This window comes from Neomonachus schauinslandi, chromosome 7 (genome assembly GCF_002201575.2).
Source record: "Neomonachus schauinslandi chromosome 7, ASM220157v2, whole genome shotgun sequence".
Taxonomy (NCBI): domain Eukaryota; kingdom Metazoa; phylum Chordata; class Mammalia; order Carnivora; family Phocidae; genus Neomonachus; species Neomonachus schauinslandi.
In genome coordinates, this window is record NC_058409.1 from 118,850,936 (window position 1) to 118,954,864 (window position 103,929).

The 103,929-nt window shown below is 41.1% G+C and overlaps 3 protein-coding genes across 3 annotated transcripts in view; 1 reads left to right on the plus strand and 2 right to left on the minus strand.

The window, feature by feature from the left end:
• The window catches only part of MROH2B (maestro heat like repeat family member 2B), a 64,677-nt gene extending 59,320 nt beyond the window's left edge, over positions 1 to 5,357 (plus strand). The window contains exons 38-42 of the mRNA XM_021695299.1: positions 2,365 to 2,520; positions 2,853 to 2,987; positions 3,398 to 3,500; positions 4,732 to 4,797; positions 5,251 to 5,357. Of these exons, the coding sequence (XP_021550974.1) occupies positions 2,365 to 2,520; positions 2,853 to 2,987; positions 3,398 to 3,500; positions 4,732 to 4,797; positions 5,251 to 5,357 (567 nt within the window). The remainder of the gene's footprint in view (positions 1 to 2,364; positions 2,521 to 2,852; positions 2,988 to 3,397; positions 3,501 to 4,731; positions 4,798 to 5,250) is intronic.
• A 14,241-nt stretch (positions 5,358 to 19,598) lies between these two features.
• On the minus strand, positions 19,599 to 69,603 carry C7 (complement C7). Its single transcript, XM_021696498.2, is given in 19 exon segments — positions 19,599 to 20,846; positions 22,713 to 22,897; positions 26,169 to 26,259; positions 29,913 to 30,104; positions 33,623 to 33,755; positions 36,129 to 36,216; positions 38,174 to 38,345; positions 40,412 to 40,640; positions 42,996 to 43,121; positions 43,123 to 43,163; positions 46,553 to 46,663; positions 49,033 to 49,276; positions 51,596 to 51,766; positions 57,745 to 57,883; positions 59,260 to 59,407; positions 61,557 to 61,698; positions 64,891 to 64,966; positions 66,878 to 66,933; positions 69,480 to 69,603. Coding segments are annotated over 19 exon segments (2,532 nt in total). The 5' UTR covers positions 69,486 to 69,603; the 3' UTR covers positions 19,599 to 20,664.
• Positions 69,604 to 97,232: 27,629 nt separating this feature from the next.
• CARD6 (caspase recruitment domain family member 6) overlaps positions 97,233 to 103,929 on the minus strand; it is an 11,695-nt gene continuing 4,998 nt past the window's right edge. Inside the window, exons 3-4 of the mRNA XM_044916935.1 lie at positions 97,886 to 100,031; positions 97,233 to 97,840 (exon numbers count right to left, since the gene is read on the minus strand). Coding sequence (XP_044772870.1) covers positions 97,690 to 97,840; positions 97,886 to 100,031 — 2,297 coding nt within the window. The 3' untranslated portion in view covers positions 97,233 to 97,689. The remainder of the gene's footprint in view (positions 97,841 to 97,885; positions 100,032 to 103,929) is intronic.

Here is a 103,929-nt window from a genome sequence, read left to right on the forward strand (position 1 = left end):
AGTTCTCTTGGATCTGAGCCTCCAATAATCACCTATGAGTTTTGTGGTCAAGATAATGTTTCTCAGTCTTATGTGGAAGGACAAAATTCTAAAGTCTTGCTGGGTTGTTAGGTTAGAACTTTCTCACCCCCAAGAGGTATCAGTTTTTGTATAAAAGTGAAGTCTTGATAAAGAAAAAAACTTAGGACTTAGTAATGACATGCTACTCATTCTCTGCTACTGCTCTTCCCACAAGTAAATTGAACTATACTTTATGAAACTTAGCCCCAATAGTTTTCTATAGATTAAGCGTACAATTCTGTCATCTCCAAGTTTCTTCCCTCCTCCCTTTCTTTCAATATTTAAGCACTTTCTTGGAATTCTCAAAACATGGTGACACTCCAATGAAATGGTAGAACAGAAAATATGGTGGCCATCCCACGCACCGCGCCCTGTTCACTCCTGCCCCTGCACCAACCCCCAGCAATCACCTTACTCTGTGTGACTCCATTTTCTCAACTCGAAACAAGGACACTAAACTCTAGTATCTCAGCACTCACAACAGGTTTGCTGCTTTTTTTCTGCTTTTTCCTATCATTCCTTGACCTATCATTAGGTCCTATCATTTGATTTCAGAAAATTTAAAAGATTTTGAAAAAAGTAAATACCTTTCTACCTTTTTGGTGTTTTGTAATTGGTCTGTTTTCTTCTTCTAAAAAGAGACCTTTTGGGGTGCCTGTGGGTGGCTCAGTCGGTTAAGCATCTGCCTTCAGCTCAGGTCATGATCCCAGGGTCCTGGGATTGAGCCCCGAGTCGGGGTCTGTGTTCAGCGGGAAGCCTGCTTCTCCTTCTGCCTCCCTCTTTCTCTCTCTCCCTTTCTCTCTGTCATATAAATAAATAAATAAATCTTTTTTAAAAAATAAAATAAAAAGAGACCTTTTAGGGCACCTGGCTGGCTCAGTCAGCAGAGCATGCAACTCTTGATCTCAGAGTTGTAAGTTCAAGCCCCACGCTGGGTGTGGAGATTACTTAAAAATAAAATCTTTTATAAATAAATAAATAGGGGTGCCTGAGTGGTTCAGTTGGTTAAGCGTCCGACTCTTGGTTTCGGCTCAGGTCATGACCTCAGGGTTGTGAGATTGAGCCCCACACTGGGTTCCATGCTCAGCAGGGATTCTCCTTGAGATTCACTCCCTATCCCTCTCCCTACTCCTCTACCCTTTCCCCGCTCACACTCACTCGTGCTCTCTCTCACAAATAAGTAAATAAATAATCTTTTAAATAAATAGACCTTTTAAAAATATATCCTGACCTCATTCCTAGTACATTTAAACATTTCTACTTCCATTTCTATGATATGAGGTCATGTCTCATGTATTCATTTAACTTTTCTGGCCTTGTCCCAACCAGCCATCTTTATATTTTCTGGAAGATCTTTATTAACTTCCTTTTCTGTGGCTTTTTTGTTTATGTGCCCATTTCTGACACATTCTACCTTGCCATCAAAACTAATACTACTCTCTCTTCTTTTCCTCATATTCATAGGGATGCTTTTCATTGGCCCTTGCTTATTGCTAATCCAAAATAATATTCTGCGACTCAGGACGACTTTTCTCTTCATCCCTCTGCCTTTATATGGGTATTCTAAACTAGTTTGCTAGACCTGGGAGGGAAAAAAAGAAAGAAAAACCTCCAGAAAATCCAGTGTTCGTTAGAACTCTGATCAGTATCAGCAAAGTATCTGGGATAACAGGAGGCCATCTTTCTCCACCACCTCACCCTCTGGTTCTTAAAATCATTATCTACCATGCTGGACAACAAGCAAGGAGGTTCCAAAGTTTCACATATGCAAGCGTAGGGCTAGGCACTTGTTTGTTTATTCTCTGTCTCCGAGACCCAGAGCCCAAACTTCTGAGCTGCCTTTAATCCCATTGGAAAGTATTTGGGATCTTAGAGAAGAGTTTCGGGCCTTGGGCAATTTAGATTAGAAGCCCCAGAATTCTAGGTTAGTGATGTCATCAGGCTAATTTGTATAAAATACACAATGAGCAGGAACCCTCCCTGGCCTCTTGCCCCCGGTACTCCCTGTTTACCATTCCTGTGGTCTGTTTCCCCAGTAGCTACTCAATGATAGAAACCAAGTCTCCAGCTCTAGAGCATCACTTAAACCCCAGACCCGTGGCCATTCAAACTCACAGAGTGTGAGTACAGAGCTGCCAGGAATGGAAGGGCGTTCTTGGCGCACAGAGGGGTTGTGACAAGAGCACACCGGCGACCGTGTTGCAGCCTCCCTCTGCTGACATGGGGCGGCTGGGGTGGGGGTGGGTGCCGGCCGGGAGTGGCCCGTGAGGGCGACTCACCCATGACATGCGTCTGTCACCACAGGAGCAGGATGATGTGAGACTGACTGCCATCTTCTTATTTGAGAATCTGGCATCCCTAACAGGAAGAAGGTGGAAGATTTTTTTTGCGGAGGAAATAAAAAAGAGCATGATTTCATTCCTTCTCCACCTCTGGGATCCCAATCCCAAGATCGGAGCAGTAAGTGGCCTTTGTACAGACACCCGCACCTCCTCCTCCCCCACGGCCGGCACGTGCCAGTAAGTCTGGTCTAGCTGGTCCAGAAGCTGGATCTGAGGCCACCTCTCTCAACCGAACCTGAAAACTGCTTCTTCAACCCTAGGTTCTTTCTTGCCTGCTCTCTCTGTCTGAGATTGCTCTTCCGTCTTTGAAACTGGAGAGGTACCAGCACTGACTTTAAGCCCCTCACATCGCTGGTGTCCACTGCCCCACTCCCAGCACTAGGCAGCATCCTTCCCTTCCAGAAGGAGATCCAGCATTATAGACGGTGATTGAAACACTCTGTTTCTTAGGCTTGCCGTGATGTCCTGATCATCTGCATCCCTTTCCTGGGCCTTCAGGAACTCTATGGGGTGTTAGATCATCTCCTTGATGGTCAGGATCTACCAAGGGCCAGGGATTTCTACAGGCAATTCTGTGTGAAACTGGTGAGTGTGTCATAAACGCTGCCTGCAAACGCTGCACAGCCCAGAGTCCAGGCAGATCCCAGAAAGGCAAACAACACAGCAAGGGATCTGTGGCCACAGTCAGAACTGGTTTGGAAGGATCTCAACGATTCTTGGTATCTGGCCCCATTACCTTCCGCTCTTTCCCAAGTCCTGACTGGGCTATGTTCTTTGAGATTCCTGAAACACACCTGTTGATTAGTCCCGCAAGGCCCAGTACTTTTCTGATTAAATTCAGGTTTGAAATAACCGTAAGACATCTTCCAGTAGAATGATTAATGGCTGTGTGAGTGTTCGTGGCCTTTACTTTCCTCTTGTAGGACCTACCGGATGCCAAATTTCATAGTGGATCACTTCCCAGTTGTCCTCTTTGTAATATCCATCTCTTTTAGGCAAAGAAAAACCAGGAAATCCTGTGGATCCTCCACACACACTCGTTCACCTTCTTCAGCAGCAGCTGGGAGATGATCCGGAGTGCTGCCGTCAAACTCACAGGTGAGAGCACATTCGCACTCCCTACTCAGATGATCTGCTCCTTCCCATCTAGTCTTGCTTCAATGGGAAGCTAATCCACCATGAACACGGGTATGATTGGGATGACAGCAACAACAACAACAACAAAATGCCAGAAAGGAATTCGTTCTGCATCTTGGAATATCTTCCCTCAAAGGAACCTGTTCCCTTTTGCAGATGAAAACTTTTAACATCTTCTGACTTCCCAAAACCCCCGCTCCTCCCGTTAGACCCTCCCCCCTCATGTCTCTTCTGGTTCCTAGTCGTCGCTCCTTCTTTTGCCCAAGTCTTTGCCCAAGCCTGCTGCCATGCCTAAATGCTTCCTTTGCATCCTCTCTTAACATAAGCCATAGTAAACCTTTCAAGCTGGGTTGAAGCTGAGAGCTTTAGCAGCTACATAATACAAGTGGAAAGTGTGTCAGTGAGGAGACCAGCCGATCTTGGCTCTGCTATATGATTCTGGACAATTCACTTAACTTCTCTGTGTTACCTCTTTGTCTGATCTATGAAATAAAAGAGGAATGTAAGTGAATCCCTGAGGATCCTTCAATTATGAAATTCTTTTTTTTTTTTTTTTTTTTATTGGACAGAGACACAGCCAGAGAGGGAACACAAGCAGGGGGAGTGGGAGAGGGAGAAGCAGGCTCCCTGCTCCGCAGGGAGCCCGATGCGGGGCTCGATCCCAGGACCCTGGGATCATGACCTGAGCCGAAGGCAGACGCTTAACGACTGAGCCACCCAGGCGCCCCCTCAATTATGAAATTCTAAATTTTATCATGATGCCTATTCTAACTAATCCAGCCCACCATGAACAGGCCTACTCTCTTGGCCACCTTTAAGACTGAGTTAAAAGCTAAGGATTTCTTATTGGATCAAATGAATGATCCCTCCAGCTACACTGTAAACTTTCTGAAGACAAGGATCCTATCTGGCACATGTTTGAAACCCTGACAATAACTGGCACCCCCTGGGAGGACACTTCGTGATCTTTCCCAAGTACATGTTGGGTGAGGGACCACTTCCAGACATGGCACTCAAAACCCAAGAGACATCACCCTGGCATCATCCTGGGGTCACAAAAAAAATCAGATAATTTGCTCATTCACTACCAGACCCCTTAACTTCTGACCAGGTGCAGAGTCTGACCTGACATGCTTTTCATGGCCTCTTCCTCTATAATGAAATTAGTATCTGTTTCCCCTGTTGATTTTAGATGCCATTGTTCTCAACTTGACCAACCAATATGTGCAGTTATTAGACAAAGAACAACTGACCACACGTGAGTACCAACCCTAGTTTCTGCTCAGCATATTGTTAAAGACATATCTTTCAGAAAGAAAAGCTAATGCTGCACCAAGTTCCCTGTTATCCTAGAAACTGAAAATCCTAGTACCTCATGATTGTCTCTAATGCTCCCTAGAAACTGGAATTTCTCCTGAGTATAAAGCAACCCCCCGCTCCAGCCCTTTGCAGGCATCATTCCCAACAGACTGTTATTTTCTGATTGTCTATAAACCTACTGATTACAAGGTCAGGATCTTCTCTTCCCCTATTTCAGTGTTAAAATAGATTCTCAGCTTGCAGATCCAAATCCTACCCACTGGGATAGAACATAAGCATGGGACCCCCAGCTCCACGTAGAGCTGACCCTCAACGTAGAGCCTCAAGCTGCGGCATAGCTTGAGCCTTGGCTTTCTTCATTCACTGAACCCTGCTTTTCTTCCTGTTTCAGGGCTCCAAGCACTTCGGCAAGACCCCTGCATCAGTGTCCAGAGAGCAGCCGAAGCTGCCTTGCAGACCCTCCTGAGAAGGTGTAAAGACCTAAATGTCCTTCTGTAAACCATCAGGAAATAAACTGCTAGGCTTTTTCTACAACTGACTCCTGTCTTCATCCTCACAACCTACAAACGTACAGCATCTTGAGGAAAGAGATGGTGCCTAGCATGGGGATCTTGAAGTGATGGTGTATTCCTTACCCTCCAGGGTCTCCCTGCCAACTTCCATTAGTAAAAAGTAAATCCCACTAATTCACTAGAGCGATAACCTGTGATTTGAGTGGTGCTGGCCACGTAACCTTTGCGCAGGTTACCCCTCTATCTTGGGAAGCTTATGTCCCAACAGATCCCAAAAAATGACAGAACCTGAACCAAGTCTGCTGCCATTAAGAGGACCACTGTTATTTCCACACATAGCCCTGTCCTTTATTATCGCTGCCCACCTTGAATTACAACCCACACTCTTTACTTTCTAAAAAGCAGGCTTATGATAAACTTTAACCTGTGTGTTCTTTCTCAGGTTGTCATTTTTGTGTCGAGACTATGCCAGGTGCTTTTCTACAAAAGACCCATTTTGACACTGTATTAAATCTCATGGTTTCCCTTCTATTGTTATCCCAGAGCATTCCTTCCTTTGAATGGCATGGGTGCATGGGTGTGTTTGTGGGTGGGGGTGTGTGTGCGCCTATTTGTGCATGTGTGTGTGCATGTGTGCACATGCATGTGTTAACCTTCTTCACAGCATTTGAATCATAACTCCTTACTCTTTTTCACAATGCCTACATGAAATTATGTACATAACAAGAAGTTTCTAACACAGAGGCTGGCCCTTGTTGAACACCACCACCATCACCATCATTCATTAAGAACATTATTAAATTGATGCATCCCTTTACAAATTCCTATTACTATATTCTAATATCTTCATCCTCCACCTCTTTGGGGAAGCATCTTTTGTTCCTACAAGACCTTCTAGGGACCAAAGGAATCTTTTAGGTCTGAGAATTTGAATTGAGTCCATTTATTCATTCATTCAACAAATATTTATTGAGTGCCTAAAATTTATAAGGCACTGTTATAGCCACCAGGGCTACAACTATGAAGAAAAAAAAATAGAAAAATTCTACTGTCATGGAACTGATAGGCTACAAACTCCATGTATAAATTCCAGAAGATGGAGCCAGTCTCCAAGATGGCCCCCGGTGATTCTTGCTTCTGGTATTCATCTAATCCTCTCCCTCGATGAATAGAAGTGACCTGTGTGATCAATACAATATTTCAGAAATTACAAAGTGTAACTTCCAAGGTAAGGTCACAAATGGTATTGAACTCTCTTGAATCACTCTGGGGGAAGCCAGCTGCCAGGTGAGGGAAATACTCAAGCAGTCCAAAAAGAGCTCCATATGGCAAAGAACTGATGCCCCCTGCAAACAGCCAGAGCTAACTTGCTAGGTATGTTCATGTGCCATCTTGGAAATGGATCCATGAGCCCTCGTCTGAAAGTCTTCGGACAATGAAAGCCTCAGCTGACACATGACTGGATTATAAGATACAGAATGCCCAATTAAATTTGAATTTCAGGTGAACAATGAATATTTTTCAGTAAAGTATAAGATTATTATACTGAAAAAAAGTATTTATTGTTTACCTAAAATTAAAATTTAAACAAGCATCCTGTATTTTTATTTGCTAAACCTGGCAACCCTACTTTAATCTAATGAGAGTCCTGAGCCAGAATCACTAAGCTGAACTACTGAATTCCCGGACCACAAAACTATATGAGATAATAAATCTTTGTTGTTTTAAGCCACTAAGTTTTGGGGTAATTTGCTGTGCATCGGTGGGTAACTATTACACGAAGAGTCCATGATACCACCAAAGTTGTATGCAAATTTCTGTGTATAATTGTGTAGGTGCATTTTCGGGGTAACGGCTTTCATTAAATTCTTAATGAAGTCAGAAGCTATTCCCAAGCATAATATATATGAAACAGAGCAAGAAAAAGAAAGTAAGAGATATGGGTTTATTCAGCCTCTTTTGGCAGGTCATCTCAAGTCAAAAGACTTTTCAAAATAGCACTGTCCACTAAAACTTTCTGCAGTGAAGGATACATTCTATATCTGCACTGACTAATATGGTAGCCACTAGCCACCTAGGGCAATGGACCTCTTGAAATGTAGCTACTCTGAGGAATTAACATTTTAAGTTTAATTTAAGTAGCCATATGTAGCTAGTAGCTACAGTAGTACATACAAGTAGTAGTAGTAGATACAAGACAAGTTTCCAAACCTGGGGCAAAGAGTCCTAAGAGAATTTGAGCTGAGCCACCTCAGAACTATAGGACATTCTCAACGTAAGTATAAATTGACTGACACAGGACTTTGTCTGATACTAATTTATATATCTCCACTACTACTCTCCACCCCTCCTAGCATCCAACAAAGAGCCTTCCTCATCACTGATTGAGAGAAATTAAGCAGAACATGGCATTGTAATAGTGTTGCATGGGGACAGATGGGAGCTACACTTGCAGTAAGCACAGCATAACATCTAGACTTGTGGAAACACTGTTGGACACCTGAAACTAATGTAACATTGTGCGTCAACTGTACTTCAATTTAAAAATAAATTAGGTAGTACAGCTACATGAAACCCACATTGCCATCGAAATTTTATCTGTCTAAACCCTAATCTTAGAAGGATTCTCTCTTGACAAGAATTCCCAGCAAATTTTTATCACATCCCAGCAACAGCCTTTACAAGCTGTGTGTGACTTGGGGAAACCATTTAACTCACCCCTCTGTACTTCAATTTCCGCATCTATAAAATTAGGATAATAATATCTACTTCAAGGTGCTATTGTGGGGATTAAATGTATTAATGTACATGCAAAGCATTTAGAAACCTGGCCCAGGATCATGGTTAAGTAAATGTTATCTATACAATATATATATTAATAACATGAACAAATGTATCATTAGACTCACAAATTTTAATGTAACCTCAGCAATTGGTATATAAAGCCCGCCGATTACACCACCTCCATGGGGCCATGTTGCTGGCCCCATGAAAGCTGCTGCCCTCCTTGGGAGGCTGAAAATGAGACTGTCCCCACCCCCCAAGCTCCCCCACCCCCGCCCCAGTCAGAAGATCTCAGCTCAGCAGCTGGTACTCCTGCTGTGGCTACCTCAGAGTCCTTGAAGTACACATCAAAGCCTTCTGACTTGCTCTCACATCACACTAGCCACAGTCAGGCTGTGTGGCAGGAACAGTTTAGATCTCTTTGCTCTCCCCAACAATTATTTCTATTAATCCCTCCCTCTCAGCGTTGCCCCCAGCCTGCCTTGAAGCCTCTCTTGCCAGTCAGTCCTCCAACGGGTTCATCTCCGTGGTTCAAATAGATGCATATCGCCCAAGGGAGAAACACTTCGGGAAGGTCTCAGGGAAATTAGAGTTACGGAGGAAAAGCATGTTCAAGAACCACCGAAGAAATTAACAGGTTCCTCACTCCTGTTGGTTGCCTCACTATTATTTGTACAAATAATCATTTTTAACTCGTGTTTACTTTAGGCTAGAGATGCTTATTGGGCTAGCACTTCTTTAAAGGGCTCAAGAGCACTTGTTTTGCAATTCAGTACTCTGCCCTTTGACCCAACAGTGAAAGCCAGGGCTCTGCTGGTAAATCAGGGATTTAGCTTGGCTGACCCTGCTAAAATAGTTTTACCAGAAAAGAGGAGAACAAAGATCATAGATGAGAAGAAAGAAATGGACTTCCATGGAAAGAAGCCAGGGAATTGCTTAATTGGCACTGTCCCTCCACAGCCTTAGTTTTAAAGGATAAAGTACAAGACCAGATTCCAGAAGAATCTGGAACCCTCAAGACACTCTGAAATTGTAACAAAGATTTTCTAATAGTGTTCTTTTATTACTAGATTTAGCCCCCAACCCTACCATTATCCTTTAGATTACCTAAGTATGTAACTAGAGAATACATGGTCCATTGAACATGGTAGGAACCTGTGAGCTAATCAGGAGCTTTCATCTAAGCCCCTGACAGAGAGCAACTTTCTGACAAGCAATTTTCTCTGGCGGCACTCTGGGAATTATCATTTCTTGGAATTTCTCTTTCTTACTCATTTTTGGCAGGTATCCCTAAAACTGGGACAGTAGAAAACATATAGAGTCGAGAGCAACCTGAGGGGAAGACAGTGGGGTTCGTTACAAAAATGTGTGTGTGTGTGTGTGTGTGCGTGTGTATAAAATGGCCAAGTCATGACATGAGAAATGGTATTTGCTTCTTACTTCTACTTTGTCAAACTTTATTTACCCAACAAAACATCCTTACTTATTTGTATTCCTTCTGGACAAACCGTCCTGGATTTTATTTATTGAATTATGTAGTTATCCTGCAAGCAAGATAAATTTGGAGAGCACAATTTTATAAATATATGTGACTCATAGCTTCTTTTTCAATTTGCGAGCCACTAAAAACCACAAGATAAGAAATCCTTCTACATTACCTACCACTTTCTCCAAATATTCTCAGAGATAAATCCTGAGGCTTAAACTGCCCAATGCCTAACAACTTCTTAACTGCACAGTGGTCAAAAGCGGCCCTGTCTTGGAGCTGGAGAGCCTGGAGAATTGTTTATTAGCCTGAAGGATAGGTTAACTAAGACTCGTTTAGTTTTTCAGAGAGTAGAGGGGGAATAGGAATTTATCTTTAGGGGAACCTGGGGACTCAGTTGGTTAACCATCTGCCTTTGGCTCAGGTCATGATCCCAGGGTCCTGGGATCAAACCCCGCTTCAGGATCCTTGCTCAGCGGGGAGCCTATTTCTCCCTCTCCCTGCCACCCCTGTCCCCCACGTCCTGGCTAGTTCTCTCTCTATCAAATAAATACATAAAATCTTAAAAAAAAGGAATTTATCTTTACCCTGATCCCATTGGAATCATAAGAAAATCTTATCCAACCCTTGGAGGTTCTGCTCAGGCCTGTGGATGAGGGTAGACAAGCCTATGAGCATGGCCATTTTCTAGTCTGTAACATTCTAGATAGAGTGAAACCTGACTACAGCAGAAAGGTTTTATTAAGAAATAAAGACAGCTAAATACTGAATGAAAAATAAAATTATATTGCATCTGGAAGATGGGAGGGAACACTTCCAAACTCATTTTATGAAGCCAGAATTACTCTGATACCAAACCCAGAAAGGAAGCCACAAGAAAAGAAAATTACAGACCAATATCCCTGATGAACACAGATGCAAAAATCTTCAACAAAATATTAGCCAACCAAATTCAGGCACATTTAAAGGATCATACACCATGATCAAGTAGAATTTATGTCACTATTTAGTTCACAGAGATCTCAATCACCTTCCTTTTCTATAACACCAACTCATTGCATTGATGACATTACACTGACTGGACCAAATAAGGAAGAAATAGGAGCTAGTCTAGACTTACTGGTACAACATTTGCATATCAGAGGGTGGGACACAAATCTGACTAAATTCAAGGACCTCAGTGAAATTTTTGGGAGGCCAGTGTCTAGGCATGTCAAGATATCCTATCTAAGGTGGAGGACGGGTTGTTGCATCTGGCCCCTCCTACAACCAAGAAAGGCACAATGCCTACTGAACTTCTTTGGATTTTAGAGGCAACATATTCCTCAACTGGGTATGTTACCCCAGTCCATTTACTGACTGACCCCAAAGATCCCAGTGCTGAGTGGATCATAGAATAAGAAAAGGTTCAGGCGCCTGGGTGGCTCAGTTGGTTAAGCGACTGCCTTCGGCTCAGGTCATGATCCTGGAGTCCCGGGATCGAGTCCCGCATCGGGCTCCCTGCTCGGCAGGGAGTCTGCTTCTCCCTCTGACCCTCCTCCCTCTCATGTTCTCTGTCTCTCATTCTCTCTCTCGCAAATAAATAAAATCTTAAAAAAAAAAAAAAGAATAAGAAAAGGTTCTGCAGCAGATCCAGGCTGCTCTGTGAGCTGCTGTGCTACAGGATGCAGCACATCCAATGGTGCTTGAAGTGTTGGCGGCAGATAGGGATGCTGGTAGAGCCTTTGGCAGGTCCCTATAGGGGAATCCCAGTCTAGGGCCTTAGGATTTTGGAACAAAGCCCTGCCATCCTCCACAGAAAACTACTTTCCTTTTGAGAAAGAGTTCTTGGCCTGCTAGTAGGCCTTAGTAGAGCCCAAATGCTTAATCGTGGACCACCAAGTTACCATGCACCCTGAGCTGCCCATCATTTACTGGATATTATCTGACACACCAAGCCATGAAGTTGGGCATGCACAGCAGCACTCCATCACCACATAGAAGTGATCAGGCCCAAGCAGGTCCTAAAGGCACAAGTTACGTGAAGAAGTGACCCGAAATATCCTTACTCCAGCTACGCTGCCTTCTCTCTCCCAGTGTGCACCTGTGGCCTCACGGGGTGCTCCCTATAATCAGTTGACAGAGGAAGAGAAAACTCGGGCCTGGTTTACAGATAATTCTGTGCAATATGCAGTCACACGTAAGTGGACTCGCATTTATACCAGGGGCTTTCTGGATCTACAGCTTGCAGATGGTAGATAATGGAACTTCTTAACCTCCACAATCACTGAGAAAACTCCTAATAATAAACATATAATATACATATATTTTATATCTAGAGAGAGAGAGAGATAGGTTCTCTTTCTCTGGAGAACGCTAAAACACTCTACTTATATATACACTACTTATATATGTTACTTTAATACTAGTCAAAGGAAAATTGGAATAGCTATATTAATACCAGACAAAGTAGACTTCAACACAAAGAATTCATCAGAGATAAAGAGACATTTCATGACAATAAGTGGGTCACTTCATCAAGAGGACATAATGATCCTAAAAGTTTTTGTGCCTCATACCAGAGCTTCAAAATAGATGAAGCAAATACTGATAGAATTGAAAGGAGAAATAGATAAATCCACATTTACAGTTGGAGATGTCAACACTCTCAATAACTGATAGAACAAGCAGACTGAACATCAACAAGGTTATAGAAGACTTAAGCAAGACTATCAATCAACTTGACCTTATTGATATGTATGGAACACTCCACTGAACCACAGAATGCAACTTCCTTTCAAGTGTACATGGATTATGCACCAAAAAGATCACATTTTGGGCCATAAAACAAATCTCTATAAATTGAAAAATAGTGAAATCATATAAAGCAGTTTCTATAACTGCTATAGAACTGAACTAGAAATCAACAACAGAAAGATATCTTGAAATCCCCAAAATATTTAGAAAGTTACATGTTATTTAATAAAATAAGCCAGTGTTTATTAAAGCTCCATATCCTCAAGGTCAAACCTTACTAGTCCCATTTTCATATATCCCTGGACCCATTCAAACACATACACACCCATACACACAGTATAGATCAAGGAGCACTAGAGCTCCAAAAATTTATTTCAATCCATTTTGAAAGGTAAGTCTGAGAAATTCATCATTTTTATACAGCTGAATCTTTTTGAAAAGTTACAGAAATTAACTACTGACTTTTTATTTCAGCAACCAAATCTTATCCTGAATGTTTGCTTATTTTGAATAAGACCAAGTATACCAAAAATTTTAGAATCTGTTAAAGTCTTATATCAATGCAAAGTGCTATTACTATCTGTAACACATCAGAATAGTGGTTAAGAGTATGATCAACTGAACCAAAGGGCTTGGATTCGAATCATGGTTCCTCCATTTGCTGTGTGAGGTTCACTAAATTTCTTAGCTTCTCTATGCCTCCACATCCTCATTTGTAAATTGAAGCTAATTACGGTATTTATTCATAGTGCTGTTGAACTGATTAAATGAGTTAATATATATATAAAGTGCTCACAGCAGGGACTGACACCAATAAGCACCAAAGAAGTTTTCGGTTTAAATATTAATGCTGCTCTTTTTTGGCAGTCAGGTCTTTGCTTTCCACATCCCAAGATTGGGTTCCAATATTCCTTCTCAGAAGAGATCATACGTCCTAGCCTGAGTTGCTTAGGACCTGTATTAGGCATTTGAAGCACTAATATGAGAGAAATATGAAAGAAAAATGCCTCCCACAATACGCAGAGAAAAATGTATCTGGCTCAATAAATTTACTTTGATGTCTTTGCATTACTTGCCAAGATTGCAAAAAGGCAAGCTCATGAAGTAAGATTCCATACAAACCCAGTGAATGAAGCAACAGGTTTGACAATTAAATCACAGCAGCTTGTGGTCTCTGTCATGGACTAAATGTATCCCCTCAAAATTTGTATGTTGAAACCCTAATCCCCCATGTGATGGCATTTGGAGGTGAAGCATTTAGGAGGTAACTAGGTTTAGATGAGGTCAGAGGTCATAAGGGTAGAACCCCCATAATGGGGTTAGTGCCCTCAGAAGGAGAGGAAGAGACCAGAAAGCCCTGTCTTTCCACCAGGTAAGGGCACAGGAAGAAAATAGCTGCCGACAAACCAGGAAGAGTCCTCCTTACCAGACACCCAATCTGCCAGGAGCTTAATCTTGGACTTCCCAGCCTCCAGAACTGTGAGAAATAAATGCTTGTTTGTTAGTTTTTAATATTTTTTAAGTTTACTTATTTATTTTCAAGTAATCTCTACACCTAACATGGGGCTCAAACTCACAACCCCAAGATCGAGTCACAAGCTCTACCAGTTGAGCCAGCCAGGTACCTCTAAATGTTTATTGTTTCAGCCACCCAGTCTATGATATTTTGTTATAGCCACCAGAACTGACTAGACAGTCTTGTTCTTTCGCTCAACGAAATGGGAAAGAATGTCCATCATAGGCTCATAATTCCCAGTCTATGTCCAAGGGAACTGTCAACTCCAGCCACTTCCACTGCTAAAGGAGCAGCGATCTCTTAATAATCCAGCATCCCAAGATTAACTTTTCCAGAATGTAGGCTTGTGTGTCAATATTATTTAGATTCAGGAATTTCTAAGTTTCTTCTTTAAGTCCTCTGCCTCATTCTCTACCATGATTCTCAACAGCAAGCTTCTTCACCCTTAATCAATCCTCCACAGGGACAGTGAGAGGAAATCTGCCATCTTTATGCAAAAGAAAAAAAGAAGAGAGATAGGAGGGGCATACTTCCATGGCACCAAACACAAAGCGTACCTATTTAAGACCAAGTTAGTATTTCAGAATACCAGCCCCCGCATGTGAACCAAAGGCCACATCACATGGCTCATTACCTCTCCCGCATCTGGCAAGACACAACTCAAACAACAACCACACGGCTACAGCACAGAAAAAAGGCCAGCACTGCAGCGAAACAAGGTGAGCATTACCCTAGGAAGCCATTTCCAAACTAGGTCTTCTGCTAACTAGCTATGTGACTATAGAAATATGACTATAAAATAGACATTTTATTGAGCACAAACAGCCAATGCACTGAGCTACAAGAAGCACAGAACCCTATAAGACAAGTCCCTATCCTGACCAGTCTAGAGGAATTATGGGGGCAAGATCTCCTCAAAGGTGCCTTCTCTCACAACTAATGAATTCTGTGCACCATGTCCATAGTAAAAAGCCAATCACCATATTTTTAAGAGACTCAAGGTACTTTGGAGGGCTCCTTATCATCATACCAAAGTATGTAATCCCATAGGGCTGTAATCATCCAATTAGTGGGCTTGTCCAGTTTGACATGACACCTGACCTCAGGAGTTCCTCTTAATGCTTCGTAACGGTGCAGAGAAGAGTTACCAGACTTGGAGTTCAGTTGGAGCCCTTTATTAAATACTGTCATAATGTACTCGTGGGTTGCATATAGTCTAATAATACACCAGTGCTGAGCCTTTCGTGTTAATCACGTCCTCTTGAGGATGTCTGGGAAAATTTCCTTTGATGAGAAAATTCCATTTCACGATTATAGAAAATTCCTTGACCTCTCTGTGTTCCTAGCCGACTTGATCAGCATCAAGAGAATGATTCTGCAGCACATATGCTTTCTGCCTCAAGTCAGTGCATCTCTGTCCTGAACATCACTGATCTGCTATGTACCTAAGGCCCCGCCCCTGGATATTCAGTACAAGTCTCCTCTCCTAAAGATGCGTGCAAGTAGCAGTGATAACGGGGCAGTTCTTTATGTTTGTCCTTTCGCAGGAAATTGTCCTCAGCCTGCGAATCAAAAATAACATTTTATTGTCTTTCTTCTCCTATCCACCTAGTCACCATCATCCCATTTCTTCTCAAACAACAACAGTCTTTCTATCTGGTCTTGTTAACCCTTGGCTTAAAAAAGCAAATTTCCCTACGTGATTGATGTTTTTAGTGTAAATCTGGAGCTTTGTCTGACAGGAATAAATAAAAAGACAAATTGTAAGTGCTTTGGTTTTCACAGCAGGGAGTCTTATCATGCCATCAGTTTTCTTGTCCCCAAATGTGTGAGCTGCCTGAAAGACCAGGGTAATTGAAAGGCATGCATATACCTCTGGTTTCTCAGATATTAACGGAAATTGCCTCCTACTGTGGTTGCTTTCTGGCTCAGTGTTCTGAAAGAGAAACAGGTCATTCCATTTCGAGCACAAGTATTGAATACACGTTAGTCCATCAAGAAGGAAAAATCTCGGCACACTGGTAGGTAGCAGGACAAATGTGACTGCTCGGTTCTGCTAATCCTGTACTAAAAATGCTTTCTCTCTCTCTTTTTCATTTCTTTTCTCTTGTCTTGTCCCTCGTCTGCCTCTCTCTCCAACCTCAGATAAAAAGTAGAGTAGGTACACCTGAACACTTACTTCATTTCCTACGCAAATTATGTAGCATCTTAGTTTAACTTCAAGTTCATGATGACCTCCTCCACCAGCTATTAGAAATAATCCGAATGCCTATGGCAGGTTAGCAAGTCAGTGAGTGTGTGGGTGTAAGAAATTTTGGTATCCATAGAAAGAAAATGTAGAATGGATGATAGGCTATGGGGTTCAAGAATATTCATTAATACACATACTTACCTTAAGCAAAAGGTAAAGGCACATAACAACCTGTTTTCTGGATGCTGGGTACACCATCTGCCCAGCACCTGTAGCGCTGAGTGACTGCTTAACAACAGGATAGGTTCACAATTCTCATATGAAGCTGAGATTAGCCATGACATTTCCAGCTGAGGGGGGAGCCCTTGATCATATTAACCGGTTAGCTGGCTAGTTGCCAGGTAACTCAGAGTTCCAGGGGTCATTTGTCAGATACTTCCGCTTGCCACTCCACACCCCCACTATACCTCACCTAAACGTAAGAACCTTCCCTCTGTTTCAAGGGATTACAAGTATCCCAGATTGTTGGTTGAAGGGAGGGAGAGCAGTCTGGATGGGGTTCACAAAATCTCATGGCATTGATAAGCAGCACTTCCGTTGGTCAGTTATTAGGAAATGTGTGGAGTGTCATAAGAAGACACTCTCCATTTCGTCTTATTTTATTTTTCCCTCCCTTCCCCTATGATCCTCTGTTTTGTTTCTTAAATTCCACATATGAGTGAAATCATATGATAATAAGGAGGGCACGTGATGTAATGAGCACTGGGTGTTATATGCAATTGATGAAGCACTGAACTCTACCTCTAAAACTAGTAATACAATATCTGTTAATTAATTGAATTTAAATAAATTTTTTTTAAAAAGACACTCTCCGGTGTGATTAGAAGATCTTCCAAAGCAGCTTCTCTGCCCAGGTGACTTGCAGTGTCCCTTTAAATTGTGAGTGATGACTTGTGGGATGTGGCTTGGCTCGCACATAGCCTTGTGGGATGTGGCTTGGCTCGCACATAGCTCCCTAAAGCTAGTGATGGTTAATGCAACTGCCAATTCCTTCCTCCTCCTCTGTCCCCGACTAGGTCCAGACAACTTTGACATCAACACTTTCTGCCTTCTCCTCCAAGGTTATATCCCACTCTAACCCAGAGGACCCTCACCTGTCCGAGCAGCAGGAAGGGCAAGCAGAGGAAATTCTCACACTACCTACCACATTCTCCATGCAGTCAATTTTCATGGTATAAACAGTCCTCCTGGCTTTCCTCAAAGCCTTCTCTTTAGATGTTCAAGAGCTTATTTTCAAAGTTTCAAAACATTTTAAAAGACTTAATGTTGAAAGTTACTTTCTCCTTGCAGACTCATTGCAATGATCCTAATTCTTTTATAAGCAACTGTGAAGATCTCTACTAGAGGAAAGGTCAAGTGTAAGAATGTTCAGAAAAGAAAAAAGGCACAAAATTTAATTTTTCAAGATGCCATCTCTCTACAACTTCATTCACTGCTCCTTCCTTCCCCACCAACTCTTCACTAACCCCTTACTTTTCCTTCATTAACTCTGGGAAACTTCTTTCTCAAACCTTAGTTGTCAAATCTGCTAATTTGTTTTTTTTCAGACTTCATTTGACCTCTCCTATAGCATTTGATAATTTGACCATATCCTCTGTACTAGTTAGGAAAGGAGGGTGATGGTGCATAAGTAGTAGACGTTTAACTCTATACTAGCGTAAGACAAGAGGAGAAGTTATTGGAAGGATACTGATCTCTTCCTCCCAAAGAAATTACTTGTTCAATTTTGTTCTGGGATCTACATGTGGTCCTGGCATTTTCAAACCTATCCCCCTACCCAGGATAGAAATTAACTCCCTAATAACCTCTAACAAATGCAGTTGGCCTCAATTAAACATTTCTGAACGCTATCGTTTTCAATCTATTTAAACCTGCCTCCTTGTATTTTTTTATTTTGTTTATTTGAGAGAGAGAGAAGCAGATTCCCCACTGAGCAGAGAGTCCGATGTGGGGCTCAATCCCAGGAAAGACCCTGGGATCATGACCTGAGCTGAAGGCAGATGCTTAACCAACTGAGCCACCCAGGCATCCCAAAACCTGCCTCCTTGTAACTTCCATATATTCTATCTGAATCTTCATTCAAGGGACAATGTGGTATATAAAGCTGGACCTGAATCAGACCTGGGTTTCAGGTAAGAACACACTGGCATGGCCATTGTGGAAAATAGTATGGAGTTTACTCAAAAAATTATTTAAAAAAAAAAACTACCATATGATCTGCAATTCCACTTCTGAGCAAATATCGAAAGGAATTGAAATCAGGATCCTGAAGAGGTATTCATAATACCCAAGATATAGAAACAACCTAAGTGTCCATCCATGGATGAGTAAATAAAGAAAATGTGGTATATACATACAATGAAATGTTATTCAGTCTTAGAAAAAAGAGGGAAATCCTGCCATTTACAACAATATGGATGGACGTAGTGGACACTATGCTAAATGAAATAAAGCAAACAGCGAAAGATATACTATATAATCTCACTTATGTGTATAACCTAAAATAGTTAAGTTCATAAAGAAAAGAGTAGTAGAATGGTGGCTTCTAGGAGCTGAGGAGGGGGGGATTTGGGGACATGATGGTCAAAGAGTAGCAAGGTTTAGTTATGCAAGATGAGGAAGTTCTGGAGATCCACTATACGTCATTGCTGTAGCTATGTGTTAGCCAAAATGCCTATCGCTAACAATACTTTAACATATACTTAAAATTTTCTAAGAAGGGGGGCGCCTGCATGGCTCAGTCAGTTGAGTGCGTGACTCTTGGTTTTGGCTCAGGTCATCATCCCTGGGTGGTGGGATGGAGCCCCACATTAGGCTCTATGCTCAGGATATACTCAGCATGCAGAGTCTGCTGAAGGTTATCTCCCTCTCCCCTTCCCCTCTGCTCCTCCCCCTTGTCCCGTGCAAGCCCTCTCTTTAAAATAAATAAATAAACTCTTTTTAAAAATGTTTTCTGAGAAGGAAGATCTTATGTTGTGTTCTTAACATAAAATAAATAAATAACAACAACAATGAGAAGAGAGGTGGGGGAAAACTTCAGGAGGTGATAGATATGTTTATGGTCTTGATTGATGCGTACTTATCCCCAAACTCATCGGAGTTGTATACATTAAATTTGTATAGCTTTTGGGCGCCTGGGTGGCTCAGTTGGTTAAGCGACTGCCTTCGGCTCAGGTCATGATCCTGGAGTCCTGGGATCGAGTCCCGCATCGGGCTCCCTGCTCGGCGGGGAGTCTGCTTCTCCCTCTGACCCTCTCATGCTCTATCTCATTCTCTGTCTCAAATAAATAAATAAAATCTTTAAAAAAAAATTTGTATAGCTTTTTACATGTCAATCATACCTCCATAAAGTAATTTAAAAAGTAAAAATATATTTAAAAAGAACACATTAGCCATTCTTCGTGGAAACATTCTTTAAAATTAAACATAATACAGCTGAAAAAAACTCCAAAGAATAGTATCTTTAATGAGATTTTAATCATTGTCGTTTTAACTAAGCTTTTGTTGAAATGTATTTATCAGTACCAGAAAAGTACAGTTATTATTTGTATATGAAAGCATATTTTAAATTCCACTTAAGCCCACTCATTTCATCTCCCACAGCTGCTTTTTTGTTTTGAAGAAAGATGAATAAGGAATAAATAGAAGGCCAATGTCTCAAATTGATGTACCTGTGTGGCCCCCTGAAAAATCCAAGCATGTATTCATATGCGAGAAAACTGTGCTGTCAAATACACAATCTCTCAATAGCTCAGGCATGAACTCAAGCTTCCTACAAAAGAAAAGGGGGGAAAGGGGGCAAATTGCAGTTCTTGCGCTTGACACGCCCTAGAGAAAAGCCCCAGAGAGAAGAGGGGATTGTATTTGTGCTCAGACAAGAAGGCAGAAGGTGCCAGTGAGGATAGCACAGTGGTTCTGACATTTCCCGGGTTCGGATCCCTGCATGTGGTGCTGGAGTCACAGGGGGAAGCCTGAGACGGCTGCTTGGGGTGGATAATTGTATCTGTCTTTTTCCATTCAAGGTCCCCTAAGCCTTCAGCTTCCCTGAGCGAAGCCAACCTCTCTCATCTTACCTTTTTTCCTAATCCATCTGTACAGTGTGTTCTGGCCCATGGGTGGGGTCAATCATGTGTTAAAGAATCCTAGGGCTGAACGGAGGATTCGAGTTTCTCTGGTCTAAGCCTCTAATTTTCGGATTTAGAAAGTCAAGGTCCAGACAAGTGAGCAATGTGTCCAAGAACACACAGTCAGCTCTTGCACAGGTTCGTGTGCGTTGTTCATCCTGACTGACATTTTACGTAAGAAGAGAAGGCCTATTATCTGGATTCGGGTTTGGCAGAACCGGGCGGGGGGCGGGGGACACTGTGCTGGTGTCCGCAGCTGGGAGTTGAGGAGAGACGGTGCAGGGCCCGGAGAAGGAAGGGGCCTCCCCGGCGGGCAGAGTCGCCTCAAGCGCTCAGTTACGTGTGTTTGAACTCAGCCACAGCGGGCTGTGGGATTCCGCCCAGGGGCCCGGGAGCCTACGGGGTCCCCGCGGCGCAGGGCCCTGTGCTGGTGACAGTGACGTCCTGCCCTCGGCACCTGAGCGCGCCAGCCGCGCACTCGCTCATCGTCTGCTCCACGCCGTCCACTTCCACGCAGACGCGAAAGCCGCCTTCCTCGCACTCCGAGGCTTCTCTGCAGACACACCTGCCGCTCTGGGCTGGAAACATAAACGACGGAGGCTTAATGGCACGTGGTGGAGCGGGGAGAGTCCAGGCACATAACCTCCAAAATCACGATGCTCTACAGAGATCTCTAGAAGCGCCTGCCTCGGGGGCCGCAACCAGCCCCCCCTGGGAAAGCAGTAGGACCGGGAAAGTGAGGCATTTTGCTGCACTCCGAATAAGCAGGATTTGAGGCTGGCCAGGCCGATTGGCCGGACCCACGTGGGCCAGCTCTCTCCAAGCCAAGGGCTCCCCAGTCCTCTCTCGTGCTGTCTAGGGAAGCCAGAAACTGAATATAAATCCCTCAACCCCTGACAGATAAGGAGACCTCAGCAAAGACCAAGTTGCTGCAAGGCTCAAACAAGGACAAAGAAAAGAATTCAATTCGCTTTGAGACACAGGGCATAAAACGCAAAACGCCATATAGCCCGTAAAAATAAGCCAGAAATGAGTTGGGGAGGAATTCACTGTGTGCACTGCAGGTGCTGGCCAGCCCACCGGTGACTGCCAATCCTAATGTGACCCAGTGGTTGGGGTTCAGTACGTCCTGGCTTGGGCCACGAACTGTCCAGGAGCGAGAGGAAAAGGGCCCGGCTGGTACAGGCCACGGGGAGGGCATGAGTTGCTGGCAGAGCTCTCACAGATCACACAGTCCAGCTCCCAAATTTCCCCAGATGGGGAAACTGAGGGCAGTGACTTGGGTCCGGCCACGCAGGCTTTCCCCCTTAGTAGTGTAGCTAAAACTGAGAGGAAGGCCATGCAAGGGTGCTATTTAAGATCATTGTAAGTGCTACTGGGACGTAGTGCTGGCAAATCTCGAGCCACGAGTTGAAAAAGTAACTCCTTTTTCTATCGTCTTCAAATTCTTCTGAGTACTTCTAGGAGAAAGTGTCACCTTGGCACTGACAGGCTTTTAATACTCCCCTAACACTTGCTAAACTCCCATTCTCAGGGCTCCTGGGTGGCTCAGTTGGTTAAGCGACTGCCTTCGGCTCAGGTCATGGTCCTGGAGTCCCTGGATCGAATCCCACATCGGGCTCTCTGCTCGGCAGGGAGTCTGCTTCGTCCTCTGACCCTATCCCCTCTCAGGTGTTCTCTCTCTCTCATTCTCTCTCTCTCAAATAAATAAAAATAAAATCTTTTAAACTCCCTTTCTCCCACAGAAGCAGTACCCCTCAAGCTGCCAGCCCCATCTGGCTAGACTCTACAACCTTATTTTGTTTCTCTACATGTATTTTTATAGTTACCTAATATTTATGGCACGCGATAGTTCCTTTTAAGAAAGTGATAAGAAAATGTCCTTTTTTAAAAATAGGTATTTTTATGTGAGTCTATTTTTTAAAATGAATACATAATCTGGATAATACAAGGAGCAAGAACCATGAAGGGGAAATGGGAAGCACCAGGGTTTGGGAGGACATTCAGACCATCGAGGATGGGTTCTTGTTCTCTTAGGTACTCGATCCCCCCGCCCCGGCTCCCCAGGGAAGGCTATGGGCAAGGACAGTTCACTCTTGGACCAGCCTGAGACTTTCACATCCTCAGGGATCTGCTTGGATTTGCTGCTAAACTAGAACGCCCAGTTTTAAAAACCTCAGTACTGGGGCGCCTGGGTGGCTCAGTCGTTAAGCGTCTGCCTTCGACTCAGGTCATGGTCCCAGGGTCCTGGGATCGAGCCCCGCATCGGGCTCCCTGCTCCGCGGGAAGCCTGCTTCTCGCTCTCCCATTCCCCCTGCTTGTGTTCCCTCTCTCGCTGTGTCTCTCTCTGTCAAATAAATAAATAAAATCTTTAAAAAAAAAATAAAAACCTCAGTACTACTACCTTCGCATTGTTATAGTTACAAGTATGAAATGCCCCTTACCATCACATTTTCCCCAGAGTGGACAGGCACCACAGGCTTTCTCAGTGGGGACAGGCAGAGTGCAACTGTCCCTCCCAGCAAGGGTGTAATTTCTACCCTGACAGTGGAGAACATGCATCTTGCAAACTGTCAGAGGCAGTATCCTTTTGCTTCTCTCATCTCGAGCACATACATCCAAGGAGGATCTGAAACAAATTTTTAAAATTACATTACTTAGAAGATTTTCAGTCTTCAAAATGGAGGATGAGAAGCGAAAGGAGAGGCTCTGAGCTCAGGGCCTCCGACGTTACCAGCCACAGCAAAAAGATGGAGCAGAAACTTCAATCTCCTTCATGCCTGGGGCTCACCCTCCTCGGATCTTCAAAATGAACGTATTTTGCTCCTATTTGCTCACAATTTTTACAAGCTTAGGTGTCTCGTGTTGCTCTAGTTCCAACTAGAGCAGATCAGATACAGCAAATTAGAAGAGGAGGCAAGGTCTGCTCAGGACACTGGTGGATTGACAAGCAGGAAGGAGGCAGAAAATCAGCAAAGGTCACACACTCAGAGACTGTAGTCTGTTGGGACTGTTGACTGCAGAAATTAGGTCCTCCCAGGCCAGCAGGTCTGTATGGCATTGTCCAACACTTGATGACCAAATCCTCAAGAGAAGATGAAATTGTATTTTTCAACGGGATTTTTTTTTACAGTATAGTTATCAAAACCAGGATTTTTAATATTGATACAATACTACTATCTATTTCACAGACAATATTTGTCAACTGTTCCCTAAATGCCCTTTACATCTTTTTTTCCCTCTCCAAAGTCCAAGGATCGCACACTCCATTCAGTTGCCATGTCTCTTTAATCTCCTTTAACCTGGACCAGTTCCTTAGTCTTTCATTGTCTCTCAAAAAACGAAAACAAAGTTAACATAATCAGTGGGATTTTTTAAAGTACTGATGTTTACAAAGTAGTTTAGAAATATTTCTATAAAAATATATTACTTTTTTGTTTCTTAAGCATGCATGCTAAAATGGTGAGATTCGGCTTTTTGGAAAGGTCACTAATAAAAACAAACACCTTCCTGAATGTTGATAGATAAGGAAGGCATTACTGTAGTGAACGCTTAGACAACAAAGTATTTTTGTATGGTAGATGGAGTTTATATTTATTTTTATATGTATTTAGCTCTAATATTTTCTTCAATACCAAGAGCTAAATTTACTTGGAGTTATTTACATCACAAAAACAAATCCTTGTATCTTTCTTTTATCTGCTTATTTAAGCTTTAAATTGAACTACTCAGAACAGCTCAAAGGGCAGAGACCTGGCAAAGCCACCTTGTTATCAGTATCTGATAGAAAGCTCACACCATGTCTATAAACAGCAGGCTACAGATAAAGTAAATGAATCAGAAAAGTTGGAAAGAGGATGAAAGTGAATCAAAGTCAACAATGATTCATAAAAAAATAACACCACAGTCAGAACACCCTGGGTGGACGACCACTACAATTTACACTGTTTGGCTATATTTTTCTCGAAAGAAGTTACTTCTTATAAGATACTGCCACAGGGGCGCCTGGGTGGCTCAGATGGTTAAGCGTCTGCCTTCGGCTCAGGTCATGATCCCGGGGTCCTGGGATCGAGCCCCGCATCGGGCTCCTGACTCGGCGGGGAGCTTGCTTCTCCCTCTCCCTTTGCCTCTCCCCCTGTTCGTGCTCTCTCTCTATCTCTGTGTCTCAGATGAATAAATAAAATCTTTAAAAAAGAAAAAAAAATAAGATACTGCCACAATCACCATTACCCACTGTAGGTGTTCAAGGAGTTAGGTGTGTGTTTCGGGGACAATAATAATTGAAAGCCAAGTACAGCTCACCCTCCAGCAACACTGGTTTGAACTGCACTGCCGGTCCACTTATACAGAGATTTGTTTTGATACTATAAATGTATTTTCTCTTCCTTATGATTTTCTCAATAGTATTTTCTTCTCTATAGATCACTTTATTGTAAGAATACAGTATATACGCCTGGGTGGCTCAGTCGGTTAGGCGTCTGCCTTCGGCTCGGGTTATGATCCCAAGGTCCTGGGATGGAGCCCCATATCAGGCTCCCTACTCAACAGGGAGTCTGCTTCTCCCTCTCCCTGCCACTCCCCCTGCTTGTGCTCTCTCACCCTCTCTCTCTCTCAAATAAATAAATAAAAATCTTTTTTAAAAAAATATTTATGTTATTGGTAAGGTTTCCAGCCAATAGTAGGCTATCAGTAGTTAAGTTCTGGAGGGAGTCAAAAGCTATATGTGGATTTTTGACTGTGTGAAGGGTTCGGCACCCCAACCCCCGTGTTGTTCAAGGGTCAACTGTAATTGGTCAGTAATCGTATGTTTTGATTCAAACTTAAAGATGACCAATAAATCTGGGGGCTTAGATCTCTCCCATTTGCCTCTCCAGATTCACTCTCCATTCTCCGCCCCACTGCCAGGAAGGCTGACACTATGAACCACTTCCTTATCCTCTAGCTTCAGGTGCAGTTGATCAATGGCAGGAGATTGGAGGGATGTTTAGTGCCCTGGCTCACTCCAGGGTGGCGGGGGGGGGGGGGGGGGGGGGGGGGGGGTTGGGGGGGGTGGCCACAGGGGGGGGGGGGGGGGGGGGGGGTGAGGAGGGGGGCGTTCTCTGAGGTTCCTAAAATGAGGGACTCAGCTCTTCCTCAGCTGCCATCTGCACAGTCTTCTCTGTCTCCGGCTTTGCATAAAAGCCCCTCTTGTCACTGCTTCAGGCCCCGGGCACGGATATGCACCCTGGCTGTTGGCAGTCAGGGACTACTGCCCCCTGGCGTGCAGTTTCCTTCCCTCTGCCCACATGTCTATAAATAGTCCCGCTAGGAAAGCTCCTCTTGTCCTAAGGCAGTCAGACTCCCTTGTCCCACTAGGACCATAACCCAGACATCTAGTACCTACTTCAGCTATCCACCTACAGCAGAGTGATTGCAAGCTGGGTGGCATTCTTATAATGCCCATCTCAAGACACAGCCATTTCGAGAATCAGAAAAGCAGCTACTTGTTATCTCTGTTGGAACACTGCATAAGAGTTTATATTTCAAGGGAATTTCAACCCTAATTTCCTCAAGCTCTAAATCCTCGAGTAGTGACAGTGTTTTCATTTTGCCCCATTTCATGTATAAAACAAGCAGTACCCGAGTCCTTCAGCCTTTCTCTAGACGGACTAGAACACTGCTTAACGCCGCTGGTTGCCAGGCCTGGGGTGACCCAGGCAAATAACAGACAGTAGATGGGCCAGGCTAAGACGCAAACAAAGATCCTTAACCCTTGGTCAGCAGCACCTTTGATCTAACAGAGAGACTAGCATCTACTGACACACTTTTTTTTATCTTGAATAAAATAAAACAAATAAAAATAAAATATAAAAATAATAAAATAAAATAAAAATTTTTAAAAAAGCAAAAGCAGAGCTTACCCACATTCATAGGGCATTTTACAAACACATCTTGAATTCTGCAGTTTCTCCCAGCGCTGACATTCGGGCACTGCTGGTGGCAAAGGGGCCTCTGAAAGAAAAGGATAAGGGAGATGCAGTCATTCGAAGAGCTTCTTTGTGGTAAACAAGATGTTATTTTAATTGTTGAACCAGGTTCTGTAATATCCTCAACTGCCACAAATGTGTACAGTTGAAAAACAAAGCTGTAAAGCGTTTTACAGGAGACAGAGCATTCCTAGGAGTACCCTACAAATAATTTCATTGTTACCATTTCTTGAGCATTTCCTATTGTGTGAGCATTGACTATTGTGATATTTAATCCTCCTTAACAGATGCCCACTTCAGAGTTAAAGACATTAAGGGTCAAGGGCACCTGGGTGGTTCAGTCGGTTAAGCGTCTGCCTTCGGTTCAGGTCACAATTCCGGGGTCCTGGGATCGAGCCCCACATCAAGCTCCCTCCTCAGCGGGGAGCCTGCTTCTCCCTCTCCCTCTGCCTGCCGCTCCCCCTGCTTGTGCTCTCTCTGTGTCAAATAAATAAATAAAAATCTTAAAAAAAAAAAAAGAAACAAACAAAGGGTCAGAAAAGCTAAGAAATTGGTGCTAGTTCACATGTTTAACAGATTGGCCAAGCCAGGATTTAAGTCCATGTTTGTCTCAACTCAAGGCCAGGGGAGAAGGCTCCCTTTCATTAAGAAATTGCGATTTAAGGGCGCCTGGGTGGCTCAGTCGTTAAGCGTCTGCCTTCGGCTCAGGTCATGATCCCGGGGTCCTGGGATCGAGCCCCACGTCGGGCTCCCTGCTCTGCGGGAAGCCTGCTTCTCCCTCTCCCACTCCCCCTGCTTGTGTTCCTGCTCTCACTATGTCTCTCTCTGTCAGATAAATAAATAAAATTTAAAAAAAAAAAAAAAGAAATTGCGATTTATAAACTGTTGTCTGGACTGCATTTTACCCACTCTGTCTATAGTGGGACAGAAAGCAACATAATGTGATCTATACATGGAGAACTCCCTAGTACCCCAAGATGTATAATAACCTCTCACATGATTGATAGGCCAAATATATCTAAAGAAACATCGGGCTCCCTGCTCAGCAGGGAGTCTGCTTCTCCCTCTCCCGCTCCCCCCTCTTGTGCTCTCTCTCTCTCAAATAAATAAATAAAATCTTTAAAAATATATATATATATATTTTCTAGTTTTATTGAGAAATAATTGACATACATCACTGTAGAAGTTCAAGGTGTACATCATGATGGTTTGATTTATATCTATTGTGGAATGATTACCACAGTAGGTCTAGTTGACATCCATCATCTCGCTAAAATACAATAAAAAAAAAAGAAAATTTCTCCTTGTGGTGAGAACTCGCAGGATCCACTCTCCCAACAGCCTACCCATATATCATAGAGCAGTGTTAACCATAGTCTCTGTGTTGCACTTTACATCCCCAGTACCCATCTGTCTTATAACTGGAATTTTGTACCCTTTGACCACCTTCTTTGCATTCCCTCTCCCCTCTCCCCTGCCTCTAGCAAATAAACTTCTAAGCATAATGCAGAACTCATTTATATGACTTTATCATTGAACTTTAGTTTTGGTACATTTAGATTAGACTTTCTCATCCCCAACACTATTGGAATTTTGAACCTGGTAATTCTTTGTTGTGGGAGCCTGACCTGTGCATTGTAAGATATTTAGCAGCATCCCTGGTCTTCACCTACTAGATGCCTGTGAATGAAATTCTAGATTTTAAATGTTTTCTAGAAGTTATTATAATTTCTTTATGAAAAATCACTGGTAGAATTAGCTAGACCAAAGACCTTTGCATTTAAGAACATATAGCTTGGGGGCGCCTGGGTGGCTCAGTCGTTAAGCGTCTGCCTTCGGCTCAGGTCATGATCCCAGGGTCCTGGAATTGAGTCCCACATCGGGCTCCCTGCTCGGCAGGAAGCCTGCTTCTCGCTCTCCCACTCCCCCTGCTTGTGTTTCTGCTCTCACTATCTCTCTCTCTGTCAAATAAATAAATAAAATCTTTAAAAAAAAAAACATATAGCTTGGTTATGTTCATATATCTTTACGTCGAGACTACATATTGATGGAGGGAGGGAGAAATGAGTGGTTAGTGTTTAATGAGCACGGAGTGTCAGTTTGGGAAGATGAGAAAGCTCTGGAGATGGATGCTGATGATGGTTGCACAATAATGGGAATGTACTTAATGCACTGAACTGTACATTGACAAATGGCTAAAATGGTAAATGTTATGTTATGTCTGTTTTACTGCAATAAAAATAAAAAGACTACTGATAGCAGTTATTTTAAAACATCAGCCTTGGAGGCTGACAAACCTGGAGTTTTCTATTTGTGATAGGCTTATTTTAAGGGAAGTTACTATTCTTATTCATCATGTCTTCTGAAAAACACGCAGGCCTGAAAAATATCCTTAACTGAAACTTTAATAGAATTTGCTACTGAGTAGAAGAAAATTCATACCGAATTGTGCTACAAAATGACTGGAGCAGACATTTTAGAAAGACAAGTATGTAATATCTCCTTTGGAATGAAAGAGCAACCTCAGCAAGTGTACATTGTTCTCTTTAATTTTAGAATTCCTGGTACAGGTCCATTACTTCAAATATCCCTGATAAATTCATATTGATGTGTCAGTGCCGTAGAAAACAAAGCACTTGTCTCTGCTGTGGACCTCTGACAGCTAATGAGCACATGGGCACCAGCATGGCGGGCACCCGGCTGGCCCTGCTGCCTCCTGATGACAATTAGTGTCTATGTTTAACACCACAGCCCACGCCCACCTTCAGCTGCAGAGGATTCTGTACAGCCTGCCCTCTCTTTAGCTGTGACCATCGAATTCACCTGACGGTATCACTCACAGAATCTAGTACTTCATCCTCACCATAAGAGGCAAATTTTAGCATTGGATTAAAGTCATTCACCAGAAAAATAAGAATACCATACAAAATGGAATGTAAATGCGTTTTCCTTCCTTCCTGTTTCTTAATTGTCACAAACATGTGTTTTCCATTTATTTTTTAAAATGCAAACAAAAGAAACAGGAGGTGATTTTAAAAATAAATCCATCCTACCTTAAATACCTCTAAAAAGAAATGGTTTGGCTTTCTAAACCTCTTCTCACCGTAGCTTCTTAAAAGATCATTTTAATTTGCTTGGTGTTCAAAATACTGAATTTTTGGATTTCCACTATTAAGAACATCTGTACAAACCATAACACTTTGCTTTCAATAACTTCTGCTTTGCAGTGTTAAGTGTAAATGCTTCTAAATTTTCTATTTCAATAATGCTAATAAACTCTCTGAAAGCCCAGGAGTAAACATAGATTTTTTTATAAACTTTCAACTCAACTCTGTACTTAATAAAAGTACATTCCAAAAATCTGGAGAAAACCAGAAATTATTTTTTAAAAATCCTTTATTTTCTTAGCACCAAAACTTATCTAATCTTCGGTAAGAAGGATTTAAGTTAGTTTCAGAATCACCAGGGCTCTCCTTGCTGTTCCTTGCATCCCATGAGTCTACCTGTGCCATGTGAAAAAGAGTCTGTTATCCAGTCTATGAACTGACCTTCTTGTAGAGGGGCAGGGATGGAGGGAATGACTCGCAGTTATGTCCATTCAGTGCCATAAAGGACTGTCACAAGGACCCTCACTCACCTGAGTGCAGGTGTCCTTGGACAGACCTATGAGCTACTCACCTTTTTGCACACACTGAACACTCTTCATATCAGGACTCCACTTAAGGCTGGATCCACAGAGAAATGCTGAAGGACCTTCTAAGGACATGCCACGTGAACAGGAAATGGTCACCTTCTCACCAACTCCATAGAATGGTTTGCGGGGATGACTCTGTATGCCATCCATCAGTGCAGGTAGAACACAGGCAATTTCTAAAGATAAAAGAAAACAGAATACAAGGGTCATTGCTTTCCTAAGCCATCTTTTTTTTTAATGATAGCTTTGAATAGTGCTAATACACATGCTCTGCTTTTTTCACATTAGAGGACAAAGAGCTTCGAAGAGGTAAGTTCACTCCTGGGATACCCTGAAAGACATGTCCCACAGTGCCTGGCATGTAATTAACCAATGAAAGACTGAAGACCAAAACAGTTCCCATCCTCCACCCCTACCCTCAAAGCAATGTGCCCACTTAAAATGAACCAGACTTATAAACAGAGTCCTAAAGCCCAGGCTGCTGTGTACCACGATTTTCACAGCTGCCACTTATCTCTTGGGTCTGGTGAAGTCCCACCAAAATTTTCCCAAAAGCACTATTCATCTGCATATCATTAACATATATCCAATTAGATATTTTTACTATCTGAAAGTTTTAAAGAACCACCTTTAACCTTACAACCATACAAGTATTAGTCTTTGGTTTTCCATCTCTAGTCTTTCTCACTCGATTACATTCATTAGCTCAAATCTTCTACTTGAGAAAACAGCAAAAGAGAAATATGAGAAACATGCATAGTTATGGGACGCAAGTCATAATTTATGATTTTTAAAAAAATCTTGGCAATCTCTCTAATGGACTTTGGACAATATTCTACAAAATCCTGCTCTGGGGCGCCTGGGTGGCTCAGTTGGTTAAGCGACTGCCTTCGGCTCAGGTCATGATCCTGGAGTCCCTGGATCGAGTCCCGCATTGGGCTCCCTGCTCGGCAGGGAGTCTGCTTCTCCCTCTGACCCTCCCCCCTCTCATGTGCTCTCTCTCATTCTCTCTCTCTCAAATAAATAAATAAAATCTTAAAAAAAAAAAAATCCTGCTCTGTTTCTTTACCATTTCCATCAGAAACTCCATTCATTCATGAATTCAAAAACAGCATCTATTGTGTGCCTATATTTAGCCAATTATGTTGTGTGCTGCTGGGGATGTAACAGATACAAGTCTACAACATTTGGTAATGCCTTTCTCCTTGAGGTATCTGTAGTTTGGAAAAAAAAAAAAAAGCTGAAAGACTGATAAACTAAGGAGGAACTGCAGCTCAGAGGCTGAAAAGCTGGTAGTTTTTAACAATCTTATAGGGCTAAGGGATCAAGAGTTAGAGTCTACTCCCATCACAAAGGAGGAACCTAGGGAGAAATCCCAGACTTTCTATTGGGATCCCTTAATGGCCACACCCTAGGAATAAAGGTAAACAAGACATAAAACAGCCTCACTGCTTGCCAGAAACAAAATCAAATCTTTTCTATAGGAAGAGAAGAACATCACCCAAAACCTCAAATGATTCCTTTATTTTTTTACACATAAAGTCTGGCATTTAATCAAAACTAATCTAACATTCAAAAGGACAAGAATTAAATAAACTCCCCAAAAAAGACAATAGAAACAGATCCACAGCAGGTCCAGATATTGGGATTAACAGCAACGGACCTTGAAATAACTGTGATTAACATGTTGGGAAAAAATTAAATAACAAGGTGCAGAATTTCAACAGAGAATAAGAAAGTATAGAAAAGTGGACAAATTAAATATCTAGAATTGGAAAATGAAATTAAGAACACAACAGTTCTTAAAAGCGGATCATATACAACCGTATAGAGACTTAATAAACTGGAAGGTAGATCAATAGAAAGTATTTAGAATGAAACAGAGAGGGCGACTGGGTGGCTCAGTCCGTTAAGTGTCTGCCTTCAGCTCAAGTCATGATCCCAGGGTCCTGGGATGGAGCCCCATGCTTCTCCCTCTCCCTCTGCCTCTCCCCCTGCTTGTGCTCTCTCTTTCTCACCCGCTATCTCTCAAATAAATAAAAAATAAAATCTAAAAAAATCATTTAGAATGGAACAAAGAGTGGCGAAAAATGATGTAAAACAAAGAAAAGAATGTAGGTAATATATACAGTCTAAAAAATACATCATTTGTGTCTCACAAGGAGAAATGAGCAAGAATGGGACAGAGTCAATGAGGACACAATAGTCAAGAATTTCCTAAAATTGACAAAAGACATTAAAGCCAGATTCAAGAAGTGCTTCGAATATCAACCAGGGTAAAGACAAAGAAGGTCACACCTAGGCACATCACAGTGGAGGTGCTTCTGAGACCCAAGCACTGGGGAAAAAAGGAAATTCTCAAAAGTAGCTGGACATAAGATTTTCAAACCAGAAACAGTAAGATTCAGAGTAAATGTCTCACTAGAAAACAGTGAAGTCAAAAAGGAAGGAATAAAATCTTTAAAGGCCTTAAGTAAAATAACTGCTAACCTAGAATTCCTTACCCAATAAAAATATCCTTCAAAAACAAAGATAAAATAAAGACCTTTTTTTTTAAATAAAGACATTTTAAGATGAACAAAGACTGGGACCATTTCTTATCAGTAGATTCACAATAAAGGAAAAAAGCTCTTCAAGCACAAGCATCTCATTAAACATTTTGAAGAACTAACTTTTGGCTTTATCACTCCAAGGTAGGAAATGTTTATATTCTATTTCAGTAATTTCTGCTCAAGGACTCCAGGAGTGAGAGACAGACAGAGACAAAGACAAAGAGGAAGAGGAGAGGGTTCTACAGATCAAAAAGAAGAAGACAAACAGAAAATAGGGGCCAAAAGTTGAACAGTCACTTCATCAAAGAGGATATGCAAATGGCCAATAAACATGAAAACAGGCATGACATCATAGTCACCAGAAAAAAATACAAATTAAAAAATAAGTTATTGCTACACACTCACCAGTACAGCTAAAATTTTTAAAAGAATGATGATGTCAAGTGTTGGTGAGGATACAGAGCTATCTTGGCTTCCCAGGTTCTGGTAGGGATATAAGTTGGTACAACCATTTGGAAGACTGGTAGCATCTACTAAGTCTAAATGTATATACACCCTATGATTCAAAATTTCACTAGGAGATATACACCCAAGAGAAAAAAAATGTACATGTGTACACTAGGGCTTTTTTCACATCGCATAGACCAACTGATAGAGGAAAAATATGTCTCTACAGCTCTATCCATCCGCCGAACCAACTTACACTGCAGTACGAGTGAGATGGAAGGCCAACAGTAGCGTTAGCTTGGTTAGCAGAAGCACGTACTCAGGTGCCTACATCTGAACAGAATAGGACCCAAAGCATTTGAAGAAGTACACTGATGAAGGTACATCCCTAGAAATCGAGTTATAGAGGATGTTCTGAAGGTCTGCGCCAGACCTGAGCTCCCTGACCTATTCTAATTTGCACCAGAAACTTTAAAATTGCAGTAAAATGTGCCTCCCCTAACAGGAGCACTATCAGCTAGAGAGCGCTGAGGGCTTTTTCAAGACACAACTGAAACCTGGACAGGATCATATGAGCCTCTCAGGAAAGGGAGGTCAAGACACGGGCCACACAGTGAGCAGAGGTTCATCTTGATTCATTCTCTTCCCCATGATTCTCTCATTTTAAGTTATACACTACAGCCAAGGCCACTCACTCTGACAGTGCATTTCCCCAACAAGCCACTGTAAATCGTCTCCGCATCTGGCTACAGGGTCTCCAATAAGAGAGTATCCTTCATTGCAAGTATATACTATGTTTTTCCCAACAGGAAACATCGCACCTTCATCCTAAACAGAAATGAAAGAGAGACAGAGAGAAAAAAGTATGTCTATTGTGCATTAACAGAATGTTTCTTTAGATATATTTGGCCTATCAATCATGGCTTCTTTGAATCATCAGGCAAACTAAGTTCAAATAACTAATTTAGAAAATTATCTATAAAAACATTTTTCCCTGTACGGTCCTAATCAACAACACTTGTACTACCATTAATTGAAATAAAGCCATTAACGCTACTCTACTATAATTTATTGATTGTCCCCAAGATACCAAGCACTGTCGTAAGCATTTATTAAAATTACTTTAGTGGACACTGCCCACGTCACTGTTTTCCCCCATGTTTCAGGAAAAGACAGTTTGTTTTTGGATTTTGGAAAGGTACTTGTCAGTCAATTCTTCACACTAAGATGTTATGGACTCTTCATTGGCAATACTGCCTAATAAAAGCCAGTAGGAACAGACAGAAATATTCAGATCCTATCAGCGTGTGCATGAAAGTTTAAGTTTCTCACTGATGACGTTTAGAGGAAGCAGAAAGCTGATCTTCTCCCATTCCACCCTCCAACCCCTACCCTGTCTGGGAAGTGCTGCTGGGACTGGGCCAGATTCAAGCACATGGTGTTGGCCTGTGATCCCAGGAGGTGAGCTTTCACAGTGAAGCAAGGAAGAATTTGAAGTCTAAGACCTAAGGATGTGATCATGCTCTTCTGGGGTTTCTCTTAGTTCCTTTCCTCATCTTTTAGGAATGACCCCAAGGGGAGGGTTGGAAGCTGGACCTGTTCTGCTCCAGGTATTAGAACAAAATCCCATGGTGCCTTTTTCTCTTCACTGTCAGTCCTAGCCCAGGCTGGCTCCATCATGGGAGTTGGTAGGAAACAGAGGGCCCAAGTTAATACCGAGGTTTGAAGAAAATGGGGAAGGACACTTGATTTGTTATGGTGCTAGTCTCTAGGCCTCCCTTTGCCTTGCAAAGGGGACTGCTATATGGGGAAGTTGAACTCAACAGTGCCCAAACTTAACTCTGTATCAGAACAACTAGTAGCAATTAAGAGTTGGGCGGGGGGGAGGACCTGGGTGGCTCAGTTGGTTAAGTAACTGACTTCACCTCATGTCATGATCTCAGGGTCCTGGGATGGAGCCCCATTACATCAAGCTCCCTGCTCAGTGGGGAGTCTGATTCTCCCTGTCCCTGTGCGCCCCGCCCCAACTCATGCCCTCTCACTCTCTCTCAAATAAATAAGTAAAAACTTAAAAAAAAAAAAAAACACAACTCTCAGGCTCTACCCTAAATATACAGAATGAGAAAAAAATGGAAGATAAGGGACAAGCAGCAATCTCTATTGTTAAGTTCCCTGGGTGATGCAGCCCATCTGTGGGGCAGTGTTCAGCACCCCTGGCTCCTTACAGGACACACATGCACTGGAGTTTGGGACAACAGTTCACGATTTGCTGAACCACACAAGTTTGCTTGGCCTTGTTCTCCAAGCCTATGTTTCCTTCAGGAATTTTATCGATTGTGGTAACTGTATTGGGACATATGAGTGTTAGAGAAGCTGGGTTCATTCCCCTGTCTCTCTCTCTCTCTCTACACACACACACACACACACACCTCTTCCATTTCCATTACCTACATTTGGGGAAACTTCAGTGAAATGTCAGTGAGTGTATGTTTAAGGGCCTGGAATTTGAAAGGCAAATCCTTGTGGAGAAAGAAAGACTGGCAGCACTGAGAGGGTCCTGATGGACAGTATCTCTTATGTGAGCCAGAAAGACACTTCACTGCTTGGGGCCAAAGCCTCATCATAACAAGCAGTGAGAAGAACATGAATTAATATGGCCCCAAAGCCAAAAAAATTCCCTAGAACGACAAGTGGCAGATGACTTGTGTTCCTTCCTGAACGAGAAAATTGCTCAAAGTATAATGACCCATATCTCACCAACACTGGCAAAATGTCTTACTGGCTTTTGGAATAAACCCAATATTTCATCCCAAACCTCATATTTATGAAAAAAAATTTTAAAGACATTTTTCAGTGGCAAGAATAAAGTTCTCTTTGTTGAAGAACTTGCTTATGGATTCCTATTTTAGTGTTCAAAATGGAAATGTTCAGCAGCCCTCTGGCATGATTACATTTCTAATTTCATTGGGCAGCAGTACTGATTTACCTGACCACAGAAGATCTACTGCCTTCTGCAGAATTCTAATCACCTTGGGCCAAAGAAGAAAAGTCACAAACCACTAAACTAAAATGCACATATAAACTATTTTTAGCTCTGTTTCATCATGGAAGAAGGAAATAGATTATGACATCAGTAGAGAGAGAGAACTTGGAGCAAAGGGTATATATGTAAAGGAAAATAATATATCTTCCATAACCAACTTGAACAAATCCATCTTTCAAGGCAGGAGGTGATGGACAGAATTCTTTTGGAGCCAAAGACAAAGGAAAACAATGTGGTTCAAGCAATCTGAAAGGAAAAGGAAACAAAACATAATTAATGTGATGGATTTCCACAGAATAATAAATATTTTGCAGCACAGTGAGTTTTTCGTTTACATCTGAAGGGACTCCATTCACATAAATACGTGGATGTGACTGCCATTCTCAGAATCGATATCTGATCATATCCTGTACTAGAAAACTCAAATATAAACTCAAGCTTCCAAAAAATAGCTAGTAAGTCAGTAGTATGAAGAACAAAAAGAAAGAGAAGAAAATAGAAGTCACTGGACAACACACCTACTTTATGTGATTTCTAGAGGTCACCTGTCTCAGACCTACTTTTTCTCCTGCTGTCTGCTTCTGAAATGCCTTTAACACAGAATTAATTCTGTATTAAAAATAAGGCAATAACACCGATCCTGCAAGAGAAGTAACACAAAAATAGTAACGAGCTTTGATTGAGCGTTTATTATGTGCTAGGTACCTTGGCAGTCGCTCTACAAATGTGCATTATCTCTACTCACATTCACCGTAGCCCTAAGAGGTATGTGAAAAAAACAGTGGCTCAGAAAGTTTGAATGACTTGTCCAAGGTTATAAAGTAATAAATATCAAGGCTGCATTCACACTGTAGTCAGTTAGGCTCCTAAAGTCATGCTCTTTCTACCTCCCACAAGGCCATCTCTAGACGAAGCTCCTGATAATAGTCACAGTGATATCCAACATTAAACAATAGTTTTCAGTAGTTCCCCCAAAACTAGCATGCCACCAGTATTCCCCCACTCCAGAGATTTGAAATCTGAGGGAAAACATGACAAATGGCCTCTGAGTGTTGCCTCCTCCTCAGCTGAGTTCCTTATACGCTTGCCATATTCTGAGGAAACTCACAAGTGTGAAGTCTTGGTTGTAATTTTCCTCTTTGTATGGAACAGGAGGAGATTTCCCCTCTAAGCACCAAGAAGAGCGAGAATTCCTTCAATGCCTTCCTTAGGATGCTCCTTTCCCTCCAGCTTTCTGTCCAGAGGCAGGGGAAATATGGCAACTCAGGCAGAGGCCTTCTCCAATGGAGACCCTCATCTTTTCCTCCTACCATAATTCCATATGTTCACCAGCCTCCTGGTCATGAGATATTCATTATTGTTGGATTATGAAGCACCAAATACCTAGGAAAAAGGCATCCCACCTCCCTATGCTTCTACCAGATACCTAACTATCTTATAGCTTTCTTCAACTCACATGACCTTCCAATTATCTTACTAGAATGTTTTGCCAATCCCTGATCAAAAGAGGTTAGTAAAGACAGTGTAAAACAGTAAGGTGTGGCCTGAATAATTCTGACCGATGGGTATAATTCATCAACTAAGCATTTTGAGATAGCTTTTGCAAGGTCCTGGCAAATGAGAAGTTGGTGTCAGACAGCTGGGCTAATCAGTCTTGATATTAGCCATCTCCAGCATCTGGCTTTATGCTTACTCCTGAATGAATGAATGAATGAATGAATGAATAGGATTGGTATATCTGAAAAGTAATACAACTATTAATGAATGCTTACTATGTGCCAGGCACTGTGCTGATCACTTTCTGTGCTGAATCTCATTTAATTCTGACAACACCCTACCATTGTTTTACCTTCTATGATTATACTAATTTTAGAGGTGTGGCAAGTAACTTGCCCAAGGTCACCCAGCAAGTAGGTGGCGGATCTGCTTGATGCCAAAGCTGCTCAGATCTCCTTGGCCAGATGGCCTCCCAGTTACCCAGCCTTTTGTAACATCTGTGTCAGGAAAACTTGAAACACACAAGTGCTAGTTGGCCACACATGTCTTCCTCCGTCAAGTGACCCCACTGCTAAAGGCCAAGTAGTCACTGATAAAAATCGCCATTTAACTTCTAAATCTTTGAATAGCGGCAATCGCGCATCCCACGCTTACTGCCGAGGGCACTGCGTTCTATGCAATTGCCAGGAGGTCCGGCCGCTATTACCGCAAATGCTCCAGCTCCTCATGCTCGCATGGGCTGCTTTCCGATGGTTCTCCAATACAGGATCGCCCACCCTCACTGGGCAGTGGGTTATTGCATTCTCGTCTCCTTGTTTTCTTCCCTTGAACACAGGGGCCCCAAGAGGACCAGCAACTCCAGCCCCCATCCACTCCTCCTGTAAGATAAGAGAGAGCTGGTTCAGAAAGCCTCGGAGAGGAAGATTTCAGAGTTTAGTGCTGAGCTTCCCACTCAGGTGGTTCCTGGGGGAGGGGACGGTCTGGGCACCCACTCCCTTCACTCGGTTCAGGAGGTATTCTACAATGACCAGAATGTCTCTGCACCCCGACTAGGTTTGTCCAGGTTAAGGCTGCATTAACGAGCTTCTTGTAATAATATCTTAAATTTGTTTATTATTTTGCAACTGTTTCAGAGCACTTTTACAGACATTCTACCGTTCATTTAATTCTCTCCAGAATGAATCAAGATGGGCAGGAGGTCTGTGACCATTCTCAGTTGATAGGTGTGGAATCTAAGACAAGGTGGTTGAACGTCATGCCCAGTGCCCTAATGGCTGCCAAGAGCCACGTCCAGACAGCAACATGGCCTTACCACGGAGTCCAGGCTCCTCTCGTTACAGCAGTTCCTATTGTGAACCTTTCTATTGTAAAAGCAGTGATGGAGCATGAGAACATAATCTACTGGGTATTCCCTACTCCCCAGAGCTGGCACTATTAAATGAGGAAGTGCCGAAGCAGGAGAAATGCATCTGCCTCCTGTCCACATCCCTCAGTCCACAGGCACTTGCTCAGCCCAGGCTGGCCACCTTCCAACTCAGGGCCGATTCACCACTAACAGTGCTTTTACAATTTCCCCCCATCATATTCCTTGGGGGAGGCAAGAGAGAACTTGCACTATAGTCTAAGAACTTGGCTTTCCTAGTTAGAAACTGATCTCAGAAACCATACCGCCGAAGCATTACTTCCTGATGATAGACAGATATGTTTACCGCTCCTTAGCTATTTCTACTGTGTGACCCACTCCTCAGTATCACACACACCAAAACTAAACTAATTTTGTAATATTTTCCCATGAGCTTCCTTATGCTTTCTTCCATAATTAGAAATTGAGCTAATAAAGTAGTCCCCTGAGCATATTAACAGGGCGTAATAATAGCTTGATATATTATGATTGTTACCCCAACCCTTACCAGCAGGGGGAGCTTCCATTTTCTCAAATAACAGGACATCCAAGCCACAAAGAAATGAAATCAAAGTGGTGGAATTTCAATTGACCAGACAGGCCACTTGGGAAGAGAATGAGAGGCAAGAATGCCTTCTTGATGCTTGTCTATAAGCAACCATAGTTTAGTCATGTAGTCATTCATTCATCAAACATTTATTAAGTGACTTCTATGAATCAAGCCCTGTGGGCTCTGGGATAAAGAAAGCAATCATCGTTCTGACCTTAAGAAATGAGCTTCCTAGAGGAGAGAGACATAAATAAATACAAAATTGTCTCGTACGTTGTCTACTCATAAAGTCAACCTCACATAGTTCTGTACTAAGGTACTTAAAGTACCAAGCATTCAGTTGGGCACATTCAGCAGATGTTCAAAAGTATTTGTGAATAATTGATTGATGGAACATAATATAAAATAAAAAGAGATATTTCAAAGAGCTTACCATCAGAAAGGTTAAGCTATGCATACACCAGCTCCACAGACCTATGTTATGACAAAACTTTAATGAGATGACTATGGAAGGACAGAGGTGTATTAGGCATTAATCCATTCCAGTGGAGGGCATGGTGGGTCTGTTAATTAAGACAGGAAAACAGAGGGGTTCCTGGGTGGCTCAGTCAGTTGAGTGTCCAACTCTTAATTTCGGCTCAGGTCATGATCACATGGTCATAAGATCGAGCCCTGCGTCCCTCAGGCTCCATGCTCAGCAGGGAGTCTGGCTTGAGATTTTCTCTCTCTTCTTCTCCCGCCCCTCCCCCTCCTTGCGTGCACACTCTCTCTCTCAAATAAATAAATAAATCTTAAAAAAAAAAAAAAAAGACAGGAAAACAGAGACAACAGAGGGCCTTGACCCAGTAGCTTGAACCCAGAAGTGAAATAGGAAGGGAGACACTAAATTAAAATGCCCATACACAAAGAAGCACAATGTCAAGGGCCGGACGGAAAGAGTGATTCCCTTCTCACGGTGTCCAGCATAACCAGCAAAAAGTCAGCACACTGACCTGCATCGTTCCCTACGAGGACTCCTTGCTCACAAGCCACACCAAATGTATATGGTTTGCAGTGGCACTGACATTGGGTCCCCTCAACGGTGGCAATGCCACCATTTTGACAAGGTCGGCAATGGCAGGGGTCAAATTCATCCAGATATTCCTCAAGCGCTTGCCTCAGGTATAGTCTTTTCACGGAGGCACAGGGTACTTCTTTTACCAGCTCATACAAAGGTGTCAGCTGTACAGATAAAGACATCATGGTCAATAATCAGGGTTTTAGGCAAGAACACTTTTCTTCTGGCATTTAGGATCAATCCCCATTAAAATAAAATGAAAAGCCACTCATGTCAATTCCAATTGTTTCTTGTTCAAACAAAAAGAAAGCAATTCACTTTCTTTGCAAGGCAAAAGGAAAAATAGGAATAAATAAGGAACAAGTATTTTGCATAAAATTTTTCAAAACCAACAGGACATCCATTTTCTAGTTATTGAAAGATTATTTTGAAGGCAGTACATTTCCACCCTTGCAGAGGACAGAAGAAAAGGAAATACACTTAAATTACAGTGAAGAAGCAAGTGCAAATAAATTTACAATTAAATACCCTGACTCTAAGAGACTTAACATGTCTCTTAATGGAGACCGTGACTATTTTTCCCTGAAGAAGTTTAAAACAGATAGACAGGGCAACACTCTCGGGTCCCCTCCCTCTTTGGGAGCTTTGCATTCTATCATTCAATAAGCTTTACTCTCGCTCAATAAACCTTGTTTTGCTGCCCCCCCAAAAATAAAATATAAATAATAAAAATAAAACAGATAGACATTATTGTTCTGTGTTGAATACGTCTAGTGAAAAGCAACTTGGAGACCCTAGATGGGCTGGCTAAGCTTTAACAATCTGCTCTCCTAAGAGCAACAATGCTCTGATTTGTAGCATTTGCCAGTTTCTGTAGTATAAGAACTCTCCCCATGGCCAATCTCAGGTTGCCACTGGAATGCCAATGACTGTGGAGTTGGGAAGATATAGGCACCACTGGTTCTTGTGAAGGTCTGAGTTGGCGGCAGCACATCACTGCAAGGATGAGGATAACTCAAAAACTCAGCCACATCTCCCTCCATCTCGGCCCGCGCTCTCTTACACCGCATTATGAAAGAACAGACTGCATGGCCTTGCGTGGACATACACTGATAGTGAGTTAGCACAGCTACCTATGATAGTTACAATCTGATGTGGAGAAGAGCAGAGGTGAGAATGAGAAGGAATGTCTGTTTCTCCCTAATCAACAATTTCGAATTTTTCAAGATTTGTTATGGGGCTCTGGTATTGAAAATAGGTCATTGTGAATATCGATGGTGGCACTTAAGGATAAGACCTGCTGGGAAAACTACCCTCCTCCCTTCACCCTTCTTCCGAGGCAAGTGGGTGCATGTGGTGTTAGGAGGGTACTCAAGGAGCTATTGTGATTTGGGGGGTTGTAAAATGTATCCAAGTTTCACCTGGGACATTGCTTGATTCCCATGACAGTTAACAGATCAGAGAATCAGTTCTGCTACAGCATTTGTTTTGAAAATGTGAGTTTGTTGCATTGAGACGGATGTATTAGGGAACACTATGATCGTATCGCAAATTTTGTGTGTTCTTATGTACAGTTTCATCCACAAGAAAAACCAGGTGAAATCAGAAAAGTGGACACAACCCAAGATAGGATTGCACAAAACGCACACATACAAACACACACTTCAGACGTCATCAGGGTCACTGCCTGTACTAACCTTCACCCATCCACATCTGGGGCTACAGCTGTCTGTCCTCTGGGAGCTCTCCTTCTAACGCTTCACAATCATTCAGAAGCTCCAACCCTCCCATCACCCAGCAAGCTTCAAGTCTTTTTCTAGGAATTGTGCCACCTTAATGTAGTAGATGCATTTCTTAACAATTTAACACATAGAAACCCATGCTATTGTTTTTACTGATGTCTGTCTTTTTTTTTTTTTAATGAGTTATCAAGATAAGTTTTTGAGTTTGGTGTCCTTAACCCCATTTTCCCCATAAGTCAGGTGGTCTTTACTGTGCAATTCTGCCTAGTTCTCAGATTTTTAGAAGCACATATGTTGCATTATAAAAGAACTGACTGTGTCAATAAAACATCCTAAAATTCGGCCAGACAAATTTGTTCTATCTTAATGTACACGTCTCCAAGAGCCTACATGTCATGGCCCGAGGAAGAAAGGTCATCTGATGGGACACTAGACAAGCCTAAATGCTTTCCTCTTGCAAGAATCTATAATTCTCTGAATAAGAGACCAAGGAAAATATAATCAAATTTTGGTCAAAAGCTTAATACGCAAATTTCGTTATTAATTTCTCTTGGTATTTACAAGACATTTAACCTTTACAATTGAATTATGGACATAGAAGATAATGAAGCTTCTGTTTATTATTATGTATGCATTCATTTCACTATACAAAACATAATTGGGATACAGAAAATGCTAATCACAGCTGTCTCTGTTTAACCACCTTGATTTAATCTCATTTTCCCAGTGCGAAGAAACATGCCTGCTTTGTGCTGCTTTCAACAGAACAGGACATACCTTTTGTTTTATGACTTGGGGAAGACCAGTCACAGATTCTGCCCAGGAAGAATATCGCTGTTTGTTTCCAGCAGGATTGTCCAGCTCCAGGAAACTGAGACCAGACACGAAGCCTGAACCTCCCCCCCCTGACAAACGGGTCCCCTCGCAGCACGTTGAGCTGAGTTCCTACACAAGGAGAAATCAAATCAAGTAAGTCAGGATGCACAAACGAAACGAAAAGGAGAATATGAAAGTGAAAAGTCTATCAAGCACTAAAACATAACCCATCCAACTTTATGACGTTCGGGAAAAGGAAGAACTATAGCGACAGTAAAAAGATCAGTGATTGTCAGCAGTGGTGGGTGAGAGAAATAAATAGGTGGAGCACGGAGGATTTTTAGAGCAGTGAAAATGCACTGTATGATCCTATATGGTGGATACATAGCATTAGACATCCGTCCAAACCCACAGAATGTACAACACCAAGGCTGAACTTGAACGTAAACTGTGGACTGTGGGTGATCATGATGTGTCAATGCAGGTTCATCAATTGGAACAAACATTCCACTATGGTGGGGAATGCTGATCGTGGGGAGGCCTCAGTTTCTGACAGGAGTATATGGAAACCCTGTCCTTTTTGCTCAATTGTGCTGTAAACCTAAAACTACTCTTTAAAAAAATGTCTATTAAAAGAAAAGAGAAGGGACGCTTGGCTGGCTCAGTCGGTGGAGCATCCAACTCTTGGTTCCGGCTGAGGTCATGATCTCAGCGTTGTGGGATCAAGCCCCGCATTAAGCTCGGGATTCTCTGGCTCCCTTGCCCTCCGCCCCTCCCCCTGCTTGCACATGCACAGGAACACACATGCTCGTTCTCTCTCTCTCAAATAAATAAATAAAATCTTTTAAAAAATAAAATCTTAAAAAAAACAAAACCACAATCATTACCTGAAAGTAGATGATTTTAGGGAATTATTGTTCATATTCTTAATGTTCTTGGTATAATAAGAGCATTACGTTATATAGGAGACTGTATTCCTTCTTAGAAAATATATGCATAAATTTTGGGATGAAGCATCATGAAATTTACTTCCAAATGGTTCAAGTACAATTATAAATATTTTAAATATATAATATTTATATATTGTTGAATAATCCACATTATAAATATTATATGTCCATTATATACAGGAAAATGTCATAATAATCGTTACATAGAGGAGGTGGGTATATGGGTATTTATTACTATGTTATTTCTGTTTGAAATTCATAATAAAATGGGGGGAGTTCATTGCATCTGGAATACTAACAATAAGCAAAAAAGCTATTAATTAACAGGCATACATTAACACATGAAGAGTGTTCTAAGCAGTGAATATTAATTGAATTCTTTTCCGCATTTATGTGCCCTATAATTTCAGAAATCTTTTTGTCTCCATTTGTGGTTGATTTTTACACTGGTCATGATTGGAAATTCCTCTCTTGCAGACCAGATTTGGGGTGATTTTCAGTTCACTTCTTTTAACTAAATTTTGCAATTTCATAAAATTTTCATAAAATTTTTCAGATTCAAAAACTGTACATTTATCAGAAATTATTAAAGCCTGATGTTTTTAATAAATTACCAAGTATTTCCTCATCTTCATCGTTAGCTCCGTTTTTAATACGCAAACAGTCTCCCTTTGAAGGCAGCGTGTCACAACATCCAGTCCCTCCAGGACCTGACTCCAAACCACCTGGAGTGACTACACATTTCTGGGCTCCAAGATGTATGAGAGAACAGCTGGGAGGAAAGCCCTGGAATCAGCATTTTAACAAGCTTCCTCAGATTATCTCGGTGTATACTAAAGTTGGAGAAATCGCGGGCTTCGCTGGCAGACCTTTTTACGAATTACAGATTCTAAGAAATCAGTTTTAATTTTATTTTTAAGCCTGTAGCCTCTGTGTCCACACCTCAGTGAGCTCCCTGCTCCAGCTGGCAATCTGTCTTCCCCTAGGCAATCAGCCTGGTGCGACAACGAGGAGCCCCGACTGTGAAGCCAAATGTCATGCCCTTGAATCTCGTGTCTGACACTTACCAACTGCGATCTTGGGCAACCTTTCTGTGACTCAGTGTCCCTGGCTGTATAATGGGAATATGAATAATACCTAACTCTTAGATAGGAAGAATATGTTGGCTAATTTTTGTAAATCACTTAAAAGTGTGCTGGGCACATAGTAAACACTATGTGTTTGCTAAACACAAAATAAAATAAAATCAGTGAGCAGCTTCCAGTTGCTCATGTTACTGAGCTTCCCAAAGCTCCCACTCTCATTTCTATTTCCAGATCACTATATTTCCCTTTCTTTCAAAAACCTGTCCTCCTCCTTTGTCATGTCAGCTCCATGAAGACAGGCATTCTCTTGGGCATGCCACCGCTTGTACCCCAACGCCTAGAACAAATCCCACCCAGGCCCCAGAAACAGTTGATGAATGAAGGAGGTGAATGAGTAAATAAACCTGGTTTCACTCCTCTGTCTCCCTCCTTCCTGCAGTCATCTGCCAGCATCCCAAGAATCCCCACTTCCTCGGTAAGAACTCTGACACCTGGGTCAGTCTTCACCTTTGCCCCAATTTCTGCCATCACCCTGGGAGAACTTAACCTCTAGTACCACTCAGTCCATTGCTACCACACTAAGAATCTCTTCATTGTAAGGCCAGTAAGTTGAAATCACCAAATTCAATGAAGAGTCAGTCTCCAGTCCTTCTCTTATTTAGCTTCTCTCTAGAATTTCTCTGTTTATCTCTCCTTCTCCTTTACTTTTAATATCACTGATCTTTTCAGGTTCATTTTTTTCCTGTTTTTCTTAATTTTTTTCTTCTTTTTTTGTTAAGTGGGGTCTATGCCCAACGTGGGGCTCAAACTCAATGACCCTGAAATCAAGAGTCGCATGTTCTACCCACCGAGCCAGCCAGGCACTTCTTTCCTGGTTCTTATCCTATCAGTTTATCCTTTCTCAGTCCCTCTTCTTTCTCTACAATGTTCTTTGTAATCTTTCATTTAGTCACTCCCTGTATTAAATCCTTTAACGGCACCCCTTGTCATCAGAATGAAATCCCAATTCCTTAACATGGCATCTAGATACAATCTAAATCAGTTTATTTTTCCAGTTCCTTTTTCAATCACTCAAAGAATAGCACACCACCTTCCCCACTCCCTCTCCCACCACCACCAGCACCAGCAGCAGCATGCACCAAAAAGTGCACTGAGCATCCATGTCAGAGTGGAACTGAATCTTCTCCTGCTGGTGTCCTTTTTCTAAGCTTGATTGCCAGCAGTCATCATAGGGGACAAAGGTAGGATACACTGAGGACACATTTACAGTGCACAGAGATAACCAGTGAACTTCCCACTCTGCATGATGTCTCACTGCCATGACATATGAAAGAGAGATCAGAGGCAAACATAACCAAATACATAAAAAACATAAAATAGAACACCTGTTAAAATCTCTAAGGCCCTTGGAGGCCAGGAATTAGCCACAAGAGAGAGGGATGGCGATTAAGTTTGTAAAGCAAATTGCCCCTTTCTTATTTACCTGAATCTGATTTTAAGGCCTCTTCCAGCTTTTGGCATTTGCCCTTTGATGATGTAAAGAAAAATTTGAAACTTGAGGAAGCACATCTCTTCATATCTGCTGAACCAAGACCTGAGGGAAAAGTTGTAAAGGTGCTTAATTTTTGCATTTGTTAAAAAACTCCTTTTGAGATGCAGCCAGGTGTGAGAATGGGGATAAGAGGTTATGTCCTACTATTGAGCTCAAGAGCTCTAGAAGGGTCAAGGGTCAGAAAAAGGAATATTTGATATTTGTTATTAAACAAAATAATCATACATGTATATATCTAGGAATGAAGCATCATATGTCTGAAACTTACTTTCAAATGCAAATTTTGGCTCCTATTAGCTTTGACCAGAAAGGGGAGAAGACTGGGATGATTTCTACATGAAACAGCGGAAGGAACAGAAACTGAACATCCCAAAGAGTGATATCTTTGGCCCATCCACAGTCAGCTGCTCAAGCATACAGCAAATCAATAAAAGTAGGCATGTAATCGTCCCCATCCACCTACTGGAAACCCCAAATTGGGTTCTGGTTCTACAGTAATTAATTCCTAAAACCCGAGGTCTACTGCCTCAATCTCTCTATTTTAATATCTTTACCATCTCTGGTTTCCAACATTTCCCTCTCATGACTCATAACCTTAGAATGTAACAATTTCTATCCATTATCAAATAGAGTTTTGCCAATGCATTTTTTAAGAAGGATAGAAAATAATAAAGTGTGAAAATATATTTTTCTCATATAATTTTGCTAACTCTACTATAATAATCTCAATATTTCTTAAAGAACAGTTGGGGGCATATATTATTATAACTCAGCAGTTTTAATTATATTTCCATTAGAACTTTTAGGAAGAACAGAAACTGCTCAAGAATAAAATTTTTACTCAAAAAAAATACTTTGACCAACTTGGAAAGCTTTAAAAAAGTTCTCTCCATTTCTTTAAATACTAAGGAAAAAAGTGGGGGAACAGTGAAACTGAATTTAGGTTAAGCCATTGCTGGACTAATTTTCCAAAGAAACATTGCCTTTGTTGTTGCTACAAAAAACAAAAACAAAACAAACAAACAAAAAACCTGTGTTTGTACATTCATTTCTAACCAGGGAAGTTAGAAAAGTTCAAATTCCGGGTAAATCTTAATTGGTAAAAATTAAGCTCAATGGAAAAAAAAATAAGGCAATGGAAACATAGAAAAATATTGTAGTTCACCCACAAGGGAAGGAAGGTTACAAGATCTCCCCTGAATCTCATGTAATAAGTCTTACTCTCCTCCACGGTTGTAAAGAGGCTTGACTGAAGAGAAAGACCCTGAAGAGGTGATTTGGATGGAGAAGGATTTGTGGATATCAGCTTAACAAAGTTGGGAAGGAGAAGGTTTGACTTAGAATATTAGTAAACCAGAGCCAAAAGGTCTTTGGAGAGAAGGAATGGACACTGAGACATCACCCTCTCCCCTCCCACACTGGGACAGCTGGCGAGGACTCTCCTCTATGAGGTCAAAAAAATCATAAACTCAGTGGTGTGCACTGATTCTAACAAAAATCAGGCAATTCTAGCAACAACATAGCATAAGGAAAAAGCTCAGCTGACTTTGGAGCCAGTTAGACCTCCTTACAATCTATATGCCCTAGGATGAATCTTATCATAGCACTGAGTCTCCGTTTCTCAGTCTGTAAGACAGGAATTGTAGTGGCCCCCTCACTGGGTAGCAGTGAGGATCATTGCTAACATATGTAACTTGCCTGTTGTAAGAAAGGCCTCTGATAGGGCGCCTGGGTGGCTCAGTCGGTTAAGCTACTGCCTTCGGCTCAGGTCATGATCCTGGAGTCCCTGGATCGAGTCCCACATCGGGCTCCCTGCTCGGCAGGGAGTCTGCTTCTCCCTCTGACCCTAACCCCTCTCATGTGCTCTCTCTCCTTCTCTCTCTCTCAAATAAATAAATAAAATCTTTAAAAAAAAAAGAAAGAAAGAAAGGCCTCTGATAAATTTAAGCTATTGTTACAAGAATTATGTAGTAAGCAAACTTGTGATATCCAGAGCAGATTTTCTTAAAGGAATGTGAGTGGTAATAACAGAGGTAAACAAAATACTTCTTTAAAACATTTTGATTTCTGAAATATAATTCCTCATTAGCTTTTCCTTGAAGAATATTACTTAAGCTGAGAAATGGATAAGGTTAAAAAGTATTCCAAAAACCCAATCAACACCCCCTGAGGATAGCCAATGATGATGACTATCTCACGTTTCAGGGTACTATCCAAAAGAGTAGCCTGGCTTTTCTTAGAGCCTAAAAATTTTGAGTAGAATATAATGGATTCTTGCCATTTTGGATTCCTTTGTAATTTAATCTCTATTTGTCACATTTTAAAGCTCTGAAAGTTTAAGCTAACTACATGTTATTTCCCCCATTAAAATTCCTACAATGCTTGTATTTAATAATTTTTTAATACTTTACCACTGTCTTTGATTTTTTCTGAGTCCACATAAAATAGAACTTTGTACTCTCCTCCTAGGGACCCAGACTGCAGATAATGTGTCCCATACTGGTCGATTAATCTTCGGTAGGCACTGTAGTCATACAGAGAGGGAAGGAAGGAGAGTTCCTTCCAGAATGGCTCAGCAAGTTGTAAAAATTCCGGATTGTTATTGACAAACTGAGCCACTTCCACCGTGTTCTGGACAACCAACAAATGATGACTCTATGGAAAGAAGAGAGCATAAAAAGAGTTTCAGGTTGGTGATAAAAAGGCAGTGGAATTAGTTTGCTGTCCAGTGTCTCCATCAGCTGCCACCCCCAACCAGACTATATGAATTCCTATTTTTGATGCATGATGAGGTCTTTTCTGGGTCCACTCACTTGAAGCAGTCTATGGAATTTTTGGAATCCCAAATAGGAATAATATCTGAGTGATAACATGGTAATTTCTTGCATATATGACATTTAAAATCTCAAAACCAAGTAGTTATGCCCTCCCCAACGAGAAAAAAAGAGAATCAGCTTCATTAACTGCTAAACAATTTCACAAATAAGTATGTAAAATAGTATGACCCTAGGGTGTACACAATGACTTATAGGTAAGGTGACCATATAAATTATATTCCATACTGGGGTCCCTCACTTCATAATGAGGGGTTTTTCTATTTTAATGTCATGAACCTAGAGTGCTGTATTAGTTGCAGGTGTACAATATAGTGAACCAACAATTCCACACATCACCCAGTCCTCATCACAACAAGTGCACTTTTTCATCCCCATCCCCTATTTCACCCATCCCTCCACCCAGCTCCCCCCTGGTAATCACCAGTTTGTTCTCTATAATTAAGAGTCTGCTTTTTGGTTTGTCTCTTTTTTGTTGTTGTTCGTTCATTTTCTTAATCCTACATATGAGTGAAATCATATGGCATTCGTCTTTCTCTGATTTATTTCATTTAACATCATACTCTCTGGATCTATCCATGTTGTTGCAAATGGCAACATTTCATTCTTCTTTCTGGCTGAGTAATATGCCATTGTATAAATATGCCACATCTTCTGTATCCATTTGTCTATCCATAGACGCTTGGGCTGCTTCCATAATTCGGCTATTGTAAATAATGCTGCCATCAACATAGGGGCATCTCTCTTTTTGGATTAGTGTTTGTATTCTTTGGGTAAGTACCCAGTAGTGGATACAATGAGGTCTTTGAACACTTCCTAAGCATCTTGTAATGATGTCCAAGACAGATCTACCTTATACCAAATCCTCATTTCTGTGAACAATGTAGTATAAAAATAATAAATGTTTATATAACTCCTATCTCCACAGTCAGCTTCTTAGTCATAAAACAAGCAAAACCACTATTCCTTTATACTTCCTGTGATTTATTAATCAAGTTACTGACTTCAAGAATGAGATGAAATATGCAGATTTAGAATGATGGTCAGCCTAGGGCACCTGGGTGGCTCAGTTGGTTAGGCGACTGCCTTCGGCTCAGGTCATGATCCTGGAGTCCCAGGATCGAGTCCTGCATCGGACTCCCTGCTCAGCAGGGAGTCTGCTTCTCCCTCTGACCCTCCCCCCTCTCATGCTCTCTCTCTCTGTCTCATTCTCTCTCTCAAATAAATAAATAAAAATCTTTAAAAAAAAAATAAAAGAATGATGGTCAGCCTGAAAACTTCTTCAGCCGTAGGTGTGCATCAGCCAGTGCAATCTATCACAACTGTTCAGCTTGCCCAAGATAAAAGTTTTAGTATCTCAAAACAACAAAGTATCTAAAAATAAGGCTTTTAACTTCCTCAGACAAAAATTTGGGTATTTCAAAAGTAATAAAGTGTTCCAAAATCTTTTAGTTTTATGCACCTTCTAAGCGTTAGTGTTTAGGAAGCACATACTAATTGGATTTTTTAAACTGTATATAACATTTATATAACCATGTATAGTAATCATGAATTAGAAATTTAAGAAAATTTTAACTAGTAGATCTGAAAGTAATTTTTTTTAAGATTTTCAAATAAGGGGGCGCCTGGGTGGCTCAGTCGTTAAGCGTCTGCCTTCGGCTCAGGTCATGATCCCAGGGTCCTGGGATCGAGCCCCGCATCAGGCTCCCTGCTCGGCGGGGAGCCTGCTTCTCCCTCTCCCTCTGCCTACAGCTCTCTCTCTCTCTCTCTCTCTCTGTCAAATAAATAAATAAAATCTTAAAGAAAAAGTATAGAGGCGCCTGGCTGGCTCAGTCAGTGGAGCACATAACTCTTAATCTCAGGGTCCTGAGTTCGAGCTCCACATTGGGTATGGAGCTTACTCAAAAAAAAGAAGAAGAAAAAAAAGAAAAGAAAAAGTATAAATAAATATATTATCCAAGAGAACTAACAAGACACAATCTTACCTTTTAAAGAAATATATTACATTGTCCCTTTGAAGAGGATATTATTACCCTAATTTTAAAAAGAAAGCTGATCTGTTTGGTAAATACACTTTTGTTAATGTTAGAAATATTTAAGCAGTAAAATATGGAAAAGTCAACTAATATTTCATACTAACCTTTTTCTTGTGGATTTCACTGGTATGTGAAGTATGAGTAGATGAAGAAGATGATGAAGATCCGAAAAAGGAGCTTTTCCTACTAGATGATGTATGTTCTGCCGAGGTAAGCTTTACATAAGACCAGCTACTGTTGTAAAATTCATAATTAAAATCATTATCTATTTTCACCTATAAAGAAAATGAAAAATTTTGCTGTGACCAAATTAAGGCCTTGGATATAACCAAAAATATTTTGCCATGGATCCTTTAACGTGGATACTTTCTTCAGTCTTCTCCAAAAAGACAAAGCTCTTCATTGACACAAAATGACTGTGGCTCTCATTACAACCGGGCCCATATGAGTATAAGGAATAGAGTCCATTCTACAACTACTCTTAGTTAAGAAGGAGACATGGTGTCAATAATGGCAATTTCAAGTGATTCACAGAACACATCTGTGTACAAACATCTCCCACTTTCTTTTAATGTCAACAGCTAACCCAGAAGTCAGCAAATCAACAGAATTACACTAACAGAGAACTGAAAAGCCCTTGGCTCTTGATTTTTCAGCTAAAAGAGGGGAACAGAGATGCAATTTTTTTTCCTTATGAGCGAGGGTAGAAGAAAAGGCCATCCCAAAGGAATTTTGAGGCAGACAACAGGATAGTCACATGTGGCTAACAGGGAAGGGAGAGCCCCAGCACTGACAAAGAAGACAATCATGTATTTATCCCTTCCTTATTTTATCCTAGATCAAGTGTCAAAATAAAATGTCCATGGGGGCTGGCATGTAATATAAATGTTGGAGGCATCCCGTGGAAGGCAGGGTGATGAAGTGAACACACACACTGTTGAAAAGGGACACCAACACTCAAATCCATCATACAGTTACCATATGTAACTACAAGTTCTAGCATTGACAGATTATCTGTTTTCAAGAAAAGAGAAAAATCTGAAATCTTGACACAAAGATCTCCAGAATTTTTTTAAATTGTGGGCAATTAATTTGCTAAAAAATGTCAAGCACCATGAAAATAAAACAAGACACACAAGCTGACTCCCTCTCTCAGTGTCTGCTCTGCATAAATAGTCAAATCAGTAACTGTCCTTCCACAAGCATTTGTGTTCTTAGCATATAGCCATACACATCTGTGTTTGAGATCAAAGTATAAATAAGCACAGGGAACATTAAAATGATGGATATGATACACTTTAAACACAAACCTAAGAAGAATGAAAATGACAGAATACCATGTAGCCATTTTAAATGATGCCTATGAAGAAAAATATTCATGTTAAATGAGAAAGTGGGTATAAATGTGATAATCCTGTTCATTACAACCATACAAGTATATTCCCCAGTCAAAAAAAGACTAGAAAGAAATTCAGGGGCGCCTGGGTGGCTCAGTCAGTTAAGTGTCTGACTCTTGATCTCAGCTCAGGTCATGGTCTCAGGGTTGTGAGTTCAAGCCCCACCTTGGGCTCCATGCTGGGCATGGAGTCTACTTAAAAAAAAAAAGAAGAAGAAGAAGAAGAAGAAGAAGAAGAAGAAGAAGAAGAAAAGACTAGAAAAAAATTCATCAAAATGCCAGAAAATATTGTATTACTTTTATCACTGCCCATGTTAAAAATTATGCATGCATGCTAAGAACATGCCAGAAGACAAGAAAAGATAGATTTACTCATATCTTTTGTTAGAGCATTATTTTCATTACATTATGAAATTGGTTTGTTTAAAAGTCAAAGGCAAAAATTCAGCTCAGACCGAGATGGAGAATATATGTATTATTATTGACTAGAAAGAGGACATTAATAAGAATGCCATCAGAGATTTCTGCAACCACTAGATAGTGTTTCGGTCCTATTTGGTTTTAGATCGACACAAATTTACTTTTTATCTCTCTTAAGAAAGAGAAGTTATCTATCTTCCTTTCAATGCAAGAAAAAAAAAAGCCTATTTTCCCTCATCTTCAAATCTGCAATTCAAGTACTGGATTAATGCAAATAAGCCTCTTTAGCTGCTTTAGTTCAGCATCTCCTCACTCTCATCTACTCTACACAGAGCTGCAAGAGTCATCTTTTTCAAGGTAATGTGATCTTAAATGACCTTTAATTGACTTAAATGACCTAAAGTGACTCTCTCCATCCAACTTAGACTCACCCAGACTGATCCCTCCTCTGAAATCACAAATTCAAACATCCTACATCCTGCCACCTCTTACTCGTTTGACTCTCATTCTATTATCACCAGAGCCATTATTCAACTTAATAGACACAAGTTCCTCTACTTGGTATCCCTTCTCTCTCTCTATCAGCACCTTCATTTTTTCACTTCCTTCCTTTTCAGATAGACCTCATGGTTCATGACTTCAACCAGTCTCTCGCCAATGACCTTAACTCCCTTGCCTAGATCTGCTCTGCCATCACGTTTGCCTGGCAGAATTCCAGCCCTGGTTCAATGCTCGCAGCCAAGCTGCTTAGCACTATGATAGAAAAATCACACAGCTAACCGATCAGTACCATTGTAAGTCCACTCATGATTTCCAGTCTCAGGGGAACCCTCAAAGCAGTGCAGCAGCCCTATATTTCCATTCTCTTTCTCTCCCATTCTCTACAGTATCTATTTCAAAAGTTCTGCACCTACCTCAGTCCCGCAATCTTAGAACCACTTCCCTCACTCTCAGAAAATGACCTTAACCTCTTTCTTTCCAAACATTCCCTTTATCAGACATGAGAGCTCCTAAACTTCTGGCTAACAAATCCACAAATGTATTTACATTTCTTCACTTCCTTTCCTCCGCAGGTGTCCTTCCTCCATCTAAAGCTAATTTCTGTCTCATCTCTATTGCATTCCCTCCCACCACGTCTAAGGATTTATTAAATTGATTGCTTACTCCCTCTCCCACAGCTTCAATTTTTCATTCTCTACTGGCTCATTCCTATCAAATGTATGTATATTCTAACCCCACCTAAGTAGAGTGTGCTGCAAGGGCTCTGCACACACACTTCTTGGGTTCAGAGTCCATATTTGTTATCTATTAACTTTATGATTGTGGGTAAACTCTTCAGCATTTTTTGTCTTGAGTTTCCTCAACTGTAAAATAGAAATAACAGTACCCACATTTTTAGATTATTACAGAGAAAAGAAGGGGGCACCTGGGTGGCTCAGTCGGTTAAGCATCTGCTTTCGGCTCAGGTCATGGTCCCAGGGTCCTGGGATCGAACCCCGCATCGGGCTCCCTGCTCGGCGGGAAGCCTGCTTCTCCCTCTCCCACTCCCCCTGCTTGTGTTCTGGCTCTCACTATCTCTCTCTGTCAAATAAATAAATAAAGCCTTTTTTAAAAAAGAAAAGAAAAGAAGGGGAAAGAAAAGAAAAGATCCGGGGTGCCTGGGTAGCTCAGTCGGCTAAGCGTCCGGCTCCTGATTTCAGCTCAGGTCATGATCTCAGGGTGGTGAGATTAAGCCCCACACTGAGCTCCATGCTCAGCAGGGAATCTGCTTGAGATTCTCTCCCTCTCCCACTGCCCTTCCCCCTGCTCGTGCTCTCTCTCTCTTTCTCTCTAAAATAAATAAATAAGTCTTTTTAAAAAGAATATGATTTTGTTATTTACTTGATATGCACATAGGATCTCTGTTCCAAAAATATAATGAAGTACATTCAAGACTAAATTCAGGAGGATCCAGGAAGTAATTCATTTTCTCTACCTTCATCTTTACTCCCCTCTGCAACTCTTTCCAAGCTGACGATGAACATAACAGTCTTTCAACATTCTCCAGACTGAACTAGCAAAGTGGTACCTTCCCAAAGTGGCCATGGAAGAGGAACGTGTTTCTGTGTCCAAGGCTTCCTTGTGGTATGAAAAATATGAGCAAACAGAGAAAGTGCATGGCATCAAAGATAATGGCTTAGTGAACAAGAAACCAGGTTTGCCCTGGATAAACTACACTACTGATAACTGAAACAGAGATTATAAGATGGACTGACTGATTATTGTTACATGTTTATTTACTAATATTTATGTGCCAACAAGCCAAAAGCCATCTTCCACTCAAAAGAGCTGAATGCCGAGGGGCCTCCAGTCTATCTGAGCTGTGGAGAGCATTTACTATCCCAATCTTCACACTGGGTTACCTCTTCAACGACTGACTTTCTTTCTGGTCAAATTTATCTTTGGGGCACCTGGCTGGCTCAGCCAGCTAAGCATTTGCCTTTGGCTCAGGTCATGATCCCAGGGTCCTGGGATCGAGCCCCGCATCGGGCTCCCTGCTCAGCGGGAAGCCTGCTTCTCCCTCTCCCACTCCCCCTGCTTGTGTTCCCTCTCTCGCTGTCTCTCTCTGTCAAATAAATAAATAAAGTCTTTTAAAAATTTTTATTTATTTATTTAAGAGAGAGAGAGAGCAAGGGAGGGGGAGAGTGAGAGAGAGAGAGAATCTCAAGCAGACTCCTCACTGAGCACAGAGCCCAACACAGGGCTCGATCTCATGACCCATGAGATCATGACCTGAGCCAAAATCAAGAGTCAGATGCTCAACCGACTAAGCCACCCAGGTGCCCCCATGACACAGTAGTTCGTAAATGTAACTTATTCTACTGTAAGTCAGAGGAGGATGCTGTTTGCTATTTATAATTAAAACTGCATTCTGAAGAGGGTTAAGTTTGGTAAACAAAAAGCCCTTCTGTCTGAACATCCTAATAGTTTTGGTCTACAAATTTGGGAGTAATAGGTAAGAAGCACTGAACTGGAAATTTTCAGAATTCTGGGAAGAAGAGAGCAAAGGAGTGAAAGAGGAGGTCTTGGCAGAAGAGAACAAGAGGCTGAAATGGGATGAGACCAGAAACTTTGATTTGTTGAAGTTCTAGAAGGACAGATGTTTTGTGATAGAGGATGTCAACCTTTTTTGTTGAATGCGTCGGCATGACTGCAACAGAAAATCTTTCCTCTATATTCCCTTCATATGCTCAGGATTCTCCCCCTAAAACCATAACTGTTTCTGTGTGAGTGGATTTTGTGTGGAAATCCTGGAACAGAACGAGTTTAGGTGTGTATGACAGAAACAGCTTACAAGAAGCAGAAGCCTGGAATGGAGTCCCTGCGACCCTAAGCCAAATGGAAAATTCTGGCAATGCAGACGTTGCTAAGGATAGGGAGCACAGGGCCCCCCTTCCACACTGCTGATCTGGTATAAGTTGATGGCACATCCATTTTGGAAACTTTGCTGAGCAGAGTGTAACCTATACATAACCTGTGTGGCAGCAACTCAAGTGCCCTAGAGAAACTCTAGCTCATTTGCATGGAACTCATGCACAAGAATGTGCAAGGCATTTTCATAAGAAAAAAAATGGAACCAGCAATAAAAATGTCACCTATATCAGCATGAATAAATTTCAAAACCATAATTTTGAGTAAAAAAAAAAGTCATAGAATATATACTATAGGATTTACTTTTATAAGTGGCCAAAAAACAGGCACAAATAATCCTAAGTTTTTATTTAGGGACAAAGACATATGAGATAAATGTATATGGAAAGACAAAGAAGTGATTAATACAAAACAGAAGATAGTGGTTGTCTAGGGAGTGGGGGTGGGGAGGATGTGGCCAGAGAGGGGTAGATGAGAGCATTTAAATCAGTCTTTGGCAATATTCTATTTCTTAAGGTGGGTGGTGGGCATATATGAGTATTTGTTTTATTAGTTTTCTTCAAACCGTATGTTTACATTAGTCACACTTTTGTACATATGAAATATTTCACAATTTAAAAACAAAAGCATTTTTAAGTGAGCTGACACTAAGATTATTACAACCAGTCCTGACTAGGTTGTAATAACCTTGAGTTTTGACACCCACACAGGGACAGACCATCCAGTCTGGGGCCCATATGGTCCACAGACTTGAAAATGAGACAACAGAATAGTTCAGCTTAAATGAGACAAATTTAAAGTATCATTGCCTTGTACCCCAGAGTTAAAGAATATGTATCCTTTTTAGGCCCATATAAAACATTTGTTTAAGCCAAATATTAAGCCACAAATAAATTCTCAACAAATACCAAGTATTATGCCACAAATAAATTCTCAACAAATACCAAAAAATCAATATCATATAAGTAATGATCTCTGGCAATAATTCACACGTTAAAAATAAATTAAATCAATGAAATTAAGTACCTGGAATGTATAGGAAAGGATATTTCCACTCAGTCTATAGAAATCTTTTCCATCCCCACTAAACACTTTTCTGCATTGACCACCAAAACTTTTAGTGTTGATGACTCTTTTCCTAAACTGGCCAGTGAGTTCATTGTAACTGTTTAAAAAAAAAAAAAAAGGAAGGAAGGAAGAAAAGATGATTAAAAACCAGAAACAGCACTTGCTGAAAAAGGAATTCTAGAAAATCTTGAAATATATTACAGTTAAGCATCTCTTCAAGAGAGCTCAAATAAAGAGAACAGTATCCTAATGCACACCATACATTATCCACCTCCCCTGGGTGGTGTAATAGCTAAAACTAATAGCTGGGGAAATCCAACATCCCTTCAGCCTAAGAACATGTTTGGGAAACACACAGCCCTTTTGAATCTATAGCAAAAGCTGGTTTTGAGTTGAATCTATAGATAAAACCAATACAATTAAGATTACTCTTGAGGAGAGGGAACTTTCTTTTCTTTTTTTTAAGATTTTGTTTATTTGACAGAGAGAGAGCACAAGCAGCAGGGGCGGCAGGCAGAGGGAGAAGCAGGCTCCCCACTAAGCAAAGAGCCCGATGCAGCGCTCAATCCCCAGGACTCTGGGATCATGACCTGAGCCGAAGGCAGTTGCTTAACCAACTGAGCCATCCAGGTGCCCCAAAAGGGAACTTTCTACAGGGAATTTCAACTAAATTGCCTCTTAGCATACTGAATGGTATACCCTTTAGAGTAATTTTACCATTTCTCTGTTAATGAATTTTAAAATATTATAGAAAAACCACCTCTAACTATCATTCTAAAATAGACTATTTTAATGCCTTGAAATCTCAACTTGGATCTGACCCTTAAAAGTTCTTCACAATTCTTTTTGAAAAGACAAACACGGGATTGTCCCAACTTCACTTGAAAATGAAAGTTTCCAGCTGGTTTAGACAATTCCTTTTCAAGCCTAAATATTCCACCACACCACTTTCTCTCTTCTTTCTCTGCTCTTATTCTATTATCTCTTCATTCTCTTAAGTAGCTCCCCATCATTGTCACTGCACCAGTTCTCCCTCTGTCTCTCTATTTCTACCTCTCTCCCAGAAGGTGACCAACATCCAGCTTTTCCCAGGTCTGAGGGGTTTCCCTGGACATAGGATTTCCAGTGCTAAAAGCAGGATAGTCCAGGGACAATTGGACACTCTACATGTTCCACATATATTTTCAGGTATACAGGTATGAATTAAAAGTTCTGGGGCACCTGGCTGGCTCAGTCGGGGAGCGTGCAACTCGATCTCGGGGTTGTGAGTTCGAGCTCTATATTGGGGGTAGAAATTACTTAAATAAATAAAACTTCAAAAAATTTTGTTTTAAATGTTTTAGGATGTGGCAAAGAGCTCTGAGCCAAAAGCTTAGCTATTATGATTTGTTATTAGATTTACGCCCATAAAATAAAAACAAAATGAAAAGCTACAACCCATCCATATGCACAGGAAGCTGCCCAGTACCTTACCCATTTCCAGTAAGTTCTATGTTGGGAGGAAGTTTATCAAGGTCGCAGGAAGTTCTGCTTTCTGAGTTCTCGCATCTGTCTTCATCAGCGCTGTCCTCTTCACAGTCAGAATCCCCGTTGCAAACCAAAGATTTGCTGATGCACTGGCCTATACGCAAGATAAGCCCACACACAAAATAAAAGAGGGAAGAAGGCAAAAACTACCTGGGATCAAAAAAGTTTTGCCTCAGAGGTGCCTGGGTGGCTCAGTAGATTGAGCTTTGACTCTTGGCTTCAGCTCAGGTCCTGATCTCAGGGTCATGAGTTGGAGCCCCGTGTGGGGCTCCGTGCTCAGCAGGGAGTCTTCTTGAAGATTCTCTCCCTCTCCCTCTGCCCCTCCCCCGATTCATGATTGCTCTTTCTAAAATAAATAAATAAATCTTTAAAAAAAAAAAAAAGGTTTTGCCCCTGACCCCCAACACTGCATTAATATTTTACTGTGAATTTGAGATCAATTTTCAAGGTGTCCAGGAAAGGCCTGGTGATTATTTTGGCCCTCATATTCTAACACACAAAATTGATTCTGACCTCATCTGGAAACAAAATTGAAAATAAAAGCTGAATTCAAAATCCAGCCTTCCACCCATAATCAAGCTGTTTGTCTGAATCTTCCCAAAATCAAAAGGCGCCAACCACTGGGAGGATACATTGACATCCTGCCCTTCAACTTTCAGTTTCTTTTTTTGTTTCTTTTTTTTTTTTTTCAGTTTATTTTTTTGTAATCACTGACCAAGATGCCAAAGCTCTGCTTTTTTTGGTGATTTGATGTGTAAGCTTTTGAGAGCATGGAAACTGGGTCAAAAGTTTAAAATTCCACATTTCTTTAGCACCTACTCCGGGCAAGGCACTCTTCCAGATGTTAGGGTACAAATATAAATAAAAATGGTATGTTGGGCTTTTCATATACTTTACAAGCTAGTAGGAAGGACTATGAAGACATAGATCATTATAATCCCGCAATGTAATTGTTCTGATAGATCTACATCCCAGGTGCCAAGGAAGCACTGAAGGGCACCAGATGATCTAACCCTTGCCTACCTCCCCAGCATCGTCCGCAGCCATTCTTCTACCTGCTTCCTATCCCCTCATCACACCTACATGACTAAAAGGCCAGGCTTTCTGTCATCTCCACTGACCTTGCACTTACACTTCTCTCAGCCTAGGAGGGTTTCTCTACCTGCCACATACTTGTTCCTCAAAAATCAAATTAAATATTATCTCCATCCCTACACCACAGGCTATAATACAAGTCCTTCGTTTATGTCCTCAGAGTATGTATTGCACACAACTGTTCTGATGGTAAAGCATGTACCCCGCTGGGGTCTCACTCAATCCAACACAAAGAACATTTGTTGAGAGTCTACTATGTACCAGGTACTTCAGATGCAAAAATTAAAGGAATATTATCCATATCCCCAAGGAGTTCACAAGAGAGATAACCAGGCCAACAGATAACTCCAGATTATAGATGGTACGATGTACATAGGGAACATAGAGAAGTGATTTGTTAGTTATCTCTATCAGTTTAGGAGTTAAAGAATGCTTCCTAAAAGATGAGTCATCTGATTTTGGTTTTGAAAGTAAACTAGGAGTTCAACAGGTATTGTGGAAGAGTACTTCTAATACAGGGATTATTTATGTACTATTCTGCCCATAAACTTCAATATTTGTGAAGGAAGAGGCTATGTGTTTCATTTACATATCCACAACCCTCACCACTATATCTGGAGCCTAATAAGAATAATAAATATCTGCTAAAGGTTGTTGAATTAATCTGACTGCACAAACACTACCTAAACAATAGGGCAAAAAATACTCAGTGCCCAAACTTGAAATTAGGTTTCAATCACCCTGTGCACAGGAGTGACCTGTACTGCTTCTTGATTAGGTAATCAGTGTTGCTTTTTTGTGAACATAGTAGTAATTTGGGCAGTAACGCTGTTTTTGCCCAATCTTGATGTACCAGACTCACTCTGCATCTTCACCAAAAATGCAATGTCAAGGGCTGTTTGGGTCTGTCAATAGTCATATTTCTTTTCAAAGAAGCAAGGAGTGTCTCCACCTTTATTACCAGATGAAATAATGATATTGCATTTGAAATAATGATAGCTGAGTGTATAATTAATATGCCAATAAAATCAATTCTTAGGCCACTATAAATTCAGTAAAATTGAACAAATACATACTGAGCAAGTTAATCAAATAGCATTTGAATCTACACTCTGCATGGAGTGTCCAAGCCAATGGAAAATAGATACCTGAGAAACACCTGAACCGCTCTCCACATCCCTCTTCTGTCGGACATCCTACTATAGGTTCACACGATTGTGTTTCAAATGCACTTCCAACGCAAGGATGGCCCCCATACTGCCCATAAACAGCAACTGACCGCCTGCGAGTCTAAACACAAAACAGGTAATGCTTTTTGACATGTCCTTTCCTTTATCTGAGAAACAAAATCTAAGAGACATTAATACAAATGAAGAATCAGTGTTCAGGAAATTGTTCTGGGGGGCAGATGTAAAACCTCCTAGTCCAAAGATGAAGCTACCTCTGCAATGGAATTCTACTAGACAATCAAAATCAATGGCCTCTGAAATGGGAAATATGTCAAAGGCAAATCTCTGGGAAAGAAAGTATGGGAAAAATAGAGGAACTCATCAAGCTACTTGAGAAACAAATAATTCATTCTAAAATTCACTTAATCAATATGAAGACACATATCTAATATTTAAACAAAAAGAGGTCCACAAAATCCTTTTCCCTCCCAACAGCAATCAAATGCATTGTGTAAGCCTCTTCCTGTACTCACCTTTTCCCTATTAAAAAAAAATAAACAAAATCTGACCTTCCAGAGAATTTAAGCCTTGAGCAAATACCAACAGGGAAGACAGGATATACAAACTGATGTGGGGCCAGGAGTAGAACAGTCAAGAAAGAATTCTTGAGATGTTTTTGGTGCAAAAAGGTGCTTTTATTATAGCGTGGGGACAAGGGCCCATGGGCAGAAGGAGCTGTACTTTTGCTCTATGAAGCTGGTGGTTATATACTTAGTCTCAAGGGGGAGGAGACGTGCAGGGAGTATCAGATCATAAATGTCTTTTTTGAATTTCTACTCATAAAACTACTTTTGCAGGATCTCTCTGGTGCTTATCATTGGGCTCAGTATTAACTATCAGCGAGATGAACAGGCAGTCATGAGACCCTCAGTATCTGATCCTTGTGGGAACTATGCAGGCTATAGGTCAGGCTTCTGGGCTAACTGTGAACACACTTCTGCTTCTATCCTTCATCACAAGCCAAAGTTGAATCTTTTCATCCATCCTAAGTTGGGTTAGAGGTGGGGATTCTTTCAGACATAGGGTCGCAGTAGTGTAATTTACTCTGTGAGCAGCTTTGTCAGCCTGGGCCTGACACTGGCACCTTCCATTGTGTCTAAGCAGAGGAGCTGTGGAGGAACAGGAGTGGGGAATGGGACTCAGTACAGTTCCTTGATAAGTTTTTAGTCTCTCTGTTTAATTGATGATGACACCTCTCACACGTGTCTTATTAAATTGTCCTTTTCTGAAGTTCCAAAGCACAGATTGTGTTGTTTGTCTAAAGAGTGCTTCTCTCTCTCTGGATATGAGCATGACCTTGATAGCTGCCCACTGCCCATAAGATCTGATCTTATGACCCTATTTTCATCCTCACTTGTCTCTTTCTGGATGAAAATTTTGTTGTTATAACCTAGGGACGTAATCATTGCATGATGACCTTCATGCAAAGAAAAAAATTGCTAATATGAAAAATACCTTCCATCTCTTTCTTTTTAGCATTCTTTCTTAACTTGTTTTTAAATTATAAAAATGTTTTCTGTAGTTGGTGTTTGACTTTCGCCTTGTTATTCATGTAATCAGAGTAGTCATCTATTTCCCCAAAGCCAAATTCTGCATTTGTGTAACTTGCTTTGTAAATACCACTCATGTAGGTACTAAATGCTTGATGAAAATGATGATCATGATGATGCTTCAAAACAGAAATTATCTTCTGTAATATGGTTCTATTTTCTTAATAATTAAAAAGTGGTTTTTAAATACACATTTTTATTCAAGCTGAACCACCTTTAAAATATTTTGCAAATATAGAATCATGTTGTATACCTGAAATTAAAATAATGTCATGTGCTAATTATATTTCAATAAAAACATACTTAATCATTCAAATGTTTAGAACCTTTAAAACAAGCATTATATTTTTGGAATTTATCCTGAGAAAATTATCAGAACAGAGGACAGATTTCTATGTACAAAAATGTTCACTGAAGTTTTATTTATAATAACAAAAATGTACATATCCTAAATCTCAAACAATAGGAAAGTGGATAAATAAGATCGGTATATGCATATAATGGAAAATAATAGAGCTGTTAAAATTCATGCCAAAAGTATAATTTTAAAATAGTAGAGGGGTGCCTTGGTGGCTCAGTTGGTTAAGCGCCCGATCTTACTCTCAGCTCAGGTCTTGATCTCACAGTCGTGAGTTCAAATCCCATGTTGGGCTCCATGCTGGGCGCAGAGGCTACTTACAAAAAAAAACAAAAACAAAAAAACAGTAGGATATAGGGACCCCTGGCTGGGTCAGTTGGTTGAACATGTGACTCCTGATCTTGGGGTCATGAGTTCAAACCCCACGTGTGGCATGGAGTTTACTTAAAAAAAATTTTTTTAAATAAACAAAAAAAAATTTTTAATAGTGGAATATAAAACTTAATCAAACAATTCTATTTTTAAAAATTATAAACACACAGAGAAGATAAATTGAAAAAATAAATACCAAATGATGGTATATTGGTTTCTTTTAAATGGTGGAATTATAAGTAGCATCTTCTTTATATGTACTTTCCCATGTTTTCTCCAATGAATAACTTATAATAAAGGGAATAAAACAGACACTTTTAGAAGTACTCTATTATCTCCAGATCAAGTCCAGCATTTTATTTGTATTACTTAGAAATTAAACTTTAAAAAGTTTAAAAATGCAGAGGGGCCTAGCTGGCTCAGTCAGTGGAGCAGGCAACTTTTCATCTCCAGGTAGTGGGTTCGAGGCCCACGTTGGGTGTAGACATTACTTAAAAGTAAAATCTTAAAAAAAAAAAAAAAAAAAAAAGTGCAAAATGTTTCACTCTTTGTGGTCATTCACTATTTGTGAGGTAAAACAAAGCAGCCATTTTGTACTTGCTAGTGTTAGTTTTAAATAAGAAGAAAAGTTGAACCCAGTAGTGAGATTTTGAACTACCTACTAACTTCATTTCATGCTCTTCTATTTCTCTAATAGTTAAAGAGTTAGTGAATTACTTTATCCTATGTATGTTTCTAGGCTCTAATGTAAGATTTAGAAAAGTCCTGCAAGAAAAATAAGAATGCAGGAATTACTTTATTACATTATTAATTACTAAAGCCATACTTTTCTCCCTTTAAATTAATAATTATATTAAGAAACAAAAAATAACATGTCAAAAGCTAATGTCATTTGTCTATACATCAGCTATTTCAATATAAACAATATATACAATAAATAAAGAATAAGAGCAAAGTTTTTGTATGGTCCTACCTGAGTCTTGGTACAACCATTGCATTCTGACCACGATCCATAGGAATCCCACTGGCAAGTGACTGGAGTGGAGGCTCTGTCAAATTGTTATAAATCAGATAGAAAGATAAAGAGAGGGGAAACACAAAGAATGGTCAAAAATAGTAAAAAAAAAAAAATCCTTCACAATTTTGTAAGAGGCACCAAAAGCATCCCAAGACATATAAAAATATACGGGGAAGGGACCAGCTTTTTTAGAGATTAACATTTATTAAGCATCTATAATGTACCAGACATTATTTAGACACCTGAGCTGTAGACACAATGAGAGATAGGTCACTGACTATGGATAGAGGAGAGGACAAAGATGCAGAGGTATAAACAAATAATCCTAATACGATCATACAATATATCTAATTTGATCAATTTCATAACAGAAATGTGTCCGGTACAATGTGTTGTGGAAATATAGATGAGGGAGTGTTCACATTTGGGAGGGTAGGTGAGAACATATAGGAGGAAGGTATTCTGGCCTTTGAGAGGATTCTGAATAATGAATGGAAGAGTTATACAGAAACTCTTCACTGAAAGACAAAAAGCTCTAAAAAGACCCTATGAGAAGTGAGAAACTAAAAACTGGCCAAGACTAAAGGGACAGAAACTTATTTTTAGATATTCCCCCGTTCATTTAGGCTACTTCTCAAGAACACACCCAAGTAGGGTCAATTTGAGTTTAAACAACTCCACTCCACTAAAATACATGAAAAATGGAGAGTCGGTTCTCATGTGATGCTTAACTCCAGCTTTGTCAAGAAGATCACACGGCTTGGCCTAGCCCAAAAGCACATTTTACAAGGGGTAAAGGAACTCAGACTCCTGATTCCTGGATTTCGAGCACATTCCTAGCCTTGGAGACATCTGGAGTCAAGGTGATTTGTGCTCACCTTAAGTCTGTGAGGTGACCCTGAAAGTAAGGTGTCCCCCCTGTAGTGTGTGTCCCTCACATGCTTTTATGGAGCCAAGCTTGCTAATCTGTCGTTGTGACATGGCAACAATGATCCAAATTCCTCAGTGTTTGTGACCTTTGAACAATTGGAACTTGCTATTTTTCTATGTTGCGTCCCAGGGACAGACAGAAACCTTCCCCAAACACCAAGGGTTAGGAAGGGGAGCTAGCTTGGCCTTCTCTCGTCTGTGCTCCCACAGTAGGGCATGCAGGCCTCTTCCAGAAATCTTAGCACATCTGTACTGAAATTGACTATTTCAAGATCTGAATCATCCAGTGGACTCTCAGTACTGTGTTGGTCCGCTTTGCATCCCCGTCACTAGGTCAGCTCCTGGCACATATTCTGATAGCTCGATAAAGTGAACGGACCTGGTCCGATCCCATCCAACCGACAGTGAGAGCAAAACAAGGCCATGGATAAATGAGGTTGGCTTTTTTCCAGGTCTCAAGAGTCAATAAACCTAATTTCTTAAAAAAAAAAAACCAACTCTCAACCGGATGGGAACTACACTTGCGGTGAGCATAGCATAACGTATCAACTTGTCAAATCACTATGTTGTACAACGTAAACTAATGTAACATTGTGTATCAACTATATTTCAATTAAGAAAAAAAAAACCTCTCAACCTTTAAAATCCAAAGAATGTTTTGCAATGACTACATTCAAAAATCAGATTCTGCTCTAAGATACGTCAATTCCAAGGCTGGTGTAATAATCTGAATTGCAGGGAAAATCACAGTACTAGGACAAGAAGAAAACCTTTAGGTATTTTTAGCCTTCAGGTTTCTTCCTTACGGGAAAAAAATAAAGTAAAATAAGAATAAGAATAAAACAAGCTTTCGCTATCATTGCCTTTTCTCAAAGTGTGGAAAGATAAAGTATTGAAGGGATAAAGACGTTCAGGCTGCAAGGTAAAAATCAGGTCGTGTATTAAAGATCTTCCTAAAAATAAAAAAAACAATTTTTAATGATTTCCAACACAATCCCAAAAAAACTCTCACCTTGAAAAAACTCGGAACTCTCCTGTAAATCCCACCAAGATCAATAAAGTTATTACCTGGGGATGACAAGGGAGGGAGGAATAAAACATTACTTTAGTTTGCATTTCTTTAATGAGTTGAAAGCGAATACATTTGGACAAGTCAAGATCTTTGAGTTGGGAATATAAAGAAGGAAGGAACCATGGCCAGGCTCAACGACTCTGCTTGTCCTTTAAATTTCCATTCTAAATCAAAGTTTAATACAGTTCTGTTGAACTCATCTCCTACTATTCCTTTTGGTAAAGACAACTAGGGGCAGGGGAATGTCGTGGCCAAACAAATAGAAAACTTAACTCATGGGGCGCCTGGGTGGCTCAGTTGGTTGGGCGACTGCCTTCGGCTCAGGTCATGGTCCTGGGGTCCTGGGATCGAGTCCCGCATCGGGCTCCCTGCTCGGCGGGGAGTCTGCTTCTCCCTCTGACCCTCCTCCCTCTCCTGCTTTCTGTCTCTCATTCTCTCTCTCTCAAATAAATAAATAGAATCTTTAAAAAAAAAAAAAAGAAAAAAGAAAACTTAACTCATTAGAGCATTTCTTCAGGGATCTTTTAATTCCTTTCTCCATTCTCCTTCGTTCTAACCTCAACACTCGTTAAGGACACCCGGAGGGGAGGAAGCCTCGAAGAAAGACCAGCCAAGAATAAGTAGTTAGATGGGAAATAAGCTTTATAAATGAAGAGTTAACCAAAGTTGAAGCACATCTCTAGCCAGAGGGGCGGTGATGCTCACCATGACCCTTAGTTCTGTGGCTGGCTCAGGTGTAAAACACCTCCGAGGCCTTTTGTAATCTTCTTTATGTGATAGCACCAGCCTAAATATTGAAGATTTGGCAGGTCACAAAACTGTATGTAAAATAGGGTTACATTTTGCTTGAAAAATCAAACATGTATTAAAAACAAATCTAGAAAGAAATATAGTAAAGAGTAATCATTTATGGAGCGCCTGGGTGGCTCGGTCGTTAAGCGTCTGCCTTTGGGTCAGGTCATGATCCCAGGGTCCTGGGATTGAGACCCGCATCAGGCTCCCTGCTCAGCGGGAAGCCTGCTTCTCTCTCTCCCACTCCCCCTGCTTGTGTTCCCTCTCTCGCTGTATCTCTCTCTGTCAAATAAATAAATAAAATCTTTTTTAAAAAAAGAGTAATCATTTATTTCTGTTATGAAATTATAGGTGATTTCTATTATCTTATTTTTACTTTTATGTATTTCCCTACTTTGACCACTGAAGGTGTCCGTGAATATAATTCAAATCTTTACTAGAGACTCTCTGAGATTATCAAATGTATCCAATTCATGACCCAGTGTAAAAGTCCTTTAAAGGGTTTTCTTCTTTTTAATTAAAAACTACAAGCACTTCTTTTTTTTTCCTTTTTCAATAATGTCTTTACTCTGTGCTATGTCAACTCATTTTTCCTCCCTCTGGGAAAGCCTGTCTTACAGCTTTTTTAGTCACTCCCAGGCACTAACAAATAGTCACATTTTCAGAAAACAAAAATTCTGAAACAATCTAAATAGGCAAATTTCAATTCAGCATCTGATTTTAAATCTCTCTCCTACTCCCTTGTCCCAGATGCTCCTAACACAGGTGGAGTGGTGTTTGCTTCAGAATTCCTTCTCCTCGTTCTTCTGCTTTCCTTCCCCACCTCTCCAAGCTGCCTCTGTCTTCTCCAGAGTCACAGCAGCAGGAAGGAGAGAGCAAGAGCCAAAAAGGGGGTCCACATTGGGTCCCTTGGAGATCTGCACACACCCTGATCCTGTCAAACTCTGGATATCCAGGATGTAACCAATACTGCTGTGTTGATTTACTCTGTCTGTTAGCTTGTGCCTTTAGATTTTCCCAGACATGACTAGAGTATTATTCCCTGATGTGGAAATGTTGGGGTTCAGAGCAAACGGTCAAGAAAGAATTCTTGAGATGTCTTCAGTGCAAAAAGGTGGTTTTATTAAAGCACAGGGACAGGACCCCTGGTCAGAAGGAGCTGCACTGGGGTTGTGACAGGTGACTGATTATATACTTTCAAGTTGGGAGAGGGACACATTGCACTGGACCAACACGTGTACTTGGTAAACTTTCAATTGCCTTCCATCCATCTGTATCTTCCACTCTCACATTCCTGACCCTTTCTTTCAACCAGGATTCCAAATTCTAAAATTCCAAGTCTCCAAACTCGCTTCTTTAAAGCTCTTAGATAGGTCAAATCATGGGGTTTCATGGCGTGGCCCCAAATTAAACAAATAAACAAACAAAATACACTGGAGGGAATTTTTCCCTAAGAAATAACAATGGTACTATTGTATTTCTCAATGGCTTTCTCAGGACTTTCATAAACATTGTCTCCAATCTCTGATTCCCAGACCTCCGAACCAGTAATTTTACTGCAAAACAAGAAAAAGGAATTCACTTTGGCTGAATTGTTAAATATATTTAAAGAAGGATTTTTTTTAAGTTATCCCCAGATCTTTCTCTTTCCTATTTTCCCATGTCTTCTCCTTATTTGAGTCATTTTGGTTAAGCCTCACTCCCTTTTGAGATTGCTTCATTTACAAAAGTAATGAAATTATTATCTTACCTTCATGTTTGGGGAAACATTCAGGGCAGAAGAAAGGAAGAAAATTTCCACTGAGTGCCCGGTGAATTTTCAACAGCAGGAAGAGCCCAGCAGCCTGCTCCCTCCCTGTCTCTCCCTGCTGGAGATTAACTTGGCACTCATAAATAAAGCAAGTGGTTCTGAGACTTAGCTCCTACCCCAACCAGATTCTCTGGGGACACGAAGAGCCTGCGCCTCTATTTAGTCCATGTCTTGAAGCCAGATGCATCTTATCAACTTACACAGGCCTTAACTATAGCCAGCTGGAACTGTTTGGAAGTATAGTTCTAAGAAAACATCTGTAAATCAAGAAAGGCAGCCAATGTTCTCAGTTCGATGTTTAAGTGATTTTCAACCAAAGGAGACTCTGTGTAAGGCAAGGGATAAGCCTCCTTTCTATTTCAATCTTCTGAACTAAGCGGATGTTTTCATGATTCTCTTAAAGGGTGTTGTACACTAGACTTTGAGATTAAACACTGTGAGAAAAAAAAAGATCTAAATGCAGTTCTGTCACTCAGAATATAAATGGAATATTCTGGGGTGGAATTTCCACCCCTCACCCCACACAAAAAAAGGAAAACGAAACAACAAATACACATGCGCGCGCGCGCACACACACACACACACACACACACACACATGGCCTAACACAGTATTATATCCATCCCCTCATGCTTGACTTCCACAGAAAGGTCAAAAACAGTATCATGTTTTGCAAACATATTAAAGAGCATTCACTAATTTTCCCAAGTTCTTACCCTAATCCTTTGATGTGGAGATCACTGTCGGAAAGTTCCTATCATGTTCATCATCCTCTGTCCACTGTCTCCTCTTCGGTTATTATCTTGGCTAATTCTGCCAGATCCTCGATCCCCACAGGTTTGCACTGATCCTAGCAGTTTTCAACATCACTATCATAGATTGCATGAATGCTGCATTTTGGGGGCAATATTTCAGATTTTCTGAAGCTATGGTTTGATTCACATGGTTCGGCCAAATATTCTGACACTTTGCTGCTAGGGCATTAATAGGAGAGACGTAAGTGTTAAGTGGGAAGGGTTTTTTGAGTTGAGAGTAATTTTATAACTAAACATTCCACTAGTGAATATTTTCTAGTTTTAATGATTTCTTTCTTTCTTTATCCAAAGAACTTGAATAATAGAGACCAACCCCTACCCTCCCCTCATAAATTAATGGGCTTCCAGAGACAAATCTTCCATATCTTTTGTTAAAACCATTAGTGATTTGTGTGGAAGAAATTTTGCCACAGAGAAGATGACCCATAATTCCTGACAGATTTTGTTGTTGTTGTTGTTGAACTCCAATTGCATGATTTCCAAATGTTATGGACTCTTCTAAAGTACTCATTGTGCAGGGCGCCTGGCTGGCTCAGTCAGTGGAGTGTGTGACTCTTGATCTCAGGGCTGTGAGGTCAAGCCCAGTGTTGGGTGTGGAGATTACTGAAAAATGAAATCTTAAAAAAAAAAAAAGTACTCAATGTACAATTCCACATTCAAGGGCTTCATTTACATTCCCCCAAAAGCAGATTCTCAGACAGGAAATCAATTGCAAGTAGGCTTTCTGGGGGGCTGGGGGGGTTTGGTTTGGGTTTTGGTTGGGTTTTGTTTGTTTTTGTTTTGTTTTCTGTTTTGAGAAGTGCTCCTACAAAGCACTGTTGAGGGGTGGGAAAGTGAGACAAGAAAGGAGAGGTAGTCAGTAAATGGTACTTTACCTTGCAAGGTACCACTGTGGCAATTAAAACTCAGTCCCAATGTGGAAATCTGGGGGACACTGCAGAGTACTTCTCAGAATTATTCCAACTAAGCGGATATATCAACCAACACCCTATCATTGATTGAGGGTGGCTCTAGACTCAACTCTCCAACACTTCCAGTTTGCCTTGGCAGTAGGCTGAGCAGCACTGGTAGCTAGGAGGGGAAAGCGCCTTCAAGTAGACTATTGCAGGTATCAACAGTATTTGCAGATATTTGCCTTTGTCACGTAGCAATGAGTGTTGAGGGGATATAAGTAGATACCAACAGCATTGCTGTGGTAGCTTGTCATTTGTACATGAATGCATTCATTAATTTGTTTATTCTAAATCAACAAATGTTTATTTTTTCTTTTTTTTCTTAAAGATTTATTTATTTGACAGAGAGAGACACAGAGAGAGGGGGAACACAAGCAGGGGGAGTGGGAGAGGGAGAAGCAGGCTTCCCGCGGAGCCGAGTACCCGATGCGGGGCTCGATCCCAGGACCCTGGGATCATGACCTGAGCCGAAGGCAGACGCTTAACCGACTGAGCCACCTGGGCGCCCCTCAACAAATGTTTACTGAGGACGCATAATATAACAGGCTAAAGATTTTGACAGATAGAAGCCTTGAGCAATATCTCTTATTATTTTTATTCCTTACATGCTATAAAGATCATATGAGCCCATGTATAGAGTATCCCTAGTCTAGAGGATGTCACATGCATATAGTGTATCTACAATAATTTAGAACTTGAATTGTTCAGTTCACAGAGACTGTATCCCAGAGATCAATTAAAAAGTTTACAAAACCTTCCTTTCCCCAAGTGTTTTGCACTCTCCCATCTCCATATCTTTGCTCTCACATGAACAGTGTTTCTTCAACAGGAGGAATTTCAATGGAGGAGTCATTAGAACAAAGGCTTTAAGTGCAGGTGGGAGCCTTACTGTGGGAAATGTGACTACTGGTGTAAGTTGTATGGACTTTATTCAAAGGACAATGGGAACTCACTCAATGGAAGTTTTGAAGAAAGAATCAAAGAGATGTTTTCAAATGATCAAAACAGTGGTAGTACACAGACCACATAGGTAAGGAGCGGAAGCAGGACACATGACTTGGAATTTATCTGAGTAGTCAGACAAAGGGTAATCAAGGCCTCATTCACGAAGAGATAGACAAAAGACCAGGAAATTCACAAGGCTTGGTGATTAAACATGGTTCCACGTCTGATTGAGAAAATTGGAAAAATTTAACAAATTAATAAAGGAGAGAAACAGGAAGTTGAAGAGGAAGAGGTGATTTTGGAGAGGGGACATTTTATTTTGGAGAAAACAACCAACACATAACCAGAAATGTCTATCTTTTTGGAAAGGAATATAAGAAATACCTTGGATAGGGATATAGGTAGAGCCGATGGCAGGAGGATCATAGAGAAGTGAAGTCATGGGACAGTGATCACAATGAAGTATAAAACCATAAGACATGCCACTTCCCAGGGAGCAGAAGAACGGGGAAGAGCCAAAAAGGAAAGAGGTTACAGAAGGGGAAGTAAAACGAAAACAACGCACTGTCAAACCAGTTCAGGAGAATCACAGAGATGTCAGTCAACAATGACAAGTGGAGATCAAAGAGAAGGAGTATTGAGGGAAAACCACACTACATTGCAATTGAAACATAATTAAAACACTGTGGATAAACTGAGGGCAGAGTTTCCCCACATATTTTCCACTCTGGTGCTACAAGATACCTCAAGAAAAATAATTAATTTTATGTTTAAATAAGTATAAGAAGGGCGCCTGGGTGGCTCAGTCATTAAGCATCTGCCTTCGGCTCAGGTCATGGTCCCAGGGTCCTGGGATCGAGCCCCACATCAGGCTCCCTCCTCGAGGGGAAGCCTGCTTCTCCCTCTCCCACTCCCTCTGCTTGTGTTCCTGCTCTCACTGTGTCTCTCTCTGTCAAATAAATAAATAAAATCTTAAAAAAAAATAAGTATAAGAAGCTGCATATATTATAGAGAAGCGTTTCTCAACCTTTGAATTATTGGCCTTTAGGACGTGATCATTCTTTGTTGGTAGAGGGGGGTTGGGGGAGCTTGTCCTGTGCACTGGAGGACACTCAGCAGTATCCTTGGTATCTACCCACTTGATGCCAGTAACACTCTTCCTTAGTCATGGCAGTCAAAATTGTCTCCAAATATTGCCAAATGCCCCCAGGAGGCAAAATCAGCCCTCCTCCATTGAGAACCACTGTTATGGTGTCTACCTCTAGCAAATGCTCAGCCTTAGATTCACAAAGCACACTGCACAGTGCTTTGTAAAGTAAATGTTCTAAAAGTTGTACACCAAGTAAAATTTCTTAAAACTTTTTTCAAACCAGAATTTTCCAAATTCATGTGACCCCAGAACTTGTATTTCTGACAAGCTTCAAAACTGGTATAGCAGACATGCTTTAGCAAATGGTATCGGAGCCAATACTGAATCCAGGGAAGAGGAAAGCAGATTTCTGCCAGACTGGGGAAGGGTCCACAAGGGCTCAGTCCTCTCCCTATCTCCTGCTATGACACACTCCCTATTCCCCATTAGTCTTCACTTCCCTTGGTAGCACCTCAAAAACTTTAACATCCCCAGACCCTAATGAAACAGACCACTGATGATATCGAGAAGCTGTTATGGTCCACCTTGGGGAGATATTTGAAAACATTTTAACAAGCCTATTTCATTTGCTAGCCATTCATCTTATCCTAAATTGTTCCACTGACTGTAGGCGCATAAAAGGAATAAACTTGCTGAGGAAAAATAAAGCCTCCTTTCCTATCTTCTGTTAAGTCTGATAAGGTCAGAATTGAAACTGCCAGGAATTGGAGCAAAAAGCAACACTACCCCCTCGTGGCAGGCATGCTGCAGTGCCTTGAGTAATCGAATAGCATTAGGCTCTGGAGTTAAACCACTCAGGAGCGAGAACCGTTGAATCTTCTTAGTCTCCCAGTCAAGTGCTTGTTAAGCTAGTAAGTACTCCAGGTGGTATCTCTTTTTCCATTAAAGTGTCATGGTGTGAATAGTTTGAGAATGAAATATGGCAGGCAATACCTTATCTAAAGGAATTTTTCAGCAAAACAATGACTGTTAAATGGCTTTATCATATACCTAATAAGAAGCTGCCCATCTCTGCTGGGAGCACTGCATTCAATACTGTGATTTGCGCATTATTTGATTAATTTATTTACTTACTTATTTATTTTAAAGGAGATAGAAGTTTATTGAATACACCACAAGGGAGCGGCGGGCAGGACAGCAAAGGAGAGACTATCTGCCTGCATTAAAGTGAGGTCACCAAAAAAAAAAAAAAAAAGTGGGGTCACGAGATTAGTACTCTCTGTTGGTATCCAGTCCCTAAGAATGATGTTTAAGGTTTAAATAGATTAAGAAATACTTCCAGGGCATTACACTTCCTTGTAGACAGTTGTTGTCATTTACAACACAGGACTAGCCTTTGCCTCGGTGGCCCCAATGGCTGCAGATGGCAAGGATCCAAATACAATCAGGAAGCAATACGACACTTTGTCGTTAATGTGTTTCAAGGTTTTCAATAGTGGTAGGCACCCGCTAAATTTAGGAGAAGGCCTGGCTTGGTTTGGGTTTCTAACATCTGCGTTTTTCAGTTTTCTGCAATGCACACTGTGGCGGTAGCCTGCAAGGCCGAGATATAGTTCATTTGGTTTAAATTTGAATTAAGTCAAAGAGCTCTGAGAAGGAAGACACAAAATGCAAAGATTTTCGTGGTTCCACACCTGCCTTGTGTAAAGACCTGCAGAGGAAGGGTGAATAGCAAAGGTCAAGGTCATTTATCTGATCTGCACAGTACCTTGGGGTGTCTATGCAGAAAGCTGGTTTGTTGATGTTGTTGTTGTTGTTTATCCAGATCAAGATATCAGCATATTGGGACGCCTGGGTGGCTCAGTCGGTTTAGCATCTGCCTTCGGCTCAGGTCATGATCCCAGGGTCCTGGGATCGAGTCCCGCATCGGGCTCCTTGCTCAGCGGGAACCTGCTTCTCCCTCTGCCCGATCTCCCCCTGCTTGTGCTCTCTCTCTGACAAATGAATAAATTAAAAAATCTTTAAAAAAAAAAAAAGTTCAGCATATTATAGCTCTAAAATGAAAAGTAATCACTTTTGGAAAATGTCAAATCTATGTCATGATTTTAAGTTTTATCTCCTTAAGCTGTCTCTAGAGATATATTTAGATATCAGATTAATCATTACATGTTCCACAGGCCAAGAAAAAATAAAGAATGAGTAGTAGAAAGAAATAAAATCCTGACTTATACAACTCTTCAAATGTTTGTGAAAAAGTTTTAGAAAACAGTGAAGAACAGTCACAAATACATAACTAGAGACTTCTTAAAAGTAAGAATTCTCCTGAAAGCAATAAGGCACTGATCTGTGTACAAATACGTGTTCTAAAGGCAGAGAGTCTGGATTCAAACCTTGGGCAAGCTGCTCAGCCTCTTTGATCCTCTTGCTTCCTTCCTTGCCATCTGAAAAGTAGAAATAATATTATCTAATTCATAGGGTTGTTCTATTAAATATATCCAGGTAAAGCAATTATCACCATGCCTAGACTATAGTAAGCCTCATCCCATAAATGTGAACTAGAATGCAAAAGATTAGGGGCGCCTGGCTGGCTCAGTCAGTAAAGCATGTGACTCTTGATATCAGGGCTGTGAGTTCAAGCCCCACGTAGGGCATAGCGCCTACTTTAAAAAAAGAAAAGAAAGAAACAACGCAAACAAGCATCAATAGTGGATTGGTTAAGTAAATAATGGTATACACATTAAATAGAACATTACGCACATCTAAAAAACTGAAGAGGTTCTCTACGTACTGATATGGAAAGATCTATAAAATACACTGTTAAGGAGAAAAAGGAAAAATACAGAGCAGTAGTTACTTTGGGGTTAAAAGGAGTATATATTCATATTGGTTTATACTTGCATGAAGAAATGCTGGAAGAATACACAAGAAACTAATAAAAATCGTTATCTTGTTATCTCGTGGGGCATACATACGAGAAGGGCACTAGGTGGAAAGAGGGAAATAGGATAGAAAAAGAGATGGGACTAAGACCTTTTACCTTACCCTAGCTTATATTTCTAATACATTAATGAATGCATTACCTATTCAAAAAAAAGAAATTGAAAATTACTTAATTTTATTCTGTCATTGCTTTATCTCATAGTACTGTAAAATAGCATCCTAAAGATTCTCCGTCTTTCCTTGGCTTGTTTGCTTATTCATTTGTGTGAAGGAGTTGGGGTAGATTGTGAGGATGCACATTGCAATAATAGAAACAAGCATCTTAATGAAATGCCTCATGATTACCAGGGCCGAAAGATTGGTCTGGAGGCCAGGTGGATCTGGTGATTCATAGATCTTCACTTGAGTGCACCGTTGATATATTTCCTAAATTTTTATGTGATCATGTTTACAAATGTATGCTACTTCATTTCATAGTGAGCATATGAATAACAGGCACTGGTCATATGTATTTCAGTACACGTGAAGATGTAGTAAGACACCCATATGCATCAAGAAATTCATTTCACATTCTTCTTGCTCCTTCTTCAGCTTCAGCTAGTGTGAGCCTGCTTCTCGGGAGAACGTCGTTTGCCAGGAAGGACATCGGACAAACCCTGTCTCAAATTTAAGTTTTACCACTTGCTGTCTGGGTTCTCCTCTTAACTCTCAATTTTCTTCCTTGTTTTTTTTAAGATTTTATTTTTAAGTAATCTCTACACCCAATGTGGGGCTCGGACTCATGACCCTAAGATCAAGAGCCACATGCTCTTCCAATTGAGCCAGCCAGGTGCCCCTTAACCCTCAATTTTTTTTTCTTTCTTTTTTTTTTAAAGATTTTATTTATTTATTCAAGAGGGAGAGAGAATGAGCGCGCGCAAGAGACAGAGCACAAGCTGGGGGAGAGACAGAGGAAGAGGAAGAAGCAGACACCCGCTGAGCAGGGAGCCTGATGCGGGGCTCGATCCCAGGACCCTGGGATCATGACCTGAGCCGAAGGCAGACATTTAACCGACTGAGCCACCCAGGTGCCCCAACCTGCAGTTTTCTTAAAAGAAAAATAAAAGGATGACGAAATCTTTGTAGGGCTGATGAAATTCAAAATATGTAAAATGCACACTGAAGCATCTTGAGTACATATAGATCTCCACACCTTCCACACTCATGAATAAGTGAGTTTTTAAAATATATCCATAAACAAATGTGAACCAAAGAAAAATTTTAGCAAACCAGTTTATCCAGAGATATTCCTCCAATGATACACAATTTGAGTGACTTCCTGAGAACAATCAACTTGCAATTACTCAGAAGGAAACTGATTAATAATTAATTACCAGGGAAATTACCAACTATGTGACATTAGATTCTTACGGGTCTGTGAAGATAGTCACCAGGACCAAGAGCTATTTTACTGATTGAAATTTACATGATCTAAAATGAGAATGTAAAATAAATAATTAATTAAATTTAATGAGAATGTACAGGCTTATCAAAGTATCAAGATCCTTTTCTTTAGATTAAAATTGTATCAACTAGCATTGTGAGTGATGGTTCATACCAATGACAAGGCCCAGCTGACAGCTGCATTATTATAACTTTGATTAAGCAAAAAGTGAAATCAACTTATGTTAATAAAAGTTTTTATTGTCCAAAAAAAGTCTTCAGGGGCGCCTGGGTGGCTCAGCCAGTTAAGCATCTGCCTTTGGCTCAGGTCGTGATCCCAGGGTCCTGGGATCGAGCCCCGCATCGGGCTCCCTGCTCCGCGGGGAGTCTGCTTCTCCCTCTCCCTCTGCCTGCTGCTCCTCCTGCTTGGCTCACATGCTCACGCTCTCTCTCTGACAAATAAATAAAATCTTAAAAAAAAAAAAAAGTTTTCCAAAACCTGTGGCCAGGTGAAGTAAAGACAGCACCTCTTTGGGAAAAAGAACATCCAGCACTTAATGTGGAGTCAATAAAGGTTAGTGCTTCTCTCATCAAGACTAAAATGGGGAAACCTCAAAATCGTCCAAAGGATGTCCACAGGAAGTAACCTCTCTCTTCCCAGGGGAAACTGAGCAACGCTCTTGAAGTGCATAAAACAGACCCATGAAAATAGAAATCCTTGTTGATGTTTTATCTGAAGTGTGTCTGAAATTGCCACTTATTTCCCTTTCCCTGCAGAATGGACCCTATGTATTTAGCCAGGGTAGGTAGAGGAAGATGTATTCTAATGGGATGGGCAGATACATAAATAAATCAATGAAATACAAGGTGATAAGGCACCTCTGAATCATTCCTGAATTTCTCCTCCCTCTCACTGCCTCCCACACCCAATCAGTCATCAGTTCTGTAGAATATATCTCTGACTTATATACCCCTTCATTCATCCATACTGTCAGTGGATAGCCCCACCCTCCATATCATTTCCTCCCTTATTGACTGTCCGGTATATTTATTTATTGGGATATAATTCACACAACATAAAACTCACCCTTCTAAAGTGCATAACTTAGTGGTTTAAAAAATACTCATGTGGATGAGAAGCCATCACCACTATCTAATTCCGGAATATTTCCATCATTCCCAAAAGAAATCCCATATCCATTAGCAGTCACTCCCCATTGCCCACAACCTCTAGCTCCTGGAAACCACTAATCTACTTTCTGGCTCTATTGATGTGCCTCTTCTGGACATTTCATACAAATAAAATCACTAATATGTGCCTTTTTGTGTCTGACTTCTTAGCATAATGTTTTCAAGGTTTACCCATTTTGTAGCCCATGTATCAGTACTTCATTCCTTTTATGGCTAAATAGTATTCTATGGATGTACCAGAATATACAATAGTCTGTGGATATGTATCAATAATATTTTGTATATATACCACTTCATTTTTTTTTTTCTTGAGAATATACAGACGTACCTCAGAGATATTGTGGGTTCGGTTCCAGGCCACTGCAATAGAGTAAATATCACAATAAAGTGAATCAAATAAAGTTTTTGGTTTCCCAGTGCATATAAAAGTTAATTTGCACTATACTGTAGCCTATTAAATGTGCAACAGCATAAAGTCTAAAAACACAATGTGCGCACCTTAATTTCAAAATACTTTATTACTGGGTGTTATGCACAAACAATGAATCATGGAACACTACATCTGAAACTAATGATGTAATGTATGGGGATTAACATAACAATAAAAAATTTTTTAAAAATACTTTATTACTAAAAATGCTAACCATCATCCGAGCTTTCAGCAATCTGTAATCACCGAGCTCAGAACACCATAACAAATATAATAATAATGGAAAAGTGTGACGGCAGCTATGGGTTTTTCATAAATGTTTTTTATAATGTGGTTTTTCATAAATGTTGAGAAAGTTCTCTTCTACTCCCATTTTGTTAAGTGTTTATATCATGAGAGGGCATTGGATTTTGTCAAAAGCTTTTTCTGCATCTTAAGATGATTGTATGGGTTATGTCCTTTATTCTTTTAATAAAGTGTATTACAATGATGAATGTTCGTATGTTGAACCAATCTTGCATTCCTGGAATAAATCTCCATTTAGCCATGGTATGTAACCCTTTTTATGTGCTGCCAGATTTAGTTTGCTAGTTTTTCCTTGAGAAATTTTGTGGCTATAACAATAAGAGATATTAGTCTGTAGTTTTCCTGTGATGTCTATCTCTAGTTTCTATATCAGGGTAATACTAGCCTCATAGTGTAAGTTGGAACATATTCTGCCCTCTACTATTTTGGGGAAGAATTTTTGAAGGACTGGAAGGACTCCATCTCTGTCCCCCTACCCTCCTATTAGTAAGCATTTGGGTAAGTAACCATTTGTATTAGTTTTAGTATATCTTTCTGGGGTTTCTTTTATGCAAATATAGGAAAATACAAATTTATGCTTTTATTTCCCCTCTTTATTACATATAATTTATATATTTAAACTGTGTGTGTGTGTGTATGTGTGAAGAGAGAGAGAGGGAGAAAGAGAGAGAGATTGAATGCATGAGAAGAGAGGAAAAGGATAAAGTAGTTATCCACAAGCGCCTCAGTGTAAGAATTCTTGCATTCTTTTGATTGAAGCTCCCCTAGTCAATTCTCCCCATCTCATCCCATCATCGATCCCTAGCGTGTGTGTGTGTACGTGTATGTGTGTGTACTTATTTATTTATCAAAATCACAAACCTGGTTAAATCCAGTCCACTTCTCTTCCTGTACGCTCTGACTGTTCTTACTTTAAATTCATGACCATGAGCCTCAGGTGGTTCTTTAAGTGGTAATCACACTACTCTGCCTAGTCCATTCAGTTGTTCAGTATGACTATTTCACACTTCCCTTTTTAAACTTCTCCTATGAACTTAACTCCTGTCTCTGGTAATAACCTTGTTCTCCATTTCACTGAGAGCTTCCACTACTCCCAGGGAACAAATGTACTCTGTGTCCCCTCTGGTTACAATGTATTTGTTCTTTATACTCCTAACTCAGTAGCTGATACTCTACCTCACGTAGAATCAGAAGCTCTGAAGAGAAGGAAGGTAACTTTGGACTCACACCGAGTCTTTTTTTTTTTTAAAGATTTTATTTATTTATTTGCGAGAGAGAGAATGAGAGACAGAGAGCGTGAGAGGGAGGAGGGTCAGAGGGAGAAGCAGACCCCCCGCTGAGCAGGGAGCCCGATGCGGAACTCGATCCCGGGACTCCAGGATCATGACCTGAGCCAAAGGCAGTCGCTTAACCGACTGAGCCACCCAGGCGCCCCACACCGAGTCTTTTTGATCTCCAGATTCCCCGCAATGCCTGTCAGAGAAAATTGGTTTACAGTACTCAGTCTAGCCAGGAAAAGTGCCTCTGCCCCAACTTTCACCCCTGGAACTAAACTGGTGTCTTCTGAGGCACTGGGGTAAACATGAAAATGAGTAATTTTAAGTGACAGAAACAGAGCTCTCTCTCAGCCCCTGAGGGCTTGGAAGAATCGATCCTGGGCTTAATCATTCTTTGTCTTGCATGTCTGTCCCCTATGACATTCCTCTCTCATGCATCTTGTCAAGTTTGACATTCAATCTTTCTTCACTGGCTTCTAGTTAATATTGATAATCAGGATGCTAGGGATAGGTAGTGGGTGCAACGGGGAAAGTTGGTGAGTGTAACCTAGACTAAAAAGAATCCAAGACTTCTTACATGGGAACACTTGCAGATAAGTACTTCATACTTAATTTTTCCCTCATACCATACCTCTGATATCTACTGCCTCACACTCATTCTTAACCAACACCTTTCTTATTTCATTAATGAAACGGAATGCATTATAAGAGGACTTCCACACGCTCCCATTGTATATGCCCACCAGCATCTGTGCTCCAATACTCTGCCTTCCCCTCTGCTACCACAGGTGAACTCTCTGTGCTCCTAACTGAGGCCAATTCTTCCCCTTGTTGCCCAGATCCCATCCTGTCTACTCACAGTAAGAACCTAAGGAGCCAGCCTTCCTTATCCTTAAAAACTCTGCTTGGAAACAACCCTGCACTCAGTGAGACTGCATCCCCATTCCCTTTACAAGTAAGCATTGCGTGATGGAATGATTATGTGACCCTCGTTCCAGCAGAGATATTTAAATGTTTCCCCAAACAAGTGCATTTCTGAGACCCAGTGACACTCTTCATTTGGGCCCATAGTGAGTGCTCAGGGTATTTTGCAGAATAACATTCACAGATACAATCCCAGATCCCAGGGCTGCAACTCCAGCCAGAGTTTCTAACGCTCTCAAGAAAAGCTTTGCCTAGTGTTTCATCAATAATTGATGAATGATCCTGATAAAGTATAAAAAGTATATTGATTAGGCCTATTTCATGAAGGAAAGCATATTATGCTTTCTAATCCAATATGTTGCTCACACCTTATGCTGGGGGAACTGGTTTTCACTCTCATAGCCACTAAGTATTCTGCTGAGTGATGTGCCCTTTTGGCTAAAAAATAAATAAATAAATAAAATAAAATTGACCCACTGTTCACCCTAAGTCCCTTCAGCAAGAATATAAAAAATATGATGCTGCCAATTACTGAAATTGGTTTCTAAAGCATTTTATATTCCATCTGAGAACAGCCTTCAAAACATGCAGAAAGAATGCCAGGGATGAATTACGCTCCCAGGTAATGAAAGGAGCTATTGAGCCTGTTGTTTCTAGGATAGATTCAGTACAGTAAAGCAGTGTTTCTCCTGAGTTAGCAGCAACCCTAGCACGTTGCAAAGACTTTTCCAGGTGCCCCAGCCTCTGTCTTCTGCCCTCTCTTTTTTCACTTCTCTTTCAACGAAAAAATCCCCCATGCCGATTTTCACGCACTTATTCGGGGTATACTTTCCAGATACCTTTTATCCAAATATTTATCCGTCATGAAGCCTAAAATTTAGCTTTAACAATTTATTCTTTGCTTCAAATAATCCTTCTCCGGGCTGGGCCACTAAAGAGTCCTACTTGAAAGGGAAAAGAAAAAAGAAAGGCAAGGAAAAACCTAAGAAAGAAATCAAGCAACACCTTAGTGTTTCCGTCTCGGCGGTGGCAGGGCCGAGCCAGCCGATACCAACACTCCCGGCTCTCAAAGCTCCCACTCTGGCCTCACCTCCCCCTCCAGCCCATTCTGCTGCTGTGACTCGGCAAGTCAGCTGCTTCTTGACGACAGCATCACCACTGCCATCTCCACGACTGCAGTGGCCCAGCGAGTGGGTGAAGCTGCTATGGCGGATGCCACGTGTGAGCCAACAGGTTGCTGCTGACTCCTTGGACGAAGGCACAGTGGATTATATATTCCATCTTCCCAAAGGGCAAGAGGTGTTCTCCTTCTGGAAGGCCACCCTGACAAGTGTCAACAGACATTTCTTGCTCCAGCCCTGCTCTTTGCCTTTCAGGGTAACTACAAGCAGGTGTTCTTAGGAAGAAGAGGCAAGCACACACAGCACCAGAGGGAGTTTGCTGGTAATACGACCTCTCGTGGAGCAGCTACAGCTTTCACTCTCTTTCATCTACCCAGCAGATTTTCCCAGTCCGGCAGCTGATGTTAGAAAATCTGCCAAGCAAGCCGAATTGAAAAGCCAAGGCGGTTTCCTATGCCTGCAACACTGTGAGCCAGTGGCTGGCTTTGCAGCGTGAACACAAAGGAGCTGACATCACGTACCCTGGGCGCCTCGAATGCTGGAGGATTGCCAAACCCGCAGGTGGAAGAGCCTTTCTCCAGGTGCATGATCCAGCATTCTCAAGGGCTGGATGGAGCCCCTTCCAGTGTTCTGAGACTCAACTTGAAAATGGGGCTGGGGGAGTCTTTCCATACAACACCAAGCAATTCTAGGACACAAGTAAGGTGTCCAAGGATTCAACTCAATTCTGACACTGTCTACCAGGAGATCGCGCCAGATTCCACAGGTTGAGGGCTCGGTCCTACCAGACTGCCCCCACCCCCACACCACTCTAGCTTCCAGTTGCAAACCCTGGCTGTTACCTGCATTCTGACCAACTGACTAAAATTGGAGGTTCTAAGGAGCCCCCCTCCAACCGGGGATGCCAACCTCAAGTCCAGGTTTTTCCCTATATTTATGACTGACTGGTTATAACTGAAAGGTTCGTATGACCGCCTACTCAGGTTCAGTTAATTTGCTAGAGAGGCTCACAGAACTCAAAGAAACATCTTACTTACCAGATCACCAATTTATCATAAAAGCGTATGTAACTCAGGAAGAGCCAGATAGAAGAGATTTCTAGGACAGGGCATGAGGAAAGGATGCAGAGTTTCTATGCCCTCTTCCAGCACCTCCACCTGTTCACCAACCAGGAAACTCTCCAAACCCGGTGTTTTGGGGTTTTGTTTTTTGTTTGTTTGTTTGTTTTAAGATTTTATTTATTTGCTTGACAGAAAGAGACACAGCGAGAGAGGGAACACAAGCAGGGGGAGTGGGAGAGGGAGAAGCAGGCTTTCCACGGAGCAGGGAGCCTGATGCGGGGATCGATCCCAGGACCCTGGGATCACGACCCAAGTTGAAGGCAGACGCTTAATGACTGAGCCACCCAGGAGTCCCTTTTTTGGGTTTTTATAAAGACTTCATTACATAGTCATGATTGATTACATTACTGGCCATTGATTCAACCTCTAGTCCCACTCTCCTCCCTAGAGGTCAGGGAGTGGGACTGAAAGTTCCAACCCTCTAATCACATGGTTGGTTCGCCTGGCAATCAGCCCTGACACTTAGGTGCCGTCTAAAAGTCACTGCATTGACATAACAAGACATACTTTTATGGCTTTCATCACAGGAAAATTCTAAGAGTTTTAGGATCTCCGTGCCAGAAAGGGGAAGAAGACCAAATATAAATTTCTTATTATGAATCACAATATCACAGAGCCCTTGTTCTTGTTCTGTATAATAAATCAAAGAAAGTCATCTAGTTGCAATCTCACTAGAAATAGGAACCAAGGGATTCGTGTAGAATACTCACCATATTTACCATATGAACCACTCTCCTTTGAGAAAATTCTCTTGTCTTTTACCCAAGTCAACTCATTTTTGTATGATGGAAGGGAAAAGTTTAGGAAAAGGAACCGAGTGCGATCACACCAACCACCGGCCCTGATGCTCCCACATTTTGGTTATTTCAGTTTGGGCAGGGAAAGAACGACTGTTATTTGGGGTCCAGAGATCAGGCAACTCAACCAATCAGATTTAGAAACCATCTAATTGAAATACTATTTTATAAGACCCCAGATTATGTCTAAGTATTTATTTGGACAAATGACGTTTCCACTTGTACTTAAGTCCTACATACCATTTTGCACAGCAGAGTATTTTCAGTTATGTTCTATGTTGGATATTTTGCTGTAAAAGAATAGACACACAGAACACGTTTTAGAGGGACACCTGGGTGGCTCAGTTGGTTAAGCATCTGCCTTCGGCTCGGGACATGATCCCAGGGTCCTGGGATCGAGTCCCGCATCGGGCTCCCTGCTCAGCAGGAAGCCTGCTTCTCCCTCTGCCTGCCACTCCCCCTACTTGTGCTCGCTCTCTCCCTCTCTCTCTACCTCACTGACAAATAAATAAAATCTTAAAAGAAAAAAAAAAAGAACACGTTTTAGAAAAGACCTATTGAAAGTGAAAACCTGAGTTATGGGGAAAAAAAAAAAACTGCCTTCTTTACCATTTTGCCAATGATTGGCCCTGAATGAAATAATTCTTTCTGCTTGTCTCTCTTGCCTTGTCCAAATGAGAAAATATATATGAAAGTCTCCAAACAGGTACCTGGCATATTGCCAGAAATAAATCTTAGTTTTCTTTATTTGGGGGGCGGGGGGAGGAAGGAGGAGCACAGGGAAAGAGAAAATCTTAAGCAGGCTCCATTGCTCAACACAGAGCCTGACACGGGGCTCGATCTCACAAACCTGAGATCATTAATCTGAGCTGAAATCAAGAGTCAGGCGCTTAACCAGCTGAGCCACCCAAGCACCTTCCCCCTTTTCTGTTCCATTAAACTTCATCTTCCCAGCCTACCTAGTATGCTATGGAACATATTAAAACCCATAAATAAGTTACAAAATAGCAACCTTTGGAACACTAACTAGAAATTATAAAAGTAGCAAACTATACACAGAAGACTTGAAATAATTAATGTTATTCCACCTAATGTCATTCAGTAACTGGATCCAAGAGTGTTTTGGTCCCCTGATGTTCATTCTTCCCTTTTTATGTAGTAATGGAACTCTGATGTTGAACTGGGCACATGATGATGTGAAGACTACATTTTATAATCTCCCTTGCAGTTAGGCGAGGACATGATGCTAAGCTCTGGCCAAGGAGATGCCAGCAAAAGTGGTGTGTGCAGCTTCCTGGAAGAGACCCCAGTCTCACACCCAAATCACAATAAAACATCAAGCCAGCCCCTCTCCCTGTTCTCATACCATTCTCGGGCCAGCTGGGAAGCCTACCCAGGAGATATCTTATCCCCAGAAACTTCTTTATGTATTTTTATACCCTTTTGATGTGTGCATGGCATCATCAGTCTTGAGGCCCAAACCAAACCTTGGGTGGAGGTGTATTCATCAAGGTATACAAATATTTAATGAAGTTTTCTAGGGATCTACTTTTTTTCTGGTATCTATATGTTGGACAAGGAAGTTTCATAACCACTAAGACTTGAGAAGCATTACTCTAAAGCATACAAATTATACAGAATGGCAGGGCGCCTGGGTGGCTCAGATGGTTAAGCGTCTGCCTTCGGCTCAGGTCATGATCCCAGGGTCCTGGGATCGAGTTCTGCATCGGGCTCCTTGCTCAGCAGGGAGTCTGCTTCTCCCTCTCCCTCTGCCTCTCCCCCTGCTTGTTCTCTCTCTGTCTCTCTCGCAAATGAATAAATAAAATCTTAAAAAAAAAATTATACAGAATGGCAGACCAATAGTAGGCCAACGATGCCACAGTCAAAAAAAAAGAAAAGAAAAGAAGAACAAGAAAAACTTCCAGTTTCCCAATCTATTTACTAAATACTTGCTGAGCATTTGAGTCTGAGCTGTGACCTAGGCGTCAGGGTGTAGCAGTAAACAGAACAGACCAAACACCTGCCCTCAGGGATCTTATGCTGCATACTAGTATGAAAACATTACAATGTAATTGAGAATTTTCAGTGGAAGAGTTGTGGGGAAAGGATGCTTGTCAGTGTCATTCAGAAAAATACCTAGGCTTGTTTCCTTTTAGCATAATAATAACAACAACAAGAATTATGGTCAGTATTTTCTGAGTACTTACGATGAGCCTAGCAGCGGGCCTAGCACGTCTTACATGTTATGAAACATTTCGGTACAGACATTTGCACTGATTTTTTCCCTTTGACCCTTTTGGGTATAACAGAAAGAACACTGCATAGGAATTCAGAGTATTTAGACTCAATTCCTGATTTGACCCTTTGCTGGCTGTGTGATCTTTGCAAGTCACTCAGCTTTCCTTACTCTCAATTTTATTAAATAAGAAGGAATATTATCTTTACACTGTCTTTCCAGAGTCCTGGAGGAGTCAACTGACATCTCCAATGCTAAGCACTTAGAACAGCACTCAGCACATAGAAAAAACTCAATAAATATCAGTCATGATTACTTTAATATTTTATTATTAAATAATGAGTAAGTAAAAAGACATTGCACTATAAATTTAGCCTCATGGTACGGATTTCACAGAGCACCAAAGTTTTCTTCCTGTTAATTTAAATTTTTCTTGAGTAGAAACCACACAATATAACTTACACTCAAATCATTTTTATCTTATTTATAGTATCAGATTATGAAGCTAAGATTATACTTTATTGCCTCATGTTCCATTCTTAAAAATCTGAGTGTATCATTCTTCTAGTGACAGAAATCCAAATGTAGATTCTTCTGCATAAATGTCTGCTGGTAAAAAAAAAAAATAGGAAAGGGTACTTATTTTGCATAGCATAGCATGCAAAACTGCATTTCCAGTTCTGGGCCAAAATATTTTTTAAAAACGTCTTTTTAAAAAAAATCTTACAAGATCAGTTATTATTACCAGCATATTAAGAACTACAACATTATTTTCAACCAACTTCACAGAATTACATACAGGTGTAGTAACACATTTGCTTAAGTATTCTGGGTTTTTCTAGTCCTTTATGAACAATGTGAGATTGTACATTCTTCACATATATACATCTTTGCATATATCAATAAGAATATATGTAGGATTAATTCATAAAGTAAGTTTGCTGGGCCAAGAGTTACACGTGTTTTATTTTTATTTCTTATGTATGTAGTCAAATTGTCTTCCCAGAGGACTATAATAATTTATACTCCCACCAGCAATGAATAGCTTTTTTACCCACCACCTCTATTAACATTAATCTTAAAAACTATCATTGGATGAGGTTGAAATTAATGGCTGCTGAATTACTTGTAAATTTTTACTGTGTATGTTTGTCTCCATCCCCTATAAAGAAAAATAACTTATATTTTGAGATTTATATATATAAATACATATACCTTTAGACTTCCTATTTGATAGGTATTAAGTTTTTAAAGAATTTTCCAATTAACTAAAGAAATACTTTTAATTATACACAGTTTAGTATGTCAGCCCTAGATTAGAAAGAGCGGGACAGAACTGGTTTTAAATGGTCTGTATCATTGTTGATGTGTTAGATTTCAAAAGATCCAGAAGATGGCAGCATAATGATGTTTTTCCTAAATTTTGGGAGGAAAATATTTAGGAAAATCTGAAACTATATGGGTTTGGTTTTGTTTTTTCAGCGATGAAAATATATGCATTGTTCCCATTTTTATTTTCTCTTTTCTTACAGTAGTGCAAGATCACAAGATGCAAGGCACTAAGGAATGAGGACAGAAGCCCTCACACGTAGGAAAGAGGAACAGGGACTAGGTGGGAAGGGTGACCACCACGGAATTTAAGGACTCCCGATTCAAATTTCAGCCCTCTGGGCAAGTCCCTTACTCTCTAAATCTACGTTTTCTTGTAGGTAAAATCATCTAGCAACGCCCACCCCACAAAACCACTGTGAAGGCTAAATGCGATAAAATATATAAACGTGGACAGCACACTGGGGCACTAAGAATGCAATCATCATTCTGCTTCTAGTTCTTTTAAAAATCCTTCTCCATGAGAGCTATCCACTGAAATATTTATGATTGAAATGACATGAATATCTTGGATTTGCTTTTAAAGACTTAAAAAAAAAAAAGAAAGAAAAATGTGAAGGTGTGATCATCGGTAAAACAAGATTGGCAAATGATTGATCACTCTTGGAGGAGCTGTGATGGGGTGCTTATACCACCCTGATTGTGGGTATGATTTTAAATGGCCACGTACACTCACACACCTCACTCTGACTGAGAGGCAGAGAACAGGTCAGAGGGAGTCAATGGTAAGGGAGGAGAGGGCGGTTGGCCCAGCAGGAGGCGACGGTGGCTTAGGCTGGCCCAGTAACACTGGAGATGTTAGCCAAGTGCAGGAACTCAGAATACTAGGGAGATCAAGTTGACAAGACTCCTTGGTGACCTGGGACGGGTAAAGGGAGGGGAGGAAGCACCACCAGGAGAAGTCCTGGCTTTTCAGCTTTATTATGGTGAGTGCGGTCCAGGCTGGGGTGCAGCTTTGGGGTGAGTTCTCTTCTGCCTAGTTTGGGATACCCATCAGGCAGGCACCATTTTAGAAAGGTCAAGTTGACAACTGGGGGGAGTTTGTAGCACAGATCAGGGACTAGAGGTCGTGTGGATAACATTTACAGTCCAGAGACTGAGTCATGTCACCCAAGGAGTGAAGACATAGAGAAGGAACCTCAGGACAGATGTTTACAGATGTTTTTCCTCATCAATGTCCCCATCTGGATAACAGAATCGTCATAGGGCTGTTGGAGGGATTACATATGATTTTTGTATGTAAAACACTGTGTGAGGGGCGCCTGGATGGCTCAGTCAGTTAAGGAACCGACTCTTGATTTTGGGTCAGGTCATGATCTCAGGGTGGAGAGAGTCATCGGGGAGTCTGCCTGAGATTCTCTCCCCTTCTCCCTCTGCCCCTTCCCCCTTCTCAAATAAATAAATAAATCTTAAAAAAAAAAAAAAAAACAACACAATACTGTGTGACACAAAGTGAGTGTTCAGTAGCCATTAGTCCTCTTTGCCCCCTTCATTTTTAGCAGATGACCTCTCCTCTTTCTTCCCAGAGGAAAGCAGAAAACAAAAGCCATCACGAGGCAGCTGCTGTCCCCGCCCTCAAATCTGCTTGTAAGTCTACCATCCTTCCTTCCAGGGTCATAAGATGACAAATACCCTTTCCTCTTCAAAGTTCATTTTTCCCAACAGGCTGTCAGCTCTATCCCTCCCACCACTTCTGGGATAATCCCCTACCAATTATGACATCCTGTTTTATACTTTCTATTTTTTCCCCTTTATCGCTTTTTCCTCTCAGTCTATAAGCATGAATCAATGCCACCTTAAAAAAAAAAAAAGTCTTCCTTATTGCTTTTTATGATTTTTCTATAGAAAGTGCTTCTCTATTTTTATAGTGCATATGAAATATCAAGGGATCTTGTTAAAATGCAGAGCTGAGATTCTGTTAAATGCTGATGCTCATGCCACTGGTCTACAGACTACACTTGGAGTAGCAAAGTCCTGGAACAGTGTTCTCAACCGTGACTGTGTAGTGGAACCACCTAGAGAATCTTAAAGAATGCTGATATCTGGGTGCCATGTTTTTGACAGGGGCTGTGGGCTTGACATCAGGCTCAAGTATCTCTCTAGATATTCTAATATGCAACTGATATTGAGAACTCCTGCTTCCCAGAGGGTAGAATTATGAGGAACTTCTAACAACATATATTTCCCCAGTGTTTGAAATTTTTTCCAAATATTATTTTACCTTGGATTTTTTTTTTTTTTTTTTAGAAAACAGGAAGATGGATTAGAAGAAAAAGGGGAAAAGGAAAAGGAAGGATGGAAAAAGGGAGGGGGAGAGGCAGGGAGGAGGATGATAAAAAGAAAAGCCTTTGCCTGCGGCTCTGCCTACTTGTGCACATGCTCTCTCTCTCTCCCTCTCTCTCTCTCTCTGTCAAATAAATAGACAGAGCACAGCGCAGGGCGGGGGATGGGAGGGTGGACAAGGAAGGGGCAGAGGCAGAGGGAGAAGCAGAGTCACCCCTGAGCACAGGGCCTGATGCGGGGCTCGATCCTAGGACCCCGAGATCAGGACCTGAGCTGAAGGCAGGTACTTAACCGACTGAGCCACCCAGGCGCCCCAGAAAAGCCTCTCTTGACCAAATAAGTGAAGCACTTTCCTTCTCAATCAAATTTCCTGAAGTGTCCACTTCGCTTCCCATTACCATCTTGACCCTGCTCAGCCTGGCTTCTGTGCCTTTATCTTCCCAAAACTGAACTGACATGAGCACACAATGCAAGGACACCTGGCTCGGTTCTGAGCCTATGGATCTTTCAGAGGTATTTGACACGGTTAGCCCGCGTTTGTAAGAGATCCGAGGGACCTAAAGCAATATTCTGGCACTCACCATATTATGATTTTTTCTTCTTTCTTATGGGCTACAAGAGGAGAGCAGATTGTGAATGATTTTTTGTTATCTTGAAGCAAAGAAGAATGCTTAAAGACAGGGCAACAGATGAAATATGCAGTGCATGCCAAGATCTTGTAAAAACAAACAAACAAACAAACCCTCCATGTTCCAAATTAAAGTCCAGCCTAAAAGAGGTCATTAAAAAGACTCAAAGCATTTCTCCCTCTTTGAAGTTGACCCTCAGCATGATAGACAACATTCGCCGGGTCTGCTCCCTCATGGAAGGGTTGGGGGAGGAGGAGATGTGTCCAAGAATGCACAGACATTTGGAAAAAAGAAGGAACTTTTTTCATAAAGATCTTGTGCCAGTTCAAGTCCTTCACGAAGCATATGCTAAGACAGAATTCAAGTGCGAGAAAAGTCTGTGAAGCAAAAGGGAGACGGTAGCAGGAGTTGGCAGGGAAGGGGCTCCCACTGCCATGCAGGCCTGAACCCCCCGGAGGCAAAGGGAAGCGGCAGCAGGACTTGGGGGGGGGGTGGCACGGTGGGTGTGTGAGCCTCAGAGCACCGTGCAGCTCAGAGAAGGTCTCTGCCGGCACAGAGCCCAGCGCAGAGGCGGCCGGCTGGAGTCCCCCGACTTGGGGAGGCTCCCCGCCCCCAGCTCCAGTACCCCCGCCATGCTGAGTCACTGGCGGGAGCAGCTCCCCCGCGTGTGGTTTCCGGAATGCTGCAGTGGATTCTCAAGGCGGCACCGCGGCATGCGCGGTAAAGAGAGAACCGAGCAGCGCAAGCCAGGGCTGCCCAGGACTGAAACCGTATGGGCAATTTAGTTTCAAATACGATTGGGGCAGAGTGAAGAGGCAGCATAACAACCCTTTGACAGGTCTTCCTTTTAGTTTCTGAAACTTTCATCTCATTCCTTATCTTAAAAGCATCAAAAGTAAGTCTAGTCTCAAAGTTAGGAGATCGGCCCTGATTTGAGAAAACGCTCGAGATAGACTGTGCTGTCCTCTTGAAACACACCCCACCCGGGGACGTCCTCCACACCCTTCTTGGCTCTTCTCTATCCAGTCCTCCTCTTTGCACCTCACTGATCCCCTGCCTGTCCCTTAAATGCAGCCCTTCCTCAAGCTGCTCCTGGCATTCTGTCCCCACTACCCAGGTTCCTGTCGGGTCGTGATATTTGAAGGACTAATTAATATACTTTTTTGTTAATAGTATTTACTCCTCTCTTACCTCATCCCTTAACCCAATCCAAACATGGGAAGTGGGACAGACATTAAAGGCCCACAGTATTCACATCTGTTTGGGTTGTATTGCTCCCACCTCGGGTCCAGAAGTGGGAGTGGGGAATTTACCAAGGACTGGGGATAGGCAGCAAGGGCCCATCTGGAGGACACACACAACATGTCAGTATCTTGATCTCTTCTTTCTCTCTGCTTCTGCCAACCCAGAGAAGTTTATCTGGTCTGCGAGGCCTAGAGACATGGGAGTGTCGAATCAAGACCCAATTAGTGAAAGAATAGTATGATATTAACTGAGTGGCTCAGTCGGTTAAGTGTCTGCCTTCCGCTCAGGTCATGATCCCAGGGTCCTGGGATCGAGCCCCGCATCCAGCTCTTTGTTCAGTGGGGAGCCTGCTTCTCCCTCTACCTCTGCAGCTCCCTGCTTGTGCTGTCTTTCTCTCTCTGTCAAATAAATAAATAAAATCTTTTAAAAAATAAATAAATAAATAAATTTAATCAGGTACAAAAGTTGCAAACAAAATGGGAAATGTTAGATATAGAAACCTATGGGTAGAACAGAACAGTCCTGATCTTAAATGGCTAAGACTTTTTACCTCATTATTGCTTCATTAAACCAGCTTTTTAGTGCCCAATTTTCCAGCAGGAGATGAATAATGAATTTAATAAAAATGATAATGAAGGGAAATTATCCCAGACTGAATTCCTGGTCCAGATGAAAATTTCTTTCTCTGAGCACCAGAAAACAGGTTTGTAGCCCAGGCCATATCTGGGTTTTCAGAATGTGGCCCTCGATCTTCTGCAACAGTGATAGTCCCTGTTAAAAGGCCATTCCTCAGACTTACCCCAGACTTACTAAATCAATCTCTAAGGGGAACCCTAATAATATGCATTGTTAACAACCACCTCAGGTGACTTTTATGCATGCTCAGATTATACACTCACTGCTTCAGAATTTAAGGAAACTTGCCAAGAGGGTGTGAAGAATGTTGACACCTTGCATTAGGGAACAGTCTATATTTCTATTATAGAATAATTATTTTATTTAAATAAAAAGTATATAAACTAAAATCTTCTCTTCACTGCAACATCATTCAAAATCTTCCCATCAATTCAGGTAATTATTACCCCTTCCCATCACTAAAATAATATATCCTATAAATAACAAAAAATTATGATTCAGGTGGTAGGAATGAACATTTGATGTGTTTTAGGATTCCATCTGGTGACTTTATCTTCCTCTTCTGGGCCTCTCTCTGATATTCTTGATATTCTATGATATTTTGGCAAAATGCTGCTTCTCTCTTTCCTGGATGCATGGCCACTCAGCTGGTGACTACATTTCCCAACCTCATTTACAGCCACATGTGGCCATATGACCAAGTTTGAGCCAATGGAGTGTGATTGAAAGATGTATACAATTTCCAAATCATCCCTAACTTAAGTCAGGCTGGTCTCTCTGGAATTTGGCTTTTCTCACATTCTGTAAATTGCATCAAGGAAACGAGAAAGTGGCTTCTATCGTGCAGAAAAAGACCATGTCCAAAGAGATGGAATAACAAAATGGAAGGAACTTAGTTCTTGATTAACCCTAATGAGAAGAGATGTTCCACCAGCTTAGACAGGCTGGATTGTTACATGAAGGAAAAATTAGCTCCCAAATTATTTAAGCCACTAAATTTTAGCCTTCTCTTTGCTATAGCATCTCAGCCTTTACCCTAACAAACACTAAAAACTACCCTTAGCCAATTACCACTTAAAGCCACCCATTAAACCAGATTTCTGAATCCTTTAAGTCAGTGTCATATTTATCCTCCCTAATAGACACTATGTGTACATGGACAATAGAACACATAAGGGGACTATAAAAAAAATTCTAAGACATAAGCAAATGCAGAAGGTCACTATGCATGTAGGTAAAACCTAGATTTATGAGGTTAGTATGATTTATGAGGCAGCTTTGTCCCTAGGACCTGTCTTTGTATCCCATTGGAATATATTCCTTTCAAGCATCTCAACAAAGAGCACACTTTTTTCACTGTTTAAGAAAAGTATTTGGTTTCTTGTACAAAATATAAATTGATTTAAGGTGTTTAAGAAAGGATTTTCGGGTGTTGAAAGAGGTAAGTCATTGAGTAGACTCTTCAATTTGCTATCCAAAAAAAAGGTACAAATTGAATGCTCTCAATTTAGTAAATAACACACATAAAAAAAGTGGTTCTGAGTTTTTACATGTTTGACTTAAAACAATTGAACTTGTGCATTATATAAAGATGCCCTTAAACTATATTTTATGTCTTGAATTCAGACTTTCTTAAGACATCTGGAAAACCAACATTTCATACTGCTCATACTGCCTGCCCCAACACTGTATTTGATTTTGCCACATTCGACCCCAAAACAGATTCGAATATGTAACTGAGTGCTGCCTGTAAACATATTTACACAGAAAAAATACATGAAAATGTCATTAGTGAGTTAGAGGACTACATTACCACTTACCCTGAGTTATGAGATTACAGACTATTTTTACGTTCCTGTCTTGTCTATTTCTGCATTTTCGAAACTATATATAATGAGCTTATAGTTTTATAATAAAGAGGAAACAGATCTATAGGATCTCACTACTGTAGCAGGATTTCTCATTCTCTTTCTGTATCTTCTCAGTTCCTACTGCACTGCCTCACACATAATATATGCTCAATAAATAAATGCAAGAGAAGGAAGAAAGAAAAAAAAAAACAGAAAGGAAGAATGAAATGGAAAGGGAGAAATCTGCTAGGTACCATCTGTTTGCCCCTCCAGATTCACTCTCCACCCTCCTTTGAACCCAAAGACTGACCAGCATGAACTGCCTTGGTGAGCTCCTTATTCTCTGGTTTCCAGTTGGCTTTGGCCAAGGGGATGCATTGACAGATCAGAGGTGTGGAATAAATAGCTATGTATTCCCTAGGGCAGCTCCCTGTGGGTCACTGCAGGCTGCTGTCCCCCTCAACCAACCAGACCCAAGACCGTTCCCACACAGAGCATTGCCCCCTCTCTCCCTTTGGATCTTGGGGTGGCAATGTGCCTCACTTTAACTAGATGCAAGGGGCTGCACTCTCTTTTGCCCCGTTTTTACATCTTGTCCAGCCCTTTATAAATAGTCCCTTTATGAGACGCTCCTCAAAGTGTCCAAACTGGATGTACCATTTATGTATTGCCGAGACCCAGACTGATAAAGACTCTGTTGGTGACAAAAGAACCCAACAAGTTCTGTCCTCCAGGAACTAATCTTGAAGGATTCAGAAAAATGTTTTTAAAAACATCACCAAGTATTGCTCATTTCAAAGGTTTAAACAAGGGGCGCCTGGGTGGCTGTCGTTAAGCGTCTGCCTTTGGCTCAGGTCATGATCCCAGGGTCCTGGGATTGAGCCCCACATCGGGTTCCCTGCTCAGCAGGGAGCCTGCTTCTCCTTCTCCCACTCCGCCTGCTTGTGTTCCCTCTCTCGCTGTGTCTCTCTCTCTGTCAAATAAATAAATAAGATCTTAAAAAAAAAGGTTTAAACAACAAAAAGATTATTCTCATTGAGGAACTCCAGTTTTACACCAAAGATTTTGTAGTTATGAACTAGTTATTATGCTTTTTCTCTTGAAAAGATAAAAAATCTACATGCATAGTCCTTTCTTTCTTCATCCTTACAGTAACTTTAGAGATTTAACACCCTCTAAATACTCAATGTTAATTGTTTAAAACATTCATAAATGAAGGATGCCTATTGTAGTATGAGAATGTTTTCAGAAATTAGTTATTCCTTTTCAAAGATCATTTTTCATCTATTTATCAATATGATTTTTTTCCCTTGGCGTCCTTGAAGGTGAAAAAAATTTTTTAACCCAGAAAAGACAATGTGGGGCTATTTTAATACTTAAAATTAGTATTAATTTTATAAAAGTTGTAAATTCAAAAACAAGAGGTCTTGATCCGATTTACAAATCTTATTATTTTATTTCTACACCTAGCAAATTTTAACATCAATCTTTAAGTGGCCCTTTATTAATATTTGCTATTATTTACAAACTTAACTAAACTTCACTGGCAGAACTTATTCAAATGTTTAGGACAATAATGACTCTAATACAGTAAAATTGTAAAATTTTGTGAATCTTATGTTCTCTTAAACATTGCAATGCTCTGGGGCGCCTGGGTGGCTCAGATGGTTAAGTGTCTGCCTTCGGCTCAGGTCATGATCCCAGGGTCCTGGGATCGAGTCCCACATCGGGCTCCCGGCTCGGTGGGGAGCCTGCTTCTCCCTCTGACCCTCTCCCCTCTCATGCTGTTTCTCTCTCGCTCACTCTCTAAAAAATAAATAAAATCTTAAAAAAAAAAAAAAACATTGCAATGCTCTTTACAAGCTTTATAACTCTAAAATTAAAATTTTAATTATACATTTTAAGTTGAAATCATGAGGATATCAGATCTTTTAATAAGCCAAATTACCTTAACTATTACAAGTACTTTAAATATAAAACATACACAAATCATACCCAAGTTAATGCAAAATAATTTATTGCATTGGTTTTTAGCTCATTATTTCTGTAAGGGTCAGATGAGATATTTATATCATCAAAGCAAATTGGAGCTGTTATCACAAGTAAATGGATTTAAACATCCCAAACAAACAAGATTATCTGCTTAGTGGCTGATATTGAACGAAAAAGCTTTGACTAAGGCACCTCTGGAGCAGCCAACATCTAAAGCAGTTTTTCTTGCAACACTGAGGCTGCCTGAGCCTTATTTTATGGGGTGGTCTCAACAGCCCCAGTCCTCGGATTCAGGTTATATATTACCTAATACTTAAGATTGGGTTCAGTTAATTTATTTACTCCTTGATTCTATTCTTAATTCTTTTCATATTTTTCCTTTTGGTAGACACAATTCTTATAGATATTTTAATGATACCAGTTAGGCTGTGCATATTTTTTTTTTTTTTTTTTCTGTCATGATAATGATAGGAATCTCTTACCATCACTGCCACTCTTCTTTAGGTAGCCGTATGATAGCAACGGCCTGGGTGAAGGATTTGTTTCATAGTAAGCACTTTAACGTTTCCCTGCCCTCTTGGGCCCTGCTCCTGGATTGTATGACTTAGCCTGTGAAGGACTGGTCCTACATGACTTGTGCTGAGTGGGTCTGGGCTGTGAAGGCTTAGATTGGGAGGCCTGGGGTGGGCATGGCTTGGGCTGAGTGGGTCTGGGCTGAGAAGGGTTAGATTGGGAGCCCTGGGGTGGGCATGGCTTGGGCTGAGTGGGTCTGGGTGGAGAGGGTTTAGCTTGGGAGGGCTGGGGTTGAGTGGGTTTGGGTGGGAAGGGTTTAGCTTGGGAGGGCCAGGGCTGAGTGGGTTTTGTGTGAGTGGGTCTGGGTTGAGAGGATTGCTTGAACTGGGATGGCTTGGGCTGGTTGGATGTGAATTGGGAGCTGGGTAAACATTTGCTATTGGGCCTGGGATAGGATCCCATTTGGAAAGCTGAATTTGAAGGCCCATCCTGTGTCTTCAGTTTGGCTCCTTGCTGAGAAGCAGGTCTTACAGGTTTTTGTATGGCTCCTGCTGGTTGAAAGGCCTGGGGGTAAAGACCTTCAATATGGGATATTGTTTTCATAAGCTTCCCAGTTGCCCTAGTTGGCTGTGTTCTCTGGGTATAGGCTTGCTTAGGCTGTGGCTTCCCAGCTGTTCCGGCTGACTGCAAACTCAGGGAATGGAAGTGACCTAAGTGGGAGACCACTTCCCCAGATCTTTCAAGAGCTCCCATTGTCTGTGGTCTTTCAGGCCAGGCCTGTACATGATGAGATTTAGGTCTTGGTGGTCTCCCAAATGTTTTATCCGTGTGATGTCCCCAAGCAGTTCTTGAAAATTTCATAAATCTTTCAGGTGAATAAAATCTCTGGGGTTGGAAGTCCTGAAACATAAAACTTTTACCTCGACCATAGTCCCTTGTTTTCTGAAAGGGCCAGGGACGGAACCACTTAGACCTCTGCTCTGACCAAAAATAGGAGCCCATAACCCAGGGGGCTTTCAAAGAAACATGGTTAAAGTCACCTCCAATTCTGGTTGGTAAAGGACAGGAGTTTTCCAATACTGGGGTGTGGTAGAAATTCTGAAGATTCCAGCTAGCCCCAGGCTCTCTTACAGGCGTCTCAGCTGGGCTTTCAGATGAGCTTTCTGGCTGACTGTATCTTTGTTGTCTCTCATCTTTAGCTGTTCCAGCCAGGTTTTCACTAGGGGAACTGTGAATTCCCTGAACGTTCTCAAAGTCTTGGTCTACCTGGATTCCCAACTCCCTGGCCAGGGAGCCCATGTCCTCCATGGACACACATCTGAGTGAAGAGGACATCACTTCCTGCAGAGCTGCTTGAAGACCCTCCATATTCTTCCCTTTCTCCCCAGCTTCCTCCCCCTCCCAAAACAGTAGCTGTGATAGCTTCAACTTTAGAATCCTCTGGAAAAGCTGAGCCTCTTCACTCTCCTGGGCCTGGGGACTGAGGACAAAGTAGAATCTTTCAGTGGCAGCTTCTCCTAAAAACATTAGCAAGTCCCACTCCTTCTCACCTATGTAGTCAGTGAAAAAAAATACAGCTGAGGAAACTTCCACCAAAAAACCAAACTGTGTCCAAAAACTTTCTAAGTCTCCACGGAGGTTGGCCAGAGCAACAGGCTTTTGGAAAAAACTAGGGTTTTCCTTTAGACTATCGCTCTCAGGAAAATGCCACATTATCTCAACCAGGCCATCAGAGATTTGCCGGGGAAGCACTGGGACAGTAAAATCCTGATGGAGAAAGATTTTGTGTGATTGTCCTGGTTGGGCAGGACCAAGCAGTCTGTTAAGGATTCTGGACTTGGAGAAGCTACAGTATCCCAGGCGCACAAAAGAGATGATAGGCATCTTCGGAAACGTTTCTGTGTCCACTGTAGGCCCTCCTGAAGACTGTGTTGACCACTGTTTCACAATGTCCTTCATGGCCCCTAGCATTAAGATACTTTTGTTGTTTTCTGCATCTGGCAGGAGCAGGGGAAGAGCAAACCGGCACTGATACATGTTTGACATGACTTCACACTGCAACAAGCTGTCTGAACAGAGCATAGAGGCACACAGAACATCAAAGGGATGAATGGTTTGTATGTCCCTGATTTCCAAATTCTCTACTCCAGTCAGCAATTCCTCTTTGCCATCCTCACCCGGAACCTTGTGTCTGAGGATTGTATCTCTGGCTGTCACATCCAGAGCTTGAACTTTCATCAGGAAATTCCAGGCTAAGTCTCCTGGAGTCTCAGGGGTCCACATACATCCTCGATCTAAGGAGAATTGTTTGACAACATCTGGCAGAAGCTTTCTGCTCCTATCCATGTTCAAACATGACAGGACATCTTTAAACATATTTTTTCTTTCTGTAGGGAAGAAGATACTCAGTGAATGTCACATTCAGAGTCTAAGCTTCCTTCATGGAGTTTTAAAATTAAATAAGTAATTGACATTTTCATTATGAAAAGATGGAACACAAATAAAGTGAAATTGCCCTTTTTCCACTCTGCCAATTCCACTTTTCTTCTAAGAGATGTCAACATGTTACAAATGTTTGCTTCCTATCCTTATTACATGCAAGTACATAAGTATGCATGCATATAGAGAAATATACCTTTTGATTTAGTGGATGCTATTTTATTTTTACATAAATGATATTATACTAAACAAATGATCCTTCAACTTCTTTTCACTTAATGGTATTCTTTGCAAATTCTTCCAAATCAGTTTATACAGAGATTGACTTAATTCATTTTAGCTAATCCATCATATTTCATGATTTAGATGGACCATTACTTATTTAACCATTGTCTACTGATGATCATTTAGATTTTTCAATTTTTTGACTAATGTTTATATGCAGCAATGAAAAACATTGTTAATGCTTCGTGATATACATGATACTGTTTTCTTTCTTAAATGTATCTCTTGCTAAAGTTTGGAGAAATGGAAGATTTTATTTCCATTAAACATTTCTCAGAATTTATGTGTTGTACCTAATTTCTCCTGATCTCCCATTTTCTAATATACCTCCTAACCACTTCTTGGGAATACAGAAATAGTGCTTAGTAGAGAAAGAAGACCAGAGAGCATTTTCTACTTCTGGTAAAGGGCAAACTAGTATAAGATTCTTGGGTCCCCTATAAAAATAACCTGGAAGAGGGGTGCCTGGGTGGCTCAGTCAGTTAAGCATCTGACTCTTGATTTCAGCTCAGGTCACGATCTCAGGGTTGTGGGATCGAGCCCTGTGTTGGGCTCTGCACTCAGCAGGGAGTCTACTTGAGATTCTCTCTCTCCCTCTCCCTCTGCTCCTCTTCCTGCTCTCTCTCTCTCTTTCTCAAATAAATATATCTTTAAAAAAAAAAACCTGGAAGAAACAACAGAAGTGAGCAAAAAGTATGGATTTTAAGAATTAACAAAGGTAACTCTAAGAAATCCTTGGGCAGTCTAAAAGTTGCTTGAATTAGAATATGTTTTGGGGTAAGAAGGTGAGGGAAGAGTTGAGGCTAGCAAAATGGATTCCCAGAGGAGGCAGTGAGAGGATAGGTTGCAGGGAAGCTTTTAGGTCCTGTTCTTGTCTATCACCTATTTTGTCTTTGGACAACAACCCACTATTTCTTCAGCACAAAAACCAGGACTCACAGAGGCCAGGCCAAATGTCTACTCTTGACAGGGTAATAACAGGGTTACTATGGGGGCGCCTGGGTGGCTCAGTCATTAAGTGTCTGCCTTCAGCTCAGGTCATGATCCCAGGATCCTGGGATTGAGCCCCATATCGGGCTCTCTGCTCTGTGGGAAGCCTGCTTCTCCCTCTCCCACTCCCCCTGCTTGTGTTCCCTCTCTCACTGTGTTTCTCTGTCAAATAAATAAATAAAAATCTTTAAAAAAAAAAATAACAGGGTTACTATGGAGCTCATTTGGGATACCACCAAGAAGCAACAGAGTAAATCTTATACACAGCAACAATGATACAATCAATAAGCACAGAGCTGGATACAAAGAAAAAGAAAAAGTTAAGAAGCAATAATATCTAGAACCCAATACATTTTTATAAATTTAAAATTCATGAAAACAGCCCAGCTAAGGCAAAAAGAAATGATCAGAGATTTTAGCTGCCAACCACTGAAACAAGAATTTCAAATTTGAGTCCAGTTAGGTTAATTGGAAACTAAAACAGATTAAAAAAACAAAAAACAAAAAAACTAAGTCTCTTTGGAGATATTTAACAATCTAGAAGGGCACCTGGGTGGTTCAGTCAGTTAAGCACCTGCCTTGGGCTCAGGTCATGATCTCAGGGTCCTGGGATTGAGCCCTGCATTGGGTTCCCTGCTCCACAGGGAGCCTGCTTCACCCCCTCCCTATGTCTGCTGCTCCCCCTGCTTGTGCACTCTCTCTCTCTGTCAAATGAATAAATAAAATCTTAAAAAAAAACCAAAATCTTTAGTCTTAGAAAGAGACTTGTAGTCTCAGAGAGGAGGGAGCAACTGGGACAGAAAAAATATTTGGATAAATAGTGGCTGAAGATATTCCAAATTTGATTTAAAAAAAAGTTTTACAGATTCACAAAACTCTCTAAACCCTAACGAGGATAAAAACAAAATGGCTAAAAAAAAATTTAAGAAAAAAATCCTGAAATCACCCAGAATAAAAATGACACTTATAGGAAACAATGAAAAAAACAAAATAAAACAAAACAAAACTGCAGGCTTAGCATCAGAAACAATGGAAGCCAAAAGACAAAGGAATGGCATCCATAAAGTGCTGAAGGCAGAAAAATTGCCAATCTCTAATTCTTTACCTAGCAAAAATATCATTCTGGAATGAAAGCAAAATAGACATTTTTCAATAAACAAAACCTAAGAAAATTTCCCACCAACAGACCTGCACTAAAAGAAATAATAAATAAAATTCTTCAGACTAAAGGGAAACAACATCACATTAAAACTTAGACCTTCAGGGGCGCCTGGGTGGCTCAGTCGTTAAGCGTCTGCCTTCAGCTCAGGTCATGATCCCAGGGTCCTGGGATCGAGCCCCGCATCGGGCTCCCTGCTCGGCAGGAAGCCTGCTTCTCCCTCTCCCACTCCCCCTGCTTGTGTTTCTGCTCTCGCTATCTCTCTCTGTGTGTCAAATAAATAAATAAAATCTTTAAAAAAAAAAAAACAAACAGACCTTCAGGAAGAGGGAAAGGGTGCAGAAAATGGTAAATCTATGGGTTCCTCCCACTGGATGAACTCAACTATAAGCTGGAAGGGAAGGGAGGAGATTGATACAGTCTATATACAAGTTGACCTTATACAGTACAGAGCACATAGAGCAACACCATAGCCTTCCTGAGACTTAGATTCGACACTGATATTTTTTTGTCATGAAATTTAACATAACAAAAAGCATGACGACTCTTCTCCTTTGAATCAGATTAATTTGGATTTTTTTTCAGTTCCTAGTTACATATATAAATAAATATTACAGAGGAAAGAGACAGTGGATAGCCACATGCCTCCAGTCAACTAGAGTGGATTGGTTAGCTATTAGAATTACATTGCAAGTCATAACTACATTATTACTGAAACTTTTCTTTTCTTTCTTTTTTTTTTTTAAAGATTTTTTAATTTATTTGACAGAGAGAGACACAGTGAGAGAGGGAACACCAGCAGGGGGAGTTGGAGAGGGAGAAGCAGGCTCCCCTCTGAGCAGGGAGCCTGATGCGGGGCTTGATCCCAGGACCCTGAGATCATGACCTGAGCCAAAGGCAGACGCTTAAAGACTGAGCCACCCAGGTGCCCCTTACTGAAACTTTTCTTGACCTGTTTTCCTAAAGGTGTTAGATTGGTTGCAAAAATTAGCCCCAATTAATGGCTTTCTGGATATATTTTGGCTTTCTGCAATATTACTTTGTAAGAAGAAGATGTGGTATATATATACAATGGAATATTATGCAGCCATCAAAAGGAATGAAATCTTGCCATTTGCAACGACGTGGATGGAACTGGAGGGTATTATGCTGAGCGAAAAAGTCAATGAGAGAAAGACATGTATCATATGACCTCACTGATATGAGGAATTCTTAATCACAGGAAACAAACTGAGGGTTGCTGGAGTAGTAGGGTTGGAAGGGATGGGGTGACTGGGTGATAGACATTGGGGAGGGTATGTGCTATGGTAAGTGCTGTGAATTGTGTAAGACTGTTGAATCACAGACCTGTACCTCTGAAACAAATAATACATTATATGTTAAAAAAAAAAAAAAAAAAGAAGATAGCAGGA